General features: G+C 41.6%; 1 protein-coding gene and 1 long non-coding RNA gene across 3 annotated transcripts; one reads left to right on the top strand and one right to left on the bottom strand.

Moving 5' to 3' along the window:
* Nucleotides 1-34,997: 34,997 nt before the first annotated feature.
* On the bottom strand, nucleotides 34,998-86,505 carry LOC310914404. The gene is made up of 4 exons (XR_014591030.1): nucleotides 86,456-86,505; nucleotides 78,723-78,765; nucleotides 69,988-70,054; nucleotides 34,998-35,621 (listed from the first exon to the last, which is right to left on the bottom strand). It is a non-coding gene; the product is annotated as an uncharacterized lncRNA (long non-coding RNA).
* Nucleotides 86,506-124,160: 37,655 nt separating this feature from the next.
* IRX5 (iroquois homeobox 5) lies at nucleotides 124,161-128,539 on the top strand (the record flags this gene model as incomplete). Of its 2 annotated transcripts, none has more annotated exons than XM_083870520.1 (3): nucleotides 124,161-124,693; nucleotides 125,896-126,301; nucleotides 126,504-128,539. In XM_083870520.1, 3 exons carry the CDS (start codon nucleotides 124,445-124,447, stop codon nucleotides 127,244-127,246), a joined length of 1,398 nt encoding a protein of 465 aa, XP_083726646.1. In that variant the 3' UTR covers nucleotides 127,247-128,539. The 2 variants fall into 2 exon arrangements, with proteins under 2 accessions (XP_083726646.1, XP_083726645.1); XM_083870519.1 differs by having other exon boundaries at nucleotides 124,445-124,693; nucleotides 126,507-128,539.
* Nucleotides 128,540-144,179: the final 15,640 nt, after the last annotated feature.

A 144,179-nucleotide genomic window follows, 5' to 3' on the forward strand; every position in this document is an offset into this window, starting at 1 on the left:
CAAGTTATAAAGATTTATTGATCTAGTACTAACTAGAGTACATTACAAATAGCCAAGTGCCAAACAGTTGTTTTGCACCAGATTGTGATTTACAAGTGAGGAGAGGAAACTGGATTACTAATTATGTACAAAACTCTAAGCTTCAAAAGGTTGTGTACTTATAATTAAGGTCTTGCAAAACTGAGACAGGCATTTATACCAAAATCTTTTCTCCAATATAGATAAACACATACAATTCTCTTTAACAGAATGCTGAGATCAAATTTAAAGAAAATGCCAGAACTGGAAAGTGTCACCACTCTCCAAAATCACCACCACCAACAGCAAAAAGCAACTTCTAATTTCTAAACATTTAAGTATTTAGAAAAAGTTAAATTCATTAAAACCTTGTGCTGTATAGTTTTGATTTTGCAAAAGATTTAGTAAATTGTCTGTTCTGACTTTTTTTTTTTTTTTTTTTTTTTTTTTTTTTTTTTTTTTTTTGATATTTCTTTGCATTCATCTGTGAGGACAAGTGCTCATAAGACATATAAGATTATTATGTCACCATAGTGTAACTCTTAGGAGTTGTCTGTTATCTTTCAAATAGATGCTAGGGCTAGGTCACAGGTGACACAAAGACATTTGAACTACAAAAGTGAAGCAGAACTGGTCCAAGGATCTGTGGGACACATAAAACAACCCTTAAGCCTCATGAAGGCCACTTGCATCAAATGAAATTAGTCTGGATAAACCAACAGTACCAGAGCTCAGAGCGTGACATCCGTGAGCCACAACCTCATGCCAACAGTGAGCAGGCTCAACCTGACCACAAACACTGGAACAAGCCAAGTTCCCAGAGTTTATTCTGTTAATTTATAAGGGATTTACCACAACATTGGGTGGTAACAAGGATGAGGTTGGGAGCAGCAAGCTTTTTCAGAAACACCTACTGACACTTCAGCCACTTTGGATCCAGTGTCACTGCCACCACACAGAGACTGATGTCTGCCATCAGCTCACAAGATACGCAAAGCTAAATCAGACACTGAATATCAAAAAAAGGGCCATAAGAAACCCAAAGCAAGAAGGAAGTCATATTCAAAATATCAGGGGAAAAGCATAGCCTTTCATTTATAAAATTATATTTTAATTATTGTATTTTAATGCAATAGAATTCTAACTAACTAACTAACTACTAGTGTTGTAGCTCACTAACAAGGTATGGGTGTGTCTTTTGGAGGTCCAGCTCCACAAGTTACATGTCAACAGCCAAGACATGCCTGGTTTTATTTCAGCCCCTGGGTAGACAAAGTACATAGAAAATATAAAACAAAAATAGGATGTGTAATTTAATATGTAAAGTTACTTGAGATACACCAATTATGTTAAATATATTTATAACTAGGCATACTTCTGCATTTAAAACCTTATTAAGAGCACAGGACACAGAAGAAACAGTCTGTTTGATCTGTTTTGAAGCTATGGTAATAGGAAACAAGTTTTCCTGCGACGTCTCTCAGGACCATCAAACAGTCCTTTTTTTTCCAAGAATAAATACTGAGCCATATTTGAAACCCTTAACCTAATGCTCACAAAGAAATCTCCCTTGTAGAGGCAGTTGTTTATTAAGGCTTACCCTAGTTCATTTTCCAGTCATATTTCAGAGATAAGAAAAAATTATAGAAATAAAAATGTCTAGCAGGTAGCTTCATTTGCCTCTTTTATTACAAATCCATATTCAGATATGTTAATATAAAGATGTACAATATTACATAAAGGGCACAAAACCTGACATCGTGACACTGGTGGCTGAATGGCTCGCTTATTGTAGTGGTTCTTATTCAGCTATTTTCTAGTGCTCTCATCAGTCTTTTGTGTGAAAGTCTTTGGTGAGAGTCAAGTCTGAACTGATAAGGCCTTGGAGACATAATCACTGGCCCTCATTTTCCATTGACAGCCCCACACAGCCAATTCACAAACATTTTCATATTAATATTGAGCAATTTTCCTACATTCTAATCCATCAAAGTAGGCTATTAATCCTTCCCCCACGCTCTTCTCTATTCAAATGCTAACAATTTTCTTCTCACAAGCTAAAACATTTGTCCTACAGCCCCTCACACAAAGACACCGTATTGTCAGCAGTGATTGATCAGAGTATTAATATGAGGGATGCAATGTACATTGTATCAATGATACCACACGGATGTGGAGGAAAAGGTCTTTTTTAGAGGATAAACCAAATGAAAAATATAATAATTTCTCAAGGAACAACACTTTAAGTGTTTTGCCTGGTGTATTTTATGGTAATTTATGAAAATATCTAGAGACGTAAAAAATGCTTTTGAATTTGGAATGTAAAATAAATGTCAGGGATGTCCTGGGTACTGGGTCCTGGGTGAGGAGCAGCCTGCAGCTGGGACTGGCTGGGGACTGAGAAGGCAAACAGCAGCAAGGCTACTAAAAGCCACTTGCTCTCCAAGACCATATTTTATAGAATTAAAGGGGGCCAGAGAAGAATAAAAACAAACACCTAACAAAATAAATCACGTGAGGATAACTCTTTAAAGACAAAAGATTTTTGTCTCCTGGAATGGAAAAATTAAACAAGGCAAAAAAGGAGTTCCAACCTCTGGCCAGTGGGCTCCTTGCTGCACAGCCACCTAACAATTCCTACACCCTTGTGGATGGTCCAAAGCTCTCCTTAAATGGTGAAAAAAGCAAAGGCATCTGATAGACCATTTCTTGCACCCTAGTTTCAAATGACTTGGGGTTATTTATTAAAAGAAGGATGCTCACCCTTAAGACGCTTTATGTGTAGTCATACTCTGCTGTAGGCCTTCTCTGTAAAAACACAACTCAACCAGCAACTTCTGCTCTAACAGCAGGAGATAAGCACAGAAAGCAGCAGCAAAAGGGAGACAGTCTGTGAGAGATGTGGTTGTAGGAAGGTGAACGTGCTGCCTGCAACCAGAGCAGAGCCGTGGGCGCAGGGAGGTGGAGGGAGGGAGTCTGTGGATGCACAGAGCTCTTACACAGCTGATACGCCCTGGCACAAATTAGAGCAGTTTCAGGGATGCTGTAATTTACAGCAGGTTACAGTGGTTCTTGGCACAGAGCTCAGCCCTGTGCAGACAGAGCCCCCCCACATCTCAACACGTGTCCTCCTCCTTACGGGGTGTGGGCAGAGGGAGAGACGGTGCCAGGTGCTGTCAGCAAGTCAAAGCCATCAGGCTCAGCCTCCAGTCCGCCCTAGGATCACTTTGCTGGAGCTGCACGAAGCAATTTAAAAGAACATGCAGCTGGATGACAGAGAAATCCAGACCTCCTCAAACACCCAGCATCCATTCATCCATAAAAAGGAGCAATTTGCTCACTTCCAGTAGCACACAATGTGGGGAGGGGGTGTGTGTGCACACAGGCCTATGGTTAAATAACCTCAAAATAAGATAAACACACACAACTGCTTAATAAGCTGATAAATTCAGCACAACATTTCAATGCAAGTAAGAGAATGTTTGAGGCTGGGGGTTTAAGATATACACTATATTTAAGCATGTGCAGGTGGCAGCTAGCATCTAGTGAGATCCCAAAGCATAAACTGCAATTTGTGCATATTATTCTACTAAAATTAATTTTAATTTCCTTTTCTTATATGGTCCTTCCTTCTCTGAAGGAACAAAGCAAACCTAAAATTAACAGAATAAACTCAACCCAGTAATGCAATAAGACTGGCAGAGCCTAGTGACCATATGAAACGTTATCACTGGATTTAACCCCCATCCCAAAGGAAATCATTCCAGCTCTGAGCACTCTCTGCCATTGTACTGGCACCCATGTCTGAGCACTTGTGTGCCCCCAATGCATCAGGGAGATGGCAAGAGGGGTCCCTGCTAGTTGTTAAAATGATTGATCTAAAACCAAAATTTGTTCATGAATTTATGTAGAAAAGACAGAAAAACAACCAAACCAAAACAATCTGGAGAGTTACAACTGTGATGGACTGAGAGGCCTGAAAGCTACTGCTGCTTCCCAGGATGAACTTACTCTGGGCAGAACAACATCCCTGTTTAAAGAGCTCAAGTTACTATGCCACAACATCCTATTTCTGAGCCACTTACCTTCACTACATTATATCTTTACAATGAGTAATTAAACATATTTGTACTTTGGAGTCATTTAGGAGCTATTCCAATTACTTACATTAACATTCTGGCAAACACTCAAGCCTTTTTTCATGTTGAGTCAGGCTCCTGAGCCTGCATCAAAAACTCTCCAAAAGAGCAACTGATTTTCTCTACTTTCCAGGCAGCTGGAAGGGGTACCAGGAGCTCCCCTACTGCCTCACAGGAATCTTTCCTGGGGAAGATGACCATCGGGGCTAAAACAGCAAAGCCCCAGGTCCCACCTCCCAGCACCTATAAAAGGTCCTCAGGAGACAGTGCAAGGGGCTGGGGAAGATGTTGGGAAAGATGGGACAGGAAGGGCTTACGGATATGATTGCCCGGTAAGAAATACTGGAGATGTAAAACCTGTGAGTGAAATAGAAATGAAGGTCAGCTTTGAGATGTGATCATGGCAGGCAGGAAGACAGTGATGAGCTGGAGATAGGTTGAAGGGCAGAAAACAAAAGGACCCAAGGATGTAGCCCCTCTCCACCCTGCCAAGGTATCAGGGAAAAGGTAGATAAGAAAGTAGTCTTTAGAATATAGGATGATATGGTAATATAGTAGTTGTCATAGGCTGCATGCAAAGTTTGTAGGTTTTGTATCTTGTGCCGGTTGGTCACTGTAAATTAAAATATTCAACACAAAAGGAGATGTATTGTTACAAGGTCCCCGCTCTCGGACCCCTGCTCTCTTACCACTCTTACCACTCTGACCCCTGCCCTCTTCCCTGCTCTAGCTCTCTTAGCTCCCTTACCTCCCTTACCCCTGCTCTCTCCCTTACCTCATACCCTCTCTCTCTCTCTCTCTCTCTTTGGGGCATCCCTTCAGCCAAGGCTGGTGGCTGAAGGCCAGGCCCTTTTTACCCACCACCCTTGCAATAAAACCATGTGTTTCTAGAATATCTCAAGTCTGCAGAGTTCCTTCTCCCTGCCGTCCATGGATGCTCCTACAGGAAGGAAGATGTTCTCTGCTCTACCTGAGCCTATGAGATGCAGGGGATGGGACATGCAGAGCTGTGATTGTTGGGAGAAGGAGCAGCACTGCCTGTCCGGGGCTGGCCGTGCCCGCTGTGCCCGTGCAGGGCCGTGACTCAGTTTCCCCAGAGCCAGGGTGTGTGTGAGAGGCACCAAGGCAGCAGCCCTGGCCACTCACTGCGTGCTGCTGAACGTCTCACAGCAATTTGGTATAAATAAGGGTGTTAACTCCACTTGAATTACGGCCAAGGCATCAAGGTTAAGCTTCCACTGATATAAATTAAATTGGATAAAGTATTAGTCATTTCCTGTCCCATGCTGTTATGCGTTGTGATGTACATTATGAAATAGCAATTTTGAACCCAGAAATAGATTGACTTCGGTTTTAATTGAAATAATCTTTATTTTGTAATTAAGCTATTATGTGCCAGAAGAATGATTTGCTTGGGGTTTGTGCATGAGCCTTTACAAAACAATCTTTATAAAATCCCAAGCTGGATACTGTTTGCTAAGGTCGCTCTTGTGCAAAGTATAAAACCCAGAAATAGATAATGATAAAAATAAATTCATTAATATATTAAATAGAAACAGCAGAAAAACCAGATACCATCTATTGAAGTGTTTATTTTCCAAACTAAGGCACATCCACAAATGCACCCACAAGATGTAGCGATTCAGAAACCTTAAAATTTTAACAAATTTCACCTAGAAGGCCACATGAAGATTATGAAATCCAGGATTTGGGCACTCATATTTCAGAACTTTCCCTCTGTGCCTTCCACTATCACATCAGACAGCAGGAGAGTTTTTCCCAACTGCTCTCCCACATCCAACAGCAGGTTTCCACACCACACCTCTGTATCTCCTCTCTGGCAAGCTACTGCCCAAGGTTAGCAAGTTTCATATCGTGCTACTGACATTCCCTTAACTAAACTTGTGTCAAACATGGTTTTTCTTGCTCTTTGATGAGGCAAAGTTCTTTTCAAGACAGAACTGGTTCTATTTCAAACAGTTTAATGTGTTAAAAATTGTTTTCAGCTACATTGCAAGTGTTCTAAACCAAAGCAGTGGAACTTACAATCATCGCTGGAGAAAGAACTGCCATTAGGAATAAAGCGTGGGTTTATCCATTTTTCATATGTAAGTCAGATTCACTTTGTCAGTCTTGAGATTTGACAAAGTATAATTCAGAACAGTTCAAGCTCACCTTCCACTGGACTGAGTAATCAGATCAGACGAGGAAACATACCAGTGGCTCTCCAGAACTTAGTGCAGCACTCTTTAGGCACCTCACAGTGTGTGTGCCACTTCATTTTTCCAAGAATGCACCGCTGTCATATGTAATTGTGTACACAAGAACAACAACAACATCTCACAAATTTCCAGGAGAAGAAACTTGCAGTTTAGGAAGGGAAACTGTAGAGTTTTAATCTTGCCATGAAGTCATTGCAGAGACTGTGGAACAGCTACCAGAGGTGTGCAGGGCTGAGTGAGAGCCCCAGCACACAGACAGCAGCTGGTGTCATCTGCCTTGACCCTTCTGTTGGCAGCATTGTTCCTCAAAGACACTGCCTCTAAGGTGATGTCTCAGCATTGCATTCTTAATTAGTTGATTTTTTTGACAGTGGTGCTGCTTCTTAGATATAATACAGCAGATGAAAGACCTTTAAAGATATCGTGTGTGACACAGTTTAATTTGGCTAAAAGATAAGGGTTTTTTAAAAGAAAAATGACAACCGCATGAATTCATTCAGTAGTACAGGAGGTAGAGTGGCAATCATAAACAAGTCAGAAAGAAAGCAAAAGGTTTATTTTAAAGTTAAATTTCTTAGAAAAATAATGATGTTCTCTTTTCTACAAGGATATCATTATAGATTTTAGCCTAAAAATTAGCATCCAGTGATGAGGGAATACAAATGCAATTCACTGAAAAAGAATACTCATACGGTGATTCATTTTTCTGGATTTTCTTTCTTTTTATTTGTTTTCATTTGAATTTTTTTCCTATGCCTATGTTCAAATGTATTTTTGCATCCCACATAAAAATATGATAACCTTTCTGATAAAAAAAAGTATCTCTTATGTGATTTAATATAATTCTGAGAAGAATGACTTTGACCAATTGGTGTAGTGGCTCACTGCACTAGTGAACAAGGGTTTCTGCATCCACTGGTCCACAGTCTGAGTGCTATGCAGGCTGAATAAGGAGATGAATTTAAAATGTGTAAATGACAAGTTTGAAACTTACTGAATCAAACAAAAGATGCTATATTTAACACTTTGCCCTCTAGTTTTAGACAACCTTCTTTTTAGTCAGCTGAACAGAGTATTCACAAGTGGCTCACAATTCTCTTTGAGCTGTTCAATTTTTCCTGGGTCTCCAACTGAAAACATTAAAAAGTGGGTGATGATAATTAAGGTCAAAATATATCTAAATATACTGTAGGAAGATTCTTAATTAATGACAAGATAGAAAGAGTGAAAATTAATGGGAAGAAGTTTTGAAGTACAGCATATGAGAACACTGGTAATTTACACAATATTATAGAAAGCTTATCAAATATTACTCAATTTATCTTTGATCTTTCTGAAATATTCCTTAGGGCCTGCTCAATACACTACATCAGTCACCTCCTTATTTGATTAAGAGGGAGTGTGGACTTTTTATTTTATTTATATTTTAAAATATAGAAAATATCACACCACAATAAAGCAATCAACCAGTAGCCTGGAAACCAGTAAGTGGAAAAGATAGAAAGTCAGTGAGTAGATAATTATTCAAGGTCAAACCTTTCTAGTGTGGTGCCAGAAAAAAGCAAACAGTGAGGGTTAGCCAATACTTCACAAACACTTGTTTAAGGATTTCCTAATTACTATAAGTGGTTCCTCTGGCCCTGGCACTTAAAAAGGCAGCTGTATATGCATGATGTCATCCCTGCTGCCCATTATCTCTGCAGTAAATTTAGAGGATTAAGAAGCAAGCAAGGCTAAATAGTCAAAATAATAATGATTTTTCATGTTTCCTGCCATGAAAAATTAATTACAGAAAAAAGGACAAATTTTAAACTTGGATGCAATTAACTACTGAAATATATTTGAACTTTTTTTCCCAAAAATCAGAGAAATGTTTAAAGATGACATGTATGCAGCATGGCCACAGCTCCACACTTAAAACACAGCTCCTCAAGTATTTTCCTCCCTTTGTTTCTAGAAACATTCACTAACCTTTCTTAGAATTTTTACAAAATTAGTTTATGAAGTGCCACAATGTAGAGGCCCAGAGATTGTCACACACAATCACTTTCTCAGTCCCACTCTCTGCCTGTGAGGGAAGTTCTGAGAAATCAACTTTTCTGCTGCTGTCCCTAGCTCTTATTTTCTATCAGGGGAAGCTGCTCCTTAGCACTGGTCATTTCTGTTCTCCTTCTATCTGTCCTTGAAACAGGAGCCAGTGAAAGCTGTCAACTTGCACAGCCTCAGTCTTTGGTATCATTATTGCATGGCCATTCTCTTTTTTTGTTTTTGTCCTCCTGTTTCCCTTAACTTACAACTACATTCCAGGTTACCCTTTGTCTGGTAAAATTCCTCTCCTGCTTGTCCATTTGTAGCAGAAGTATCTGATTGCTGCCAGGAACACTCTGTTTTGATTACATGTTAGAAACCCATGTCAACACTATAAGTCAATTTCTTTTGTGGCGTTGTCTAGCTCGAGCAGGATTTGTTCTTTTGTCTGAAGCTTCAGATAGAGCTACCAGTCACCAGTTTCACTTCTGTACTATACTGTTCCCTGCCTAGTGAAAGAGCACTCAGTAGTTTTCTTGGAACAAAATTATTCTACATCCCAAAACTAACAATATAATTTTCCAGCCTTTCAGATCTGGGTAGCTTCTACCACCATCTTTTTAAACCATGTAGTCTCTTTTTACCATGATTCTCTCTCCTGGTGGCTGTGAAGTTGGATATTGTCTCCAACCACATGGAATGTCCAGTGGTGGTCATCTTGGTAATGTTGGTCTATGAAATATTCCTGGGTCTTGCATGAGAAACATTCCATTTTTAATGCAGGAGATTCTCTCAATCTGCATTTGAGTACCTTCTAACAAATGAAAATAATTTTGTGCTGTTCCTATACAAAGATGAGATGTTCCTGAAATCCAAAGGTTCTATTTTAAGTAAAGTCCAGATTCTGCACCCATACTGTACACAGCCACTTCTTCAGGAGCAGTGTGGGACACACAGAGCTGCACCACTCACCACTTCCCTTCTCACAAGTGACACTGGGCAGTGCCTGCAGACAGATGCTCTTCACTTACCCAAGGAAATCCTGTGAATACTCTCCACTGCAGCACTGAGCAGGAACAAAGAAACAAAGAGCTGTGGCTGAATATTCACCAGATCCACTGAAGCCCCAGAAGCTTTTCTATTACCATCCAGGAGCTACGGGTCAAACCAGAAATCAATTTCTAGAAATTAATGAGAAGGCTGAGGAGTAAGCTCTCAGAAACAACCCAAATAAGCCCATCTTTATTCTCTCTTACAGTAAAAGCTTCCTCAGAGAGCAGCACACGCAGCTTTTGCAGAGCCCAGCCATCCTTCTGGCCATACTGTTGTGCACATGGTATCTTGGCAAAAGGGAAACACAGGGAAAGGAATGCTGCCATGTTTGAGCATGGGAACTAAATATCTTGCACAGATGCACATGCCATAAGGGAATGTTAGACCTAGTCTGACCTTCTGCACCACAGAGACTATAAAACATCATCCAGCTTCCTCGTGCCCTGCTTTGATGAGATGCATGTACAAATCCAAATGGGAAAACACTTACATATAAGCTTTATGACATGTTATGCACAGAATGACTCCTGCTTTTTATGCTCTTTCAACATACAAAATTGTCTCTATGAGAAAGCATCATACTTCCCCAACTGACAGAAATCATAGTTCTAATAATAAATATTCTGCCTATGGAGAAGCTGTAGGATATATGTATTTCATAGTTTCATAGCTCTAGTGACTACCCAGTCTTTATCTTTGATATCATTGCTGCTGCTTCTCTCTCTCCAGGAACATGGGCAGCGTCCTTCCTGCCCTGGGCTGTGAACCCACTCTGGTCAGACAGCTCTGGAAGCAGCCAGTGCACTGGACAAGGATCATGTGCCTCTGCTGAGAGCTAAAGGTGAACCAACAGACTCTTCCCCATAGTGGCAGGGTGGTGACAAATGGAGAACCAAAGGAAGGGAAGGAGGCAGCAAACCCAGCTGAGCTCTGCTCAGACAACAGCTCCAGCACAGGATCCCTCTCTGTAGACAATGGCTGAATAGTAAATACTGATGGAGAGAACAGAAAATATGCAGACTGGGAAGCAAGGCAGGCAATGCAAAAAGGAACAGGAGATGAAACAAAGTATTGACACAAAGTGGAAAAGAGGAGATGTAGAGGGGTCAGAGAGCTGAAAATTGACTGAAAAAGGAAATGCAGGACATGGAAACTATTCCACATTGAAAAAAAGGGACCAGGGGCATGTGTGGTATCAATTGATATTATCTATCACTAAATAGACATATTTAAGGGGATATTGTTTCAGGCTGAGCAGCATAAGAACATTCAAGTACTGAAGAATATAGAATAAGTTTCTCCTGCCCTAAGGAAAATAGGAATTTTTCAGTCTGATGCAGTTCTGTTCAGACGCATCTGAGGCAGAGGAAGGATCTGTCCAAATACTACCTCTCCATCCCCCCTGCTCAATTCCCCTTTAACAATGGTCCTGATGGAGAGAAACCTTGCTAAAAGCAGTTACAGGTGAAGAATAAGGGGTAGAGAGGCATATTAACACAGCAAAGTGGTATTAGGAAAAAACAGATCTTTCTCTGTGATTTGGTGTTGGGTTGGGCCTCAGGAAAGATAAGTTTCCTGGTAAATTCACATTGTTAATCTAGAGTGTATGGAACTGCTTTAGCCATCACCCAAAGGTCAAGAACAGTGCAATCAAGGGCATAAACCAGCACTGCAAGGATGACTTTTATGGTGCATAAACAGAATGAGTAAGATTCCATGCCTCCTCATGGAGAATGAGAAAGAGAAAGTTTTATGCTGTAATCAGCCTTTGCAAAATGACGTTTTCAATCCAGCATCCAAAATATTTAGCTTTTCTCTTTGCCTTTTGGATCTCTGTGTCCTACCATCACTCTTTGACATCTTAATGGATGCCATTTTGGCAGAAAATAATTTACTCTGAAAAAATTCTGCACTAGCATAAACTGAGCTGAAAAATAACCTCTTAAAAACGCCACATCATGTGAAATAAGCAGATTTTGAAATTATACAGTTCATCCCATAAGAGTAATAAAATAGCAAAATTAAGGGGCTTTTTTATTTATAAGTAACTGCTTTCTTCTACCTTTTATAATGTCCACCTCTTAGCATAACAAAGCTTTTCATAGCTTACTAATGGCTCCCTGTCACTAGTGCTGAGAACTATTATCACTGCGCTGCCCCTTCACATGGGCCTTTCAAACATCACTGTTTCACTTAATTCTTTCACCTCCTTCAGTTCAAATGCAATAAAAACCTTTCACTGGCTGACAACTAGAAAGGCAGAACAGCCTCCAACTGCTGTATAATTCAGGAGGGCTCTTTCTCATTTTAATTGGCTGCCTAATTGGAATGTTTATGGGTTCTGCGATAGCTTGGGATGAAAAGGCAGGGTGAGCAATTATGTGCTCAGCATTCCTATCTGGCAGAGTTAATAGTTTTTTTTTAAAAAAAGCTAAAGTTCACTGGAATGCCATGTTTTTGTTCTCTAAGAAATACCTTGATTTGAAACAATGTAATCCCCAAGTCAGAAATTATGTCAAGCTGTGCTTATCCAGTAGCAAGTTGAGCTTTTGGAAGCCTCTTTGCTCCTTTTTGATGTTAGCATAACATGAAGAACAGGAGGCTATCTGGTGGCTGTCAAGTTTTTAACTGCTTGCTCTCTCACTGGCTGGAGATAAGATGTAAGCAGAGCACTTGATGGACTTGATTAATTCTCTGGAACGAAGGTTTGTCTTTCTTGGCTCAATGAATGACTTCATTCTAGTAGATGAGGTCACCCAAGTCAAGGCAATAAAGTTTCTGATATTCACATGAAAGCCAGTTTTCAAAGCTGCCAGTCCCTAAAAAGAGAAGCAAGTGTTTTCTCATTTACCTACATTCTAGTGGCAACATCCAGCCTGCTGCCCTATCTATCCTCTCCAGCACAGGACTGTGCTTCACCTGAAGAGCAATTCTAACACAAGATGAGATTTAAAGTAAAGGAAACAAAAAGACACACTTTGTCTGAAGAAACAAAGATTTTTGTCGAGTGATTTGTCAAAATGCCAACAGGAAGAGAAAAATTACTTTCCAGCTTTTTAGCCTGACCAGTACAGTTTCATTTCCCCCACCTCCCCTCCCATGCTATCTCTGTGCCACTCCAGCTGCAAACCTCTGGGGCCAAAGAACAGCTTTATGGCTGCCTGTGCAGTTCTCTTGCATTTAAGAGAGAACCCAAGTACTGAAACACAAGGAGCAAACATGGAAGGATGTTGTGCTCTTTTGAATATTTGTACCCTTGCATGCTTTGAGCTTTAAGGGCAGTTTATGGACTGTCACAAAGCAGATCAGCCATTGTTTTTCCTTTCTATTTTTCAATAACCACCATTTAGTGCAAAAACAGGAAAAACTAGTGAAAAGGGCTAACTTGCTTTGTAAATTTTCTAATTATCACAACGGTTTGTGTAAAGATGTCTATTAACCTCATCCTTTTTGCTTTTCAAAACCATGCAAATAATAAGCAGTCTGTCCAGTACTCACCACAGCCTAGCAAGTGCAGTAAACAACCCACACAACAACTCAGTCTAATCTGATGCACAGATTTGTTTTTCTCAGATAACCTGAACACTCTTGTTCTAGTATAGGGGACTCTAACTCATTCTACACTCCTTCTTCCCAGCTCAGTTGTGTCCTTGTCTCTAAGTAACAGAGCACTCATAGTCCTGTGGATTATTAGGGTGGTTTTTCAAGTGTTTGAAGCTTCTTTCTAACCCATACTTCTGTTCCTGTGCTCCATTTTCCAGCATGTGCAGTTGCAGTTGGAGGATGGGGACAATGACAGGAGCATCCATATCAGGTACAAGTGCAACCAAATTGCCAACCACAGCACATCTGCCAGATCCCTTCCAGCTCGAGCTACCACACAAGAAAAGGCTGCAAGCTACAGAGGTTTTGGGAAACTGTGGGATTTTCTAAATGCTTTCATAGGTGAAATTAGAAGGCAGTATAAATGTTCCCATTAAACTATGGAGGCAGAGTTTTACCCCAGGTTTTATTGCCATCTGGAGCCTGGAAACCTGTGGAAGCAGTGCCTTGTTTGGAAGGTCAGAAGCCTGTACCACATCAGAGAGCCCAGCTCTGCCTAGAACATACTTAGGAAATGTTGATTTGGTGCATGCCAGGAGGGATTTCTGGCCACAATAGCTCTTAAGAAATTCTTGCCAAAGGACTCATTTTCAGATTCACATACATTAGTTCAACATCCAAATGATACAAAAATAAAATATGACTGCTCATATCCTTGCCACTATAGATGTAGTTAACCTGTAAGAAGGCAGTCAAGCAATTAAATAACACTTTCAAATAAGCTGTTGAGTAAACAACATCACTGTTGAACTAATCTTCATTCACATTTACCTAAGGATTGTGACTCGCTGATTTTAAGAATTTCAGAGGAAAAATCTAATTGCTCAAGATGTCCATCTCATTTTATGGGCAAAAGCGAATCAGCAAAACCCATATGTTTGGTAAGGGTCCAAACATATGGACGCTTATGCAAACCAACAATTCTTTGAAGTGTGCTGCTTTCTAAAGTCCAGGCTGAAACTTAAATTTAATAATCAACAAAACAGGCAGAGCTAAGGCAGAAACTCTCTGCTAAACTCTGCAGGACTGGGATATGAGAGGAGGCGTCTCTCTGAAGTGACATTATAGGCCCAGATGTGTTGTAAGAGAATAAGAGTTTGTCTTAAGATGGTCTGTAGACCCTGTGAACTTCCTTGTTTCGTGACTTTAAAGCAAGAAGAAAAATAAATAATGAAACATATTAAAGTCATTATTGTAGCTGTGTGTGCCTTCTGAAGGTTTGGATTTTTAAAAGCTCCAACGTTTGAAAAAAGTGTTCAGTGAAATTAAAGGCAGCAAATCTACACTGAACTGCATTTTTATATACTACCAAATTTACATGTGGAACTCATTGTCACAAAATATTATTAAAGCCAAGAGCTTAGCAGGATTCAAAAAGGCTTAGACATTTATGTGAATAATAAGAACATCTACAGTTAGATGAGAAAGGAAAAAGACATTTATAAGTGACACTAAAACTTAGAGTTGAAGGCATAAGCCAATTGCTAGATGCATTGGTTTAGGGAGAAAATCCCCAATTGACACTTTTTCCATAGCTATACATTTCTTTGCACCTTTTTGTAAGCATCTGGTACAGACCAGTGTCAGAGGGACCATCCAAATCTGAGCTAGTCCAGCAGGTGTTACGTTCAAAACATAAAACTCTTTATTATGTAAAGCTGTCATGAAATATTTTGAAAAGACTGCTTATTCCTTGCCTAATCCTTCAGCATTTGGCAGCTCTTAAAAAGGGTAATGGATATTCCACAGTACTTTGTATATCCACAAGAAGAGGGCAGTTATTTGCAATATTTTCTTATGTCTTGTGCCAGGACCTTGTCCCCTTTACGTGACATCAGACTCTATGGGCCCATATGGATGTTCCACCCCAATATAAACACTGTTCTACAAAACCTCTGGAGCTTCACAACACTACTGAAAAGTCCCATGGTTGGGTGCATGAGATGCACTCCCAAACCCCAACAGAGTCCAGAAACTGAGAGTGATGAAGGAATCTACAATTGCAAGCAAAGCCTTACAAGTGCTAAGGATCGACACTGCAGAAAAGGTCAAATGGATGAGTGTTGAGAGGCCATGAAATTATCCACTTTCATCTGTTAAATATCTGAGAGGCATTTTATCGCTAATGATCTGTAAACTCATATTGACACAAACACAGCATTTGCTACTAATAACTGTGGGTTTGTGTCTATAGGAGGAAAATTAAGGCCTCTCTCTTTTCTCCATAAACTTTGCCTGTTTTATTCTAGCCATCATGGTTTGATCTTTGCTGATGTTTATTAAGTCTAAATATCAAATAAAGTGATTTTTCTGCTTGGCATAAAATATCAGGAATGTGATAACATATTCAGAAGAAAAGTCAAAATGACCCTTAAATAAGGAATGCATAAACTCCTAGAATTAAATTTATGCTACTTAGCATCACATTAAAAATATTCAAAATATAAATCAAAATTCAAGGGTATAACTTATATTCAATTTCAAATTTATGGCATTTTAAAATAGGATGATTTCCTTAAATGTGCAATAAATTTGGTTTTGTGGAATTGCACATGCCACCTTATCATGACAGTTGCTTTATCTACACAGTCCACTGAAGCCTAGTCACTTTATATAATCTGAATTCACAAATCAACTGTCGTCTTCACTTCACTGATTCATTGCTGATGGGCCTTTCACAAGGTAAAAAATCCTTTCCAAGTTGACAAGAGTAATAAATGGAGAGGTGAGAGCTGCCTCTCCATCCTGCTGTTCTATTGTGCTGCCGATAGTGACACATGGCAGAATAAGCTCATAAACCAACCTCATCTTTTGACCTCTGCAGAGCAAACGGAAACAGAGGAGCATTTATGATGATGACTATATTTAAAGACCAATAATGACTAGATAAACCTCTGAAATCTAACTAGCTCAAGCAAAGCATGGAAAAAATGTGATGGTTTTGTGTATTTAATATGGTGAAAAAGTGTTGAAAATACAGTTATGAAACTTTTGGAATAACCTAGACTATAACTCAGCTGTATCAGGTTATAGGATTCTTACAACTATGCTACACACACAAGAGAAATCTTGAAAAGATTAATGAAACTGTAATTGGACTTTTTTTTTTAATGCTGTTCCAGATTAGGCAGAAACAACACACAAATTAACAATTGAACCAAATGGAACAGGATGACATTCTAGGAATAACCAAACCTTTTAAAGTTAGAAGATTTTCTTTGGCCAATACTGCTCAGGAGAGAAAGGACGGGTGAACTAAAAATACATATGGCCTTCTATCATCCTTTGCAAGTATTGTAGTACTGAATTTTGTTTTATTAGGGATATTGTCTTTTTAGGAACAAACACTAGTGATTAAACTTCAACCACCTCATTATTTGCCCTCTCTAGGGAGGACACAAACTCCATTACCATTTAAACATGCCTGGGAACACAGACTGACCTGGTTAAAATATATTCTGGCTGTTCCAACTCCACACACCCCACCCCAAAAAAAGGCCACAACAAAACAGAATAAGATCTATTCACTAAGAAACACTGATGTCTATTAATGTATTATGATGGGGTAATGTGCTCTAGCTCCTCACTGAGTCCATCTCAAAAGCTCTACAAACCCCATTGGTTCTATTTTTATTGATAAGGCTCTGTTCAAGCTGTGTCTGAGCTGGGTCAGTTTTCGGGTAGAGCTCAGGATTTGGGTTACAAGCAATAGCCAGGCTGGAGGTCATATTCCAATTAGGTAGCTCTGAAGCCTCATGAACTCAAGACTGTGAATTAATAAAAATAAACTGAATTCAAGGAATTTCATCATCAACTACAATTCTCCTTTTATATCTTGTTGTGGAAACAGTTTGATTTTACTGCCCAGCTCTGAGTTGTACCTTCCTCATCAAATGCCACAATTCACTATGGCAGGCCACTCCAGAAAGTTAGTAAGGTGAAGATCTTTGTAAGCAAAAGAAAAAAAAAAAAAAGAAAAGAAAAAGGTTTTGTTTGGCGAGATTGTTTCTTTTTTTTTCCCCCAAAAACACTTGCCTTCACAGGAGTATGTAAAACTCAGTTGTTCACGCTGATTATCTCTGGCAGTATCAGTTGGCTTAGTTTGAAAATCAGGTGTACTGTTTCATAATTAAATTATTCAACAAAACCTTGACTATAAAGCATTCTCCTAAAACCTAATTAAGAGTATGATTTGATAAAAGCACATTCTGCAGTTTTAGTTTACATTCCCATATGAGTGGGAGTGTCATTATTTCATGCTTTACACATTTGGGGCTTCACAGGGCTGTTTGTTTTTTTGTTTGGTTGTTGTTGTTTTTTTTTTTTTCCGCCTTTCCTTTCCCAAAGGTGATTTTGAATTATATGAAGAAGTACTCCAAGCTCAGACCACATCAATTCATTAAATGTTGGCAACATTCAGTTCTGATTAAAAAAACAAAACCAAAATCAAAAGACACACCCTTAAAAACAAACAAAAATCCACCAAAAACCCCCAAACAACAACAAAACCACCTAAATCCACAACTCCCTAAAAATACCCCTCAAAAAATAAACCAACCCTCAACAAATATAAGAGAAGGACATGGTAAAAAGAGCATTATTTCAAAAGTTGGCCCTTGTTCAAGCTGCATATGGTCACATAATCTTTTAAAACACACGATTCAAGTCTCAATTTAATTATGTAATAGCACAAATGGAATTACACTGCAGATGAAGTGCAGTATTTCAGCTCAAACACTCACTGGAGTTGTGTGACTGACCCAAGCTTATTTCATTTGGCCATTGTATTAGAGGGCTTCATCTGGATGCAAGCACACGTAACAAACAAAAATTTTAATGCAATACCTCCTCCTCTTGATCCAAACTTTAATACAGGCTGAGCCAGGTTATGAAGATAATTTGTCAGGCAGCTTGCAACGGTTATGACAATGTGATATTAACAAGTATTTTTTTCAAATTGTTTTATTCGCCATATATACTCATGCATCTGCTTAAAAATGTAGATCATCTTTTTCCCATGTGTTTCTGTGTGTGTGTTCTTTAAGTGGTACATAGTTATAGTAACATCTTGGGGAGCAACTGGAAAAACAAGAATTTTCTCTTTCAACAAACTGGGAATGTGAAGTCCTAACCAGCTCATTCCTCAAGGCTTGTGTACTTTCTGTGCTGCAGCAGTGGGTATTTTTCCCACCTGTCTGTACTGGATCCTCACTTCCCCTCTGAATGGCTCTGCTAGAGGCCTGTAAAAACTGTGGGTAGAGAGCAGGGATGTGTTGATCCATTTCCCACTCTGGTAGAAGAAGGAGGATATGAAGCTTCAGGACTCAGGGACTTGGCTGAGCTGGGAGGCCCTAGAGAATAAGTGGGGATGGAACATATGCACACCATGTTAGGGTGCATTACACCAGTAACACTTTACTTTTGTTTAGACAGCAATTATAGTTGCCGTATCTAAATGTTATTATTAAAAAGAAAAATAAGAACACAGTCTTATTAGGCTTTTATGATGTTGGTGTACATCATGGCTTACATAAGCATTCCTGCTAGCCACATCAAAGTGAAAGACAAAGCAGCACAAGATTTAGATTATAAACATGATTCTACACTTTACAAGGAAAGGTACCTCTCACAGAGAGAGCACAGCACAGCACAGATCTCAATATACAGGGCATGGCAACCTTATCATCATTGAGTCACTCGCTGCAGAAATGGGCTCTAACTAGAACAGCTGAGGAAGATCAAGAAAAAAGCCCCAAGCCACAGAAGAACAACGTTCTCCCTTTTTAGCCTACCAAAAACAAAGGAGGGTGGATAACATCTCTAAATACCAGTGGGGAGAGAGGTGTGAAAGAAATGAGGCTCTAGGGAGGAAAAAGAATCACTTAATTGAGAGAACCAAGTACCAATCAGCAATTAGAAATGCCAGGAAATGGGAAATTAGAAAAAGGTCATTAACCAGCAAAGTGGATCCTGAAACAGCTGCCATTGAAGGGGGTTGGGGCACAAGAAGCCAATCTGAGGTTCAAGTGGAACTTAAAAATAGAGGAGAGGATTACATCATGCTATGGCTTTCAGACGTTTTCTGTCTCCTTGTTTTGAACTTTTGAGATACGGATTTTATTTTTGGTTCTGTTCTTGACTTTAGAAAAAGCTCCTTTATCTTCTACTTCCTAGTAGAAACTTCTACTTCTTTTTAATAGAATTGTTCAACTTTTATAGATAAAGGTCTTTTACATCTATTGCTATTTAGAAGTGAATCTAAGATTGAAAAGAATTATTTTTATAGATTGCACATTTTTTGTTTTCATAGTAGAATCCATCTTATAACAGTAACAATTACTTCTGTTCCTTGCAGCCATGTCAACATGCCTTCTCTTTATGTCCCTCCTGACAGGGGTTTATGTGCAAATTACCAATCTGTGCTCCCCTTCTCTTCCTTTTCTCATTTCACACCATCTCTGTTGCTCTCTACTCCCTTTTCTAGCACCATGCACTGAAGATATACTTCCTATCCATCCTCATTGCTCCACACCACTGTCCCTCATTCTCAATCCCACTTTTCCTTCTACCCTGTTTTACCTCTGTGCAATAGCTTTATCGCACAATCTGATCTGTTCTTTCCCCACCAGCATTTCCTATTTCTATTTCCACAGAAAGGACAGCTAAACATGCACAGAACGCACTTAGATAACTGAAAAATGTGACACATATCCAAGTACATCCTATGCATTCAGCAGGATTCTGAACTGTAACTTATTAGACTACAAGAACATTCTCTACCAGACTGAGCAGGATAGGCTGCCTCCCTTTCTCCTCAGATGTTTTCTCTATCCCATGAAGAGAAAGTAACATCACCATGACATAGATCTGATTTTCTCCTCTCTAGGATCTTCAGGGAATCAGATACTAGAAAGGTCATACATTGTTCAGGTTAGAAGAGACCTTTAATATTGTTGAGTCTAACCATTAACCCAGGACTGCCAATCCACCACTAAACCATGCCCTTAAGTGCCTCATTTATATGTCTTTTAAATAATTCCAGGGACTGGTAGCTCAACCACTTCCTTGGGCAGCCTGTTCCAATGCTAGAGCAGCCTTGATGAAAGCTAGAGAGGAGAGGAGACACAATATCAATGATTACTGTTGTACAGGTGACAGAGCAGCCAAAACACTTCCATTGGCTTCCATTGGAGGCTTCTCAAGAAAATATCTACAAGGCAAGGCTCCACAGTGCCCAAACACAGCAAGACAAACACTGCCTGATGACACCTTCAAGGGTTTCTTGGTGCCTTAGATCATCTAGTTAACTTCTTCTTATACCTCTCATGCACTTTCTTTTAGTAAAAAAAAAAAAAATTAAGCATGTATCATGAGGCATAGTGAGGACAAGTCATTTGGCTGACAGCAAACAGATGATCACTGAGAAAGGAAGAAGGAAATCTCCTCTCTCCCCCTTAGGTTGACCAACATGACACTTCCCTCATCCATGGTTTCAAAGCCACTCTGAGATGTGTCATCCACAAATGGATTCTCATAGTACAATCCAGATATTTAATTTCCAAATCTACAGACTTAACATTAAATACAAAAAAAAAAAAAAAAAAAAAAAAAAAAAAGAAAAAAAAAAAAAATCCATATAATTAACCATTCATGTAGAATACCAGTCACAGGGAAGTTAAATCTGGGCACAGTGTCCCAACTGATGTTTCATACAGCTTGGTAAAACAAATACCACTGCAGCAACGCAATCTAAAAATAACCTTCTCCAGAACTGCAAATGCAAACAACCTACTCCTGCTCAGAACATCAATATAATCAAGTTCTCTTTGATTATACAGGATCCTGTAATCAGAGCCCTCTGAGAATTTTTTTGGCTACTTTCAAAAAGGTCTGAAATTTACTCTGTAAAATTAATGCACAGAATCTGAAAATTCTACCTTAGCAAATACAAAAGACCATTTGATTAGCGACAAATAAAAGCCCCTTGAGCTAAAATGAATAAGGTTTAAGCTACTTCAAATTATTTTCCCGCCTGATAAAGCCATTATCACATTTAGAGCGTTTACAATGCAGAACTACATTCCTTTGATCATCTTATAAAATTAATTGATCTTGCTTATCTATTGTACTATTTTAAATCATTTTAATTGAGGACATTAGGAGAAGTAATGGTAACAACCAATGCATTTATTAGCTACTGACGTTCAAGGCAGCAATGTCATTTTCATAATCTGAATTTCTCTATAACAAAATTCCATTCTTAATGGAATTTACATATAGATCACCCCCAGCCACAAATAATTTACTGTTACTTTAAGTCCTAAAGGACAGGCAGAAAAACTGTGAAAAATCACTCCAGCCATACTTAATTTTAATTATTCTTTAAAATCAGATAGAGACCCTGAAGTTAAATTCTCATAATTAAATACAAATTAAAAGTTTCTAAAAGCCTTATTTTCAACTCCAATTTTAAATGCAAATGAACACATAAGGAAATTGTCCCATGAAGAACTGGGTAATGTTCATCTACCATGTTTTGTTCCAAAGCCCCAACACTCCTCCATCACTCAGAGTCCCATGGAGATCCTCACTGAGTTAAAGGCTACAGAAGGCTGAGTCCATGATTTGATTATTAACCAAAGTCCTGATTATTGTCAGTGCCTGCAGAATTGCCTCTCTTACCTTGAAAGAGTCCTAATGTTTCCATGGTAGAGTGTGAATTTGTGTGGTCCACTGTGCCACAGATCAACTGAACCCCTTTGAAAGAGAAAGGTGATTTTCCTTCCTAGTAAAGGAATATTCCATTGCCCACATGGCTGAAATAATTGTTAACATAAACTGAATTTTTTCTGTGCTAAAGATACCCTGGAAAATACACTTCAACTCCAGCCTTAAGTCATCTACCTGACCCACTGGGTTCTAAAACTAAAGAATACATGCTCATTTAATCAAGTTAAATGGGATTTTTAGCAGCACAAAAGCAAAGTTTAGATATGCTGCACAAATGGACACACAAACGATTGTGCCAACATGCCACTGCATGCTTGGGAGATAGGTTCAATCCTCTTTGCCATGAAGCTGTTCCATCACTCCAGTCAAATCACTCAGGTCATGTCCATTCTGACAGTTTCCATCATTGCCCTTCCAGGACCACTGACCTTCCATGCTACAACTTCTTTTTGTCAGCTTCTCTGGACACTGTCTGCTTCAGCCCCAAAATATCTGCTGGTCTTCAAGAAGAAGACATACTGTCTTTCTCCTTCTTGCCTCCTGCCCTGTCAAGTCAGTAATTCCTATTCCCAGCTCCTTGTCCCGATGTAGCTCCATCTCTCTTCTCCACTGCCAAAAAAAACAATTCTAGAGAGAAGACAAGCCAAGGGACAGTGGCTCAGACAACTGAGCAGCATAATCAGGGCATCTGACACAGCCTACAAAATATTTCAATGCATGAAGAAGACTAGTTTTGTGAGTGTGGTGGACTAATTTTGTGAGTGTGATGATGCAGGAGACTCAGGTTAGGATAGATGCACCATTTTTCCATTTCCAAGTTATGAAACAAAGGCAATAACACTTGCTGGACTGTAAGCGCACTGGTTTTGACCATCTTTGCAAAATTAGAGAAGCAATTATAGCTAGGTGTTTTATTGTGGTAACTTCTCAAACTAAGTTCTGTGGGATAGATGCTCCTGTGTGGTAGTCACTGCTGTGTGACAGTGCTGAAGTTGCTATAATGAGACAGTAGCATGTGGAAGATTTGCCCTTACCTGAGACAATGTAACAGCTGCTCAGGCTTTGATGGTATTAAATAACAAAATTAAAAAAATAATAATAAAAAAATAAAAAGGTGGATCAGCTAGCAGCAAGATGTAAATCTACAACTAGGTTGGAATAAGCAGCCCTTATTCATGCTGATAACTAGTCTACACCAGAGGAAACCACTCAGTAGAGAGAAGTGAGGAACCTGGTTACAAGCTGAAGAGGTGGGCACACAAATAACTGCATTATAACATTCACTCCTTTTGTCCTTGGCTGAGACCACAGCCAGCAAAGGCTCTGCTGTCCCCACTGGGACTCATCAAAGAGCAAGGGGAGGAAAGAAAAAGAAAAAAGAAAGCTGCAATAAACACTGCAAAGAGAAACTGCCTTTACTTGTTCTAATGACCATACTTTTTTGTTTCCCTTTACATGGCTTGTAGTGAGTACAAAGCACTGGCATTTCCCTTTCCAGAATGGCAAAATGACAGTTAAAAGTAAACACTGACATTTAAGCATACACAATGCCAGGACACCACCATATTTTTGCTACAACATCAAGCCTCCTAACATTATTATTAAAATATTGACTCTTAAAACTAAATTTCACTCACTAAAGTCTGCACAGTTCTAAGACAAAGGGTTTTGTTTGGTGGGTTTGGGTCTTTTTAAATCTTATTTTGTGTTTTAGCTTCATCCCCAGAGGAGCTCCTGAATCAACAGAGTCCTACCACAAAAGTACCAGATCTACCTTTCCAAGCACTCCAGAGGAAAGGATCTGTTTGATTTCAGGCTACTCTGAGGCCATTTTTAATTCCCACAGTCTAAGGTCCTTGGCAGGAGAGGTAAATGCAAGGTAAGTAGACTTTAAATAAGAATATGAACTGGTTGGATGGATATATTTTCAGAAACTAGAAAGATAAGGAAGTAGAGGCAGTTTTTAACATAGAAAACAAAACCAAAACTAAAATTACACAAATTTTAGCAGCTGAGCTCTTAGGCTGTGGGTTTTTCATTGTGCTAGTAACCTCCAGTGCACCTTTTCTGTCCCCTTTACAGTCCCACCTGCATCCTCCCTCTATGGCTGTGGTGCATCTGGCACACTAAATTCTGCTTCTATTTCCAAAGGGCCCATTAATAACAACAGCATGAACTTCCAGACTGTCAGAACTGTTTTCATTTCAGATTTTTCTCTTGTTGAAACAGCAAAGGGCCTAAAACAATGCAGCTGTCTCCCTCTAGTTTATGGTGTGATAGTTTGAACAGCATAGATATGGTTAACATCTTATTACTACAGCCTAAGGCAGTAGAGCTCTGCATTCAAAATTTCCCATAGTGTATGTTATTAACAATATATTAACATATATGTTAATATATATTATATATTAATAATATATTCCTAACACAGAGATTGATAAAAAAACTACCGTACTTGTTCATTTAGGGAAACTTAACACATTGTAGGTCAGTGTAAAAGCATAGTCAAGGTAAACTACCACTATTTTATTCACCTACTTTAGGTGAGGTCTACCACTGGTGTGAAGGTGAATGCTGATCATGCCAAGTGGTATGTTTTGTGGTAAGTAGTTCAAGTATAAAATCCATTCAGAATTTCATGGCACAATAATCATCATTTCTGTGATACCTCAATTGCCATGAGTGGGATGGCCAGGATCTCCCTGCCCCAAGCACCTGGCTGCTCCTGAGTGCTCAGCAAGTGACTTCTGCTCTTTGTCTCCAGCTGCCTTGCAAGGTGGCCACAAAAACCACCCTCCAATGACTCTCTAAAACACAACATTCAAAGGTTTGTTTTAAAGACCCCTGAAATTTGAAGGTGTCACTCAGTGTAAGTAACCCAATAACTTAATTAGCACTATCAGCAACTGTTCCTTTGGTTTGATTCTTATAGGAGCCAATCCCAGAAAAATCCATCCCAGGATACAGATCATGAGCCAATATGACCAAGGTACATGATTTTTTGTAAGATTTTGCGTAAGTAACACGATTGTAAGATTTTATAAGATTTTAAAGTGCATTCCATAACAGAATGCTACACCTTTCATATGGAAAAAATAAAAGGTGATTAAGTGAAAATCTTCATCTTTGGAGTCCTCAGGAATGTGAACAAAATGGTTTGATGGTAAATAGAGCAGCCTAATAATTCCCCTAGTCTGTAGCAGGAAGTTCTACAATGACACAACTTGTCCTGATGTCTGAAGTTTTGATTATCTTGCCAGAAACATGAATACTTAGTCAGGTTTTCAAAAAAGCAGATTTTCCAGTAGGCTACTAAACAGGAGGTATAAAGGATTTTTTTTTTTTTTTACCTGGGAAGTAACCTACACTGAAAAGACAGTTAGGGCAACTCTGATGCTGGACATAGTCCTCCAACAGCCCATTCCTGGATTTACGGCATTACTGGTTCTTAAGTGCACACAATGAAATCCCTATAACAGTCCTGGCAAACTCCTGCAGAGGAATCAACCCCAGGCTAGTAACAGTCATGACACGCCTCCAGTGGAATGTGTCTTAACACAACCCTGGGTTTTCAGGCTTGCAAAGAAATAATCCTAACATGAAAAGCAGTTAGACAGATATTAACACAAAGTTCTCTCTGACATGGCTTGACCAAGGAGTGAGGTGTCAACTGAAGGAAGTGAACACCAAAGAGGACACAGCTGAAGTGTTTCCTTAGAACACATTTTTGTATTGAGAAGGTTTGCTAGGGTGGGTGCCAAGATGGAGCTCAGGAACAGTAATGGCAGTACTAACAGATGTTTTAGTCTTTATCTATAGACTTAAATCTTCAATATGTACCTTTGTTACATATCCCAAACATCCCATTTGCAAAGTATTTACTAGATAATAATTTCATCAAATCTATGAGCCATATCTTCATTTTAATTTTTATTTCTTTGCTTATAAAAAACATCTATGGAGGCGTCAGTTCAAGGCCAATCACTTGGATTTGATCTCAGTTTATTTACCAAACAGTAACCTTCAACTTAGATCAGACTAGGTTTGCATGTTTGAGTACCTCACTTGTCTGGCTCTGCCAGCCTCCATAAGGGTCTAAATCACTAATGCTGAATGTCAGCCAGTGGGGAGGACAATGCACCACCACAGAGAAGTTGTACCATGTGGCAGGCAAGGAAATGCTCTCTCCCTGTTATGGCTGCATGGGCTTTGCTAATCTGTGAGGAGAAGGCTTTGAGCTGCTGGACTACAGGCAAGGACAGGGGGAAGCACACCTCCCACTCACAGACCCCTCCATGGAATGCCTTGCAGCATTGCTGTCTGGGCAATCCAGAGAGATTCCAGGCCTCAGGAACAGCATGGAGCCCAGGGTCACTGCCCTCAGCAAACTACACTTGCCCAGTTCCTTCCATCAAGGCCTGACATCGCTGAAGTGCCAGCAGAGGCCAGCCACAGGGCTCCTGTTGCGGCGTGCATTTCGGGGTTTTCTAAAATTTCTGTAATTTTTATTAATAAGTTTTTGTAAGGTTTCATTCTTACCCCATCCTGCTTTCCTTGATGACTGTCATCAACTCAACATAATAGCCCTGGCCTTCCCCATTGTATGTCTCTGATAGCCCTGGCTAGGCCATTGTATAACTTTGTATGTTATCTGTGAACACACCCCTGGTTCTTGACGGCTCTGGCTAAGCCAGGGGGCTCTGCCGAGGCCTCATGAATTTCCACACCCCTTTTATCCCTATTTGGCAAAGTCAGCCCCCCTGTACCTAAACCGCTCCCCCTAATTTCCATCTGTAACGCCCATGTTGATAGGGGTAAGCAAGAATTCTCACAACCACTCACGCTTTGACCACCTGGGCTTTCGCCCTGAATAAACCCTCCTAAGTAACACCAAGTGTGAGTCTGCTCCCTTCTTCCAAGCAAGGTCACGTCTCTGTCTGAAATCTGGACCCTAAGGATTAACTTGTTTGCATGGTATCTGAAGAGCAGAGCAAGCCAAACAGACAAGCTGGGAAGGACCATAGGCTACATCTCCTCAGAGGACACAGCAGATCGTGTGTCCAGGGATGGTGAAGCAAACAAGTACCAAGAACAGTATTCAACAGCACACACCTTCCAGGCAGACCTGGGCCACCCCCTAAACTTGTTGCTCTACTCACACATGCTAATGTGAAAGAGGAACACAAATAGCCCAAGGAAGAAAATGCAAGTGAAAAAAAGGACAGTGACCCACACAGAAGCCTGTCTAGGTAAATAATCAGGAGTTGAGAAAGACAACAGTAAGTCTTTCAAACAAATCTGAACTGCCTCAAGGCTTCACGCTGCCTGTGACAGTCTCTACAGATATTTCCATCCCTTCCTCAACTACAGTAAAAGTTAAAAATATTGCAGTTCTAAGCAGAAAAGCATAAAAAGCCCAAGAGATGACTAAAGTTGAGCAGCAAGGCTTGAAGACTCCCAAAGCTGGCAGAAGGGAAGAAGGTGCAACAGGGCAGCCCCTCCAGCCCCTCCCCTGCCCACTGCCACCCACCACTCCTGGTCTTGAACCGTGCACACAAACCTCCTCTGAAACACACCTGTGTCACAGGACAGCTCCCACCTTTTCCCTTCCCTGATCTTTGGGATTGAAGGGGATGTAGATAACATGACACATGCAATTCAAATGTGATCTTCTAAAAAGGAGCAGCACTGACTGATCCAAAGAATGTCCCAGCAGGGAAAGCAGACTGTGAAGTTATGGAAATAAAAGGGTCCCAAGGAGAGGCCTCTCATTTGCCCATGTGGGAGGAACATTGCTGGGGCAAACACATTCATCTTGTGCCGTGGTGAGGAGGGGGAGAAACTGCACAGCAATGTAGTTCAAATGGAGACACACAAAATATCCCTCTCCCACCAATACGACTGTGGTGTTTCTGCAATCACAACTGCAAATTTTGTAATAAAATGAGACTTAGAATCATAAATTATATGTAAATTGCTTGTGTATAATTTACGAATACCTAGGGCTAGATATTATTATTCTCTGCATTGATGGTTTTCTGCCAAATGCTCAGATTGCTGCTGTGTAGCTTAGCATCCTCTCTTCTCCTCTGTGACCCCACAAGTGAATACACATATTGTAAAAGAACAATATTTACTTATGACCAAAGGGGGAAATATCCTTGTTATACTGAAAAGCTTATATTTACTATAGGAAATAATAATAAAAAATAATAAAAAGTGTAAATTGCTTTCCTCATAAAAATACTAAACCAATATGATTTCTGCTTGCCTATGATTAAGAGTGGTTTGTAAACAGATTGTTGTTCATTTTGTGATTCAGACACCACAATACTGCAAGATCAGGGTCTGTTTCAGCCTGAAAATATTTAGCAACCCTACAAGTAAAACACGATATATATAAATAGAACTTCCTAATTAACATTTCTCTTTTGTCTGACACTTTATTTGCCTTTATTTTTTTTAATGGATAGCAAGCACAATGACAGCACGGTATTACTCTTGAAATAAACCTGCCAAGACAAAAGCATGTGTCTTGGATTTATTTTTAACAAAAAGAACAGAAGTAGCATCTTTTCCTGGGGTTTGCTTTTGTTCTGTCTGTAGGTTGTTCTGATAGTAGGTTGATTGCTTCAGTAAAAAACAGTAAGTAGAAAGTACTTTTTCTGAAGAGAAATTCAGTACTTTAACCTGCCCTCTAGACCTGAGATACATGGAAGATACTTAAGGGTCATCTGTGTTATTTGACAAGTGTTACATCTGGTATGACAGGCAAAGATACGACCTTAGCACTCATCTGATGGTGCCATTTTGAACCTAACTCTGGTGGCAAAATGTTATTTTTTTTTTTAATACAAAATGTGATAGCTTAGTGCTGAAACATGGATTTCTAGACAGAAGATAATATCAAAGTGGCCATTTGTGATGCCTGAAATCATAACCTCCATGTAAGGCTCAAAGACTCATTCCACACAAGAGATACACACATAAAACACTGCAGTCATTTATGGATGCCCTTTAGCCCAGGTGTCTGAAACTATTCCAGTGAAATACAGCAACCCAAACCCAGGTTTTTGACGTTTTACTGAATGATTATATGGGAAACTAAAATTAGATAGCTACGTGGATGCTCCAGTCACAAGAGTGTCTGTCCTCAGCTGCTGCACAGACACTTCAGCTCCACATTACCTTTGAGAAGAAAGAAGAGTGGCCTCTTCAGCTTTCCTTGCTTAGGTAGATACGACCCAATTTCTTCTTCTGATCCATCTCTAAGGCACTTTCTTGACATGGAATATACCCCAAAAACTCCCCACAAAACCTTGTGTGTCAGGACTCACCTCCTGCCCCTTGACTCCTGCCCACAAACATAAGAAAAATTATTTTTTGATGACTGATCTGAAAATAAAAAATTGATTCCTGAGGAAATATCTCCACACATATACTCCCCTTACATATTTTAGACAATTATTAATTTTAAAAATGTCTTCTTTTTAATAAGCCTGAGCTATAAGATTTTTTTTAACATGTTGCATAGCCACAGTGGAAGAAACATGGGGACACGCAAGGACAGCCAGGACAGAGGGAAAAAGGTGCATTGCAGCCTGTGCCTGCCTGCATAGCTGCATTAAGCTAAGCCACAATCTTGCCTTTAAGCTAATTAATTAACTGCTTTCAACCATAACTGTTTCTTCACAGCTTTCTTAGTCTGGCAGTGATAAATACACAGTAATGATGTTAACAGTTTGGATTTACACAGCTGGTGTAACATACAGAATGGCATTCATATTTATGGACTTGGCAAGGTCCCGAGCCACCCTGCACTCATGTATCAGCACTGAAATCACAGCAACTGGGCAGATTTACACCACTGAGTGATCCCATGACCTACTCGGCGTATCAACTCCTATGTGGGCATTAAGCCCAAGAGCAATATTTATATATTCATAAAAGTACATACTCACCAAACAAGCTAAAGGTACTACACTGGAAATCACCTCTCTTCAATTACTGCATGTAATTTTTAATGCTGTTCAAGTTTAATTACAGTGAAGTACTTAAGTGGGCTGCAGCTGATTGATCATGTTCTTGACTACTTGTCTCCTTCTCCTCACAACTGCCAGATGGAGAGATCTAGATTAGTTTACACCACATAATGAGAGCTTACTGCTGAAATATGAATGAATATTGCATAGTTCAACTTGACCTGCTTTACAAACTTTATTTAAAAAAAAAACACCTCTTGCTAATCAATTAATTTTATTTGTCTTTCTCAGCTTGACAGGAATTGCAATGTATTTAGGTATTTTATTTAAAATGGAAATGAAATCATAATACATTAATTTAATCAATAACCAAATGCATAAAACATGTCAGATTTGGGTTTTGTGGAGATTTTTAGTGAGACCTGTTTGCACATTGTCTATGTTCTTTTACTCACTTGTTTCTTTGGAGAAACTTTTGAGTTCCTCAGGGTTCATGCTACTTAAGAAAGATGATTGTATTTATAGTGTTGCTCATTTGATCCATCTGTGACAAAGTTCAAGAGAGAAGGAGAGGGAAGACCATTAATGAGAATAAGCTTCTCCCAAGTCTTAGTATTTACGCTTTTTCAAAAATATTTTTTTCTCCTGTATCCCCTCCCTTCAAAAACAATAAGCAAACACATAATTAATTTACTCACTTCAAAAAACTTGACTAAGCAATGCCCAAAACAAGATGAAAACAATATAAGGAAGTCTTTTCAGCCAGAACTACAATTCAATTGTTAGTCTTCAGCATAAATATCAAGACCTTCTGTCCTGGTTCAGGAGGAATGGGACAGAGGTGAAGTAGAGTAGGGACCATTGTATTTTTGCTGTGATTCCAGAAGCAATCTAGAGAGTTTTGCAAGGCATAAAGTGTTAACAGCTCCTACAGCTTCAGACAAGTATGTGTTAGTTGTAACATGTTTGAAATGAATTAAAAGTTAACCTCACATCTGCAGCAGCCTAAGTGCATTACACAAGCCTACATACAAGAATTTAGCTTTGGAAAGAGCTTCATAAATTCTGGATGAAGGAGCAAGAAGGAGGCCAGTTCAGAGCTTGCTGGGAGGGAGCCATGATGAAAAATATTGAATTTAACCTGTAGTGGCAGAGGCATGTCTGCAAACCCCAGTGGAGCTGGAGTGGGTGCATACCAAGGACCAAGTGCTGTTCTACAAGCAAAGCAAAGCAAAGACAAGGGTGCCAGGAGTTACACGCTTGTCCCACAAACACACAGGTGAACAAGACTCCCAGGCTGATCTTTGAAAATAGATCATCACAGCATTACAAGAAATATTTGGAGGTGTAGCGTAGGCTCTTACTGAACACTGCCAAAGTAATTTCATTCTCTTTACTAACATGTGTACAGATTAATTACCAATGTAAAATACAGAATGCCTGAAGAAATGCAATGCGTTTCATTTTCGCACCTGGTGCAACCTGGTACACTGATCCCTCCCAGACTGTTGTGTTTTACTGGATGTAACAAAGGAGACTGTAAGCAAAATTATCATTGCAAAACCTTTCAACTGCTTGGAGAAAAGAACAGGAGAGCAGTCAGCATCAGTTTTCCCACACAGCTCAGTTGCATCAAAGCATTTATTGGGAATAACTTCTGTAAGACAAAATTTTCAGGAGTATAAATGTGATTTAAAGAAAATTTCATGGATGGATGTTTCTTCTGCAAATGTTATTGAGAATGAGCGACTTGAAAAAAAGTTTATGCATTTTACTTCATAAAACAATCAGAACTCCAAAACTGCAGAACTCCAAAATCAGCAAAGCAGATTTGGCATCTGCTTATATTCCATTAAATAAATTAGTAAGCAAAGGAGTTGAATAAATAGTTTTTTAAGATGTATAAAACAATAGAGTACAGATAATACTAGAATGGGAGGACAAACCCTTTTCTTTTTACAAGGTAGGCAAGTAATTGTTCGTATGAATGGCTGCGTCTATCTGTTAGTGTAATAACTGCCTGCAGAACAGAAGAAACAAGCTAATAGCAATAATTATCTGAATTAACAATGAACATAAACATTTCTTTGCACTTGCTAAATAAACAGCAACTGAAGTTTAATATTCACCAATGATGCAACCAGAGCACAGCTTTTACCCTGATGAAAGGGAATAACCATTCCAAAGAAAGCAATGGAGAAGCTGAGTCTCTCCATTAATAACAAATAGATAATTTAGAGCTTTAATTCCGCTGGTTCTAAAGCTGCATGAAAAGACTGGATCACAGCCAAAATGCAATAATCACAGTGTCTGCAAATCAAAGAAATAAGCCATCAAGAAACTCAAGGTTTTCTGTACAATGTAATTATTAAGCAGTACCAATCCTACTTGCAATCTGAACTTTGAAAAAAAGACCTCTTAACAAGCACCAGGAAATGGACCAGGATCCTAAAACTGAACTCTGTGTCCCACCACTGTCACACAGAATCTGAGAATCAGTCACTATGCTTATTTTTGCCACCACTGTAATGAGAAAAGGGTGCCTTCTGTGTGAAAAAGGATGAAATGCAAGGGCTTTTGCACCTTTCCTCTCTCTGCTTTAGTTCCTTCTCTGTATGGAAGTAGAGAATGTTCTGATTCAGTTTTTTCTTCACTACAGCTGCTTGCAGTTTGCATACCACTTGCCTATCTGATTGGAGATGAGCAGGTGTGTGCTGCACTCTATTCCAATTTACATTCTGTATTTTAAAACAGACCATAACTTGCCATGGGCATTTGGTTCCAGGACAGAATGCCAAATACAGAACAGGAAGGTTTGCTTCTTAATTGCCTAAGTAAATAAAACTTTCTTGTGAAATATGTTACTATATAAAACAGTGATGAAACATCACAGAGTAGCTCTGCATTTTCCAATCCCCACCCTCACAAAAACGATAACTACTGGATTTCCCACACTATCTTAATAGCCAGAATAGTTCTTCCTTTTGGCCAGTTAAAAGCATCATGATGACCAAGAAGAGTTCCTGTGGGACATCTGTGGATTCTGTTACTTTGTTTAGGGGGTGTAGGGGAATATACAGAAATACACTTTGATATGTTGTGACACAGGCTGCAACAAAGAAATTAAATTATTCGTTATCTCGATTTTTTAGAAAACTTGTTGCTGCAGTGGGGAAACCAATACCCATGATGCATATCACAAATACATGATGAGTGACACACTTCAGATATGCAGCATCAGTCTGAGATGTTGCTCCTATTGTCTGGTATTGACTAGAAATCAAGGTCTAATCTGGATCCTATCTCAAACTCATGTACCTGAGGGACAGTAATGAAGACTACCCAGACTTTCAAGGCAATGGCATTAACTAGTTCTGAAAGTCAATCATTTAGTATGGGGACTGCAACTAGTATATTTAGGAGTCATAACACTATTTGGCTTCATCTATTAACACTTTGATTCTATCCACCTTGACCTGTCATATTAGGAAAAGTCGATGAAACCTAAATTATCTTGATCAATATTATTGCATAGATTTCTTCAGACTCACCTGTCAACTAACATACAATCCTTCTACAGGACTTGAAAGCCCACAGCAAACATTCCTCATCCTGCTCTACGCCCAGTGGAGGTGTCTTAGAGCACAGTATCCCACTCCCAGCAGAAATCCACAGAAGTTCTGAGGGTAAAATTAGCCCAGCCCAATGAACTTTGCCATCCTCCATGAGCCTAAGACATTGCCTTTGGATGGTACAATGAGATCCTGAAGCATTTTTCCTATACATTTCAAAAGCATTAATCTCTCTCATCACAAATTTGGCAAATTCAAAGTTGAACTCAAATCTGAGACAACAGCTTCTCTCTGTTTATGTTCAATGTTTTTTCTTTTCCCCTTCAGAACCTATTCTTATCTGTATGATTACAAAGTTTTCAAACTTGTGCTCTTATTTCTGCCATTTTCTGCAGAACAATCTCCCTGCATTTTTTTTCTGCTTTTCACAGATTACCATAACAAACAATCATCAATTATTCTGACTATGTTGTTGTTATTACATCAAGAATAACAAATAGGATTAATCTCAGCTATGTTAATAATCTAAAATTTAAGCATCTAGCCTTACCAGTCCCTTGGACAGACAAGTCAATAGAGACAAAAATCTGTAAAATTGAGCTATACTGTATACACCTGAAATGGAGTATTTTGACCTATGGAAGTAAGTCTTCCTATTGCTTGACTGTAAAGGAAACCTTATATCATTGTTTACAGACTCAATTTTAAGGTACATAATATTAGGCAAGATAAATATTACTATTCTCATCTAATTCTTATTTTATTATTGCTTTGTACCTGTACTGAAAAGTTGTTAATTCCTGCAGATACAGTAAATGTTAGTACTCAATCTCTTGTATTTCATTGGACTGAATCAAGTTGGAAACTACTGAAGTTTTTTTTGGAAGAAGTACCCCATATTCTCATTCAACCTCTTATTAACAATAGTTCAAGTACCAATTAATACAGTGTCAAAACACTGCATTACCAGGAAGCATTATGAAAAAATTATGAAATACATCATCATATATATGTAACTATATTAACTATAGAACATATATAGTTAATTCAACTATTATATCTAAAGTATTGTAGAAATGAGGATAAGTTTGGCTAAAGCAATTTTCAGTTGACAGAGATCTGTCAAAGGATTTTTCACTAGAAATAAGCTGTTGGTATAAACAAACTTTTGATCTTTTTTAGGCTTTAATGTTTTTTTCATAGTCTATCCAAATAATATAGAACAGCTTGTACAAATCATTCTATCTTTTACAATTTGAAATAACACTGTTTTAAGGAAGAAGAGTCTCTGTTAAAAAAAAAAAAAAAATTCAAATTGTTCCCAAGTAAGACATTTGTGTTTTAAAGAGGCCATTAGGAATTCCTAATACCACTGCTGCTCTGTGCAACTGTTATTTCTATCATAAATATGTCACAGGTTTTATTAACCAAGAGAAATGTGTGGTAGTTTTACCAGCTGTAGAGGATACTGTGAAACAATTTCATTGAACCAATTAAGTCATATTTATAATGTTTTTGCCCCCCGTTCTAAATGGCTTTTCATTAAAGTTATTTTCACATTTATTTTTTAAAGGATAAAAAAAGAAGTACATATACCATTCAACACATTTCAGGTAACTTTGAGTTTTTATTTTCAAAGTGCACTGAACATATTTTAACACTACATTAACAAGAATATTCTGTACACAACAAAAATGTTCTCTTTCTCTCCATACAGTAATTTATAAAGAAATTTCTTAAGAAATGTGGGTAGTTTTAAGACAACAGATGGTCTTGCCTCAGTGTAAGAAATAATAAAAGAGTGGATCATATATCATCTGTCTCTAACAATGCCTGTGTAGGCACTTGACTTTCAGATTACTAAAAAGACCAATCTAGAGACATCAGATTTGTAGAGCAAGCATGAAGTGAGAAGCATAAGCAGTGAAGACAGTAAATAAAAACTTGTTATTGTTGGAAAGAGAAGTGTAAAAATATTTTAGAGACAGCCTTTTAAACAATCATTTTTCAAACATCTCTAACTTGAGTGCTATTGCACTCTGAATTGAAGCTCTGAAGCAGAATGATGGAATTCCGTAGTTATTTCCTCCGTGCCAAACCAGACCAAGACTCGGGCTCTGCAAAGGCTTTCTTTGCAGCTGTAATTTTACTTATTCAGCCTCAGAGGTGAATCTCCTCATTTTGATCAGCTGGACTGCTCATGTGAGCCCAGTCACAGTGACATTCCTGCAAAGTCACCGCACTTCGCCTGGCAGTGGGAGCTCCTTAGGCTATCTGGAAGAAAGATGACCAAAGATTTTATTAGTAATCTTATTGATTTGGAATTGAAATACAAAACCTAGTCTCACAAAAAAGATTAAACTCTCTCTGCTTAGTTGACATTCTGACCACTTTATTTTAAGCCTGATTTCTCATATGTGGAAGAATTAAGCCCTCGAAAGCAAATTTATCCTTGATTATGCTCTGTTAAGCACAGAACTGTGTTTATAGGAAGACATACCCTATATCACTTGAATTTTGAATGGGAAAAATGGCAGTGTTCCATCTCCTTTTCTGTATTCCTTTAATATTTGAGGGCTTGTTATTTCAACATAACTCTTGGTGTTTTTCCATAATTCAAAAATTCTCCATGTTATTTTAATACATAAATTTTATTAGAAAAAGCTTCCATTTGCCCTGAAGTATGACTGAATGCTGATAAATTACTGTGGGCCTATAGCAATTTTTCCAAGCAGTCTCCATGTAAGTGTAAATTTAGTCAAACAAATCAAAACGTGAGTTATGTTCAACTGAAAATAATGATATCTATCGAGTGGTCAAAAACTGTTAGTAGCTATTAATAAATAATCCTTGGCACATATGGTGATGTCAATCAGCACTATTATTTTACCCATATAGGAGGAGTTTAATAAGGTAGAACTGCACAGTGATACGCAAGTTAATCATCGTACACAGCACGGTATTGTCAGAGCTCAAGAATGCCTTTGATCCCTACCTCAGTTTCAGAGCATTGGGGTCACCCTTCTGCACAGACTTCAAATCTGGTGCATGAATACTTCAGCACATCTCCAGAATGAATGACTGACCCACACTGGGTCACAGTGTAATCGTGACATTATCAATTATATTTAAAAAAAAATCTCGAAGAAAACCATCTACCTCACATGTACACATAGCCTTTTTCAATATTTTTCATTAAAACTTTGAGCACACAGACATACAGTGAGCATACACATCAGTCAAATGGATTGGAAGCACTTAGGAGGAGACGTTATGGTCTGTTGCACCCGTGATGTAAAACTGAGAAGTTTCGATAGGCCCTTGACATAATGGACTTGACGAGAAGAAAACCTGAGCAGAGAGGGCACTTGGAGAGCCCCCCACAGCCCTGGCAGCCCTGTGACATTTCTATACCCACACCTGAGCAAGACCTAAGCTCTGCCTATCACTGCTGTGAGGGTGCCCTGCACCTCTGCCAGCAAAATGTCTCTGGTTTTCATGGGCCACTTGTTGAAACAACACCAGCCCATGGAAAGCTGGGGCTGCAAACCAGCAGCTGGTGTTTGAAAGTATGGAAGAAAAGAGACAGGGTTATGGGAAACAGCTCTCTGGGAAATGAGAGCAATCTAACGAAAACTGGCTGTGAAATTTTGGTTGGAAAACCACTTTGCTGTTGCTGAATATTTGCTCTTCAGAAAAGCAATTTATCTAAGGATGAAGGCAGAAACTAATGTCTTTCAGAAATACACCTGGGTCAATTTCTAGGACAACATACAGATGGCATCCAGACTGGTGTTTTCCTGCCACTGAGCAAATAACAAATCTGTTAAATGTGTGTTAATCCTGCATTAATACACATTAATGGAATATATATTTGCACAAAATGTGAGTATTTCTAGAAGAAACAGGGTTATTTAATTTCAGAAATACAAAAACTTAATTCAAGTTATGATGCTATCTGGTTGTACTAGGGATTTTGTGTCTAGGAGATAGCAAAACAAAAAAAGGAAAGAAAGGGAAAGAAAGGTCACTCACAGCAAAAAGGGGAAAAAATATAAAATATTACTGTTATTATAATTGAATTGGCCACAACTTTAAGCATCTATTTACGTTGATTTGTAAACATAAAGCCTATATTTTAATAGAACTATGCTTGCAAAGTTCTTGGATATTAAATGGTTCTAATTCTATTCTACTTTATGACTAGTTCAAGAAATGACCTCTAGCCAGATCTGGCCTTGTTCTATCATGCAACTAGATTTTTCTTACAGAAAATAAATTAAAAAGGTGTGACCTTGCTGAGGGCTTGCAGAGAAAATGAGGTACATCTTGTCACAAGCAGAAGAGCCTATTTGAAACACGGTTTGTTCAATTTGAAAGGCTGCTGCTTTCCTCAGATCAGAAGTTAAGATAAAGGCAGTTGGATGAAAGAGGAGAAACATTTCCAAGAGATGAAATTAAAGAGCTACACTGGAATCCCATTCAGTGACACAGTGCCTTTTTGTGTGAGGGTTTATCTGGGACGCATCAGCCACACCTTGTCCCCGGCAGGAGCAGCTCTTCACCCAGCACAAAGCCTGTCGCAGAAGGAGAGGATGAGGACTGCTCACCCACGGGAATCAGAGGACATTGTCCCCCACACAGCAGGGCATGGCAGAAATTAAACGACTCGCCTAAATGTTACATATTTTGCTTGGGAGAAAAATCTAAGCCCCTGCTTCTCTGGATCTCAGCAGCTCTCTTGTGAGCTCAGTGCTTCCCATCACCAACAAATGTGGCATCAGTGGGCAGTGTTCCCAGATGGCTGACACTGAACATTCTGCACTGAACATTCAAATTTTAAGGAGGTAGTAGAATAGCCCACCCAAAAATGGGTATTCAAACCATCTCACCTTTATGTCTGGTAGCTCACACTCAATGAACTTTAGATTTGACCTCCTAAAAACACACAGCAATTTGTTTGACACCACCTCACCACAATAGCTTATCAAATCAAAATAGGTTTATTTCATAGTTTCCCTTCTAGTGTCCTAAACAATTTCCTTACTCGTGGTCACAAAAAGTATCAGGTAGCAAGGCTGGGATTCAGTCATGTCCTTAAGTGCTTATCTAAGCCTGGCAGGAACTCAGTCAGGTTAGCCCTCAGCTCATTGTGGCCCAGCAGTGCAGACAAAGAGCACAGGGGTTTATTCCTCTCTGCAGCTGCAAACCTGCAGCACCAGGAGCCCATGACTAGTTCCCTCCTGCCCCTCACCAGCACAGCCCAGAGCTGCTAAGGGCTCTGACTCTGTTCTACAGCACAGCAGCCTCTCCCAGCACAGCCCAGAGCTGCTGAGGGCTCTGACTCTGTTCCCAGCACAGCAGCCTGTTCCCAGCACACTGAGCCCCCCACAGCCACCACCCCTCAGCCCTGCTGGGGAACACTGGGCAGGGAGCAGAGGGTGTCCCCAGCCACTGACCCACCCCTGAGCCAGGCTGGATGTCACATCACCTGTCCCATCCCTTCCAGACTCCAAGGCTTCTGGCAGGGGGGATGGATTGCTCCCACAGCCACAGCAGCATTAATGTAGGCTCTTTCTTGCAGGGCTTGAAATGTATTTAATCCCAACATGATTATCAGGTACCCCTGCTTTAAGTGTCGTAAAAGCAGAACCACAGCCTGCAAAAGATTGACTTACAATTATCTCACAGCAGCTACTTAAGTATCACCCAAGCATATGTTTGCTAATTCTTATGACCGAATACAGTTTCATTTCACTTGTTCAGAACAAACCCTGACTGTGAACAAAGCTTTCGGTGAAGTGACAAGTGGAATTCCAAACGAGTAAGACAAATATTTCCTCCAGAGGCTAAACCTACTGCAAAATATTAATCTCCTCTTCTACACATCTTCACATGTCTTTGGCGAAACACCTGTCTGGAATTGTTAATAACAAATATTTTTCAGGGTATACACTTCAAAGACAGTACTGCAATGTCAAGCAGTGTAAAACTTTTGAAGTAATTTTAGCTAAATACTTCTGTGACAACTGTCTGAATCAATTTGTCTTAGCTGACTATGTTCTGGTATTATAAAAACCTAAGACCTGGTTATCAGCCAAAAAGGTAAAAATTTGAGTGAAGTCATAACTAATAAGATGCACAAATCAGACACACACACACACAAAATGATAATGTTGTAGTTGATTTAGGAAATGATCAATGCCCTCTGATTTCTTAACTTCCAACAAAAATGGTATTTTTCCTTAAAAGGATCAAATGAAAGAAAAAAAATGCATTAAAGAAAGAAATGGAAGAAAAAAAATTATGCACACCAATTCAATAAAGCAATGAAACAGCAATAACCCAATACTAAGGAATTACAAAATGAGAATATTATGTCCTTGCTTAGCATAGCAAAATCATAGTCCTTAGCAAGGAAAAGGATAAAGATTCAAAGTAAGATGATGCTAGGAAAGGATGGCTATTTTTAATTGCTGAAAAACCTCAAATCAAAGGCAAGTAATAAGGCCAAGAAAAGAAAATAAAAAAGAAAGAATTGTGTGCATCTGTTGGGGGGTGGGAGGGAGAAAAGAAAGCAAATTAGGCCTGGAGACTTAGCAAAACTTCTGAGAATTACTCACAACTGTGGTAGCAAAAAAAATTACCACCCAACAAAGAAGGTCAAGCTGACCTCAAGATTCTAAGTCAGGCTCTTGAAATCCTAAATCATACAAAGCGCCATCACTTCAAGGCATACAAACATAAGAGGATTAAGGTAAGTGTCCCACCTAAAAGCCTGAGAAAACAAAGATTAGTTTTAAGTACTGAAAAGAAACACAAATCATATGGATGCTCCGTGCACAGGAAGGAATAATTGTTAGGATGTCTTAAGAGCATAGTAAAATAAGCACTACATAACATAAGAAAAAATCCAGGTTTGCTTGCCACTTTTTCTGTGCAAATATACTCATGTCAAAATGTAACAAATATTAAAGACTTAAAGAACCGACTCAAAACCTATTGAAGTCAGTGGTAAGATTTGTATTGACTTCAGTTAACCAAGACCCTCTGCATAGAAAGATTAAGTAGAAGACAAATAAAACTATTCTTTTTAGGGGAGGGCAGCAAAACTGCTGCTCTCAGCTCACTGTACCAACCTGAGCGACTTCAGGAACACACTTATCAACCCAGCCACACAGAAACAAAGGCTTTCCCTATAGGTAAGCACTCAAAAACAGTTTATGCCGGTTATGCTATCAGACTCTTGGTTATATTTGCATTTATGCTGCATTTATATTAGCAGGACAGTGTGTGGTGCCTTTTAAAGGGTGATGTTAGTTCTGGACGTTATTCTACGAGTTTGAACTGTAATGGGCATGTCTTGACTTTATGAGATGTCAAATGCAATTTGAGCATGCACTCCAAATTCTGGATTCATTTTCATGTCAGGGAATATTTAAAAATAATAGTGATACAATTGTTTATGCTCCTAACTACATGGAAAGAAAAGTAATACCCATGATTTATGGGCTGACCAACTTTCCAGCAGTGAACGCTACTTCAAGAAGTTATTACTTAATTGAAAAATTCAAGTTTGGAAAAATTCTATTCATCTTCTTGTTTCATACTTGCTGGAAGTAATCACTGACTTGTGGCATTACTAAACACTTATGTTATCCTGTCCTTCTATTCCAGTCCAACTCAGACAGAAGCTTGGACTAACTGACCAAACATGAAATTTTCAGATTGTTCTATTCATTAAGATTAATTCTTGCACCTTTGTCCTGTACTAGTCAAAAAGCCTCAACTGAATCCTCTCAAATATCTATTTATTTAAATGCAAACATGAAATTAGGGATCTGGGAGACCCTCATACTTTTACAAGCACTTAGTCAACTAAAATACTCCCTGACATTAAACAAGTCACTTGCCAAGTGGTCTCTTTTGAACCCAGCTGAGAAGGGGATAAGGGTTTTAGAGCTGAACCAGAGGCAAAGGGCTTGGCAGATTCCACCACATCTGAACTGTGCCCCCAGTGCTGCCTCCTCTCTGGAAACTAATAAACCACACTGTTTCAGAGGAAAAAAAATAGTATGACAAGCAATTAGGTGCTGTCAAGTCAATAACCTTTTGTCATGAAGACACTCAATGGGGGAAAAATTCCCTTTAGTTTATACTTCATTCCTCTTACAGATTATTTCATGAAAAGTCACCCATTAAGTTTTAAGCAGAATTTTTTTAAAAAATTAGGTACAGTCTTAGGTCAATTTTCCACAAGGTAATCAAGACAAGCATGGTTCTACTGGCCAAGATGACCATTCACTGGAAATTATAGCAATCTATATTTAATAAAAAATAATTTCACCTATAGACCAAACACACTCCAGACATTTAACTTCTCTTGTGAGTGTTTTCCTCCTAGCTCTTTGAGGAAAAGAGTGAATATTCTTATCCTTCAGGATGAGAAGCATAGCTTAGAGATGCTTTAAGACAATCATCTCTCCCATTTACTTTTAGCATCCTAAGCACAATCTAAAACTTGTTAACACCACTTTCATAGCAACATTCTCCAGAATTTGTGTAAAAGGTTTTCAAGAAGTCAAACATTTCTGTTCACCAAACACTAGGCTTCTGCTTAGAAAATACTGATAATTATTTTTAAATAATTTTGATAATGTTTTCAAATAGATGTAGAATTCCCACAAAAGACTAAGTTAACATGATCTGCAGAACAATGTTTTTATAACACTAGTGGCTAAACAAAAATATCTTCATTGAATTAACCTGTCTTCTGAGCCATTCCTACTTGACAGATGCAGACAAAAGCTGCACTGTTCAAACCCATTTTGGCCAGCTGTTGCACAGAAGAATACAAAGTACGTAAGGTAGCAGTACACAAGGTCACAGTGCAGAGCAAGCACATATTCAGAGAGTGTTTCACTGCCATTTCCTACGAGCCTTTAGCACAGGCAGAATTTCAATCTCATTACTAGGTCACCCACTGCTCTCACTTCCTCTGTCAAAGAACTTTCCATGGCAAAAGTGACAGCCATTCAACAGCTATATTGAGGCCTTGTTGTGTTGCGGGGAGCAGTGTAAAAACACAAGGTTGGACAAATAAATGCTTTGTTTCTTATCAGAATTGCTTCAACACCCAGGGGAAGCGCAGGCGGAGCAGGACACCCTCCCTCTCCCCGCTGAGAGGAATGCAGCGGCTGAGGACCTGCACATCAAATTCCTGAGATGCTGCCAAAGGGAAAACAGCAGCATCCCACGGCCCTGTCTCCCACCAAGCATGGCACTGAAGCTCAGCCATGAGCGGGCCAGGCAGAGAACTGATTGCTCTCCTCCCACTGCCAGGGACACACAGCTCCTGTGGTGACTCCTCACAGGATCTGCAGCCTTGCAGGGAAACCCCTGAAGGAAATGCAGCAGCAGAGCTATTGCCTATGGCAATGCTATGGAAAGAAGTGGTAGTGACAAGATGACATTGAGAGTCTGACACTGTAGATTACCCCAAAACCATATCAAAATGACTCGCAGTTATCAGATCTAGATGACAATGAGACTCCGGCATCACTGTCATCTATACTGAAAAAATAACTAAAAGCTACATGCCACTAGCCACAGGAATGGACAGGCACTATAGATATGCTGCAGCAATGCTGTCTATGGCATGGATGGTACAAGAGCTTTGATAATTAACCTAACCCAAAACTCACACAATTTTGTCCTTTTCATTAAAGGGAAAAATACATGCATGAATGCTGTGATTAATCTAGGGATAATTCATCTTACAATCACAGAGCAAAATGCTGGTAATTGAACAATATCAATTAGGTATCAATAAATATTGAATTAGTACTCATCATTCTGATGTGCAGAATGGCAAGGACAGATGCATCAGGCTAGTAAATTGGGTACCGGATGGAAAACCTTCTGCATTCCAAATGCCCTCCTGTGAGTAGCATCCAGCAATCCTATCTGTAGGCATTAGGCACAAGACACATTAACAGTCAGCAAACTCAGGCTACGTGCAAGGACAAGCACACAAGGGCTCTCTGCTACACACAGTGTGGTACCCCCAAATCAGTCCTCTGACAGACACTGAGCAATAAGGCAAGTGGCACTGGTGACTGTGAGCAGACAGCAAGCTAAGAGGGACAGCTGCAATTATTAGGAACAGTCAACAGCAATATCCTAGAGGCAAGGAAAGAACATGCCCATGTATGAACAGAAGAAAATATAAATCACTTTTTCTCTCCCTTTTTTTTCCCCAATGAAAATATGTTAAATACTAGGTTTCTTTTTCCATTAAAATAGTTTTACCAGAACACTGTTGTAACTGCTGTCCAAAAAACTCATTTTCTCTTCCTACAAAATTTTAGAAGAAAAAGCATTTAAATTTTTATTTCAAAGGAAAATGAGATGCTTCAGACTGACCACTAAGTCATTCGTCTTTATTGCCACACTTGTTTTCTCTTCCTTTTTCCTTTTCATTAAAGTCATACATGGAAACTACAAGCTAATGAAACAATGATGAACATCTACTTCAATAACACCAAGAATTCTCAAATGTGCTTTGTTTGTTTTGTTTTTTCTGCAAAATTAACACATTAGAGACTATTTACCACTGTACAAAATTCCTTTCTTTATTTATGAAAGCTACATCTTTACTATCATGATGTGAAATGAAAAGCCTCCTGTACTTGTTGCATACAATTAAGCTGCAACAAAAGCCAGCCCAAGCCATTTCACATTTCATAGGGCTGCAATTATTCTTTAACTGTTAGAATATGCTGTCCCCCAGGAGCTAATTACAGAAAAGCTCTCATCACATACAAGAAACACACAAACAAATCCTTCAAGCACAAAGCAAATGTTCAACATTAAAGAGATGCATTCAGGAAGTCACACCAATCAGTTTGGTTCAGCTAATTACTAATCTGATTTCTGGAGTACTTGCATTAGATAATTATGATGCCCATTCACAACTTGAAAGCCAGGACTCTGACTGATTATAATAAAGATCTAGGACTCGAAATAAAAGTAAGGGCAAAGTATGAAATATACATCAGAACCAGGCTGGTGGGGTATGTTTGTTTATTGCCGGCACTTCCTTCGGCTCTTCGCTTGGGAAGGCCCCATCCAGAGTTTGCTGAACCCAGCAGGAAGATTTCCATTGATATCACTGCCATTTGGATCAAACCCAGAATAACAAGGCATGGCTTTGCCTTGCAGATTACATTCATGAAGTGCCCAGGAAGGAGCTTTCATTGCTGGTTTTCAGTCGGGCCGAGAGCCGCGTTCCCGGCCAGCCGGAGGAACCCATCCCGCGGTCACTGCCAGGCTCCCACAGCCCATCCTCCAGGGCCAGACACAGGCAGCCAACTCTGATAAGAATGAAACTCTTCAAAGACTCCATTGTAAATGTGCTTTAACTCACATTTTGCTTGGTTTCAGTGTCTGCAGGATTTTTTCTTCCTCCTGGATTGCTTAGCTGGAATTGGAGCATTTATAACTCAGAATACAAGGTACAACAATTCTTCTTGTTTCTGACTAATTAGTCCACTGTAGTTTATACCTGAGACTGGCAAAAAATTGTTTGATGAAACACTAGTAATTATGCTTTATAGGAAAACATTGTAATTAAATGTCTGATAAAGCAAATGTACTGAGTTCAGTTATCAGTCCAGCCCTTAGTTTCTGCTCCTTTTTAAAGACTTCACCAGATACAAGGGAAAAAAGGTCTTTTAAAGCCCATGGACACATTTGCAAGTGACAACCCAAGTACAGGAGCAAAAAATGAGGAATTAAAACTTTTCACTAAGTTCCAGCATTGCACATCTCACACCAACCAGAGCAGTACTACTAGCATTAAAATAAATACAAAAAACGTAGAACTTGACCTGTCATTTTCATAATTATCATATGTAACACCTGAATTTCTGAGGAATGCATGGTGGCCTTAAATAACTGTGAAATTTAAACCAATGCTGAACTTTGGGCAGGTGAACCAGCTTCAGTAGAATGTACTTGGTGGTCCTTTGCCAAGCTGGGGCAAAAGTAGAGATTAAAACCCCATGTTTTAAACCAATTAAAGAATAAATTAAGAAATTGCAGCTGCAACTTGATGTTCACATAAAACCCAAGAATAAAGAAAACAGAAGAGATAAAGGCTAGAAAAACAAATATGAGAAGCAAATTTTCCCATGGATCCTTGAGACTAATAAGCAACAGCTTCACATTGTAGGGTCACAAAACCTGTGTATGTCCTTGAGAGTGTGCCCCTGCACAGCCCACCATGTAGGGGCTGATCACTCTGCTTTGTACACCCGTATCTACAAATCACATGAGTTATTAAAGATTTTTTGTTAGTTAAAACTCCCTCCCAAAATAAAATAACCATTCAGACTGACATTCCTCCACCTCAGTATCTCAAATAAGGCAGAACTGCACTATTAAATTGTTTGCAGATAGCCACGCTGGACACTTCTTTGAAGCATTAAGGTGAAAGGGATTCTTTGCTGCTGTTAAACTAAATGAATGAGAGTTGCAAATCTGTATTTCAAAGTCAATAGGCTACGATATTTACAGGGCTGCCATATGTGATAGCTTAAAATTCAAAACTGAATGAAAATTGTGTGGGGTGAAAACTAATGTTATGGAATCTGAACCAAGGCTACATTTATATTTCACTTTAATGCTCTAGCTGTTTAATCAAAATATGAATAAAAGGTCTAAAAGACCAACACGCAAAAATATCATAGTTCTGGAATTTAGCTTTAGCTTCCTATTGTCAACCAATTACTGTGTAATTTTTTCCCTGTGACTGAATAACTAACTGTTAGCAAATAATGAAAAGGCAATTACAGCAGAGCTTTGTTCATATTACCTTCTTCATTTTATTCAGGCTATAATTATTGTCAGTGCTGGAGGCTTACTGTACCATGTAAGTGGCACCAGGGAAGAAAATGGAATGGGCTGGTGCATGGAAAATTGCAAATGTCACAGCTACCTTCATCATCACCGTTGGACTTCAGAGATTAAAAAAAAAATAAGTAGTAAAAAGCTCTCCACGTATGTTTTGCAAATTCTGTACTTCAATCTGTTGCAAAGGATGATGAACTGGTAGAAGGGAAAAAATTCAAGTACCATGGTTTTTCTTTTTTTGTTCTTAATCTCAGCTACCCACCTCCCTATTTTTACTACCATTTAATTCCCAGAGGACAGCTCCTTTTGCCACAGTGTGCCTAGAAACAAAACTCATGGAAATATTCTAATAGCAGCAGTTCTCATTAAGGATGTCCATGCTGTTCTATAACACTGTGGCATATAAATGATGTATTTTATGGGGTTTGATCTTTACTTCTTTGCCACATACAGACATATCCCTAGGAAAAAAAAAAAAAAAAAAAAAAGAACACAATGATTTGTGTGTGCAGATTTAGTGTGCCATACTTAGGGCCTGACATTGACCATTTATTTTGACCATTATTTCTCTAGGATTCTAATATATATCAGAAATGATAGTGTGATATTTTGTTTTACCTTTTTTTTTTTTTTTTTGAAAGAAATAACATTCTTGTGGATCATTCACATTGTTTTTCCTTTGCATTGTTGTTTACAAGAGATTAATTCAGTAAAACTATATTTGATGCATTTTATTCATGTGCAGTGTTGCAATTGCTTTTAAACTATGGAAATCATTATATAGCCAGTTAATTTTGGGGTATAAAGTAAGGCTGACATACATTAAAAGACATCATAGCTTGATGCTGACTTGTGTTTAAACTTGCTTCCAAACTGACTGGCAAATTTTGGTATAAATTGCTTAATATAACGCATGATAATTCTTCTGATCTAGGTTAGTAAAGGAAGAAATGCATCTTTATATTTTCATAAAATTGAGCTGCTTTGTACTTTCATGGATCTTCCTGTCAGATACATGTATATTCATCATCTTTCTTTAGTATTTTAGTGCTGGCTGTTTATCTTCTACTACTGTTGCTGAAGTAGACACTTCCACAAACACTGCATTCATGACCTAACATTTATAATTGTTCCTTCTCCTTGATGCAGTATTTGGCCATTCACTATCCCCCAGCATCTGAGCATTCTCACAATTAGAGGAGTGAGGTTTTGGAGACAGCTTCACCCAAAGAAAACAAAGTGAATTCCAGCAGGAGACCATAAGTCTTCCATAAAAATATACGGATGGAAAACAGAAGCGAAATGGGAAACGGCATCAAGTGAATCCAAAAAAATAGAAAAATAGAAGGTGCCTCTCCTAGGCTCCTTTGCAGCCCTAATCCACTTTCATCCTGCCCTTTTCCTCCCGGGAATGATAATCAACGTCCTTTTCCAGGTGGTGGGAAGGAGCCTTTGGGTGCCTGCTCCCCTGCCCAGAGGCTGAGCCAGGGCAGGGCTGGGAAGGTGATTTCCCTCCCACACTGTATTTCTGCCAGCACCACCCTGTTCCCTCAGCTGGGATGGCTCTGAGGCTGCTGCCAGAGAACAGCACTGGGACTTTTGGCACCCCTTACCTTTATGGACAAGACCAGCAATTAAGCCCAGAATATAAATCACTGCCTTTCTGCTCCCAATGACTCAGAAACTACACTAAGATAATATGCTTGTCACTTTTATAGCTAATGTCTGCATTTTTTAATGATTTATTTAATTCGTTAAACCTTTCTTAACTTTGATATCAGAAATTGCCACATCCTTGTGAAAATGATCAAAAGGCATCATATTAGGAAAAATATTAACCACATTTTTTGGAGGGCAGAACAAGGAGTCATAGAAAATTATTTGCTTCTAACTACTTAAGAAAAAGTAATTCTAATTAATGTAATTTGGTAGAGACATCTAGCACTACTTTTTTCCCCCTAGGTTTAGCCAGCAAAGACTACAGAAACTACATTTGTGAAAACTCCCTCTTCCAGATAGGAGAATTAACTATAGGATACCCTTGAGCCAGAACAGTTCACAGAGCAGAGGAAGGGATCAGGATCACACTACATATCTTAAAATGTCTGAACTTTATTCACTATTAATTAGATGGAAAAGAGCTGAGAGTCAACACGGTTGGTCATCCCAGGTCAGGGACATTGGTACAAGACACCCAGTCTAGAGTTCATCACCAAGAGAAAAACACTTCAGTGTACACAACGTTGCTCTCTCTGAAGGCTCTCCATAACAGTTTCAGGGTTTTGAGCTTTGCTTTAAACACCTGCTGCCAAAATCTAAAGATTCCCAGCTTCCTACCGACTTTTCACCCAGCATTGTCATGCGAGTGTCTTGACACAGTCACTCAGATTTTGCTTTGTCACATAAAGGTTAGTCTTACGACATGAGGTGACTTCTTTCAGAAAAAGTTACCATCGGGGATATATCTTGCCTAACTTCATTACTTTAATTTAACTTCCACACTATTATCTAAATTTCTAAGTATGTCTACCCTGTTGACTGCAAACAGACATCACCTCACACCAGTCAACCATCCAGCCACCTGGCCCCAGAGTCCTGAAACCAAAACTGGAGCCTTTTAACCCCACCAGTGCTCTGCTTAATCTGAAGGAACACCCTTGGCCCTGCCACAGTGAAAGGCTGATACACCAAAAACCTTTCCCATAAAGTATTTTTAAAGCATGGATCAACATTATTCATGGAACATGCTCACACTTGTCACAACTGGCCTTATATTAGAAACACTGAGAGCTTTCACGATCTGATTGTGGCGAGCAGCACTTACCAAGAATTATATCCCACACACAGAACATTGCTCCACAGTGAATTTATTCCATCTGAAATGCCTCTGGTGTGGAGGCCCAAATTTCCAGCATGCCTCCTCTCCCTGTGATGCACTGACAACAGCAAAGCTGTCTGTATTCTCACAGGCAATCTGAGCCCAAGGGGGAGTCAACTTTGGTCATTCTGTAACTGCAGAAGACTGTGTGGTGCCCATAAGAAAAGCTCTGCCTCTTGCTCTCCAACTACACAACTGCAATTGCAGTTATGTGTCTGGGAAGTCAATTAATGCCTGTAAAATGCAGATGCCTTAATAGAATAATAATAATTTAATTATCCTATAGAAGTTATATTCAATTCTTAGTTTAATTCATGATCCATGGGTGAATCAATGGCTTAAATAGTTTGTTTTTGTTTTTCTAAGTAACAGTATATCTGGGAAATGGGAGTAAAATCAATTGCATACAGACAGCACAGTAAGGGCATTTCCCTTTTTATACATTTTCCCTGGCAATGCTTCGGGACCTTTGTGGTCTGTGGTCATTTTTCAGCTCCCTGTGTCAACAAAAACAGACTTTTCAGCTCCAAAAGAAATGCATCACACATTAAATCCTTACCAAATTTAAGCCTACTTTGTCATTTTTTAGATCCTGAATAATATCATAAACTTTTGAGATTACAGAAATAATAATGACCAGAGCCCAAGCAATTTAAGCCTGCTGTGCTAATCGCAGAGTAGAAAGTCTTTTATAATAACATCTATATGCTAGAAAAATAAAGATTTCAAACCACCCAAAACCCTGCTCTTTCCATTCCCTGCAACAATGCAGAGGTCATTGCTGAGATAATGACGCACATCCTCCAAGCCATTCAGTTTGTGTCCCAACACGGATGAAAAATAATCTCATCACTTTTTCTCTCATTAAAAAAAACAAACCCACTATTTCTTAAAACCAATAATAAAAAAACCCCCTGATTTATTGAAAAACGTAGTATGATGTCAGTGTGAATTAATGTTTCCCATAGGCATACTAATAAGCTCCATGACATAATAACTTGTTATACTACACCAGTGGGACCTTAAAATTATTCCAAAGATAACATAACACAACACTTGAAGCAGCAGGAAACTTCCAGCATGCTTTTAGATGTTTTACAGTGTTACTAATCTTTGAATTGCTTGGAAAAACTGAAAGGAAACAGAATATTTAAAATTGGAAGCACTGCAGCTAGAAAATTACTCCATTCCAAATTCCAAATGTGCACAGGAGATTAATGTCAACGTAAAAAAAAAAAAAAAAAAAAAGCAGCAGAAGGGGGGAAGTTATTAAATGCACTTTCTATGTTGGATATGTGCCTTTTGGTAGTCCAGTGAAAATCTGTTTTTATTTGGCTGAGTTATGAGGGTTTAAAAGAACAGACTTGCACACACACCAATTTCTTATTAATGAGAGGTAGGTTTTATTTATTTATTTATTTGCAAATGAAATTTAAGCTAATGATTGCCCAGCAACAACATCAGGACATGCTTGAGAAAAGAAGCAGAGACTGCTTTTTCTAAAACACATAAGGATACCATCTAATGTCAAAATCCCCATGAAGCCAAACTAGAAGTTAGTGCAGTGTAAGCTAATAACTCTGCATGGTGTCGCAATGTGCTCTCCAGGGCTAAACACTCCAAGCAGACAAAAAAAAAAAAAATAAATTAAGTGGTGTGTTCACTACAGTTCACTACACTGTCAGAATTTGTATTTTAATCTCCACATTCAAACCATTTATTCAAACAAGTCACTAGAGATGTGAGGGAGGAACCATAGATCCCTCAAAGAAAGGCCACCAAGTGAGTGCTTGGGCAAAGATCTCGGTGTCCACCTAACAAGGCCAAAAAGGTCCTTCAGCTGTGAGCCAGAAAGCCCCTGAAGGGTACAGGAGCAGTGCTAAGCAAGGGCTGCCCATGCCCAGGCAGGCAGTGGCCCCTGCTCCAGCTGCTCCAGCTGCCCAGGAAAGCTCCTGTCCACTCCAGCCAGCACCTGCTCCCCTGGGTGAGCCCACACAGCAGGGGCTAATGGAGGGGCAGATCCCTGCCCAGGTGTGAGCCACACTGGATTCTGTAAAGCTCTGGCCTTATGGCTTGTGTGTCTTGGACAAAGACACTCTTCTCTCCTCCCAGTTATCAAAATTTCTGTGTGTCTGACATCACATTTACTGCATCATCTCTTTGAACCACCTTCCTTTATGTCCAGATTTGTTTCACCACCATTTGCACTTGGCCTTGCTAAGACATGTACCATGATTGTCTGCTTGTTCATTTTTTAAATGATAACATAACCCTGACCATTGCTCTCAGCTAAACTGTACAGTGTTCAACCAAAGCTAAAAATGAATATTCCATGCAAAAAATGTTAACCTTTGATCCAGACACATCTCTGGAATAAGTGATCGTGTTGTGCTGCAACCCTTTGATCACTCACACAAAAATTGGAACCATTTGCAAAAGTAAAACTTGTGATTTGCACATAAGCCAGACCCGATGGGATGGTTTACAGAAGGCTGTAGTATCCACACATTACACTGGGAATGCTTGTCCAGTCCTAATGCAGTGGTCATGCACTAAAACCATTCCCATCGTGGGTCTAACACGGGTTAAACCCGGGTTTCTACTCAAAAGCCCTGCAGAAGGAAGCAGGATGGTGTGTCTAAAACAATAAATCACCCCAAACTGAATGAGCAAGAGATCTCACATTACCAGGTACCACGGGACAGAGCAGCCAGGGCAGCTCTGAAAGCTTCATCAGCCATGAAAGATTCGGTTTCCTATTCATTCACTCAACTGTTTCAACATCATGGGAATCTACAACAACCGTGTGAAACCATTTTCCACAGTGAACCTAGAACACCTGGGGAGCTCTTTGTAGTCTCTGCCAAGCAGCTATCTTTAAAAGGAAGGATAAACTGCAATCTGAAAATGTCAGATACAGACCACTACTGGTACAATGGCGAGGCACAGTCAAGCAGAGAGAAGGGGTGCAGTAGGATGGATGCTTTGGGCTAGATAAAGAATAGGATGGAAATACATGTAGAGAATTATATGGAAAAGGAAGTATTTTAAGAGTATGCAAAGGCTACCAAAGGATTGAACAAACACAGCAGCAGAGATGAACAGAAAGTTCATCATTCATGAGTAATTTTGAAATTTACTATTCTCACGATCCACAGAGAACAGGCAAAATAAAAAAGCAACTAAAATATGATCTGGAAAAGTTCCCTCCCACTGTAAAAGGATATTAACATGATATACCACTGAAAAAAGGTATAGGAGCTGTGTACTTGTCCCTAACTGAAGATTTTACATTAACTTGAATGATTCATAGTCCAATGAAAAATAAAAACTTATACCAAATATATTTTAATTTCCTTTATCTCTTACAATAGACTTGTGGTGAGGCAGTGAAAGAGACTTATTATAGGAATTCAGTGTGATTATTTCACAAAACCAACACATTTCCTTCACTGAAAAGCAAGTCTAACAGACTCTCTAGTCTGTTAGAGAGTTTCAGACTGCAGAGACAACTCCCCTTAAAATTCTGTTTAATTTTTAATATTTGGCATGACAAACAAGACAAGATACAGGAAAGACTCACTTTAATAACAACTTTTTGTCCATATGAAACATCTCTATATAAGACTCCCCGTTTGGTGGAGACCCTGAACAGAAAAGCTCAACAGAAATTTCTGGTCATTTTCTTGCAAAATGGATGCACACAGACAAAATTCAAGTTTCTGAGATTCTTTTTGCTAAACATTTTGTATCTTCTATCTGTTGAGATACTCAGATATGTTGCCTGTGCTGCCCACAGAAGTTTTCACTGAATGATATTAAAATTAAAACTAATAACATTAAAATAATTTCCATTTTTAAATATTATAGTATATATTATAGGCTATATTATATATATATATATATATACTTTTTAACAAAATTCTAATTTCGAAAAATTATGTGGAAGTGTTCAAAGCAGGTTTAATAACACTTAATATCCCAGAACACACTTCTACATCTGCTTGGTGCATTCATGACTCAGTAAAAATCTAAGCACAAACAGAACCTATCAACAGGCACAGTGCAAAAATTCAGTTAGGAAAATGGGTAAAATTAAAATGGTGGAGATTGCAAATCATCATTGTCATTTGGATCACAAAATATTTATTTAATTTAGAAACACAGTCCATGAAAACTCAAAATTGCATTGACTTTTAGTCTGATTGAGAGGGTGTGGTCTGTTTTTCAGTCAGTAGAAGTGTTGCTGGAAACTCTTATAAGCTTGATCTAATTGGACTTTTGAGATTGACTCCAACAGACCATACAGTGAGGCCACCATTCCCATCCCTATGCATTCCCATAATTGCAGTCTTCTATTCTCATCAAAGCCAATTTTTTGCATGGCAAAATGACATGACTTGGTTAATAGGAGGACCAAATAAAATGCAAGTGACAATTAAAATTTCAGTGTAAATTCATTACATGCCTGGTTATTGTCAACTGTATTAAAAGTGTGCTGATGAATGAGGAATGATGCCATCTAATTGTAAAAAAAATTGAAGCTATGGTCTGTGATAAACATCAAGCCTCTGTAATGCAGGTGGCTGATCTAAAAATACTATTTCTGTGGGCCTGTTCCTCTTGTGTCAGACACAAGTATCAACACAGTTTCATGCAGAAGATGATAGGTAATCTCACAGGCTGCTTTAATTTCTCATCATTGATTTTCTGTAGGGTACACGGGAAGCATCTTCAGGATTTAGGTGATTCCCATTTGCAAATATTTCTAGATAACATAGTCATATGCAATTATAGAACTAACCTCTCAGAAACAAGCCCATCTTGCAGACCAGGGAAAAGACATTCATTTTCATGATATAAAGTCATGGATAAGAGAATAAAACATTCTGAGAGGGTCTCTTGGTAGCTCTTGTCACATTTTTAGAGACTGATGCTATAAGGGTCTCATTCAAAACTCATTGATGCTGGGGCAGTTACTCCTATGCATGTCAGCAGATTTCAGAGTGAAATAAGAACTTACAATGCAAAACTTCTGAGAGATCCTTACAGATGTGGCTATGGTGGCCTTAAAAATGAAGTTCTTATCTGAAGTAAATTTCTGTAGTCAGCAGATTGAGACTGGGACCAGAGGAACCCACTTCTTTAGAAATTCTAAGGCTCATAAACCACTTTTTTTTTTTTTTTTTTTTTTTTTTTTTTTTTTTTTTTTTTTTTTTTTTTTTCCCTCTGGTTAGTTTTATCATTACTGGTACAAATATACACTCATCTCTCAATCTTCCATCTCAAATTTTCTTTGCATTCCTTGTTTCAGGCAATTTACCATGTAGTTCTTTTGTGGACGTCACAAGCAAAGTAACAGATGCCCTTGAAATATCTTCCATGTTCATCACAAAGAAAGAAAGAGAAAAGAGAGATGAAGGAGAAAAGAGAGAGAGGGAAGAGAAGGGAGAAGAGAGAGAAAGGACATATATCAAGGGCACAAGCATCTCCCTAGAAAAAGCAGTAGCTAGAAAAAGGAATGTGGGCACAGGATTTTGAAGGATTTCTTATGTTTCAGTAGTAGCAGCACCAAAATTTATATCCTTCCATACCAAGCAGTTGAAAGATGGGCAGGAATGTTCTACTGCTGGATGGTAAGACAGATCCCAGATCCATGGCAGTGGATTAGCTTAAAGCCCTTGCTGAGGCCAAACTCTCAGGCATTTCAGCTTTTCCTGTGCTCAGAACAACCGTTATGCACAGGAAGGTTGGATGATGGCCAGGGAAGGCAAATGTAACAAGCCACAGTCCCTCAAACCTCAGGAGCAACCCCTTGTCTCTGGGTGCTTGAGATGGTTGTGTCAGTGAGCATAAGCAGTTAATGGGGCTGATAAATCTTTAAGACAGAAACTGTCACAAATTATGTTTCTGCACATTCTATTAGAACAAATCCAACCTTAAATCTGAATCTATTCTACCTCAAGACCCAAGCAAGTCCCTGGGAAACCATGTCAAACAGAAAGGGAAACAATTTGAGAAATACTGGCAGCTGCAAAGAAATGTTAACATTAGATATATTTTTCTAGAAGAAAATACAAAGCTTAAAAGGTAGAGATCATAGATTTCTCCATACTCTAACATCCTTGCACTGCAGCAAAAGGAAGTGACTAGAGAAGATCAAGCAGAGGGTACATACTCTGAATACCTGTCAGACAGACATCCCTGTCATGATGACCTGCAATTTCAAAACTGAACATGAAAAACGAAGTTAATTGTGTCTTCTCTTAATTTCATTAAGCACCCCTAATTCTGAAGGGGAAAATATGGGAATAGAGTTAAGTATCTGCAAATTACCCACATAGAGGCTACTTAAATGGAACATCTGCTTAGATCACAGTTATTTTTACTTTTGGGGTGCCATGATACAGGGCTTTCAGGTGCAGAATCACTTTATGTGGTTTCATTTAACAACAAGTTACAGAACCTTTTATAAATTGCTGTAAGTGTAAAGAAGTCCTGGTAATTGGGATCATTTTCCAAACTCTTGGGCCAAGTCAACACTTCTTATCCAGTTAATTACTTAGGGTTTATTTCAATTAAGAGAATATGTTAAAAAATGTGATCAAGCTTCTAGTTATTAATGAGAAAAGACAGGAAGAGTGTGAAAATCTGGCAAAGAAACCTACAAGCACACAACCTTCAGGATTTCATGACTAGGAAAAAAAAAGAGCACATATATTTAACTAAGATGTCAAAAAATTGAAAATTAAAGTCTTGATTACGTCACTGAAATGAATGAGAGATTTGCCAAGGTTTAAATCTGCATTTTGACAGAAACTGGCCATATTGCAAATGCCTGAAGTCTAAATGCCATGTCCTGCTATAGTCTCTCTATCAGTGCTTCATCTTGGAATAATTGGAGGTGTGAACTTTAAAGACCAGGCTTTCCTAAGCTCACTTTAAGAAATATCATCTTCTTTGATAAGCCCAAATTCTGGCCCAGTTTTCTGCATCATCATCAGAGATAAATTTTACCCAAATTCCTCACTAACAAAGTCACCACACTGATAAACCAAAAACTGCTCAGCAGAGCTGGTTGGGCAAAACTTTTCAATTATTCAACCCTCAACACACACAGAGCTTGTTTTAGGAGAGGCTTGCACAAATTCTGTACTCATTAATAGGATATAATTTTTCTAGCAAGTAGCAGAAGTAACGGATTAACTCAATCATGTCCCCATCCTCATAGATTATTTTTAAAAAAATTTACAGAAATATCAGTAGACTAAGCAGAACTACCACCAAGCCTTAGTCATCACACATAAGAAAAGGTTTCTGAAAGTCATTTTGAGCAAGTGCCTGACCTCACATGAGTGAAAAAAACAGAGCTTGAGTCACAGCTAACGTTCCCTCATCTTCCAAGCACAGAGCCTGTAAGGAGATCTGAGCCCCAGTCTCACAGCTCAAGCCCTGTGCATGTAGAGTCAGGGCAGAGGTGGGCATTGCCTGGGTCACCAGTGGTGCTCACAGTAACCAGACCAGTTGTGCACAACAGTGCACTGGCAGCCCACTTTTCACAGGCATTAGAGCTAAAAGTCTATCTCATGCATGTGAAAATAATTATATAAACCCTGCTTATTAGTGCCACATTATTCAAGAATAGCTTGGATGTGTGGGCCAAGTCTCCAGCTGAAATAAATCCTCATAGCTTTGCTATGGGTAATGCATAGACATTAGCATAAATTAGCTGAGGATCTGTCATATCTGACTCCTTATATGTAACAGTCTCAGCTCCACGACTATTTTGATGTTTGTCCTCTGAGGGTATTAACCCTGAAATCATCTGTTCTGACCATGTGCTGGAGAATACTTGATACTGAGCCTACGGTGACATGGAAGGTGAGTAGTGCAGGTGATATCACTGGAAGAGGCCTGCATGAATAGTAGGAAACTGTTTTTAAAGTAGTTCCCTCAGCAGGCTCCCCCAATATCCTGATGGTTGCATTCCATCTCGCCAGCAGATGATGTCACAAGCTCCTTCACACACAAAAACATGTTGCTTTTTTTCAAAAATGTCACCAGCAAGACACAATGTAAAATTTCAGTACCCTCAGGAATTTTATGCACAGATACAAACTTCTCAAACCACCAGTGTGCTTTAGGACCTCACCCACTGTCTATGTGCAGGATCACATCATAGAGTTGTGACCCCTTTTGGATTAAATTAAACCATAAGATTCCCCACAGCACCACCCCTAATGCCCTCCAGCCCATGGGCAGTCAGTCCATGGGACAAGCAAGAACCCACAGGAATTATACAGCATGGACTTGCTGTCCACAGCTCCAACTGCTTTGCTCTATAAATCCACAACCTGATTCACATTACCTGCAAACACATGCATAACCTCAGAAAAAGTAAATGCCAACTTATAGTTCAACTCAATCTGAGACACCTTTTGCAAACAAATACATAAAAAGAACAAAGTGTGTAAACTGGCTTTTGTACATATGAGAATTGTGCCTTTCCTACAAATAAATTGATGTTAGTATTTGAAGCCTATTGTGTATAATTAAAAATGTCTAATTCACCCAAGACAAGATTGTCTCAGTGAAAGCCTGTCACCTTCTATATGGGAAAGACATGCATTATGTATTTTTTGCACTGACTTATCTTTGTTATGCATGAGGCGTGTTTTGGCAATATATAGGAAACATGCATTCAGCTTCTGTGATTTAGAGTTGCTACAATTAGCAGAAGTTAATTTTTGACAGCAATTTCCCAAAAAAGCAACAAGGAGAATTTGAGAATAAGCATCCTTGATATAACAAAAGCATAGGTGTTTCTTATGCTCTTCTGTTAAGAGAAAAATCTATCACAATTCCTTGCTAAAATGTGTAGGTGAAGAATTTGCATTTTTAGAATTCAACTTTGAAGGAGGAAGCTTGTTAAAAACCACAGTAATTAAAAATGAATTTATAAACAGCTTCTAGTTCAAAATCAGTACTGAAGGTGATAGAAATGAGTTCATTGGACATATAAGCACTTTCATGTTATTATTCACAACAATGAATAAAATGTGAAAAGGGGATCTGTATGGAAATGGACATAATGTATACATGATACAGCACTAGTCTGAGAATCTGGTTTCATGGTGCATTTTTAGCCAGGTCTTCCATTTAAATGGAGCAGGCACTGATACAGTGCACCAAGTTGCAGGTTATTATTCTAGTTAGATGGCTATGAAGGCCCAAAAGTGACACGAGATAAGATAATCAAGTCTTTTTCCTTAAGGAACATAAAGGTCACAAAATAACATTTAATTACCCACTCTTGTAACATTTATAAAGGAGCAAATCAGAATTACTCCAGAGTGAATATCTAGGAATCAACAATGAATCAAAACATAAATGGCAATTATTTCGTCTATCTGAACAAAAAACAAAATAACTTTCTGCCAGAGGAAATCAATTCCCCTTCCACATACTCCAACTGGCCTTGGTATTTTGCAAAAATACTGCTGCAACCAGTTTGCTGCATTTGAACATGATTTAAAAAACACCCAAACAAAAAACAACAAAACAGAAACAAACATAGCAAAACAAAAAAACAACACCCATCCAGTTCTCACTAACTAAGCAACTTCTCCCTACGTTTTACTGATTTTCATGTAAGGTTTAAGTTAAATTGGGGCTGAGTATTCATTTCAATTTAATGCTTTGTGAAGTGAGAAAAAGCCATGTCTGAGTCAACCATGCCAGTGGTGTCCACTTCTCTATCAAACCCCAAAAAGTGTTCAGTGACACCATTTGAGGCAGCATTCTATGCTGGAGATTAGTCTATATAAATGCTACATGCAATAAAAACATTTTTAAGTTGGGTGAGCTGAGGAACACATCTCTGTCATTACCACTGCCCTAAGTGAGGAACAAAGTAGGTCCCAACACCCTTAAACTTCAACACTCTTAATGGGAATGGATCCCCAGAGCTCAGCCGGTCACAGATCACCCACCTGCTGGGACTGTCCTGATGCTGTAATGGAGATTGGGCTGTGGCACCTCATCACTAATGCTGATGAAATGTCACAGCCTCAACCCACCTCTATCTACACACCCTGAGAGGTGTAAGAAACTCTTATGACCACTTAGTTATTTTTCAGTCTTTTGGAGCTTCTCTTCCTTCATCCTCCACCTGCAAGTTCCTAAGTCCTCTGTGTCCTTGTGGACTCACCATATTAATAATCCTAAAAGACATGAGCTTTGGTACCAGTTTGGTACCAGTATGTTCCCTTTCTAACCACATTATGCTTCAAAGGTTTGCCAAGAGATACAAAGTCCAACAATTTGGAGTCAATAGCTACTCACAGTGGTTTGCAGTTCCACTGCTAGAAGAAATACTAAGAATTCAGAAGGTATCTGCAGTGTGAACATCAGGCAGAAGGAAATGGCTGTGATGAAATAGTTTCAAGTGAGGCTATCAGCTGACATCAAAGCACTGAGTTCCCCCCCAAAAAAAAACCTTGAACCAGAAAGCCTTACCCGATTCCAGAGTGTTGTATGTTGGCAGCCACTACCTTCATTCTTCTTACATTATCATAGAACCTTGTATGTTTATTAGTGGTGAGCATTTAAAACAACAAATACTGGAAATTTCTGTTTCCCACATTACGTAAGTGTCTCAACACCTGAGGAAGAAGAGAGTTATTGAATCAGTATAGACAAAGTAAAAAAACATTTGGGGAAAAATACCAACATGGGAGCTTCTTCTGGAATAGTGAGTGTTTCGTAATTCTCTGTTCTCAAACCATTCCCTGCTACCTTTTCCCTACTAGTTCTGATCACAGTTTCTAACATACAGCCATCATCAAAATGAAGAGCCAAGCATTCTTATCTACAGGCAGACCAGACTGTCTGGAAAATAGCCATAAGACAGGAGTGATCACTGAGTGATGACAGCTTAATTCACAGCTAAGGTGCTATTAAAACAGCTTCCAGTGTTTCCAAAGATGTTCCAAAAATCAACTGTCATAACCCCCACCATGATGCCTGGTCATGACAGTAAGAAAATGACCACATAATCCCTGTACTCTTCCTTTAAACACAGAGGATTAGCAGATCATGTATTTCTGTAAATCTTCATTGTACCAGACAGTTAGAAGTCATGATAAGAAAGAACCATGCTCGTAGTCATGACTAATAAAGCAGAGCTTGTCACTCCTTTTGGGGTCACCAGAGCTGGATTAAGCCTATCTAGATTCCTTACAAAAACATACAGGATAGATTTTAAAATGTAAATGACCACTTCAGATTGTGTAAAATTAACTGAAGAAGTACCAAAAATGCATTCATTATCACAATAATACTGCTATTGAAGTGTTGCTGCAATTGAAGCAAGATCCATCTCTTATAACAACACACAGAAAAGTCTGTATTACAGGACCAAGCAGTAAAAACAGCTGACTAAATGGACTATACACCTGCTGGAAGAAAATAGACTTGGCTTTTGCATAATTTGTTGTTTCATCATATGGCTCTGTCTGAGGGGTAGAAAGTTCAACCTCAGATGAATAAAACAGAAATCTCTAAGCTCATATGTGGACATCCCTGCTGTCCAGAACAATGGGCATCTCTGTCTGTAAGAGTTCTGGGGTACCAAGCCAAAGTGCACCTGTGGGCAGAGCTCCATTTAATTCTCTGCGGTTTCCAGGCTTTGAGAACATCTACAAGCTACACCAAGGGAACTTCTATCTGTAAACCAGGAACGTTTTCTATGAATTGAGAACATATATTCAGAAGTCACTACAAGCCTCAGGAAGGCAGACCCCAAGCAAACAAATCCCAGCTCCCCAGGGACTTGGGTTGATTCCTGGCAAGGCAGAGTCAAACAGAGACCATGTCATCAGAAACATCTGCACAAACCCCAGTGAGTGGCCTCTGCTGCTGAAAGCTGAGAGTGCTCAGAGCAGCATGTTCCTTTCCCCCTCCCTTGCCATGGCAGCCCAGCCAAGGAAAGGATTTCTCCACAGATCTGTGGGCTAAACTGAGGAACTCAGAGCTGTTGAGTGAGGAGCTGGACACCACTCTCAGCTCCCTGGAGCACCAAGACCTGTGGTTTAATCTTCTAACGTGCTCCAGGCAAGGTCAGTTTTTAATCCTGAGAACAAGACACCACACAACTGATTGGAAAAACCTTTCTAGAACTGCATCAATTGAAAAAGAATTTTCTAACACTTAGCCATAGTTAAAAGAATAGTAGCTATAACTGATTTGGAGAGATTAAAAGGATAAATCACCGAGGATGTCGGGGAAGATAAAGCCAGTAAAGTGAATAAATGTTCTGGGTGTGGAAGGAGACAGGCTGGTTTTATCAGCCAACAGCATGGAGTCTCAGACCTAAGGCTATTAGGATTAATGTTGCTCTGTCCTTTAAAAACCCTCTAATGTATTCAGTGAAATGAAAGAGGAAGAATGTGCCTGAAGTGAGGGAATGTCACGACAGCCCCAGTCTGGGAGCCCTGGAAATGTTGGAATCTTTCAGTTTGGCAGCATGAAAGTCAGGAGGCAGAATGACTGTAAATGGTCTGGAGAAACACTCTTGACACTGTCCTGCTTTTTAAAATTACTTTAGTCTGAGTAGTCGGTTGTTCAGGTACAGAATTTTTGTCTCCAGAGATTAGTTTTGCCATTGTCACCAAAATCAGCAGAAAATTTTGAAGACAAGAGTGTTGAAATGGCTACATAAGAGAGTGTAGTTGTCTGAATGTTTTGGGGGTTTTTTAATTATTATTTATTTTAGGACGTGCAAATGTAAAACCACAAAATTTGTGTTAAGTTTCAATTCTATTGACAAAAGGAAATCACTTGCTTTCTGTCTTGAATACAGGGCAAAAATTCCAGCACATAACCCTGTAGGAAAAATAGCTACATTTGTAGGAGATGGAGAGCCAAGACTGTCATTTGCCTTTGGTCCTGGGAAAAATATTCTTTAAATATGATCATTTTGAGCTTCCATATATCTGGAAATTCACTAATCACTTCTGTGTGTGAGTAGCTCAGCATGAAAAAAAAAATACTATTACTCCCATCCATAGCTTTAGCAAGACAGGTATCAGCATGGCATATTCATATATCCCTCCGTGGATTTATATGTAAATATGCAAACATCTTCTTGAAGGTCTCTTATTTTCTAAAGAATCCTTTTGGCAATTTGCTATTAAAGCTGCATCCGTACATATAATATTAGGCTGCCCTTTGGTCTTCACAGAAAAAAGAGGCTGTCATAAAGCTATCTTCCTTTTTCCAGAGGCTTACACAAAGCAGCAACGCTTTCAGGGGTAACAATATTCCTTTTAAAGCGACTTCTACAGATAGTAGCTACTTTTTCCACAAGTAGCTTATACAGTGCTTAAAATGGGCTCTTTATGAAGAAAGACGGTGTGCTATAAAAATACTATTCCTAATCTGAAAATCTAAGAGACACTGGATGAGCCAGTTACATGTTTTGGGGTTTTGCTGCCAGGAAAAAGCACTCCCTCTCATCTCCTGGACCACTTAGGATGATTTGGAAGACTAGTCATTATTTCCTTTTGCTTTTTTTTTTCTCCTATTAGATCTAGTAGAGCTCCATCTTGGCATGTACAATTCCCCCTGGGTAAGCAGAGAAAGAAGCAATTAAGTACAAAATGCTAACAAGATGTCTGAGTGAGTCAACTGTGTTTCTAAAGTATCTGCGGGTTTTTGTACACCTAAAAATCATTTCTAGGTCAGGGAAAAATAAAAGTTAGGGTAAACCAAGAAAAAAGTGTCATATTAGGATATTTATATAAACTGTCATTCTTGTGTTTTCCCCAAACCTCATGTGCTCTAAGCTATCAATCAACAGCCTCCACAATCAGACTTTGAGTCCTGATGGAGTAGGAAGATGTCATCCAGGGAGGAAAACATGTGGAAAATCTGTTAGCCATGTGTGTCATTACTGATGTCAACATTTAAGTAAATATGCAAGAACTACCTAAGGTTCCTACAGACCTACAGCAAGAGAAATAACTGAGAGAGCTTTACCAGATTAAATGGTGCCATGTTTATCTCAATCTTTTCTCCAGTTACTGGGTTTCACGTGTCTGTAGCACAGGTGTGCTTTCCAGGAGCAATTGGAAAACTGCTGTGGCAAGGAATTCTAGAGCAATTTGTTAAATTGATGGAAGTTTTCAGCTTTAATTACTCCCAAAAAGACCTGAAAATAAGCATGTATTCTAAGTATTCTCTGAATGTGAGCCATCATATAATTAATTTTAAGTGTCAAAAGCAGCATCAGAGCCTCGAGATTCCCAATGCAGTTTCAGAAAATGAGAGTTACAAAATGCAGATGACATCAGCAGTGATGTGGTATTCAGATCACAGGGAGATTACAGCAATTTTACAAGGAGGAAGAGAGATCAGCCACTTCTCATCAAAATATTACACAAATACTGATGAAGGCATATTCTGGTAAGAATTAGGATTAAACTTTCAAAGATTCCACTCATTCATAGCCACGTACAAGACAGCAATGAATGCTGTAGGATAGACATTAAAAATGAGAGATTAGAAACGCAGAAAATTTGGATTAAACAAGAACGATGTCCAAAGCTCAGATGCAAAGTGCCCTACACAAAAGCTTATTGCAGGCTGCATACATCTCTGTTATGGTGAAACCCAAATGCACTGTCACTAAGTTTTTAAAAAGCAAACACAGAGTCCTGAGCAACCTCAAATTTTAAGCCACTAAATCTCAGTAATAGTTTTTAAGGAGAGTTCAAAAGCAAAACAGAGAAGTCAAAGTCCAAACGTATCACAATGGCAGATCAAAGTGTGAAAAGGGATTAATGGCATCTTCAGCAAATGAAGTTTAAAATTCTAGTGTATTAGGGAAGGTCTTTTTTGAAATGGTAATAGGCTATACCTGAGCTGAAAAGACAATTAAGATAGTGTTAATTTTTTTTATGGTATCTGGCAGTAATATTTTTATCCTGTTAATTATACAGGAGACAGCAAATGTACATAATATGATAGCTCCATGCTGAGATGACATGCCTGCTGCCTAGTTAAGTGGCTACATTTATCCTATAATTAGCTTGCAGGAATGTGATTTGCATTGCATACCTAAGAGTATATATAATGTCAACTATGCCACAAAAGCCTAAAATGGAAACTGACACTCTCTTAGCTTTGACCTCTGGATAAAACAAGGCAATGCCTCTCATGACCTCCCGCTCTTTGTATTCAACCACACACAAGAAATGCATTGAAGTAATGCTAAATGTATGACAAATTCAAAATGTACAGAAATTTAAAGTCAGGGCAGAAAATCAGTGCTGATGCTTCAGCCTGAACTCATCCCTTTCCAGGGAATGGGGATAATGATGGTTAAAAGGCAGCATCTGTGGTTTATTGACTTATTAACTTTGAGAATTTTTTCTCTTGCAGGTAGAATTACAGGAGCATTTCCTGGATGTATATTTAACTGGCATAGGAAGTACATAGCTTTTCTAGGCAACTACATATATAAAAACTTGTTATTAAAACTATGTTACTGCTTCTGTATTTTCTGAAAATTCTGTGTGAGGTTAGCACAGGACTTCACTGCTACAGATACTGCACATCTGGGTGAACAAATACCTGGAATAAAATCTTAAGTGTGTGGCTGAAGATTTCTTTGTCAGCATTTGCATTTCTGCTGTCATTTAGGGACAGACTCCAATATTCTCATTGCAAGCAAGCTATCAACCTACCCCAAGTTATTCCACTGATTTCAAGCTGTTTGTCCTTTTGTCACAACTCTTTGCTCCTGATCTCAGAACATACAGCACCACATTGTTCTGAGAAGAAAAGGGGAACCAAGCAGCCACAAACAACTCTGAACCTTCACTGTGTGGCTTAAAGTCTTATCCAGACTTTATACACCATGAATTCTAGTTTGCTTTGTAGTCCTGCAGTATCATTAGAGGATTGAGGCTCTTGGGAGCCTGTTCACAGCTGTCCTTATCCCTTCCTCTGCTGAGAGAAGATAGGGAGGCAATAACACAGGTTGGTAACTTCACCAGACTCCAGCCTCAGAGTAGCCATGGAGGAGAGAACCTGGGGGATTCTGCCCTTGAAATGTGGCCGGGAAAAGTTCCCAGATCAGAAACAGCAGAGCCAGGTGACAGACACCATCTCAGAGGAGCACACAGAGGAGGGAGGGAGGAGCACAGGGCAGGCTCAGGCAGGGTGGGACTGGCCAAGGAAGAAAGCTGGATGAAAACAAAAATCCAGAGAGGGTGAGAAACACAGTGACAAGCAAAATACAAAAGGGACCTGAGAGAGCTCCAACCCAACCACTCTTCAGACAGAATTCTGTCTGTGCATTGCCACAAACTCCTTCCACTTGGGACCCCAGGCCTCTGAAATAATGCTGGGAGAGCTGCTACTGATAACAATTAATAATGTAAAATTAACACATGCAAAAAGGTATTTACTTGTATTTATTTACTTGATATTTATCTGTAAAAATAGTTGTGATTCCAGCAAATCCTTCTCCTGAATTTCTCTTTACTTTTCTATCAAAACAGTGGTAGTCCCTATGTCTTAACACAAGGATTTAGGTGCTTTTTGATTTTTTTGCGTTCCCATTTGACTGAAATTAAATCAGTTATGATTTCTCATACCAAAACTTCAGCTTTTGCAGCAATTCCAAGCTGTGTTCATTACATTTCAGCCAGGTTGCCTCACAGGTTTTGATGCCATAGGAAAATTTGCAAAGCACCCTCTACTACATATCTCATCTTTCATTAACATTTGCATTCTTGCTTGCACAAATATTCCAGCACTATGTGCCTTTAACAGTTTGGCAGCTTCTAAAAAAAACCCTTCTATTTTACTGCATCTCATGACTCTTTGTTTCATGAAACTGCTTAGCTTGGTGCAGGAGGTCTTCTCCAGTCTCTCCAAGTCAAGTGTAGCTCTCAGGACCTGGTCTGATACAAAATTCAGGGAAGTTCTTGCTCCCCTCCTTAAAGTTTTGCCTTTTGAAATAAACCTATTATTCTGTCTCTTTCTTTTTTTTTTCCATGATGAAATGATACTCTAAACTTCTCTGATTAAAAGTACATGGCATGCTCTCAAGTATGCATTACTACATCTGTTTGCCTTATTGAACAGCTGAAAAGCATTCAAACTATTATTCACTTTTTTATTACTATTCAGTACATTTCTGTGTATGTTCTGGCCAATATTTTTTTTAATAATGATGTTGATTGCTACAACACCACCTGGTGTTGCTGGCAGCTGTGTTCTTAGGACAAATCTGGAGATAGCTGGGGTTTAATTTAAAAGCCCAGTTCCTGGAAGCATGTGATTAGATAAGAATTTTTTGGTTTGATTTGTTTTTGAGGGGGTGGGAGGTGTTTGTTTGTTAAAAAAAAAAAAAGGCAAAAAAAAAAAAAAAAGCCTAATCTTCTGAGGAAAACCTAAATGTGACCCCAATGTACCCCCAAAGGATCAGAAACAAGACACTTCAGTCTTTTCCTATTTTTCATTTCAGACTTGATTATTTCAGAACATCCTTAGACATGGAACATGTCTTAGACATATCCACAAAATGCACATACATGCTTAGACATGCAGACACACAGACTTCACACACACCTTGATGGGATATAGAAACAGTAATTTAGCAACTGTCATCAAAAGAATGTTTACAATATAAATCTTCCTCGCACCTCTACCCATACAGCAGCTCCTTTGAACCAGCAGTGTTTTCTAAGAATAAAGAAAACCCAAGATGCTTCTGTGAACATTTGTACTGACTCTTTACCAACTTCAGCAACTGCTCCAGGACTACGTGTGGAACCATTGCCTACATGTTACCTGTTTGCTGACAGGCAACTGCATAAGAAGTAACACCCTTGAAGAGCGTCTCAAGACCAAAAGAAATCAATGTACACAATGCTACAATTCCCCCAATGTCCCTGAGAGATGAGGCACTAAACTGGAGCCTCAGTTCATCATGAGGCATGAAACAGGCAGCAAAGTTTTCAAGTGACTTCCTTACATCCAATGCAAATCACAAACAGAAGAATTGGTGACTTTTCATGTACTCTTAGGGCTTGGTTTTACTAAAATACAACTCTATTTTCCCACATCCATAACATCTTAAGATTCTAACTTGTTCCTTTAAACAACACTCTCCAGTTAACCTGACAGGCAAAGGCTTTTCCGAAATCCCCCAATATTGTTATGTAAGAATCAAACAGCAGGATGCTGGAGGAGCTGTTTAAACAATAGCTATTTCCAGCCTTGATGGAGCATCTTATTTTACAATATGCTGACACACAAGCATCTTGATTAATCTTTATCGGGTCACCAAAGAATATAGTCCAGAATTTAGTTTACAGGATGCTGAAATCAGTCTGTCAGGGAAAAATAAAACCAGCAAACCAAGTCACCACTTTTATCCCACATACCCTGAACTAGGCATGTCCATCCAACTACACAAGCCTTGCTTCTGTCTTGTACTCAGGGTTGTGTGTCCTCTTACCTACAGGCAGCCCTTGAGTGCACAGACCCTTCTCCTCAGTGAAATTCTGCTGGCAACGTTATGACCTTCAAATAGGAGCAGTCCTCACACTTCATGAGTTTCTCAGTTACTCACCAACCAGCTGTCAGCCCCACCCCTGTCCTAGGGAAGAGACAATCCTTCCATGGAATATTCCTGCTTGGCTTTACTTGATAAGCTTCTCTGCTCTCCCTCAAAGTCACCATTTGGCCACTAAAATATTTCATAAAGGGCAACTTTTTCTCAAAGCCAGTCTTGATATGTATAAAGAATCCCATGTCTCAGTGACAAGGTGAGGTACCTACAAATACAGCTCAAACAGGGATGTCATGGATAAACATCACTTAAAAAGAAACTTTCCTAGTCTGACCCTACTTGCTTGCTGTTTTCACAAAGGTCACTTTCTGTTCAATGACAGGGAGAACACAATGCCCAAAATTCAGTAAAAATATGTACAAAGTGCCAGTCTGAGTTCCTGGTCTATACTGATATCAGTATTTAACTGGAAATCAACCTTGCTTGATGGTGAGTGAAATATACTTTGTACAGTAGGATACTGCCCCCAGGAAGTCTGAGAATAAATGCCCTGTAATGAAGGTGTTTTGGACACAATGTGAGCACACACTGTGGGTTAAGAGGAAGGAAGGAGCTAGAGCAAGCTGGTCAGGGTTTGTAGAGCACCTGAAAAAATGTTGGTTTTTGAAGATAACCCCAAGGGGAAAACTTGTGGGAAATCTCCTAAATGGTGTGAAAGAAACACAGCTTTAAGATCTGCCAGTTTAAACAAACATTTTTGTTTTGTCTTTAACTGGAGCTAATGAAGTGCCCCACTTATTCTGAATCGCTAACGGGTGAGAACAACTAATACCAACATAGCCTTAGGTAAAGAATCGTGAGCTCAGCAACCACCTTTTAGTATTCAGGAGCTGCTGCTAAACAAGCTCCGAAATCCATTGAAGCTGAAGAAATAGATCCACCTTCAGTTCCACTTTGAATTTGGCTCTATTTACTGAAGAAACAGGAGAGAGTGGAAGGTGTGAATTATCCAGTCATTTAAGCAGGTGGTGCTGAGATATGTAAACAATGATTGAGATTCTAACTATGTGAGTGAACCAATGCATATACATTATATATACATTTAATATATATATAGTACCAGTATTAAGGAATCTAAGAATTTTCTAAATAATTGGTGTTTTTTCATTAGATGACCTGGATATTGTCCTGAAGAAGCAAAACAAGTAAGCAGATGCCTACAGAATAAAACTCTGACTACAAAAATCACATGCAGTTCATATTTTCCAGATGTCGATATGTTATTACAATATGGAGCTGAGCACTGAATAGCCCTGAACTTGTTTTTGCATTAAAAGTCAGAGGCAATCTGCCTTCCTCATACAAGAAATATCATGAAGAAAGAAGAACAGTTCTATTTCCTTCTCCCAGAGAGAGTTTCCAGCAGTCATCTCTAGCTGATGAAAGATAGATACTGCAGGACCAGCTTTGGTGTTCTGTTACCCAACATGAGGGCTCCCCCACTACAGAAGATATTAACAGATAATTAAGTATCCACTTAACATTTTTCACACGTATATACATTCATATCAAAGCCTGACATAAAAAGCTGCTTTTAAAGCTTGCTGTGTAGGAAATCATGTGTGATCACTTGTTCAATCTGAAGGTATGGAGTAAGCAGGGATCCTCAGGCAGTGTTCCCACTGATCCCTACACAAGCTGCACACTGTTTGTTAGCAGAATTACCAGAACAATCCCAGCAAGTTGGTTGGAGGTTTCCTCAACCCTCCTGTGTTGTGAAATGTTCTTCTTCATTGCATTTTGTAATTTGGGGCAAGAGGTGAGGACAACCAGGCTTTGCTCAGAGTTGAATTAACTACACTTTAAGAAACACCATTTCACTAGCTCAACTGAAAAAAAAAAAAAAAAAAAAAAAAAAAAAAAAAAAAAAAAAAAAAAACACCACCAACAACAACAACAAAAAAACACCACACCAAAAATGTTGTATTTGCTCTACAAAGCCAAACCATCACCCCAAGGAAACAAAACAGAGATGAGACTGTTCAGTTCTAACATGAGGACTGTAAAAATCAGTGTAACACCAGGAGAACTGCAATGGGGTGGTAGAAAACCAGCAAACTGACCACGTGCTGCTCCCCAGATGGGTACAATATGCATGTATAGTTGAGAAAGCTTCATATGCATTGGTGGCTGCTGCAATACCATCCAACATTTACTTTTCTGTCATGTAAGAGGAGCAGTCCCCTTCAACCAGCTACCTGTATGAACACAACCACATCCTCCAGAAATTCCTGCTGCCTCCTGAGCATGCTGCCCATAATCCCACTGCAAAAGAAGAGAGCTAATTATTTCTTTTTCTTTCAAAATTAATCTCAAAATGATCAGTCTATGATATGTCTTTTCCACATAAGTAAAAGAATTACAGTGTGAATACTCATGTTGAGCACAGGTTCAGCAGAACCCCCTGCACCAAGCAATGTTCCTCCTGCAGCACCCACGAGGGTGTGCAGGTGGGGAGAGAGCAGTGGCAGGGGAGAAGGCACTGACAGAGTGAAACACTAATTCTGGGCTGCCTGTGTTTGTGTCTGGGAAGTGGAGACATGCCTAAACACTGTGTTTTTTGACTTCACCAATAGGCAGCACATAAAACGCTAGAAATGCCTTTGATCTTGGCAAAATTAGGAGATAGGACTGTATTTGGGTCAACCACCCCTTCCTTTTGCACCCTTGTAGAAGAAAAAAAATGCTGAAGGAAGAGCAGCACAACAAAGACAGAATTGCTCCTTTGAATAGAAACAATAGAGGCAAGCATCTCTAAAATAAAGATATTGTGATTAGGTTATACACCCCTTTTTTTAAAACCTGCATTAATTTTGATTTATATTTAAATAAAAATGATTAAATTTTATCTTCTAAGATGGAAATGTTGTGATAAATACTGGCCCATGGCCAAACTAATCTCTAAAGCCTACAGCTTACAGCCCCTGTTGTCTTGTATGGATATTTGAATGGCAATGGGTTTTATCAGTATTTCTAAAGGCACTCATTTAATTATGTGGTTGTAAGAATTTTCAAAACCCCAAAGAATTAACACTACCAATACATATTCATATTTCTCAAATTAATTCAACCTGAACATTTGAAAATATTAATTCAAAAAACACACTAATTTATTTTTATTTCTGTAAACACACAGAGCTCTTTTCTAGTCTTGTTTATGCACTCATTTTATTTTTTGTATAATTATGAAAAAATGATGTAGCGAGTTCTCCTTCTTTATGTTACATAATGCTGGCAATTGATCTATTTACAATGGGGTGCATCACCCAGAAAAAAAGGAAGCTGAGACAGAAGGAAGCTGGTAGCCCACCAGCTACACAAAGGGCAAATCCTGCTGAAGCCACGTGTCTGTGCATGGGGACCCAGCTCTGGTGTCACTGGTGTGCTCCCACTGCCTTCCATGCTGCAGTGCTTTGAAAAGCTGAGCATTGTGAAGGGCCTGGAGGTTTATACATAAATGAAACAGCTTTGTGAATGAAAAATATCCTCACCAAACAAAAAAGTTTAAGTGTTTTACTTAAAAACATTAAAATGAATCACATCTAACTGAAAATAGGGGGTTTAACTTTTGCCAAATTGTTTACTCTTTATAATTAATTTTGATTTCCCATGTTCTACACACAGCCCATAGCAATAGACTTGCCTAGCAGGAACCACAGCTCAATTCTTCACAGGCCCCTCTACACAACAGCACACTTGGAGAAAGCTGATATTTTAGAAAAAACAAACTTTTCTGCTTCAGCAATTATTAGTCTGACATCACACTCCAGGTATGCAATGTTGTGTCATTTGACAACTGTTTGCCCACTTTGACAGGGCAAATTAGGACTCTTTCTTCTCTACAAGCTCATGTACAATTATTATGGCATCATTCTAACATATTTACTACACACAGGAGAGAAAATGACATTATCGCTTTTTAGCTGTCACTTAAACTAAACAATTCACAGGTACATATGGTTATTGCTGGAAAAAGCATTACCATTTCTATTAGCAGGCAGAAAAACAGCAAGAAGATTAAACATTTTGAGAAACACAAAATCTGCCCTACTCCTTATGCATCTACCCTACTTCAAGAGTGTGTCAGATAACTGATTTTTTTTAGGCTTCTTATAGCCCCCCATGCTTATATCAGTTTAACATAAGTAATAACAAAACTAAATTCCCTCTACTACTACTAAGGCTGCTTAAAGGACTTGCTTTGCTGCAGAAGCCATGACATAGGGGACTGAAATCTCTAATGAAATGCCGTATATGTTGATTTATGCAGCTTTAGTGGTGCCATTAACTGAAAATTGTTCTTTTCATAGGCTTATAGAGAATCTGGTGGCTGTCATTGTCCATGATTCAGTGAGAATACTGGGTCTAAAATTACTGCTGCATTTGGGTGGATATGTGAAGGATGGAAGTCTGGCCTCATTTTGTGTTAATATTTCATATAACAACAAATATAAACCTTCTATATATAATAACATATTAGATTCCATCACTAGCACAGCTGTCATTAAGTCATCTCTTTAAAAGTCTCCCTGTTTAGAAGAAAAAAAATATTTTCAAGTACTAGTAAAATATATTTCTGGGGAAAAAAATACATACATACACACACACACATATATATAGACACGTATGCATATACATATATATATATATATATATATATATGTAGGAATAACCAGGCAGTAAGCATTTAAAATTGTATTTCAGACACTAATGCAAGCAGCTAATCCTATTTACATTCATATTAGCCCTGGGTATCTTTTTCCCTAAGATTTACACATTTGTATGCTTGCATGAGTTGAAGTGCTTTTTGCATGATATCAGTACTTTTGTAATTTAAATCTATAAAAGGCAATTTCTTTTAAATATACTTCCTAACAGTGGGTGAAAGAAGCACTAAACTTATTTGAGAGCTGTACACATCAGTAAACATGTGCACTGAACTCCAGGCAATGTGCTGTGAGAGAATTAATCTTATACTGTGTTAGCTAAACAGAAAGATTCTGGGACTCCAAGTAACAAGCATGGAAAATGTCCAGACGTTTTCTTCCTATTACCTAGGAAATGTGTATTTTTTAGGATTTTGATTTTAAAAATCCAAGCCCTTTTTTCAGTGAGTGGTTAATTTGATATTTCCTTACCTTATTCATTTCAAAATTTGCAACAAAGGTAGTCCCATAAATAGCCCTAATGAATTTTACAGATCTCTAATTTTTACTACCTTCCTCTCATCTATCACCTTAATTCTAAACAATAGCACAGGACTACCACTTTATTTAAAATCTATAATCTCCTTGCACTTCCTACAAATATATAAACACCAGAGTCAAGAATATTCTTCTCAGTGAAATTATGAGGAATTAGAGGGAAATGTTTTGCTGAGAGATGAAAATCAAGAAATTTCTATAGGAAGTCTTCAGATACACTTGAGTAGGACTCTATTGGATAGCAGGACTTGAAATGGATTGTGTGCAGTAACTGCTAATTCCTTTTTTACTATTTCTTTCATTTCATAATTTAATACAAAACAACAAAATTCAAGCATGGAGGAAGAGATCAATTCTGAAAATCCTTTCTAAAATGGTCAGTAAAATGAATTTTCAATCTCTGTTGACATGTTCCCAGAGGCTGGTGAATAATACATTTCTGCCCTTTTTTCCCTGGGTTAAGTCCATCTACTGCCCTGAGTCTCCTTTTTTTCTCTTACACTCCTTCCTTTCTTCTCTCCAGACCCCAAGCTCTCCTGCCCAAGCACCCCTGTCCTCTACCCACTTCCCTGTATTTACATGGACTTCCTGGCATGCCCTGTCTTCCCTCTGACTTTTGGAGCCTCTCTTACATGCCTCTTTCTGCCTTGCCCGTCTTGCTTGTCAATGCCATTTGGTAACAATGCCTTTAGAACTGTTACTGTGATTATTCATGCATAAAAAGATGTTGGGAACACGTTGAAGACAAGTATTCTCAGATTCCTTATGCCCTTTCTAAAATAAACAGCCATTTGCAAAAGAAAAGAGGAAGTTGTGAGGATTTATTGCTCCTCTAGCTCTAAATTTTGCCAGCACAACCAGTGCTCAGGACAAGCCAGTGTATATTTCTCTGACATAATCTGTTGCCACTCACAGATGTGTGTGCTTCTATTTCTGTACACTTAAAAAAAAAGATCATGCTGCCTAGAAGAGTACAGTTGATAAAATTTTAATAAATGAGTGAATAGTCTAAAAGTAGATGTGAATTTCACATGATATCTCATTATCTTCAAAAGAAAGGACACACATACCATCAGTACTGGCGAGGACATGGCAAGTGGCAGCAATTCTCAAAAACTGCATTTAATGCCAGCAGTGCTGCATGTCCTTTTGTTTTCATGTCCTTTTTTGCCTCACCCCTAAAGGAGTCAGGAACATGATTTTCAAAAGCAAATCATACATTAAGGAGAGCTCTTGCAGTTGGAATGGTCTCCCCCATATGACACATCCAGAGCTGGTTTAATGTGACTTCCCTTGTACCCACCCTTTAGGAAAGAGCTCTGCAGAGCAGATCTTTTATTTCAGCCCTGGCATTTCAGACTTGAAAACTGGATGCAAATACTGCTTCAGCAATTCCCCAATCACCCAATGGGATCAACCAGAATTGATCTCTGCTCTTTGAAATTAGCAGGTCTTACACAACCTTCCTTCTGAGTCAGACCTTTTATTTTGTTCCTCCTTTTTTTGGGTAGGGAGGGAGGTGAAGAGGAGGAGTGATGAAGGGCAAACTGGCAAACAATGGGCAGCAATGGAAAGGGCCTGTATTGACAGTTTTAAGCATCTGGGTTTGCTCCAGCCTGTTTCAAGTACTGATATGGATATGGAGTCACTGGCAAACTAACATCCTCAACTTTAGTTAAAAGAACTATAAATCTGAAATGAATGTATAAATAATATGCAACTGTCTAGACAGTATAGGTCACTTGCAAAGAGACTGGGTCAGGAAAAGATTGTCCATCAGTCAGACAACCATAACTGATTCTGATGCTAAATAATGGTTTAGATATTCAGTATTCTATATATGCGAAAGGCTTCACTGAGCATTGGATCTTCCCAACTAAAGTAGCCTTCTACTTATACATATCTTTATGCAGCTGTAAGAAAATGCACTTGCTATTTAAACATTAAAATTAATGCCCAAGGAAAAAGCTATTTAGCGAGGGACTGGAACCAACCTATGTAATTGGCTTTTGGTAAAGCAAAAATAACCATCATACCCTACCCATGATAAACAACCTAATCTAATCATAGATGGAATCTTAAAAAGAGAAACAATTAAAACTTCAAGCTGGCAAAGAAACTTATTTCCACTTACAGAGTCAGTTCACAGATACATTCAGGGAATTGTGTGTTGTATAGCCCTACCTTGCTCTGCATTTCAGAGCACTGCAACTTTCAGGTATCACAAATACAACCGTGCTGACTATGTGTGCTTTTGAAATTATTCTGTGCATTGTAATGCATTTTTTTGCCACTATTTAGCCAAATAAGTAGGTGGTCTTCAAGGTAACAATGCTGCCCTCCTGACGTTTTTCAGGATATACAAATAAATTTTGCAGGATTGGAGATGACAGCAGAGACTGATGCAAAATATTTTATTTATTGGCAACTTATAAAGCACACACATATATATATATTTGCTAAAAAAAGAAAATTCATGGGTAATAAATCTGGCACATGCAGCAGTGGGCACAGCTGAAAAAGAGGTGTTATGGCTGCAAGACACAACCAAGGGCTGGGTGTGATTCCCAACCCAAACACATTCCAGAATCAGACACTGTGAGGCAGAGGATGCAGCAGGCCACTAACTTCTTCCAGAGGTGGTGTGATTTCAGGGAGGCTCCACATGGTTGCATCACTGCATGCCTGTGCAACACACGGCCAAGCACATCTCAGAGCATATTTGGGAGCTCGGGAACAGACTTCCATCAAAGCAAACTGCACCATCCGTGGTGTAACAGCTCGTTACACCAGCAGCATCACAGCGTGCCTTCTAAATCCTACTGCTGCTCATTCTGAGTGGAAATACACAGCTTATCCTGATAATTCTGAAACCTACAAGTGTGTAGTGACTATATTTTTCAATGGATGTGATTTGATTTCCTATGTAAAAAAAAATAAAAATAAAATACCTACTAGCTACTTTTCTATCTACAAATGCTCTCAAACATTTCTGCACAGAGGCTGCAAATTTGGAGGCTGATCTTTTGTTATGCTGGCCTACCTTAGTTCAGCTTGAATACATCAGCCCAATTACTAATTTTAAATGCTGCATGCACAGAGAAAGAACAAAAATCATGAAAATTAAACACTGAGTTCCATCGTGGCAGTGCAGTGGCAGTGGTGGTGAACACTGCCCTGCAGAGGCATCACATCCAGCAGTGGTGACAACAACCAGCCTCACACACCAGGCTCTTCAACTTACACCAAGAGGAAGCAACTCAGCACCTCCAAACCTCACACCCATGAGGGCAGGTCAGGAGGCCCCTCATACACACATTTCACTCTGACACTTTGCAGACAGTGCTGAAACCCAACCTGCAAATCCACAGCAAATCCCCTGTGTTTGAGGATTCATATGCTGACAGAAAACACAAAAGCAAGGAGATAGCCAAGTTTCTTCCAGGTCTTCACTGTAAAATCTTTTTCCAGTTCTATCACTGGAGCATCATCAGCCCTTTCTCTGTCTGAACTGACTCTCATGCTTTTTTTTACTCTAAATCCAAAGATGCTTAGAAGTCAATATTGTGTACAAGCCTTGAAAATGAAAGACTTGTTTTTAATCAAGGCTAACAAAATGATGAGCACATTGAAGTTATCATTTAAGCCGTCTGGGCTAATCCTGTTCTTAATTAAAAAGACTTTCCATTTGAGGAAAAAAAATAAAATCAAGATATACACTGTTAAATTAAAGTGCTACATTTTAGGAAGTTTTTTTGCAGGTTTTGGAAGGAAGAGATTTTTTGAGAGATCCTATTAGCTGATACTATTCTTTGTTTCTCCATTAGGAGCCTACAGGCAGAGATTTCAGGCTCAGATACAAATAGATTTTGCCAAAAGAGCTGTTTCTGAATAACTTCACATGTGGACACTTTTATTCTGGAATAAGAATACAGTTACTCAGAAATACCTAGCCCTACTTTAAATTCAGACCCTGCATTAATCCAAATTAGCTTTCAAACACAACCATCCCTTAGGCTATTAGAAGCTTGATTGTGCCTGGTATTACAAACTTGTGTAAGAGTCCTCTCCAGCCACTCTGCCTCTAATCAAATTTATTCTGAGTTGCACTGTGGGGAAAGCAAACTGAGCTTACATTATAAATGATTTTGAGGCTTTGAATCCATGTTTTTCTTGTAGTTTTTTTATAATGATCTCTGTCAGCTGTTCAAAGTGCCTCTGTCACTACCATCAGGTATCACTACTTTGTCTGATTGATTTCATAAACCAGGGTTCAAACACGCACTGCTGGATGGGAATTAAATGTATTTATTTTGAGTCTGTAAGGCTCTATAAACTCAGAGAATATTTGGGGGGCAGTAGAGAGCCTTCAGTGTTGCAGTGCTAATGGAAAGGCTTTTCATTCTGGATGTGTCACTATCATTTCACTGTTTTTAAAGCATTGTCCAGCCAGGCACAAAGACAGGAGAACTTTTTGTAAAAGTCAAGTAGAAAAAATATGTAGTTAGGCTGCTTTGGAAAACATTGCCTGTCTCCAAGTGTGTTATTTTCTTCCAGATGCCATAGATACTTTATAAACAGAGTTTAGCAAGCAGCTCCAAGGGCTTGTCTACACTTGAAAATTAATTTGGATCAAGACAGAAATGAGAATTTATTGTACAATATGTCTTTATAAAGTTGTTCTCTTCACATTAAGCCCTCTGGTGCTTTTTCATAAATAGGTGATTTTTAAGGTCCTGTCCAACTCAAGCCATTCTATGATTCTCTGATATTTCTTAATGAAAACTACCTTGTATTACATACACAGCACATAAAACAAGGAAGCAGGAACAGACCCTTACACAGAATGCAAAACCCTACTGGCATTGATTCACGTATTTTCATATATTCTTCTCTCACTAAATCCCATACTCGCGTACATCAGCACAGAACAACAGCATTGGAATAGGCTTCTAGCATAGAATAACAGCAAATATTGTGATGTTATGAGCAACTGAAGAAATATTCCCAGTTTGGCTTCAGTTTACCATCAGCTCAGAGCTGGCTGCTGGTCAGAGCACCCTTGCCACCCTGGAGCCAGGGACAGGAATGGGCAACTGGAGCAGAGGACACCGGAAGGCTGGGACTGTTATGACACCAGATGCAGTGGTTGCATCACTGCAACTGCTGGCTGCAGAGCCAGGGGCAGGTTCCCTCTTCATTTGCAGTTTTATGTGTCTCCATTTCCTCACACGGGGCACTGCTGGTGTGCCACACTCACACAGCCAGAGCCATTCGTGCTGCTATTTCATCCCAGAAGAGTCAAAAAGAGCAGACAGGGATAAAAACTGAAATCCTGACAATGCTATTGTCCATTCACATTGCTGAAAACAACTCTGCTCCTTCAGGAGTGTCAAGGCAGTCACAGTTGTATTTGTATCTGTTCTCCCACTGGAGACAGGACAAGGACAGTTATCCCAAGAGAACCAGGAAATGGAGTTTATGGCATGGCTGTTTTCTACTTGCTTTCTGAATGACATCGAAGCCATCTGATTAGTTGATTGTTTAGGAGTTTAGCACTGAAATTTGACCATTGAGAAGCTCTTTTTGAAAGGAAACATTAATTTAAAACAACACTTTGAGTGAGACCAAAGATACAAGGATGTTGTCTCTGCCAACACAGTTTGGTAGAGCTTGTGGAATTTTTTTCCAGATATGCTTCCACTTGATATATCAGGGGATCAATCTACCTTTATGACCCAGAATTAGAGTATCCTTAAGAGTTGCTTTTATCTATTAAAAAAACAGCAAAGCAACTTAAGTTACACTCTTCAATGTTTACTTAATATTTGACTTTTCTTTCTAATTGAGTGAGGAATAGCACCTTCAGCTTTAATATTTCTATCTATATATTTTCTTCTTCCACATTTCTAATATTTCAGGCCCATTCTACAATCCTGGAAGATGGTTACTGATTTTAAGCAAAAAGGATAACATCTGTTACAAACTGAGTGATGGAGAAGGAGGAGTCAACTTTCCTGCAGGTGAAACACAAAGGCAGTGTCATCAGCTGACCACAGAAAAAGAGAAGGATTTGAAAGTGACAAAGATCTTCACAACCAGAAGCCTCTCTGGCTAAACTGCTGGGAGTCTAGTGGAATATGGAGCATCATGTTGTATGGTCATTCAGACCATGATCTCCAAAGGCTTGAGTGAAGGTATTTTATGCAGAGTGCCATTGAAAGTCAATGCACAGTATGTAAAATTAAACAAGAGTAATCTTTTGCAGAACTGGGGCCATGTTTAGTTAACCTTTTGCAGAAAAAAAGAGAAATCTTAAGATTATTTTCTAAGATTCTATTAAGTCCTGCTGTATTTTAATAGAAATGAGGATTTTGTTTCATTTTTGCTGCTCAATATTTACATGGTTGAAAGGAAAACAAAGTATTAATCCAGTCTAATCTTTTTAGGATCAAAATCCCAAACAACACGTGTGAGAAATGCTGAGGAACAGATAAGCAAGAGAGAAGGTTTTTTATATACAGCCTTCCATAGAGTTAAATCCATTTTAAGAGTCTAACTTTAATGAGAGCTTTAGAGATTTAAAAAAAGAAAAAAAATATTTTTTGCATGTAGAACACTTTGAAGAACAAGTTGCCTTCAAATTTCTGTCACTGACGACAAGTCAAGGATAACATTAGGGAATCATGATCATAGAGATGCCAGAAAAATTAGTCAGAATGTCTCATGCTGCCAGATCGATCTGCTTCCCCAAACCAAGAACGTGGTCTGGACAGCAGAGAAAAGGAAAAACACGAACCACATTTTTAGGACAAGGAACCAGCCAAAAAGAGGGTTGTTTTTATATTAAAAAAGGAAAGAAAGAAAATACTAGCCCAGAAATAAATACCAGAATTTAAAAAAAGAAATGAGAAATGTGCTTCTAAGGCAAAGCAGCTAAAGCAGGTTCAGCCCAAATCTCCCTTGTGACGTGGGAAACGATGCACAATTTGAAGTCAGGCATCCCAAGAAAGTGGCAGGAAAATGGATAGCTGCCTTTGTCCCTGCTACCACGCTCCTTGTCATACACCCTTCCTGAGAAAGTTATTCAGCAGCTTTGTGACAACGGGTTCTGAAAAGAAATGTGTGATCTAAAGCAAACCAAACGGGGTGCTGTTCTCGGCAGAAAGGGATCAAATCCCACGTCACTCAGAGCACTGCAAACTCTCTTCCACTCTGTCAGCTACGATTTGCCCATTTCCTTCAGCCAACTGTCCTCAAAAAATAAACATCACTACACAAAAAGCAATTCAAGCTTCATCACCAAGTCAGATTTAGCTTATTCCCAAGTCACCTCTCCCAGATTCACTGGACTAGATCACTGCTATGCTGGATAATATGGTAGAAGGGAGCACACACAAGCACCACACAGAAGATAATTGCACCCACACAGCCTACTGCAATCAACAAAATTATACATGGCAAGTTTTTAACTCAAGAAATTAGTTCTCTTTATCTTTTGACACAATGAATTAGACAGCGTCTCTAAACTTCCTTCTAAAATAATTAACTTTGCAAATTACATTTCTCAAGTTATCCGAACATGGCTAATTATATGTATTTCAGAAATACACACGAGTAGAATGGCATTGGTTTTCTCCAAACTTCCCTCTTGACTGGAAGGTACAAGAGGAAAAGTCATGAGAGCTACTGAAAACTTTCAGCAAGAGGGAACCTTGACAAAGGCTCAAAGATATGTTCAAGGCTGTTAAACCCTCTTCTCTTGGACAAGAGTGGACACACCCAATTTGTGAGACATTCCTTAGACAATTAAGTGGAATCTATACTTTAACTCTTTGTTACCTCTATGACAGCACAGTGAGTGTGTACATAGTCCTGGTTGCAAGGTATGACATTTTTCCCTGTTTATTTAACTGCTTCCTTGCAGGGAACAAGGCAGGAGACTTGCAGACTCTGACCCCTCTGTGTCAGGGAGCATCCTCACAGAGTCCAGCTGACCCCAGTGGGAATTGTCCAGGGCAGTGGAGTGCATGCAGTCCTAGCTTGCAGTCCTGGGAACAGAGTTCTCAATGTTCACAAGCACAGCCAAAGCAGAAGCATTCTTAACTTTAGGAGAAAATCCAAGGGGAGGATCATTTATTTGTGTAGTACTCATCCCAGCATCCCACATTGCTTTTGTTTTCTCCTTTTTACCTGCGACACCATGGCTCTAATCAATGCCACAGAAATATGTGTAAATCATGGCTAGCCTACGGTAAACTGTTATGATAAGAACCCACATCAGAGACCACCAAGCTGCTTCTATGTGTCAGCTGAAACAGGAGGTTCCAGTTCCTGTAACATCCAAACAACTCACAGAACTGCAAAGCTCAGGCATTGCTTTGTTGGCAAACAGAAGATGCTCCATCCACTGGATATGGTCTTCCCAGAAGTCATGGGGTTTATCCAAAGAGAGTTACTTTAGCTTATTAAATCTACATTAAAAAATCTTTTCTAGGAAAAACCCTGAACAACTCTGGTAGTTCAGGATGGGAGAAATGTTATTTGTCATGAGTCAGAACATGTACAATTAACACAGACACACACATGCCTCAAACAACACACATGATTAAAATGGTCTTTCTTATGAGCAAAATAACCATCCAAGTTTTTTATCTATCATTTTATATGCAAACTGACTTATGGTAAGTAAGGATAAATTGTCTGAGAGATAAACATATTTCCTAGAACATGGCCTACTTTGACCTCTCCAAAAAATGAGCATTGTCAGTCCATTTAGATGGCCATATTAATGCTTTTATTTTTGTATATATATATATATATATATACACACACAACACAGTGCCCAGGGAGCACTCAGTTTAATCACAGTCCCATAATTCACAGTCCTATTTTATGCATCACTGTTATATTTCAACTAGAAATACATCTTTATGCAACATAAATACATGTATGGTTATTATCTGCATAAATATTAGATACTGGGAGGCTGAACTGTTTCTTTGTGGAATCTCTGCTATGCTCAGAAACTTTTTCCTGTGCCAGTACTTTGTCCATTCTCCACAGGTAAATGGGCATGAGTCAGAGGAGACACCTGCCTCCATTTAACTGGAAAGGTTTACACAGTCTGCAATCAATCCCTACATTCAAATTATCACCAACATTGACAAGATGCTGAAAATTTTCTTGGTGTGACCAAACTAACTGTTCTTTTTTACTTTGTCATTCTCAAATCCCTGCTCAAATGACTCACTATTTTTGCTATGATTCCCATTTGGCACTGTTATCATGGGTACTCAATGGGAGTACACTGGTTTGTTTTTTTGAAATTTGCACTTGTTATAGCATAGTAGTGTCTCATAGGTATTTGAATAAATGCTCCTTTCCCAGATACCAAACATACTCAGCTGTCTGTGAGCAAAGATAATAAGGTATCTGAGTAGATCAGCTATTTTACTTTTCCCTGCTACATTAAGGAAAAAAAAAAAAAAAAAAAAAAAAAAAGCAACTACAACATATTAAACACTAAAGCAGACTGCAAGGAGTAAGTTCAAAAGTGAAATGTTCCCAAAATCCAGTAGGTATCTGTAACAGCAGGTTTCACTTAAAGTGGCTATCACTTTACTAGTTTTAACAAACTTCAAAGTAAGTGTCCTAATGCTACTCATTTTCTGTGTCTGTTTTACATCAGTCACAATTCTGTATCACGGTTTCACTTCTGCCTGATGCTTATAATGAATTTTTGTAACTGGAAAGCACATTTAGTGTATGGATTAAATTAAGAATGGTTTTACAAAGCAGCATGATAGCAGACATTTATGTTATTAACTCACTTTTTTACATATCTGCTGATATGTTGTTGGGGCATGTTAAAATATGGTATGGTAATCCATACCACATCCATCAGCAAGATAAATATACTTAACTGAAATAAAATCAGAGAATCAGAAATCAGTTTTGTGGGGCTCCGTTTCAAGCCACTGAAACATAGGAACATTTTTCAAATAGAACTATTAATTTTTAATTCATCATACCACTTCAACGCAAAATGGCTAATTTTAATAAACCAAAGTGTCAGTGCTGATGGTGAAATCTTATACAAATGGAAAGCTATTCTCCTAGGAATGCAGCCTGGGAGTGATACCTTGAATACCAAAAAGGTATTCCCCAACATGGGATTTCTGTGTTATTTGCCAGTACATGGGGTGTGCTGGAGGATTTCACAGCCCTTGGGCTTTCCCACTCTGAGAAGCAGGACCACAAGCTATGGCAGCACCTCCAGGACAGTTTAGGGGGGTTAAAGTCACACCTCTCAATGAACCCAGGAGCACTGGGCACAGTGCACAGTTTCTTCATTCCCTTAGAAGAAATCAATCCCAAAAGAAATGGTGTGGGTCTACTTTCTGTAAGTAACCCAGCAAATGAAGAAGGTGCTCCTGATTCTCAGTTACATCCTATCAAACCTATGCTGTTGTGTGCCTGCAGTGACCCTCTGCTTTGGCACAGAGAATGGCCAGCACCACAAGTGCAAACTGGAGTTAAGTAGGTCCATCAGAGATGAGTGAGTTGGCACTTCTGGCTCACAAGGCACTTGGAGTTCAGACTCCAAGCCTGAAGAAGGGATAACAATACAGGAAGCAAGGGGAAGAGGCATTCCATATGTTTTGTTAAAGGGACAAAAAGTCATCCTATTCTTTCAGTCATGTTCCTAGTGTCCTCAGTGCATACATATCCAGAGGCAGGGGAGAGCTGTGGAGGTACATCTTGTTCCATTTCCTATGCCTTCAATCCTACCTATGGATAGGATATTCATATTGCTGTCATTAAAAAAAAATAATTCTCATTTCATTCCAAAACATGTTTTTTCCAAGGCTAAGGAACATGTACTCTAAGCAGTTGTTCATGAAACTTTAACCTGGAGACTTTTTTTTCCCAGTCACCTCCCAAAATGTAGACTTGTTAAGAGACAATGTAATTAAATCTATTTTTAAGGCTCTTATTTTACTAGAAATACTTGATTCTGCCTGGGCCAGTTTCTGACTCCTCTAGGACGTGCACACAGTGTACACACAGCTGCTGGTCACCAAAGATCATCAGTAGCCATTTGTTGAGGGAAAGGTAAAAATCTTCTTACAGATCCCAGGAGCAAATGGCCATATCAGATGCATTTCTAAGACAAAATTAAACTATTCCTTAAGGCTGTAATAAAAACCAGCCATTGGAGCTTATTTTAGGAGCATTTCATTGATCCAACAGTATGAAAAAGAAAGGCTGAACTCCATTAGCAGGAAGAATTTTATCAGGCACACATGTATTTATGCTGCAGAACTGAAACTTGTATTCCCCTCTCCTCCCTCACTACACAGGCCTTGTCCCTGGAAGCAGAGAGAAGTCTTGGAAAGGCTGAGTCCTCTGTCCAAACACACATATATTTACCTGCCTTCCATCATAGCAGTTAGATCTCTGAAGACTTGCGTAGACTTATTTTCTTTAAGGACTTATAATGACTGGCAGAATCCACTGAGGCAGCAGAACTCAACCCCTGGCCAGCCCTCCTCCCTCCATCGTGCCCAAATAGGTGGTGGTGGTTGTGGTGGAAATAAAAAATACACTTCATTTTTGCAGTACAAGTGGAATAAGGGGCTCCTTTTGTGTTATCTTTGATTTCAAAAGCTAACAAAATCTACCAGGCAGCTATGGCTGCTGTTTGCCTTCACCCTCAGCTGAGGTTGCTGCTCCAGCACCAGGTGATGGCCCAACACCAGGAGCACACATAGCCACAGTGTGAATATGCAGAATGCACAACAGCAGGAATTGTAAATGTTTTCCTGTGCCCTCCCCCAGGTACATGCAAGTATGGTATTTAAAACTGTCAGACATCAGTGGTTAGGGAGATCCAGACGTCACAGCTGCTGCCATCCAGGAGGAATTATGATTTATTGTAATTTTGAGATTATACAACAGTTATTTAGTCTTTTTAGAGTACAAACAACTACTTTAATAAGCTTACAGATAAGTTATTAGTGTGGTGGAGAACTCCTTTGAAACAGTAATTTAATTACTCCCTCCCTTGGAGGATCTACAACATCTAGCACACATAAAAGGAGGCATCTCACGTACTAACTTGTCCAACAGTTATAAAGACTTTGGGAGACATGAAAAGAAGATGCTGAAATATGTATAACCACAGAGTTCAACAATAATAGGAGTTAAAATGATAAGATATCAAGGATCTTTGCAGTCTTTAAATACCGCTAGAGGCCACATAAAAAAACCCACCAAAATTATTTTCAACTGTCTGCATCAGTACTTGGCTCCTATTTAATCAGTGTGTTTTTTGGGGCCAGAATCCTCTGTCTCAAATGCACACAGCTCCACACACCCTGATCCTAACCTGCAGCTATCAGCACACACAAAGAGCAAAAGTAGCACTAGACGAGGAATTCAGCAACCCCCACAAGGTACAGAGATCTGGTCAATAACAGCAAAGCTACCCAAACATAAAATTACACAGAAAAGAAAGGAAAGCTATCCCAAGGGACGTATAGCAAATATTTTCATAGCATTTTTATATTTCAAGTTTATGGTGATGAAATGGAGAGCTTATGCAATTCGTTTGGGTTTTGGGCCTTGATTGTCCCAGAGACAAGAGCTCCATTTAGCAGCACCTTGCAAGATTAGGTACTTGCAAAATTACTTCAAAGAAATTCTTGACAAATGTTTTGTCAACACTTTTGAATGCAATATTCAAAATGAACCCTCTGTAGGAACAATATATAAACAAAGAAACGTGGTAAGAGGAGGAAACTTATCTTAACACTTAAAAAATAATTAAGTGAGGCCATTAACCTCGGATCTTTTTCAAACAACCAAACATATTGTAAATATTTTATGCTCCAGATGAATTTTACCAGAATTTTTACAAATTTACAGTTTTCAAAAGCCTGCAAAAAATGAAAGACTGGTGATAGCTGAGCATTTGATACACATTTAAGTTCCTCTTTTTTTTTTTTTGAAACTCAAGTAGGATAGTTCACTGACTGTGTAATGGTTCCTCCCAAGGTAATTTGCTGTGATGCTAAAAATGTTCCCATAATATTAGAGTCAAGATTTTATTTTATGATAAAGCTAAAAAGCGTATAAATTATGGGTTGCAAAATAACCAAGGATAACACTAATTTATGTAAATGTGTACTGTACAATACAAAGAAATATTCATTTTTGAGCAGCATATAATAAGATTAAAAAATCCTGCTGATTAAACAAATAGCCTTTTTAATGCATTTTGGGTTAGATGGAGAACGTTTCCAACATGAAATAGAATTTTGCTAAATTCAAAACACAAATAAAAGAAAATTAAAGAATTAATTAGAAACAACAAGCAGTATTTCTGATCACAGCTAAGACGACAAACCAGGTAAGACAAAAGAGAATTTCATATGAACTATTGTCTATCACCCACCTCATCTGCCTGTGTGATCACAAACTCTGGCATGCTGCTGTTGTCACCTTTTCATCCTCATGCCAAGATTCTTCAGTTCCTCCATGAACCAAGAGATGTGAAGATCCACAGTCTTGCACTTCCCCAGCACACTCCTCATCTTCTGGAAAGTCAGTGCTAACTGAAGTCTCAGTGCCTTCCTCCTACAAAGGCTGACAGGGCCCCTTTGTTGGCACTGTGCACACTGTGAGAGGTTACCTGAGCCTCCTCACAGCTCTGGTGCCTCACCATGACAAACTTTGTTCCCTGTTGAACAAAGAAAAGACAAGATGTGAAGGCCCTTTCAATAGGACACTGACTTCTATAGCTTTGCCATGAACTGTGTTTGATGCTTAAGGGATCCTAAGCATGTATGATGCTGGAGACTGTAACATTTTAAAGCCTGTATAGTGTCTTTCTCAGGGAAGGATTCTGCAAAACAGAAATTATTACAGCAACATTCTTCTGTTTCACACAGAAATCCCTCATGCACACAAAAAAGACACCTGCACACATTCTGCATCAAATAAACAAGCAAATCTCAGCAAGAGGAAGAGGTTTTTTTGAATACACTCACTGCTACCACAACACTCAGACTACACTCCCAAGTCAGAACATTGTGAGGTTTTCTCCCCCTCCCAAACACCTGGTGCAGGCTACTGCTCCCAGCAGCCCACTGAGCTCTGCAGCTCTGGAACCCATCAGGGAACTGAGTGCAGCTCTCCAGGAGGGTTGCCAGAGTGGTGTTGGCACTACAGTTAAACTCCTCTTATTAGCAATGTGTTTATATACAAAATACAATGCATGACACATCCAAGTAATTTAAGCTCAGGGCTGTGTTGTTGAACTCCTTCTTTTCCCACATATGTGATATTCCATCTCCCACTAAATTCCAAGTTTCAGCTTTAGGAGGATTCTCATCTTGAACATGCAGTGCACATCTCTTCAGCCTGCCAGCATTTATTGCTGGACATGAGCGTATACACAACCCTTCCTTTTAAAAGCTGTCCACAGACATATGCTGTGCAACATAGCATTGTAAAGACAAATTATTTAATTTACAATTATTATTCTAATTGTTTCTACTTTGGTCTCTGAATAAACAGAACTTGACATTACTTTCCCCTCCCCTTCCCCAAGAAAAAAAATAAATTGGCAGAGTATCACTTTCCAAATGACACATGACATAATTTACTACAAAAGGGAAATGTTCTGTGACTAAAATGACATAATGTTCATTTCCATGCAAAGCGTGGTCTCAAGGATTTACAGATAAGACAAGAATGACCACATATAAGTCTAGAGTTTCACTTAATAAATCTGTGTAGCAGATTTACACCAGCCATTTACACCTCATTGAAGTCATTATGATCCCTGCTTGCTTAGACACCAAAATTGATATCTGCATTTGGGGAAAGTTCAGGTCTTTGAAAACCACAATATGGCCTCAAATGCACAAAAAACTCATCCTGAAGGAGCATCTCACAATACAAGTAACCTTTCATAACAGTAAATTCTCAAGTTATATATGTTCACTCCTTTATATGTGCTGCCCGGCATCGAGGTTACTAGGCAGAAAGCAGCTGTGTTGATTAAAATCTGAACACTGGGTTCCACTGAGTTACTACTACATATTTTCATGGTACAACTTGCAATTACATCATATCTTGACCCAGAAATGGAACAGAAACTCTCATACTCCATTCAGTGTTTCCTGAGAATGCTGCAAATGCCCAAACACTTCCAACAGTTTCAGAAAATCAACAGACAAATTGCAGGACCAGCTCAACTTCTCAGAAACAGGTCCAGCTCAGTTCCTGCCCTTACATCTCCATGAACAATCCCATTTTCTGTCAGTTGTGTTAAACGGGCAACTTTCTTACTAGTCAAGCAGAAAAGATGGGGTGGGGAGGGGTAATCCTGCACACCCAGTGTGACACGGCACCGGAGGAGCGAGCATTAAATTAGAGTGAGAGGTTATAAGTCTGACAGAAATCTGATCTGTATTCCCTAATTATGGAGGCTCACTTCCACAAAACTGACACAAATGTTAAGCCAAATTAAATGTTGTCTAATTAACTATCATACACAAGCCTTCAGAGTGGGATGTCTACATGTTATTTAGCGGACTAACTGGAACACGAGGACTCGCGGATTATCAGTCAAGGCAGAGCTGCCACCCCAGCTAACTGTTACAAGGTGAAGCCTTTCCATCCCCACACATCCCTTCCATGAGTGCTGCTTGTAATATTTACAGGAGAAGGCACATCAGTAAACAGGGCTGCCCAGCGAGGCGGGGGAGCTGTGGTGGCACCCATCTCCCCAGCAAGGTGCCAGAAGCCGTTATGGGAGGCCCGGCTGATGGGCTGAGGGCAGATAGAGAGAAAAAAACCCACCAGTGCTGGTAATTCATGAAAAACTACACACTGCCATGACAGCTACAAGTGCCAAGTGACAGCTGTCAAGGTAAATGGAGTTTGGGAAGCCTTTCTTAAAGGATCATCTACATGTACGTATTATTTTGGGGGTAGGGAAGAATTAAGCATGAAGATTTTCATATCTATTTCCTCCCTTGGGACCCAAGTGAAAACAACAGTTTATGATGCTCTTGATTTCAGTGCAATCATTCTGGTTTTTGACTGGAAAAGATAGAAAAGCATTTATTTCCTTCATCTCCGACCTTGTACAGTGCTAAGCCCTTCCCATGTCATCAATACTAGGAAGAGTCAAGGACGGGTGAGGCTGTAGGGAAGAAGGTGCCAAGGCTGAAGGAGCCTTGGGTGTGGGAAGGGAGAGAAGTGAAGGCAAACCAAGCTATGATGTGGTGTGGGAGAGCAGCAGGAGAGGCCCTTCACGTGGGCTGCATTATCTGCGAGAGAGACATCACCCAGATTAGTCTCAGCACTAATGGGCAATACTAATCCACAGTCTAGAACTGGGAGGGGCTGAGCAAGACAAAGCAGCATCTCAGCGTGGGTCAGGCTGCCTTGGCACAACTGCTTTCCCACCAGGGCAGGGAAGGCTCAGCCACCCCTCTGCGTGGGTAGCAGGGCTCAGCCAACATGGATCTGATTGATTTGAAGGGGTTTTGTTCCTACCACAGAAGGAAACAGCTGCAGCAGTCCGAGCAAATCAGCCACCATTTCCCATACAAATCACTTCTTATCCTGTCTTAGCTTCCTGAAAACATGATTTTGTTTGTTTAGGAGCAGCCACATTAAAATGCAATAGCCAAAGCACTGGAAAATTGATTTGTGAAAATTTTAGAAGATCTACATCCAGCCATGGTTTAATGGATAACACTGACCATACACAATACAAACACACAGAGCTCTACTGTTTACGTGCTCTCAGAGCATGGTAGGAAAGGCATGTCACAAAAACAAGGAAAATTGGGCAAGGAAAGTGTGAACAAAGCCTGCTATTAACATAATTCTCCCTAATTGTTTTACAACTGTTAAATTGACAGCATAAAAGGCTCTACTATTATTACCAGCTGTAGTCTATCTCTCTCTATCCACCCTAAGCTTCCAAACACTCTAGTTACTTAAAAACAAATGGAGACAAACATTCAAGCTGAAGTCAAACAAAAAGGAGGATCTTGGAAATTTAACACCCACTCACACCCAAGAACAAATAAAACCTTGCAAGGACCTATCTTTTCCTGCTATCTCCAGTAACAAATCCATCTAAGCTGATTAAATTTTGCATTGAGCATCTTCTTGAACTGCTATTCATACCATTCCAAGGGCCTCACCTATAACAGACTGCTGCCAGTGTTTCCATGTCACTGTTTCCAGGAGACTGTGTGTTGGGAGCTCATTCTCATTCCTGACTAACCATCCTGTAGCCTGACGGGAAACAACAGTGCTGCACAGCACCTCACTCTAAAACCAAGCACCAGGCCCTGCCCTTGGCTCCTGCACTGCACAGATCCTCACCTACAGCTACTCTGTTTCCCCAGGGGCAACTAGGGGGGCAGATCCTCATGCTCACCCCAGGACAGGGGGTGGTGTCCAAGGTCCACTGCTACCACATGACTGCTTCACAGAAAAAAAAATTACATCAGATTAAAAGTATTAATGTTCAAGGAAAAGTGGTTGAGAAAAACTATTAATAGAAGAGAGTCCACCAACTAATTGCAGAGTCACAGAATATGTTGAGTTGGAAGGGAAGTTGAGTGGGAAGTTGTTGAGTCCAGCCCTGCACAGGCCCAGCCCCAAGAGTCACACCATGTGCCCAAGAGCATTGCACAAACTTCTCTTGAACTTACCAGGCTGGTGCTGTGACCACTCCCCTGGGGACCCTGTTCCAGGGCTGACTGGCCTCTGGGAAAAGAACCTTTTTCTAATACCCAACCTAATGACCAAGGGTAAAGACTGTCTCCCTTTGCAATCCAAATGACTAAGGAGCCCCATCTGAATGGGATGATGCTGACAGCACATGGGTGAGACTGTGGCCTGGGGAGCAGCTGAAGGGGTTTTCATTCTCTTGTACTTCCCAAAATAGTTTCCCTGTTGTTGGTAATACTGGGATAAAGAAGAAGTGGTGCAGGCCTGGACATTTCTATTTATGCTTTCTATTACTCAAGGCATCATGCTTACCAAAAACAAATAAACTGTAACCACTTTTGCTTTTAAACAGATATTCTAAACCCCAATGTCTGACTGCGCACAGTGGAGTAAGACAGGAATAAGGAGAAGAAACTTATTTGGGGAAGGGAAAAAACAGCGGAGAAACAGGGTAAAAATGAAATCAGGAATCCATTTTTCCAGTCAAGATGCAGTTTGCCTCCACTCTTACAGGTCTGATCCTTCCAAGATCAACACAAGCACGCAGGCTTCTTACACCTGAGGATCAGCATACATGACTTGACTTGTCAAACAAAAGAAACATTAAAAAATAAAAGTATTTTCTCAAGGGAATCAAACACGCCCTGTTTCCCCTTTCACCACAGCCCTGTGTTGAACTTCAGAGCCTTGCCACAGGCACCTCTCCTTCCCTCCTCTCTCACACACCTCCTGTCCCACGCCAGGTGAGCTCTGCCCTCCTTTGCCTACCCCTCCCTGCACTGTCCCACAGCTGAGAGCCCATCCCAGGGCACACACCCACACCCTCCCTCCTCTGACAGAAGTGGGTCTGAGCACCTTCCTCTGTTGTGGGTTTGCCAACCATGCCCATCACTTAAACCCTGTTCAAGCAGGGAGAGCAAACAGACTCTCTCATTGTCCTCCTCCCCATGCTTGAGGTCCTACACCTACACTGGATTGGATTTGCTCGGGACAATGACAAATATTGCACAACTAAAGGCATAACCCAATACCCAAATTGCTCTGGAAGGTAGACCACTGGCAACTCTCTAAATCCTTCTGAAGCCATCACAAACCTTTCATGTTATGACTGAAAACACCATTTGCAGTTCAGTGAGAAACTTCCTGACATGTGGGGTTCCCTGGATGGTCTTCCTTTTCCTTCACCAGAAATTTTCATCCAGGCAGAGTTTCTGTGCTTTCTGGTTTTCACCAGAGTCCCCAGATATCCACAATCCTGGTCTGGACGCAATCAGATCTCGATAAATCCTCCCATACCCCCATACTCCCTAAAGCATTCTGCAAACACAGTGCCCACTTGTCAGAATAAATAGGTGGGTGTTTTTTGCCTAACACATTGCAAACAAGTGTGGTTGATCTGCAGGTTACTATTGGGAATCATGAGAAAAATCTTCTTTTAATGAAGGTCCCAGAAAAAGTCTCTTCCCCACTTGTAGGGAATATCTTCTGAATTATATCCCAGTTTAAAATTATCTATTATATTTGGATTAGAGCATCAATGCAAAATTAGTAACTAAATATTCAGAAGATATTGCCAATTATTCAAATTGTGGTGTAAGAAACTCTGAGAGAAGTAAAGAATGTATTCTGATCATTCAAAAAAAGTGTTTTTAAACAAAAAAGAAACCCTTTAGAAATATAATGACTGTGAGTTTCTTTACCAATGAGCATCACATAGGGGAAGGTGAACAATTCCCCTGTAATTGACTATTTATAGAGACACAACAACCTGCTGAAATGCTGAGAGAACTTTGCCAACTTACAGTTTGCATGGACACACGCTTATGAAAATCTAGCAAAGGCAGAACAGCACATACAACAAAAGTCTGATAATATCTATTGTTTTAAGGGGGAAAAAAAGGATGTCTCAAAGCTTTCCTGCAGTGACAAACTGCTAAGATCATCAGCCACAGCATTCACTCTGTAGGAGATGGAGGGGAACTCGCTGCAGCCAGGCAGTCCTTGTGTGCTAACTAGAGGCTGAAATACTCCCTCTTGAAGCAAGCAGCAAATAAATCATGTGTCTCTTTTATCTACTTGTTCGTGGCATCATTGTCTTAGATTTTATGTTCAAGGCAGTAGCACTACTGTGAGATTTCCATATCCATGGGATTGCATTACAATGGAAGCCCAAGGCCAATTTTAAGGAAGGCTGTGCAGTCACCTCCTGTAAAAACATCCTTCCCAGCTTCAGCAATTGTGCCAGGGCAGCAAAATTTGTACCCTGAGAATATATTTTCCTAGTGGCCATGTAATCACCTTCCTTTTGACCCCTTCCCTCTCTCCCTCCTCCACCTTTTCCCTTCCTACCCAATCTAGGGCTTCTCAGTGTTGTTCTGTGTCATTTATCCTTGTCTGAATACTGCAAACAAAGAGTCCCAAATTATCATATTTTTCAGGACAATTTTATTGATTTTAAAGAATCATACTTCAATGTTTAGAAATTAATGTTTTCAAGGCATAGATAACATTTATTTCTACAGTTCTCTCTGGCTTGATCTCTGAATTTCTATAGAGAATAATCTGTGTATTTCACCCCTGCACCAGTAATGTGCCTCTCCTTTTCCACTCCAAAAGAAATGTAATAGCAATCTCAGCCACCCAAAGTAGTTTGTAACATTTCTATTACAAACTTATTTCAACCTACAATTACCAAATTACTTAATTATCATAATTAGATATGAAAATTTACTGTAAATTAAGATTAAACTGGGCTGTTGAAATAAATGGTAATACATTTAATTGTGGTAATTATTTTGGCTTCATTGCTATTCCTCAACAGCAAGTCTTCCAAATAAGTATGACTGAATGATGTCTTTACATTGAGTTACCCAAGCTCACCATGCAGCAAGCAGCAGCAGTTCAGTGTTTGAAGCAGAGGGCACTTTTCCCTGCCTACCTTGACTTCTAGTGAGCAGATATTGATTTCCACGGGAAGTTAAAGGCTCTCCATTTTTACTTTCAAGGTTTCAAATTAATCTGATAATGATTGAAGCCTATTCTCTTCCAAGGCATTACTGGTAGATGTGAGGAGTTCCTCCTACAAACGTGGACTGAAGCCAAGAGACTGGAAGTGAGCAGCTCTGCCATACTTTGTGTGGCTGAAGAGAAGTTACAGCCCTAACAAAGCAAAAGGCAACAAGGGACTATTATCAAAAGCACTTCTACCTCTGCCCTGTCTTGTCCAAATCTGCACCAGGCTGCCTGTTTCAGCATTTATCTTTGAACTGAGACACAATTCTAATTGTCAATAATAAAGGATATTGCAAGGCACACAGGAGGAGGTAACAAACTGCCTGTCCCTCATAACCTGTAGCAACATTTGAGGCCAGATCTTTGCTGCTGCAGCCACACTGTGTTAGCCAGATCTGTGCTGTTAGCTTGTTTAGTGTATACTAAAGGTAGGTATAGTAAATTTGATTTGCAACCCGTCTCATCTCATTTACGTGATGAAGCCAATGCAATAAAATACTTCTGACATATTACACTGGCCTATGACATGATGCCAATGGAAAATGACATGGCCCACCACACTGAATATGATAGCATTTATCTGAATATCTATGATGCTTTTTTAACATCTCTGAAAAATTCTAATCTTAGCCAGGAAACATAAGAAGATAAATCATGGATTGAAAAAAATACTTCTTTTCTCAGCATCTCATTTGACTCTCTTCAAAATCAGCACAGGGCTCAGCAGATGGAGTGAAGACACTTTCAAAAGGCATTAGGTAGCCTTTAGAGATATTTTTAAAGTAAACATACAAAAATTAATCATCAAAGAGAAATACTTTAATATTTATTTTCAATATTCTTTGGGAATTTCTTTTATGCAAGTCCTGGAATAGCACAGAGAAGATTTAGGTTCATGATAAAAATGAACCCATCAGCCACAGTCTTTATCCCAGCACTGGGGAGGCAAGGGCCAGACCTCAGAATCTGCACATGAATCAACATTAAGTCTTCACGGACACGCAGCATTTTCCTCTAAAGGACCTGAGAACGCTTTATAAGCACTAATGAATTAAGTGTCCAGCACTCCTGTGAGATAGGGAAACACCATCCTTCTTGTACGGACTGTGGGCAGAAGGAGGTTAAGTGATTTGTACAGGGTCGCCAAATAAATCTGTGTAAGGCACAGCAAAACTCATGTATTCTGTCTCCAAGGCATGAGCTTTGGTGTGAGACCATTCCTCATCCCCACCCCGGTCACACCAGGGCTGGGGCTTGACTCACCAGGTGTTTGAGGCAGAACCTCTCACACATACATTTCCCATCTCCCCCTAATTACTCATTTTTCAGAAATATTCACATTTTTACATGCTTTCTTCCATGACAAAGTTTTACCAGGCTTAGAAAGGTCAAAGTAATTACATGTGAATGTGTCATACATGTTATAGCACCCTACAGAAACCAGTCAGGGCTCTTGAAGGCCAAACTGATGAGGAGCCTGTAGGGGGCTGGAAGAAGGTCCATCAGAACTTTTACAGCCTGGCTGTCACCTGCAGACAATTCTCTTGGAGACTCACGGATTTTCAGGCTGCTGAGAGGATTCTGAGAAAACAGCAAACCCCTGTTCTGAAAAAATATTTTGTTTTTCTTGCCAGCTTCAGTAATGAGATTAAATTAAAGAAAATTTTAAATTGAATACCCAGGGCAAGAAACCAACTTCCTGGTACTCTGATGTATTAAGCAACGTAATCTCCCAGAGGAAGCAGCAGAGCCCAGATTGCTCAGAGTGCTTAGAGCCAGACAGGGCCAAACAATCCCTTCCCTTGTCCTGAGACAGACAATTTCTCACCTGCAAATGGGCATTTTTCCAGCAGACAAGCTCAGCCTTTAACAAGATAGGATTTTTTCCCCCTTTGTACAGTTACAAAGATGAAAAGGCACAGCCAGTGGAAGGGAGACAGAGCAGCCACCAAGGACCCTTTGAGCTTTCCCAGCACAATTGCCAGCCCTTACCAGGAGCAGGTGGGCTCATACATGGGGAGGTGGGACAAATTGGTCAGTAACAGAATTTATTAAAGAAGTACAGGAAATCCACATAACCTTAAGTGAAAAAGATCATCTGTTAACTGCCTCTGTGACTGCATGCACGCAGCCAAGTGAGATTATTTTACACAACTTTTATTTACTCTTCTTGCCATATTTAATTAAAAATCCTTTCATTCATCCAGTTTCATTAGACTATCCATTACTTCAGAAAGGCCAGTTCAGACTTACATTTCAGTTTGAAAGCTCAGAAATCTACTTGTGATCTGCTAGAGCAAGCAAACCATCAGAAAAAGTTTCAAAATCAGAAGGAAAAAACCCCCAGTGCTGCTTATTCTCACTCCTGGCAAACCCCATATATTTAAAACATATGCAGCAATTCAGAACTACTCACAAAGTGGGTTTGAGCTGATGCTGGTGAATATCAAATGAATGGTTTTGCAATATGTAAAAGACATACTGGGAGACTGGTATGATCTGCCAAAAGCAGCCTTAGTAAACTGATCTCAAGGATCTCAGGGACCCAGCTGCAGCACTAAACCCCACCAGGCACTGTGGGTCCTGTTACACCCAGCTGAAAGGTTGGGGCTTCAGATGTTTGGTCTTGTACAAGGTTTTAGAAACCTGAAAGAATTTATCGGATGTTTTTTCCAACAAAAGTTTTCACTGGAAAGGAAAAAAAAAAGAAAGCAATTTACATGATGCTACTTGGTTGTTTGTTTGAATTTAAAAACAGTCCCTGTGCATTATTTTCCTCCTCCTTTTAATGATCAAGTTTGTCACACCCTGTATTCCCAAGCCACAGCGACCCTTGCAGCAAAGCAGAACTTTGCTGGAGAGGCATGTGCAAGCTCCTGCAGAGGGAAGTCTTTTGGGGACTGTAAGGAGAGGAAACAGTGCAATAAGATCAACTGTGAGATTTAGAATAATTTTCTACCATGTTGTTCTTGGTCATATTCCACAGATTACCTATTCAGTCATTATTTTATCTAAAAATAAAAAAATTAAACCACTGTTAAATGGCAGAAAAGTTCAGAAACTAAAGCTAAGAATTGTAGAGCATCCTGTGCAGTTGGTGTCTGGTAGCACAAGGTCCTCCCTTGTGCTGCCAGAAAACATCACCTTTACTTCTGGCTAAATAACACTGAATACATAAAGCCAAACAAAACGTGGGACCAGAACCTGTGACTACAAAAAACTTCAGCCAGTCTGGGAAGGGCAACCATCAGGTTTGGCAACACAGGCTGTAGTATGTCCTTCACACACAGCTGTCTAAAAATGGCAAGTTGTAGCATCACACTTAGCGGCACTGGGGACTCCTAAGTGCAGCAAATTCTCAAGGGAGGTGATTCTTCCCCTCTACATGTTCTCATGAGACCCCACCTGAAGCACTGCGTCCAGCTTTGGGACCCATAGCACAAGAAGGACATGGACTTGTTGGAGTGAGTCCAGATGAGGGTCATGAAGATGATCAGAGGGCTGGAGCACACCTGTGAGAGAGCTGTGGCTTCTCAGACTGGAGCAGAGGCAGATCCGGGGAAACCTTACGGTACCTTCCAATACCTAAAGGGGCTCCAAGAGAGCTGGAGAGGGACTTTAGGGCATGGAGTGATAGGACAAGAAGGAATGGCTTCAAACTGACAGAGGGCAGGGTTAAATTAGATATGAGGAAAAATGTAGATAGAGAGGTTTAGATTAGATATTAGGAAAAATTACTGTGAGAGCGGTGAGGCCCTGGCACAGGTTTCCCAGAGAAGCTGTGGCTGCCCCAGCCCTGGAAGTGTCCAAGGCCAGGCTAGATGTGTCTCTGAGCAACTGGTCTAGAGGAAAGTGTCCCTGCCCACAGCAGGGAGTCAGAACTAGATGGTCTTTGAGATTCTTCCAACCCAAACCATTCTAGGATTACTCATGAGCTGTTCAAAGCTGAACACTTAGCTGGATGATCAGCCCAAATGGCAATATTGTCTTCTTTCCCCCATGGGCACCTAAACCACTGCCAAACCCAGCAGACAGGGCTCTGAGGTTCCTTCCTTCCCATTCTTTCTCACCTCCCTGCCAACAGCTACATCCATGGTGTCTGCACACAGGCCAGGAGCAAGGAGGTGCAGCTCCTCCTGTAGCACTGTCCTGCCTCAGGCATCCCCCCATGGTGGCACCTGCCCCATCCTGTGTGGGACAGATCTGCCTGTCCATGGGCTGCACCTGAGGCCCAGGGTCATCAATGCAGCACCAGGGTCATCAGTGCAGCCCAACTGAGGGTATCTCATCATAATTCAGACTTTTCTCCTCCAGAGAGCTCAGCACGTGCACCCAGCTACTCCAGCTTCTTTTGCCATGGAGCTCACTGCAGGGTTTGCATCTATCCAGCAAGACACAGGTGAATAAACCCCCACACCTCCTTCCTTTCCCCCCACCCCAACAAACCAACACCAGAAAGTGACTCTGCATGGCTTCAGCAGGTAACCTGGATGCAAAAGTCCAGCCAAGCCTTTCTTGCAGTTTGCCAAGACTTCATCCATTCCATTGCCTTAATCCAGGCTGGTTACATGATTTCAGCTTTTTCAAAGTTCAGCAACAAATGTGTAATGTTTCTGTCTGTCAAGAATACTAAGTTCCTTTGCTGTATTGTGTCTGATGGGTCAAACCCCTACTAAATCAAGCTCATCGTAAAGCAATACTACCACACATAAATTTAGGCTTTTTAGTGCAGGCCTTTCATCAAGTCATAATGCTGTCCATGCAGCAAAATCTAGACACTTTGGAAAGCCTAATTGTAAGTTCAAGCTATGAAATGCTCATTTTTCTCTTTAAACCTCTTTTTATCACCACTTCTTGTTGCCCTATGGTGTATATTGATTATATATATTATACAGTAAGAGATAATTGTGTGAAAAGAGCTGTGTGTCATTTGAGAAAAAGGGAAATAAATAAGTCTATTTGGCAAGACTGAGACACACTGGGTGAGTACATGTCACTCTTCCTACAAAAACACACAGCGATCGCAGGCTCTGCTGTAACCTCAATTGTAACAATTACAAAAGTAATTGTTAAATTACAAAAAGACATCACACTCACAGACCTCCCGGGGACCCCGTGTATTTGGCCATCCTCAGCAGTAAAACGAAAGGTGGGTGTCCCCTTTGTCACTGTATCATGAAAACCAGACCAGGTGGCTAATCCTCCTCAGGGAACTTGAACCTTGGCAAAGCATCTACCAGAGGCTGAACAGATGCTTAGGCACTCATTAACCAATTCATTTCATCGTCACGCACACAAATGGGAGTGTAACACTGAGAGCCTCAGAACTCTGCTCCCACCCCCACAACTGAGACCCAAAACCTGCCCCTTGCCCATTTAATATGGCCCAGGTCAGTGGCATGAGTTTAACTTTTCCAGCCATCTGGGAACATGTAGGTCAGCAGCACAACACAGCAGGAACCCAATTGCAGAGCTTTTTGAGCAGTTGGATGAAAGTTTTTGAATTATTTTGGGGCCTAGCTTCTGTATTTATAACAAAGCAGTAGCCAAGCCCTTGGGACCCAGCCTGGGATCACTGTTAGTTGAGCTGCCACTGCCACAGCACTGGTAGGGTCATTGATGCAAGCAGGACACCTGGCAGCTCCCATCCCTACAGCACTGGCAGGCTCATGGATTTTAGCAGGAAACCCAACAGCAGCCTCAAAACTGGGTCCTGAAGACTGCAGAAAGTTTGAGGATGACTTGAAGCATCACATTACAGCAGCAGGGTGGCTTCAATACCACTGGCAATTACCCGAAGATAGTATTATTAAAACGAAAAGCTACAACAGAAAAAAACAATCAAACACAAAAGTCCAGACAACACAACAATAAACCTCTCCATGGAAAAAAAAAATCAAACTACAAAAGACACACAATTAAAGCCTTAGGAGATAATCTAAAATACTGTAGGGGTGTGTGTATAAAATACAATTTCAATAATGTAAATACAACAGGAGATATTAACAACAAGTCACAAAAAGCAAAGCAGATCTTTTCTGAGAGTAGTTTTAGAAGTTTAAGCCATTAAATAAGAGGCAATATCTAAAAGGGACAGAGAAATAAAGTTAACCCTGCCTCAACATACAGTTATAAACCGGAACACAGAAAAACTCTCTTGTCCAGCTACTTCCCTTTCATGCTAGACAATAACTGAAAGAAGATCATAAGTATGAGCAGAAGCAACAATGTAAGGAGAAACAAGGAGCAGGACTCCTGTACACAGCTGTACTTTACTTGCAGCTCATTTACTTTCTCCTAGCACAGCATCAACGGAGAACTGCTCCATTACCTTGGTAAAATCCACAAGCCATTGGAGAATCATTCTGTCAGGGCTGCAGGAAAAGTTGCAGCAGTACCCAGATATTTTTGCTGATAAATCTGATTTTTCACGCTAGGTTCACTTGTTTAAACAACAGAAACATCCATCAGTACAATGCTGGATGTTTGGTTAGTTAGGTGTCTTCAAATAACTTGGCTGTGACCAATACCACACTTACCAACACCAATACCACTGGGGTGTACAGCTGCTTTAAAGAGGGTGTTAGTCTGAGTTCATATTAAAAACCATACTTGGAACATTTTTATTCCCTGAAAAAATTATCTTAATTGGTGAAATGTAATAAAATGCACTAAAACTAAATCCTACTTTAGGCCTCAGGGGCTATTGGAACATCCAAGGCTGGAGTGGAAGAAGGAAGGTCCCAAGGAAAACTTTTGTTTTTTCTCTTCCTATCTACTTTCTTCCTGCCTGCCAGAGAGCTCAGAGCACACTGTCGTACCCACCAGGCAGCAGCCAAGGCTATGGAGAGCCTTAGAAGTAACTTTAATGGCCTTTGGCAGGACAAATCTTCTCTAAAGTTTGTATTTTTAGTCTACTTTTTAAGGTAGAAGTTAGTGAGGGAGTAGCTTGTAATATGCCTCTGAAGAGACAATGCTGGTGGATTTTGGAGTCCAAAAGGGAATTTTATCCTCAAAGGATGAGAAACCAGCAAAAGTCTGAGACTGCCTTTGTGTGCTTTACAACACTGGGCACAGGGGGTACAGAGCCTGGAATAAGAGATGCCAAAGAACAAAAATAAAGCAGAAGGGAGAAACGCCTTTCCAGCTGCCAATCTCCAGGCAACTAAAGCCCAGAGCCCCCCTCCTTCCCCATCCTCAGGGAGAGAGAGACCAACTGCTGCAGGACTTACAGGAACTGATCCTGGCAATGACAGACACGACCCAAGCCTCAAAAACCTTTAGGAAAGAACAGCTCGGTAGGCACACACTTTAAATAAATAAATAAATAGATAGATAGATAGATAGATAAATATCTCATCCCAGGCCAGAATAGAGACTTCTTAGAGCCCAGATCACTGACAAGACAGCGAGCAGTGGTGCTACTGTCATGTCAGTGCAGCTGTTGGCTCATCCACAGGAGAGGCTCAGCACAGCTTTAGATGCCAGGACAGAAAGCTCAGCCCAGGTGCAGCTTGTCCTGCTGTGAGTCAGGGCTGCTGGCAGGACCCCACCTCTATTCCCAGGCCGTCTAATTGCATCAAAGGGAGGGAGAGCAGGAAAAATGCCACAATTTCATTGCTGAAAGTAAGGGCTGATGAGGATTATTTACACACAGCAGTAATTCACAATTACATCAAACCCTTGGGTACCTTGATTCTGTGCAACATACACACAAATTACAGAGCACAGAAGGGTTTCTAATTGCAAGTCTCTGTTAGACAGGAAAAAGCTCAGGGAGCTGGATCAAAGTAGGTGGGGATGCAAGCACTCAGGGAAGCTCAGAGATACCCCACAAGGATTCAGTGTACTCAAAAAATTCTCCTCCCTACACTCTGAGCCCAAAATTCATAAACCTATTAGAGAAAAGCTGATTTTCTCAGAATTTTTCACTTGTTTAGGAAACAAACAAAAACTGAAGCTCCTGATTCTCCACAGAGTGACCTGCAGCAGAAAAAAGGGTTGCAAAGCCAGAGAGCAGCAGCTGGGGCATTGCTGCTGGTGCTGGATGTGGCACTGTGCAGTCCCTCCTTGCTTGTCCCACGACACAGGCTGTCCTGGGCTGGTGCCACCCAGACAGCACGTCCTTGCTCCGTGCTCAGCTCCAGCACAAACTCTGTCCTGCAAGCAGGTGCCAACTGGAACAAAAGCATCTCCAAAAACAAGTATTCCATCCCTCTGCTTGATTGTCCTATTTGTGGGAAACAAATCAGTGCTTTAAGAAGGCCAAAGCATGCCGTGCCCAAATACAACTTTTTTTTTTTTCCTATTCAGAAGATACACAAGTTGCCTTCAAGCTTTCCTCCTTCCCCTGCCATTCCAGGGGAGACACACACAGCAAAACAGAGGAGAAATGAAGTCAGATATGCTTTGTTACTTATTAGTTGGTAACGTAATACTTGTGACAAGCTGAACAGTTGTAGCAGGCGGCTGTGGAAGTCACTACACTGTTTAGAATGAAAACACGAATGAGAGACAGCTCTGAAAGGGAGATTTTAAGCACAGCTCAGCCATCCTACCGTGCCCAAACCAAGTACTGTTATCCAGTTAATTTAGTGAATGAATCCCTCAGGGTCTCCAGCCATCTACCACTACAGCTCATTAGAGCCCAATATCCGACTTTTCATGTTGTATCACTGAAAGCACTTACGCTTAAAATGTAATTAAACTTAAAACAAACAAGGGCTCGTTTCCCCCCTCGGCTGCCCGGGGCCGTGCCCCAGCTCTGCCCCACGGCCAAAGGCACCCACCTCTGCCGTGTTATTTGGGAAAACGCTGCTGCTCCCCACCCTGACTGCTGACATTTGCCCCACCGCTCATCCTGTGAGCAATTAGAAATCTAAATACTGGGTGTAATGCCTGGCTATTGGGATTTAGACTCTTACAAACGAGTAATGCAGTAAGACTTGCTGTCCAACGAGGTGTCTTATTGAAATATCCCAGCCTGGTTTGCTTGTCACAGCTGTCGTTTCAGCCATTTGCACTTACACTGTATTGCTTTCATTACAAAAATAGAAATTTGTGTCCTAAGTGCTGTTACATTACTAATGCTAAATATTTAATTCCCCGGGGTTCTAATTATGGTTGAGCACTGGCAACACTGATTCTACTTTTTAATAACAACTGTAAAAGCAATTTGAGCATTTTTCAATTAATTAAATACATAGTGTACGAGTAACCTCTTGTCATTTTGCCCTCCAGGACCTGAGCTAATTTGCGTGGAATAAAATGTTTTGAAAATTAACTGATATCCTGGTCTGATCATTGTTGTTCTATTAAATTATAGTCTGCCAAATGAGTGGTGTATAATAGTTACATACTGTACAGTTCCCTTATTTATGATGGCGTGGTGGTTTTTTTGAAAAAGAAACAAAAAAAAAACTTCTCCAGCACATTTCTAGAGAGCACACTGGAGAGGCCTAATTAGCAGGCAGGAGATGGTCTATGCACCACGGGCATCAGTAGACTTACAGTGCAGGGAGACTTCAGCAATGAAAAACAAAGCCTCTCTCCATTCTCCAGACCTCATTTTCACCTTCTTTCATAGCTGAAATTAAAAGTGTTAATTAAATGACTTTCTGCTGCATAAACTCCTATGGATTAGTTAGTAGTTTACACTTTAACACATGGGAATTGACTCACAATATTAAAACACAGGAGTAATTTGGAAATGTTTTTGTCTTCAACTTGATTTGTCTGTAAAATTAGTTTGTTGGACTACAAAGACACTTAAAAATACATGGCCTGCTTATGCAAACAACCAAAAACTAACTTCTACTGCATACCTAACACAATGCTAAAATTATAAAGTGCATTTTCCATGTACAAAGTGCTAGAAGTTCAGAACACTGACACACAATAGCACCTTATATATCCTGGTAAGGGAAACTAACCTCTTTTCCAAGTCCCACATTAAAGATAAAACAAAATCAACTGGGAAAAATTTAGCAAAAAACCCAGAAATTTTGAAAATAGCTTTTCCACATGTTTATTCATAGCTGATGAAGAATGTTCTTTCAGCATGTATTTTAATATTGTATTTTATTTTACAGTGTGCAGCAATGGTAAATCAAAAATATTGCTTGAAAAGTGCTTAAGGTCTAAACATTACAAAATATACAGGTGAAAGTTGGCTAGTTTTAGCCAAGTAATCTAACATTAATGGCAACATTCTACTCTGAAATCATACAAAATATGGACGATAGATAAATAAGTCTATTTTTTCACAACTTGCAAAAGTATCACACATATGGAACATTGCACTCATCATACTAGTTAAAATGAAACCCAGCCTCAGTTAATGCTGAGTAAGATTCCTTGCTTGCTACCACGACACTCACACAATAAGAGCTGTAATTCAAACTAAGCAGGGCTGTATTTCAATTAAAAAAATAAATAAATTAAAACCCCCCACAATATATTGCAGATTTATTTTGGTACCAAGCAAATTAAGACTTTCAGTCAGCATTAGGACATAATTTTTTCCAAATAAATACTAAATAGAATATACAATCACTGTCAAATACAAGTGCTCAGGTCAAGCATTTGTGTGTAGGTGTGCAAGTACATACATAAAACATACACACAGACAAAACATGAAGAAAATGAGCAACGTATTGCAATAACAGCTCTCTTCTTAAGGACAGATTTATATAACAGCATAAAATTTGGAAGTTATCTTTACTACTATTAAAAGCTCCCTAGTATCTCTAGATGTCTGCCTTCAATAAATCCTGGAAACGTTCTGCTCACATACTGAGTTTTAAGGAATGTGCAGCATATGTCAGCTTCAATAAAAGCAGTACAGTTCTTTAATTACTCCATTCACCCAGCAGCTGCTTTAACTAAGTATTTTTCTGAACATGTAAAAAATTTAAAATACCCAAAAACCCAGTCATCTATGGGCAATGACCACTCAGCATCTAACAATAATGGATATACTGAAGGACAAAAACCTGAGTTGTGCCAAACCCATAACTCTCAGTGACTGACTGTAAAGCACTTAGAGTCAGCATTAAGCTTTTAAAACTCTAACCCTAATCAATCGTAAACAAAGAAATAAAGATTTCACAGTTATTTTTAAAATCTTAAACACTAGCACATAACTTTAAATAATTTTAATGCTTTTTCCGATTTGCACAGCATTCTTTCCAAGTAAAATATGGACTTCTGCATGAAAACAGGCTTGTATATACAACCTGAAAAATAACAACACCTATTTAAACACATGAGCTAATTATACCTGGCATTTTGGACTCCATTGTATTGATTGCCATAGTGCAGAACACATCTCTGTTGGCTAAAACCAAAGGTGCACATGATTCAGAACCTCTCCCCTTCTCCAAAGACTTCTGCCCACAAGTCTTTTCATGGTACAGGACAGCAAACACCATCTCCCCAGGCTGCAGGGCACTTGGAGGAACAGTACCACTTGCACACAATTGGTGACAGCATGGCAACAAAAAGCCCATTAAAAAGAAAAAAGGCAGATAACTGGATACAATCAACTTGCAATAATTTTCTTGTAATGTGTTAGTGAATGGGTGCCAGCTAACTAATCTTAGTAGGGAAAAACCTAATTTATCCACAGCAGGATGCTGTCAGATTATTTTCAACCTAATAATTATTTCTAGCAGAGAGGCAACATTACACTTTGTAGAAGTAGACACTCTGTAGAAGACATCTGCTCTGTAAAAAGATGTTCATGTGCTGTTTGATTAATGTGGGTGGGGAGAGGATGGATGAACCAGAGAAACTCACCTGAGCCCATGAAACACCCTACAGGAGTAAGTGGTCAGGTGAAAGAGGATCTTTGAAAAAGGCATGGCACTAGGCAACAGGAACATTCCCAACACCCCTCCCAATCCCTTTTTGAAGATAAGCTTATTAACTTTGAGTAACTTTTCAGTGGAAGCTGCTATTCTATGAAGATATTTGCTACACTGAGACTTCTCCCTCCCTTCCAAGCCAGAAGGATGTCTCGGATGACCCAGTCTGACCCCAGATACTGCAAAAGCCAAAGAAGCCTGGGAGGAATTCCTCTACCACACCTAGCCATTTGTTCAAGCATATACCTCTATAAAAATATTACTTCCTCATTCAAAAGATAGAAAATCTAATACTCCCCTTCTAATAATTTCTAATGATTCATTGGTCTTATTGAAAGTTTGCTCCTTAGTTTGTCATAAACTGATTTTTATCTCTGTGTATTGTCAACACATATTGCTTTAAAAATGTGCTATGTCTGGAGTATGCAAACAGTCATATAAAATCAAGTGTTCCATTACAGATGTAAAGATTATTGTAAGGAATGCACCTTTTATTCAATCAAGTTAGAACTGAAATTAAAGGAATTAGAAAGTAACCATATAGCACCGGTTAAGAGGGTAAACTATATTTTGTCCAACATATTTGTGGAGAACATATATAGAAATCATGTGTTTATAATAATAAACATTATGACTGAGATTCCTGATAGATTCAGACCAAGTGCAGCAATCACCAAAGAGCCAGGAAGTCTACTTGAACCCAGCCTATTATTTGGAATATTTATAAGAAGAAAACCTGCCTTCCCTGAAGTTTTATTTTGTTGTCTTTTTAGCCCTACATAAACAGTATGGCAGTTTAACTATAGCATTTGATTCTTTTAAGTGCTTGGATGTAGAATTTTACTCATTAACTTAACATCCACGACAGTGCTCTATGTAAGATGTTTTGCAGTACTGGTTTAACTGTGTATTATCACTTAGGCAGGTAAATAGATTCCTAGGCAACCACAAGCATTTCATTAAACATTTCAGTCTCAGTACTACAATAGTCCATTTTAAGATAAAATGAGCTATATGAATTATGGGCTGTCTCAGAGAGCTGTGGAGGCTCATTTGCACTTTGTTCATGGTCAGGGGAGATGTGACAGTCATTTGGGGGAGGCACATCACTCCTGAACCCAGCACTGAGGGCTCAGCCATGGCTCAACCCTGGGCAGATGGAACACGGCACAGCTCTCACACCTGGAGCCACACCCACCCCTTCCTTACCCCCCTGGCACGTTATTTTCCTCCCTTCCACATGTACAGTATGGCCACTGTACATTCCTCATCCTTTACCTTAAGGACAAATACAAGGTATTGGATGACACCCAAACTGAGCTGGAGGCTCAGTCCTTTCTGTGACTGTGTCCTTTTCACCTGGCAGTGCTTTGAGAGGAGATGGAAGGAGTGCTGCTGCTCTCGGGTTTCTGACAGATCAGAAAGCCTCTTGCTCTCTGTATGCCCAAGCCAGCTCTAGGAAGAAACCTACACTCCATAGCCTTTGCACAAGAGGGCTCAGTGCTGAAGGAGCTGTTCAGTGCACTGCTTTTACTCAGCATGTCTTTGAGTACTAAAGATTATCCATACCACTCTAATTTTGGCACAGGGAGTATCATGAGCTTGGATGCCTCACCAGACTCCAGCAGCTACTGATTCAACACTGCAGAGAAGCAACAGCAGCCACTCCTGCTGAAGGTGTTCTCCCTTCTCCACTCAAGGCAGCTTGTGTGTCAAAAGCAGATAGATCTCCTGAGGCATGTGTTGGCTGAGGCAGCCTCTTTGAAGGGTAAAGTAAAAAGTGTGTTCTCTAGATAATGGAAACACTTGTACCATTCCCAGACTTTGACCAGATACACGTTCCTGAAATAGGTGTCTGGCATGTACACACACTAACACCAGTTCTCTCCCCTCATAGTGGCACACACGAGGAGTAAGTCTAAGAGTACAGGTTTATTTTGCATTATCCAGGGTGTCCCTGGAATGTGAATATTATGCACAACAGATCTGCACAGCTTTCTAACATGTTCAATTTCTACCACATCCAAGAGATGTAAGTGCACCTGCTGAAAAGGCGACACACCAGGGCCAGTCCTCAGCCCCACTCTTGTCAACACCCCACCCTTCCCAGACATGACGTCTGCACAGCTGGTCTGTGTGTGCCCTGTCCTTTCAGCAGGGTGACCCAGGGTGCTGGATAACCAATATTTGATAACATGATTAACTCTGGCTGAAGCAAGTCTGGGTGTGCTCAGGGAAACAGCTCAGTTTGCTTCCCTAGCAGGGAGGGAATGAGCAAGCAAGCGTGCATGAAGCCTCCTCCTTTAACCAGCACAGCTGCTGACAAAGGAGCCTGTATCTCTCGCCTTCTCTGAAGTTAATCCCAGCAGTTTAAAGCAGACTTGTGAAAAAAACATGAATCTGAAGTTACTCTGAAATGCTACTCCAAGGACACATTAGTTCCACTAGAGTCAAAGTATACGCCAGACGCAATAGGTCGAGTTCTAGTCGAAGAGATTGCACAGAAAGTAAGAGCTAATAATTCTTAATTTGGCATAACATGACATTCCCAACAGCTTCTCTCTCTCCTTCCAGTAATTGTATCTTGGCAGTATATATATTAAAAAATCATTGCACAAAAGACATGTGCTGTTGGGAAAAAAAAACCAAAACCCAAACCATCTTTGTGTTGTCATTCCAAAAAGTGAAGACACTGAAAGGCAAAATATGCTGATCAAAACACAAAGGGGAGAAAACCTCATTCGTTCCTTATTTGTTTAAGAATTACTAAAAAGAAACATTTTTTGCAGGAGACTAGGGCAACAGTAATTTAGACAATAAAAAATTGAGCATTGTAACAGTAACTATTCCATTCACTAAAGAACTCTGGCAAGAAACTTTTCACATGGCATTCAACAGACATTCAAATAAATGAATGAAGTATGCAAGTTAAATTACTTCAAAAATAGACTTTCCAGCAGTTTACCATAATGACAACATTCTATAGAAAGATACAATAGCTCTTTGTAGCCTAAAAATTGTCAGTTTTATTTTACAAAGATGACTTCCAAAAGCATCTTGTCATGACAATCGAGTTTTGAGGAACAAAAACAACCTGTCATTTGATAAATAGATGAAATTAACTGTCATTAAAGCCACTTAAGCACTCCTCCTTCCTGTTATCCTTCTCATCTTGGCAGTAACTGATAAGAAGATTTCAGGGAGGCTCAGTCATTGATGGCAGGATCTAGAAAAGAAACAATTTTGCATACAGTTATTCTCATTCACAGCTTCTAGTTATTGTATTTCACTACCCTGCACTTAATTGACTCCTTCTGCCCCTGGCAGAGCACAGTGGACCATGCACTCCATACAAATCATGGCTCAGTGTCACATTTTACACCATGAAAATATTGATGTGGTTGCAACCTTATGGTGTTAATATTATGTACAAAGGTAACAGTAACAGAGTCCTGGCAACAGAGTTCTGTTACCCACCAACTGTGAACTACTAATCCCAGCCAGTGCTTTAGCCAGTAGAGACCTGACAATATTCATTATCATGCAGTTCATTACTTATGGGACATGGTTGAACTTGAGCCTGTAACTTCTGGAAAATGTACCACTGGTCCACAGGAACATACCAGTGAAATAAATGAAGGACCAGATGCAATGGTTACAGCAGAATTAATGAAGAGGCAAAATACAACTGCATATTTTCTTTCCCTGATCCCCTCCCCAAAAAAATTACCCAAGATTTTGTCTGAGTAAGCAAGCAGCTTCAAGAGGAAAGGAGGACAAGGACTGGGCAAAGAAGAAGCTCTGAGCCTTGCAAATCCAGCCTAAGCCCCGTCCAACCCCAGGAGGTTGTGTGCATGGCAACCTCACTTCCAACATACAGAGTAATTAATTGTATTCCCACATTAAAGCTACCATGGCACACCTCCACCTTGGCAGATTTCTAGCTGGCTTTAATCCTTTCCACCTTCCACATGCCAGGTTCCTCACACCAACTGGCCCTCAGTGACAGCTGAGTTCTCAATGCCATACAATACCTTGATGCAAATGGGTTTTGCCCTTTTTTCCACCTTTTGCTGGGCTACACTGCCACTTAGTCACTGCTCTGACATAACAACTCCACCTTCCCTGCTGCAGTGCAGCTGTACATCCACTGATGTGACAATGGGAAGTGAGAGGCTCCATCCCTACAGGAACAGAGCTGCCTTTCAGTTTGCAACTTGCATCATTTTCATGCCGAGGACAGAGCATATGGTCCTTCGAAGGGACATCAAAATAAATATGACAGGTCAGTGCAATCATCATACTGAATGAATTCAAATGATGCCATATCTAAAATGAAATGTGTGCACATAATAAAGATTCAAATGACAAAAAAATTCCCCTACCCTTTATCCCTCCCTGAATTATTTATGAATTCTGCAACTCCAGCTGTTGCCACCAGACCAAGGACACTACTTCATTTTGGGAATGACAGTTCATATTAAAAGATAAGTTAACAAAAGAAAACAAAAAAAGAAAAAAGGACACTATGGGCCTTTAAAGACCTCAGAAAAGTACAATGCATCTTTTCCCAGCTCTTACAAAGGAAAATAATCAACAATCAATTCTGTTCATGTTTCTCAACTTGTTTCCATAATTCCAGACACAGATTTCAACACTCATGCATTAAGTCAGCCATGCCTTTTTAACCATTGCAGTTAAGCAAGACTCTCACAGCATCTTGGATCCCTCAGGTATTTTGATAGGGTTATCTCAGTCCTCCAGTTCACCATGAACCACATGCCAACACACCAAAGACTGCGATACTATCGGCACTACTGACAGCTTTTAGTACATAAAATGGTCATTCCAAAAGAACAGAACATTTGCATATAAGGAATTGCTTTTGGGAAAGCAATAATTTGTCCACAAATTTAAACAAAAAGAAACAACACCTCCAAAGTGTAGTTTAGGGCACAAAGAATTGGTTTCAAGTCATCATGACATTTAGATGAGCAAATTCTACATACTGCTGTCTGCCCACTTGTAGACTGCTCTGATTTGGGTTCCATCACAAATTGGTTCTTAGATTTGAAATAAGTAATTTTGCAATGGGAAGGAGGCAGCATGGAGAAGGCTCTGCCAGTAAGCACAATTTCCATCACCTACATCAACATGCTCTCCTCTCCCACTTTAAACTAAACTAAATTTGTTTTAGTTGGCTGGTCTGTAGAGCAGATAGATAACACAGAGGCTGAGTAAATAGGAAAAAAAATTAATATCCACCACTGGTCTTGGTTGCTGCTTTATTTATAATGGAATCAAGATCCAAATTGTTATACAAAAACAAGAACATACTGATGAACTGCGTTCACTGTGAAATTAACTGAAATGGGTCAAAATTTGCAAGTTGCTGAGGGACATACAGCCCCCTAAACATTAGCCTTTCATGACTGACCAACAGCCTCATCTCAGCTACAAATGATATTATTCTGTTCCCTACCCATGATCTTAATTTCAGTGTTTTCACCTTTTACCTAAATGAACAGCAACTGGGCTTACATTCTGCTCCTGGGAGATCCCAAATGCCACAAGAACTTTTTAACCAATTAATTATTTAGGATATTTTTTGTCTGAGATTTTTATTTTCTCCTCCACAGTCCACCTGAAAGTGGACTAACAATTATCACAGTTCTAACACAGAGAGATGTATGAATAAACTGCAGAGCTTCCAAGACACCATCATCAGACACCTCCAGTATCACTCACAAATTAAAATAAAAAGCCAAGAATGCACCATTTGCCTTTAGTGCCAAGCACACGGTTCAGGCCTGAGCTGGAATGTCAGATATTCAATAAACAAACTCATCTTTGGGAAAGGCAGCAAAGGCAGAGGTGTTGCCTGTCTCACAAGTGAAAAATGCCTTGCAAGCAGAGCCCACTACAGTTTCACTGCCAGCAGTACCTCCAGCAGTATCTGCTGTTACTCAGTTTGGTACCATGAGCTCATGCAGTGTTATTCAGGAAAAGGAGATGTTGTTAAAACAAACATTTATTTGCCCTTCAGTCTACACCAGAGCTGGCACCCAGCCCTGAACAGTCTCCCTCTTCCTCGCTACTGTGGGAAAGCTACTGAACAAGAATCCTCCCCTTCCATCTCCTGCTGTCAGCCAAAGAAACAAAAAGGTACAGAAACAAAGAACAGGCAGAGAACTTGAGGTGTGTAAAATGCCACTGAGCAGGAAGTTAAGGTTCAACATTGTAACATTTGTACATCTCTTGTAACATTTACAAGAGCCCCAAATTCTCCTGTTGTCACAGCTATGTATTTCAGTTTATTACTGCCTCACTATTATTAATTCTCCAGTATTTTGGAAATCCCAGGTGCTATGCACAAACCCTCTCAAAACTACAAATATTTACAGTTGTAACCCACTCAAAAGTACATCACACTTTTTTTTTCTGAAAACTAACAAATTAAAAACAGGAACATATCTCACATTCCAGGGTTGCCATTTAAGTCTCAATGCCATGGGTTCTCAAGTGCCTCCTGAAATAGTTTCTAGTGCTAAAGGAATGACATTTGGAAAAAATCACCTGTGTGCTGGTAGGAAAACATCCTTCTGAAGATTTTCACAAGCTAGTTGGATGCAATTGAAGTTAGTCCTCAGAAAATAAGGAAAGTCGTCTTCATGCCCAAACATGCTCACTAAATGCTTCTGGCTATGACATTATTTCATAATTGACACATTACACACAAACACCCCAAGAAAATATCTTTTTGTCTGTCTGGATGACACAGCTATTTATACCCAGTGCTTCTGCAGAGCCTTCCCAATGTTGCATGATGCTCCTGAATACAAATGACCAATTGATCCTTTCACATGAGAGGGTGGGATTTTTTTTTTCAGCCTTCAATACTTCTAATGTTAAAAAAAAAAATTGTACCTCAACATGGTCTTTAATCTAATCCTTACCCTGAACAATTGAAGTACATTAGTATTAATCTATTAGATGCTTTTCCACACCACACCTATGGCACTGCATAAATTACTGTAATTTAAATGAATTACTACTTGAGAATTCTCATTTGGTAAGAAACATGCAGTGTTATATGCTACAGAAAGAAATATGTGCATTACGGTAACTAAGTTTCATACCACAGACATATCTAGGTGCTCATAAAGCAGCCATTCTAAACTGTTGAAGGACAAGAATATTAGACTGATCACACAAAACACACATCAGTATGTCAAGAAGTAAATAATAGGAAATCAAATCTACAGTTTATTTAGATATATTTCCATGCCCATATTCAGAATCCACATTAAAAATGCCATTATGTTAGCTGAAGAATATTACTGCAAAAGACACTTACACCAATAGAAATTCTATCTCTGCTCTGGATAACTTGCATTTTCCTCTTTAAGCGTTTGATCTACTGAAACATATTGAAGAAAAAAAGAACTTGGAGAAAAAAAGAAAAATTAACAGAAAAAAACCCTGAAATTCTTTTATGTTACTCCACATATTACCAATGTTTAAGGATGACTTGTTTAAGACTGCACATTTCAACCACCTAACAGTAAAGAATGAAAAGCTTCTTGCTACAAGCTAAAAAGAAAGTCTTTACCATGCTCCTTGAAGAGCTCATTTTCACATTACTCAGGCTTCATTATGCTGAATCAATATTCGTTTAGTCACTGGGTTATTGACATATTTTAAAATAAAAGTATACCCTTCAGCTACTGCACTCATTACGGGTAATTTGTCTTGTCAGGGAGCAGGGAATATTATCCCAGTCTTTCAGGGGCTGACAGCCCATGGAAATACCTCCCCTTGGTTACAACTGTAAATAATTTTAAGGTAAAATATTGAAAAATCAATGACTGTTTCCTGCAATCTGTCACAAACAAATCAATCATAATCTGCACAGCCAGAGAGTATGATTTGAAGGAGATGAGAGCAGATGTAATTCTTGGCTGGAATCTCTCATTTCAAAATCACTTCACATAATGGTGTCATCATTTAAACAGTTAGCAGTCACTGCAACTGCCACTCATAACATCTAGTTGGACAAAACCACAAGGAAGAGGAGGAGAAATGCCACTGCTGCTATGTAAACAAACATTTTATTTCAATGGTTGCAACATTAGCAAATTTCACAGATATAACAACAAAGCTTGCCTCTCCACAAATGTCCAAGGTGCTGTTCCTTCTCAAGGGAAGACTGCCAATAAATTAGCCTCTCAAAATGCAAACCACTTTAGATTTTAAAACCAAACTATGCTTCATAAAAGGTGAGAAATAATATCTGGTATTAATACTACTCCTAAAAATATTTTTATTCACTCCAAATTGCTCATAAAGAATTATGCATCAAATTCTTAAGAGCTTAAGACAAGAGAATTATCTGAGGTACCTTTGTCTTTTTAAGAGCAATAAGGATTTCAATGCTTCTTTGTCCTCTACATATTACATTTCACATCTAATTTTCATTAAGCACACACTGACTCAACTTTAGGATAGGAATCACTGCAAAGTACATGGGAAAGAAAGAAAGTCATAACCTACATAACTTAATTGCTAATATATTTTCAACTTGCATTCAAAGATTAAATGTTGTATATGGAATTACATCCGTATAAAGAATCAATTGATACATAAAGAATTAACTACTGCACTCAGAATGCTATAAACTGACCTTTGTAAATGTGAATAAATTGTGAAAAACTCATCTATTTTTATAGAGTAACACTAATGCTTAGACCAAAATTATTTCCTCATTTGTCCCCCTGCCCCACTACATTTTCACCCCAACACGACAGTGTTTGAAAGAATTCTCTGCAGATACAACAGGATAAAACTGTTGTGCAACTGCAACCATAGGCCTAAGCCTGCATTTCTTGCACAAACAAAATTTACAAATGCTCATGGAGTGTTTCCCTCTGGAGTCTATAATTTGAGCTCTTAATCTTTAATGTGCAGAGCCCGTTATCACATACTCATTTTAATCACATTAGCCTTAGCAACTCCTAATTCTGAATATTTATCTTACAACTGTGAGACTAAGAAAAAAATGCAAGCAAAAAGATGAAATTATTTTCTCTTTTCTTGGAAAAAATCCCTTAATACTGTTTTTAAAAATGAAAGAATAGGACATATTGTACATCTAAGTAAACCTCTCCAAGGTTTGCCTTCCTTTAAAGCAGGGTTTAAGTCTTTATCCTCTACATGGAAAACATACATCTCTAACTCTTTACTGATATACATCAAAACCACTATTGTTTGTAACAGCTGGACAGATTCCCTTTCTTAGCAAAATAAAATATTAAAAGAAAAGAAAAAAGTGAAGTCTTAGACCAGAAGAGGCAGTTAGAGCCTTAGAAGCTAACTAAGTGCAAATATCAGCCATGAAGAGAATCAGCTTATTGTGGGGAAAGGCCACTCCACAGTGAAAGGAAGCGGGAGGAGGCAGTGGGTGAGGAATTGCTAAAAACCAGAGTAGCTCCTAGAAATGAGTTGCAGTTGCCCACTTTTTCCCTGGATGAGATCTATAATGAAGCTATCCAATAGACAGCCTCAGGCTGCTCAGCCCTGTTAAATCTCCTCCCTGGCCCAGCCATGCTCAGAGAGGGAAGCCCTGCTCCCCACACTCAGCCATTGTTCGAGGGAGAAGCGCGGTGCGCACAGAACGTGTCGGCAGCTTCTTCCCCCAGTGCCGTTCCCCTGAGCCAGCTTCTCATTTCTTGTGACAATCACCTAATTAGGTGGGTCAAGAATTGCAGAAGATAGAAGAGATTCATTCTTCCTTACATGCCAGTTCTCCTATTTGTAAAAATGAAGGCAACGGCTCTTCCACTCCATTGTAAGGCACTTAATAAATGTTAATAATAATTAAGTCAGTCACATCTCCCAGAAAACACTGTCAGATTTTTTTTTTTTTGCAGTATTTCAGAACTATTTGGCTCAGAAGGGAGCTCCCACAAGCTCCAGACAGAAAAGGACTCACAAATTCCATCCTTCAATGCAAGAGGTCACAGAGGGCTGTGCCACAGCAGACATTTCACAAGCCCTGAGGAGCAAGAGCAGCACACGCTGCTGCACTACAGATGTTAATGGGTCAGCACCGAGAGTGCAATTTCCTGCTTGGACAAAGCATTAAGATGCTGTAACAGCCAGTAGGACTGTGAAGTCTTTCTGGTTAAGAAGCTGAACTAGATTCAATTTCTTGAATGAAAAAGTATTTTTTGTTATTCCATCTTTATCAAGAAACAAAAGAACTACTGGTTATGGAAAGAGCTAAAAAAAAGAAAGGCACTGGCTTGAAAGAGGCTACTAGCATTTCCTCTAGTACCCACCTTCTCCATGTACTGCTCTCACTCATAATGTTCATTTAAGTTACTGGCACACATTCATTTATTTAATGTGGCTCCACATGATCACCAAACAATATAGCAACGCCATATTACATCATGCAACATTACTGATACGACACTATTAGCAATACTCTACCTAATGAAGTCTAGAAAGTCTTCCTGTTTGGGCATTAGAGAAAGATGAAGAATCCTGCTTTGAAACAGCTCCTGCCTTCCAATTCTGTCCTTCCCTTCTTCAGCATTGCTGAGACCATCTCACTGAGCTCATCTGGAGAGGACAAAAATAAAAAGAAAAGAAGAACATACTTATTAAAAAGAAAAGAAGAACATACTTATTACAGTTCTTGTCACCTGCACTGTGCAATTTTCTCAACAGAAATGAGAATAAAGTTGATGTGTCTGGAAACATTAATTCTGCATTTTGTAAGTGACTGAACCCAGCACCACAAAGGAAAGTGCCCCTGTTGTAATGCTTTGCTTAATGAATCATATCCTACTCATAGCAGATTACTTACCATGAACTCTGAACAGGACTTAATATGGTTAAAAAGACTGCAAGCCCAGCTGCATTCTGGCTTTGTACTAGGTCTCTTCCCATATTCAGGCAGGTACAGGATAGGATGAACTGCTGGGTTCATTTTCCCCACTGTGGATCTCACTGCTCCTCCCTGGGTACAATCTATAAAGATTAAAAAAAGGGACACGTGGAGAATGGGGGATGGAACAAAAATATAGTATTTGTCACTAATTCAGACAGTGTGTTTCTCTGACAAACAAGGATTACAGACTGAACAATGCAAGGATTTCTTCACCCATTGATCCAGTATGGTTGTTAAATCCCACAGATGTTAGTGCCACATCTCACTGGATGGTGCTCAATCCTGCATGTTCCAAGAGGCTCACCACAAACAGGTGCCTATGGAAATCGAAGATCTGAGGAATGGCAAAGTTTAATGGCATTTTGCTAATGAACCAGTAACAGCATTAATCACTTGCTCTTGCTCAAAAGGACAACAGTCTAACAATTATATGAGCATGGACACCAACTTACATCTGAACATTTCTGAGACAAGCAGAGTTCCTCTTAGGTAAAGTGAGGCTGAGGTTACATGAATAAATCTAGGTCATAGGATGTGCCAGAAATGCATGGAGAAAACGAATCCAGTCCTAGACCCTTGCCTGCTACCAAGCTTTCCCATCCCTTCTCAGCCAGTCTAAAAGCCCCTCCACCCTTCTGCAGCCTCCTCTCAAAGAACTACCTGGATGACATCAGCTTAAGTTTTACTTAGGGACACAGTAGCACAGTGTATACTACAGGTAACATCAGCTGAATTTGAACTGAAGTGATAAATTAAATACTGAAATAAACTTAAGAAAAAGCACAAAGGAAAAAAATACCTTTAAAATTACTTTTGAAACTTAGGCTCCACAGAGCTGTCCTCTTCTCCACAGACATTCATGAAATCTAATGCCCACAAGCATTAGCTGGAAGACAGCAAGGTCCTTCCTAGATAAAAGCCAGAAAGTCAGCACAAACAAAGTAATTCTCGCACTGCCAGTATCATAAAGAAGTCGTAGGCACCTTTTTATAATGACAGAGTATTCTTAATAAAAGCTTCAAGCAGGTTTTACAGCTGCATATTATCCAATGAAACCAGTAATAAACAGTGCTGTAGAATTATTTAGTGCAACTCCAATACGCCGAGAGTCTCAACCTGGGTTTTATTTATCACACAGGCTAAAATGTTTGTTCTTGGCTTTACAGTAGCAGCCAAGCCTGTAGCTATCTTTTATCCCAGCACACTGCCATCTGGATATTGATACTTTGCTATGGGATATGAAAGGAGAGCATAGTTACCTAATACAGCTTAATTGAAAACACAAGACCTACATATTATACCATGCATTATTCTACACAAAATTAAATCTGAAGGGCATGAAAATTTCTGTAGATGTCAGCAGAGAATATTTCAGAGGTAAATGCTGTGCTCTTGATCTGTGCTAGAAATGCTAAAGAAATACTGTGAAAAATACGTGCTCACAAAAAGAAAAAGCTCATTTTTGCTCTGTTGGGAAAAAAGATATTGCTCAGGAAAGTGCATCTCCTTCAGGAAGACCGGGAGGGTCATCAGTCACATGTTTATTAGTACAGTAAACTCTGTTATGGTGATCCATATTCACCTTGAAAGGTCCAACTGGTTTTTTTTTTTTCCTCAAGCAATGATTTTTATAATTAAAAAAAAAAAAGAAAAAAAATGCTGGTTCTACAAATACATTCACCTTAATCTGCAAAAAATAGCTCCAAGAACCATCTACATCTGCACTACCCACGTTAAAGAATACAGGCTAAAAAGCTCTAATGTTAATAAAACACCAGAAAATTATGAACTACTAAAAAGAATTCCTTGGGTGTAAGGCCAGAAAGGCTATCTGGCTTTATGTTTCTCCTCAGAGAGGTACTGCTGAGCTCGTGCAAACACCAGTCATAAGGACTGCAAATATATGTAAGTAAAGTAGATAAAGCACAAAATCTTTGGAACACAACACTGCTATTAAGTCACTCACCTCTAACACCCACACTGGGGGCCAGATTCCAGCTACAGGAGCTCCCACCATGCTGCAGCACCTGCAGGCAAAAAGGGAATTTGCCACCATGAGGGAAGCTACGGGCTCACGTACATCCCATGAAACAGCACAGGGAGCCACAGCCACCCTTCCCACTGAGCTGCTCCTCGTTTGCTCTAAGAGCCAACTAACAGTAGATGTGGCTTGCTTTAAGTGAAAAACTTGTTTCAGACATGAAAGAACGCAGTTTTTCATTTTTCACTCAGAGTCTATTTTCTGCATATGTCCATGGAGCTGTAAGTAAAATAAACCCTAAAGACATTCTTAACTCAGTCCATACTATGCCAACAAATTCAAGCAAATAATGCCATTTAAGTTAATTACAGGAAACTTCAAGGGAACTGAAATACAGTTTCAGGTTCTCCCATGATACTGTCAAGATCTTTGGAGTTACATGCTCAGTACAATAACTATGTGCTTGAAAGGCTTGTCAGCTGCACTTCTGTATTTTATTCCACACACTAAAAAGGCTGCTGAAGCAATTTTAAGGAAAAAAAAATACTGGAACTGATAATCAGGTTTCTTTTAGGAGACAAGAAGTGATTTAAAAGAGAAAGGATTGGAGAGAAAAACAAAACTCTCAGCTACCTAATACCCAAATGCTAGGCACAGAAGAGTTATTGTAGGTGTTCACGAGTTTACACCTCGCTCTCAGACCACAAACACAGAGAGTGTGAACAAGGAGCATCTCGGGCAAAGGAAGTGCAGGCAGAAGAAACAACAGAGCAGCTGAGGGTGTCTGGCCCAGAGAGCTCCTCCCGGGATCCTTTACCCAGGCTGAGAGCCCCAAATACCTGCACTGCCTGACCCTGAACTCCCAGCGCTGCACCTGAGGGAAGCAGCAGCAGTGTCTGCTGGAAAGGGCCCCGAAGTTCTACAGTAAAATATTTTACATGCACTTTTTTACCTCTTGACAGTTAATAATGTATTGATTTAACACAGAAAGACACAGGCCCCTCCCTCCTCTTTGCATGCAAATTAGTTTTACTTCTATGGTAGTGCAAACATGAGAAAGAAAATTTTCTTTTCTCTTCATGCCTAATTAAAAAAAATAAATATTCACTTTTTTTTTCTCTGTTATGAGCCATTAGTACTTTTAAATATACTGTATAAAACATCTCTTATCAGATGTTTCCAGCAGCAATTTCCACTACCATCCAAGTCTCACAGCCTTTTTTTTTTTTATTTATTTTTTTTTTTTAAGAGGACAGCTTTAAATGAAACAGAGTATCTTGTAGGGGAAATAATTTTAAATTTTTTTGTCTTTAAGAGGATTCCCTTTAGCATTACACACAGATCTCTCGGTAATACCGTCACAAACTGAACTGGAGAAACAAATTCAGTGTCTAAGGTCAGGTATTCTGATAAAGAAATATCAAAAAGGTTTTGAGAAAACAGCCTCCTTCTCATCTACCCCTGTAAAAAGAAAAAAAATGTTGAAATGATCTCCTAATGCATCTCCCTTCATAATTCATGCCGAAAGATGACATTTTCTCAGGATCTTAATTAAGATAATGATGAACACCTGTGTCGGCATTCTTTGGCAAGACAGCATTATCCATCATAATCTTTTAAGTACTCTCAAAAAAACCCAACAAAATCGTATGACGGAACCAATCTGTTGCCTCTCCTTGCACTAAGTTTTACATCTCAGGCACACAGAAGAACGATTAGATCTTTAAAGACTGCAATAAAAACAGGATCGTTAGATTTTAAAGTTTCAACAGAAAGTAGCTATTAAATTAATTAAATTAAGGTGTATCATATCCAAGATAGCCAAGTTTAACTCCATTCACTACAAGCCACCTGGAACCAAACCACTCACAGTTAGAGCCTACCAATAGCTATACTTTTAAAATATAGTTTACTGTTACTTTCAGGATCATTCTGCTTCTTTTCATTTGTTTCTCCCGGAAAGAAAATATTCTCAGCAGATCCCTACTGTACATTCATGCACTAATTTATTAAGCTATTTTATGCTGTACCACGTTTGCACAATCTAAATGAAATTATGCAAAAGAAACCAGTGTAGAAAAACAAATATGCAAATTCAAACATCGCTGTATTTTGGGTCACGTTTTGTGCAGTCATCTCAAATCCAAGTTCCTCTCACACCAAAAACCTACTGGAGTCCAACTACTAAACTAAATGAAGTCCCTTTTAATAGCTGTGCAGGACCAGCCCTTCAGACTCAAGGCTATAAAAATAGGATTTAAATTATTTATTAATAGAAGCTGAATCCAAATTCACATGCCTAAATTTAAATAAAATGAAGAGTGCACAGCCAGCCTGTAAATATTTCCCATTGTTAAATAAGATTTTAAGGGCAAGTGTTTTTTTTTCTATTGCATTAACAATTTATCGTCCAAAAATTATGAGAAAAATATACAAAGTCCAGAGTTTTAACATCAACTTGCACTGTTACAGTTTCACTGGCAGCTGCAAAATACACAAACTCCTGATACCAAGAACTCATCCATACCTTCAAAGGCACATACCTTCAGCAAAAATGCAGAGAAGCAGCAAATGTATCCTCAAACCCCACGTTTGTTAAAGAACTGATGAAAGACGTAAGAGTCTTGAAACAAACTTCTTATTTCCCTTCAATCTGAAGGCTGAAAAGTCCTGCAAAGCAGATTAGTCTTAGGCTTTCACATTTTAATATGCTGCTATCAGAGGAAAAAGTTGCTGTGACTAGTCATTCAGTCATTCATAGAGCTATCAATGTGCAAATAAAGCAGAAAATAGAGACATCCTTAAGAAATGAGTCTCAAATTTGATATAAAGCGAAGGTGACAACCACAGCAATAGAACTATAAACTAAATGTTTCAATATCTTGAATAATTATCTACAGTTCTTTTAAAACTGCAAAGAATATAATAGTGGCATAATGTAGTGAGAATGTCAGTTTGATAGGCACTTACAATCCTGACGGCATAAGAGTCCTATCACTGCCGTTTATTAATCAGCTCTGGTATTATGTTTGCAAGGCATGAAAGTATGCATGAACTCACCACAGTTTCCAAATGTATGCCTACAGAAGAAAGATTAGTGGAACATCAGAAATAAAGAGGGTAATTTTACATGACGTTAACCTTACCTCCTCTTCAAAAAAGTCAGATGCCATGGGAAGATGGTTAAAACTTCTTCCTACAAAGAAAGGAGCACGGAAAAGCAGTTAGTTATTCTACTCACATATAAAATGAGTGTTAAATGTATAAAACTTGACCAGATGATATCTCACTCCCCGAACAAGGGGGATTGTCAGAGGATTATGACAGAAGAGCTTTCGAGTGGAGAAAGAAATGCAGCGCTCCAGAGCGATCGCTATAATGAAGCCGGGGACAAATACCGGTGACACCGCGCAGTCGAAAACTGATGAAAGTGCACACCTGTGTGGATTAAGCATGTAAGGGAGCGTGCGAGCCGGCGATGGACCCGTCTCGTTTACCGGGGTAGAACCACATGGAGCTTACAGAGACGAAATTCCGCACACCACACATTAAAAAAAATTAAATTAAAAAAACAAAACAAAACAAAACGGGGGACGAAGGAAGCGCAAGAGGCTAGAGGAGGGAACGGCGGGACCGAGCGCGGCTCGGCAGCAGCGCCGAGGAGGAGCCGAGCCCGGGGCGGCCCCGCCGGTCCCGCCCGGCGATACCGGGCCCAGCGCGGGGCCGGGGCCGGGCCCGGGCCGAACCGCCCGTCAGGGGGCGCCAGGGGCGGGGCGGGGCAGCGCCGCCACAGAGCGGCTCAGCGGGGGCCCCCTCGGCCCGGACTCCCCTCACCTCGGCCTGGGCCGGGTCAGCGCAGCGGGGTCAGGTCAGGCCGGGCCGGGCCGGGCCGGGCCGGGCAGAGTCGGGCCGAGCTCAGCGCAGCCGGGCCGGGGCAGGGGCGGCCCCCGCGGCCCGCAGCGCCTCCGCCCGCCGTCCTGTCAGCACCGCCCCCGGACTCCGCCGCAGCCGCGCCCCCGCCGCCGCCGCCCCGCCACACCCGCGCTGAGGGACAGCTCCGCGGGCCCGTGGAAGGAGCGCAGCGCCCGCCGCCGGCCGGGGAACAGCCAGTCATGCGCCGGGCCGGCCGGGGGCGGGACTGGCGGGGCCGCGGCCTGCTGGGTACTGTAGTGCGGGGCGGGGAGCGGTGGGTGCTCTGCTCTGAGGGAGGGCAGCGCCCGCCCCGCCGCCCGCGGCTCCCCCCGGGGACAGCGCGGCCTTCCCGCCCAGCCCCGGCCCTGCAGCGCGGCCGCTCGGCGAGCCCCGGCTGTGCCCGGCTGGGGGCTGTGGGTGCTGCCCCGGAGAGGGAGAGAGGGAGGGACGGAGGGAGGACGGGGCGGTGTCGGTGTCGCCTCCACGGCGACACGGGGAGCTCCCGGCCCGGCCTGCCCGGTTTAAAGCACAGCCCTGCTCCTGTTTTAAAGCACACCCCTGTACGTCCCACGGGGAGCGCGGCGAGAGCGTTAGGGCCGGGAAATGCTAAAGTTACAACATAAAATAAATTCTAAAATTCTAAATCTCATGATGTCGCCTCTCGGCCGAGAAAGGCACGGCGGATCCCGGTGACCGGGGGTCCGCGGCCGCTGGAGCAGCTCCTTTCCTCAGCAGCAAGGGAAAAAAAATGCGAGAAGGGAATAAATCGGGATATGTTTCTATTGGGAAATATATCTGGTGGAATCACAGGAGATTACATCTTCTGATCGGCAGGGATTTATCCCGGTTCATATGGTTTTAATCTGCTTTCCCCTCGACCCTTCCCTGGGCCGGGGGCGGGGGGAGGATACCCGGAGTGTTCCTGAGATCCGCGGGCAAACCATCGCTCTGAGCCCCCTCTGACCCGCCTCAGCCCCTCCGGATCGCCCTTCTCCCGCCACCGGCGCTGGGAAAGACTAAATCCGAAGCTGCCCCCGCTCCCGGCCGGACCCGCGGCCGCTCCGCCCGCACGGTCACCGCAACAGGTCCGGCTCCGGCGGGAGTCACTGCCCGAGCAGCCCAGGGACACGGCTGCGGCTCTTCCCCGGCCAAAACCTCCTTTTTTTTGTAAAGAAAATCAAAACTACCAGCGCCAGTCCGCCGTACATCCCACCTCCAATGATTTAGCGGAGGGAGGGGCAGGGGCAGAGAGCACGAGGAGGGGTGGCTGTGCGGAGGGGGGAGCCGGGCGGCTAATAAATCTTATTAAAGATCTATTTTTTTTTTTTTTCATATACTGATTGGCTTGCATTCCGGCGCAACGCGGCTCCGCACGGTATTTAGCACATGCAGAAAGTTGGAGCTGATCTTAAATGGCTCGGAGGTGACTGCAATCCAGGAGCCGGCGCACTTGAGCCTCTGAGCGCTGGGGAGGGCCAGGGAAGCGCGGAGCCCTCCCGCTGGTTGGGCCCGGCCGCGGCAGCCCAGCGGGGTCCTGCCAGTCCTTCCACTGACAACACCCCGCGAAGGAGGAGCCTCGCCGGGCCGTGCTGAAGGCGTCAGGAGCTGCAATTTCCAACTTAGCATCTTGGCAGGACCCTTCGGAAAGCGAGAGCGAGGAGGAAGGGGGAAAAAAAAAAGCCCCCCAGTGCAAGGGGGAGAGAGAGAGAGAAAGAGAGGAGGGGGGGAGGGAAAGAGGGGAAAGCGAGGGGGGGAGAAAAAGGAGGAAGCGGTGCCCGGCTGCAGGCGAAAGCGGAGCAGCAGCCCCGGCGCAGAGCAAGGTGCCGCCGCTGCCCAGCTGGCGAGGGCGGAGAGGCGCCCGCGAAGCCCCGGCCGCAGCCGCCCCGAGCCGGCAGCGCGGCCGCTCCCTCCCGGCGCCTCGGGCTCCCGGGTGTATGTGTGCGCCTGGCCATGTCGTATCCTCAGGGTTACTTGTACCAGCCGTCAGCGTCCTTGGCTCTCTATTCCTGCCCGGCGTACAGCACCAGCGTGATCTCCGGACCCAGGACCGATGAACTTGGGAGATCTTCTTCGGGCTCCGCTTTTTCCCCTTATGCCGGATCTACCGCCTTTACCGCCCCTTCCCCGGGTTACAACTCCCACCTCCAGTACGGCACCGACCCGGCCGCCGCCGCCGCCGCCGCCTTCACTTCCTACGTGGTAAGAGCAGCCGCGGGCAGCCGGCACCGCGCCGGGCACGACGGCATCCCGCGGGTGCCTGCCCCCCCCTCCCGGGCCTGCTTTTTGTTCCCGTTTTATTTTGGAGATCTCGGGGACAAAAGGGAGCGCGGCTCCCCGCCTGGCCGCCCAACTTTCCCGCATCGCCGCCGTGCCCTGCTCACACTGTTGCTGGCGGCAGCGCGGGCAGGGCCGGGCGCGGGGGGAGCCCGGCCCGGGAGAGCAGGACCGGGGCAGGCGGGGACCGGTTTCATTCCCTTTTTTAAAAAAATTAAAATTAAATGTATAAAAAACACCAATCATAGTTCCGCAACAATTAGCTAGTTGTGATTGAAAAGGGAATGAACTCAGGACAGGTCGGCGATGGGAGAAATCCGGGCGATAAATCCAGGCAACTTTCCCCCGCGCGGCGATAATTAGGCTTAAATATTGCAGAGCTCTAATCCCATGGCCGCGAGCTGCTCCGCGGGGCTGCGCGGGGAAGGGAAGGGGAAGGCTGGGCACTGCGCCGCCGTGCGCGCCCGCGGGGCACCGCGGGGCCGGCCCGAGTGCGGGACATCCGCACCGCAGGGCTGCGGCCACAGCCAACGCCCCGCAGCTCCCCCCAAAACCGGGCACTTTGGCTCGGCTTCTCCCCTGTGTTTAGGACAGAGTTTCACAGTTCCTTCTTTCCTTTTTCTGTATTATTTTATTTTATTTTGCCTTTTTATTTTTGCCTCTCTTCCCCCTTTTTTTTGTTTCTATTTTATCTTCTTTTCTTCTCTCTTTTCTTCTTCCCTTTATTTTTTTCCTCCTCCCGTCCCTGGGCAGGGAGGGGCGGCCCAGCCGGGGCCCGGCAGGTTCTCTGCCGATCGCAGAGCGGGGAGGGGGGAAGGCTGCGGTCCCCCCGCCGCTGTCCGCCCCCAGGCCGCGCTGCCCACTTGCTTTTCCGCTCCTGCCTTGGGGGAGAGCTGCCGGATTGCTGCAGGCAGCCGGTGGTCTCCTGGGGCCGGAGACTGCGGGCCCCGGAGAGCCCCCAGGCCCTTCCTCCCGGGAGAGAACCGGGGGAGAAGGCGGGCAGGGCCCGGCGCGGGGGGAGAGGCGGCGGGGCGCGGGCAGGGGCGGCGGGCAGGCCCTGGCCTTGCCTTTGCCCTGTCATTGCCGCTGACCTCGCCCCGCCGGGCCGCTGTCCCCTCTCTCCCCAGGGCTCGCCCTACGACCACACGCCGGGCATGGCCGGGTCCCTGGGGTACCACCCGTACGCGGCGCCGCTCGGCTCCTACCCCTACGGGGACCCCGCGTACCGCAAGAACGCGACGCGGGACGCCACGGCCACCCTCAAGGCCTGGCTCAACGAGCACCGGAAAAACCCCTACCCCACCAAAGGAGAGAAGATCATGCTGGCCATCATCACCAAAATGACCCTCACCCAGGTCTCCACCTGGTTCGCCAACGCGCGGCGGCGGCTCAAGAAGGAGAACAAAATGACCTGGACCCCGCGGAACCGCAGCGAGGACGAGGAGGAAGAGGAGAACATCGACCTGGAGAAAAACGACGAGGACGAGCCCCAGAAACTGGAGGAGAAGGGGGACCCCGGGACGCCGGACACAGGTAGGACAGCGGGCAGCCCTCGGGGCAGCCCCGTCCGGCCCGGTGCGGCCTGTTCACCCCGGGCGGGGGGAGCCGGGGTCAGCTCCGCGGGCCCGGACACGGGGGGACCGGGGGGTGGGCGGCCAAGTGGGTGGGCGGGTTTGGGGGCGCAGGGCGAGCCCGAGAGCTGCCCCCCCACCCCTGTCCTTTCTCCCCCCGCCAGGAGCGGCGGATCCCAAGGCAGCGCCGGGCTGCGAGCGCCTCCAGGAGTCCCCCGGCCCCCGGGAGGCCGAGAGCGGCCTGAGCGACTCGGATTGCAAAGAGCTGCCGGAGGAGCGGCTCGACGGGCCGCCCGGCCCCCACAAGGCTCCCGGCGCTTCCCCGCTGGGACCGTGCCCCGCGGGCCGCGAGGAGCCCCCGCCGTACCGCCCGCCCTCGGCCGCCGCCGGGCCGCCGCTCGCCGCCGACCTGCACCCGCTGCTGCCCGCCGCCGCCGCCTCCGTCATCCACTCGCCGCAGCAGGCGGCCCTCGCCAAGCCCAAGCTCTGGTCGCTGGCCGAGATCGCCACCTCGGCGGACAAGGCGAAGGAGGCCGGCGGCGAGGGGCCCCCCCCCGGGCCCGCCGTGCTGGGAGGCGCCGGCCCGTCCCGCTCCCCGCCGCGGCCGCGCTCGCCGGGCGCGCAGTGCCCCTTCCCCAACGGGGCGGTCCTGCCCCGGCCGCTCTACTACACGGCGCCCTTCTACCCCGGCTACACGAACTACGGCTCCTTCGGGGCCCTGCACGGGCACCCCGCCGGCGGGCCCGCCGCCGCCGCCCCCGGCGCCCACTTCAATGGATTAAATCAGACTGTCCTCAGCAGAGCCGAGAGCCTGGCTAAAGACACTAAAATGATCAGGAGCCAGTCCCAAGTAGACCTTTGCAAAGACTCACCTTACGAACTGAAGAAAGGTATGTCCAACATTTAATATCGGCTTCTCCTCCCTCACCCCTCCTGGGACTGTGGTTTTGTTCTTTTTTCCTTTTTTTTTTCCTTTCCTTTTTTTTTTTTTTTTTTTTAATTTATTTGAGAGAAATAATAAATTGCTTTGGCAGTTATTTTTCCAGTACCAAAAGAAAAACAAAACAAACAGAAAAAGACCAGCTCCCCCCTCCCTCCCAGCACCCTCTTCAGAAGTTTATAGAGTCTATTTGAAATGGCTGGGTGGAAACCGCCCAGAAATGTCTTAAGCAAGTGAAAAGCAAACGAGTGACACACTCTCTCTCACACACACAAAGCAGAAAGATTTGTATTAAATCTTATTCTGTATATTTAATGTAGCTTTTTTGTATTTAAATTGATAATACAGTATCTTTGAAGTAAATTATGAAATCAAGACAACTGTACAGGCATTAATGTTGTTTTCGTAATATAAATATATACATTTCTGTGTCTTTTTCCGAATTGTTTCATAGTTTTAAAATATATATATACAAGTTTAATTTAATTTTTTATGCCTATTGTTTTTTTTTTTCCCTTGGGTGTGAGTTAAACTAAAAACGCGACAAAAAAAAAAAGGAAATAGGTTCTACGTATTAGATTTAAAAAACCCAACAAAACAAACCTGCAGCCGCCTTTGTAAAATGCAAATATTTAATTAAAAGAGATTTTTAACAGATTAAAAAACACTCTCTTTTTGCAATGGACAAATACGTGCATAGCTGCGGAAAAATAAAAGCACGTCTTAAATGAGACGCGGGGCTCCATTTAGGAGCTCAGGGTAGTACCTGAAGCCCTTTTGGAAGTGGCAGGGAATGTTTAAAAGGTGGGGGGACTCCGGAGGCGAGAGCGGCCCGGGCCGGGGCTGCGGGAGGGACGCTGTTCCCAGAGGTGAACGCTTAAATCAGGCCACGCACAAAAGCACTTGTTAGAAACACCAAATCGAAGCGCAGTCCCATCTTTTAACCTAATTACTTCCAATCAGTGTCCTGTTTTATGCAAAGCAATCAGCTGGTGAACTTTGCTAATGAGTTCGATTTTCTGCCAGATTTAGCCCGCGTCGCTGCAGCGGCGGCGGTGCCGGGGCCGCCCTGCCCGGGGAAGGCTCTCGGTGCGGCGGGGGCCCTTTTACCCTTCCCTTTCCCATTCCCTGTCCCCTGTCCCCGGCCCGCAGCCCCGCTCCCCCGGCCCGCGGCTCGGGCTGTCCCGGCGGGTCCGCGGGCGCGCAGCCCCGCGCAGGGCCGGCCGCGGGCGCGGTGCTGCCGGTGCCGGCAGGTAGGTGTCACACTCGGCCCGGCTTTGGCTCCCGCCGCCCGCTCGGCCGTGCGGGAATCCCGCGGGGCCGCGCTCCGCTCCGCGCTCAGCCCGCACGGCCGGCGGGATGGCGGGACGGGGGCGATCCCGGCCACCAGGTGTCCCCTGGGTGCGGGGACAGAGAGCGCCCCGAGCCCCCGCCGCAGCCCAGGGCAGGGGGAAGCGGGTCCCCGAGCGCATCAGGGGCTCCCCAGCGCGGAGCCTCCAGCCAAGTGTCAGTTCCCACTCGTGCGGCCGCCCGAGCCGCCCAGGACCCCGCACAGAGATAACCCTGGGGGCTGTGCCAGCGCCCGGCCTCGGGAACGGCTCTCCCCTCGTTCAGCGTGGATTTTGGGGGTGTCAGCTGTACACTGCTGATGTGATGGGACTATGATTGGGACTGGGACCTCTGGGGCTCCTCCGTTTGCTTGGATTCTTTTTTTTTTTTCCTCTTTACGAGCCAGATAATTATTTTGTAATCTCTTCAACTTTGTCAGAGCCATTTATTAGCTGTAACAGGTTTATTCATGCATATTTACATTTTACGGGAATTTAAATAGTAGTTTGTATTTTGAGTTTTAAAGATACAGTTTATGTTCGCTTGGTTATACGATTTTTTTTAGATAATATGGTTTTAAATCAAAATTGTTTCAAGTGAATGTAAAAAGAATCAAATATTCCTGGGATAATAGTATGTTATTTTGCCATTTTATTAATGATAAATGATTTTTAAAAAAAACCCGCTCGAATTCCTCCGTTGGATATTTCATTTCCAGTCGGTAAAACCTGCAGGAAGGCGTATTTTTCGGGCAGCAGTGAGCTTTACTGGACTCACCTGCCCTGTTTAAAACGGGATAAAGTTCTCGAGGCGAGGGGCAGGGTAGGGCTGGCCCGGGTGGAGCAGCCCCGGTGTGCGGGGTGGAGGCGAAGCGCCCCGGCCCCTTCCCCCGGCGGGGATCGCCTCGGGCTGGAGCCGGGAAACTCCCCGGAGCGCTCCAGGGAGCGACAGAGCCCCTCGGGACCGCGCTCCCCACACAACAGGTTCCGCAGAGGAACGACTGCCTCGAAATAAATAGGTTTCAATTATTCATCTAGCTATGGATTTTTTTTTTTAATTGTCGTGCTACCTTTCCACAGCTGATCTTCCGATCTCTGAAAAAAGCTATTTTGCAAAGCAGCTTAGGAGCTTCGCTCGTTCAAAAGCCCCGTTCCTTATACTCAGGGCTATTCTGAATAGGTCTATTAGCGATCTCAATACGGTTTTCGTTTGATGTATAAATTCCTAAGGGAATTAACCGTTTCCTTTAGGTTGCAGCCTGTCGCCTATTTTAAACCATAACTATTATTGTAGCCCAAACGATTTCATACAACAATTTTATTCATCACCCTTTTCCCCTTGCCACAGGAGATAGACTGTATGGCCATTCTTTAACATAAGCACGAATTTACCAGTTTCTTTTCCCTAACAGAGCTACTCTGGGGGAGGGGGCAGCGTTATCCTTTTTTGCCTCTGGCATGTTAATTTGTTGTTGGAAAAAAAAAAAAAAAAGGTGAGGATATCTTAAAATAAAAATAACGCCTGCTGCTAGTCAGAGCTGCCGCAGTTACTCAGGAACAGCCCTGGGAGCTGCCGGGAGCGACTCTCCCGCTGGGAGCGGAGCTCTCCCGGGGCGCGGGCAGGGCCGGGGCTGCCCTGCGGAGCTCTGGCCCGGGAGGGCTTCGCTGCGGCTGCGAAGCTCGTTTTGGGCAGGTCAGGGGGAAAAGAGCTGGGCTGGCGGTGGGTCCTCCAGACCGGACTTTGATCAGCCCGCCTGGCAGCAGGTGCTTGCCCAGGGGCGCAGGTGGGAACGGCCCGGCCCCCGCGGGTGCAGCCCCGCTCCCGGGAGAATCCGCCCGTCCCTTTCCGTGCCCGCTCCCTCCCCTTTCTGTGCCGGACCCCTCGGCGGCACGGCCCTTGATGGGGCGGGGGGCGAGACCCCCACCCCGCCCGCCTCGACGGCGCGGGTGGCACGGGGGCGACAGGGGGGCCGCCCTGTCCCGCAGGTGACAGTCCCACATCCCCCCGAACCCTCCAGCGCGGCCGGCGGGCGGGTTGGCCTGGCTGGCGGGCAGGGCCCACGCGTGGGGCCGCGGGAGCAGCTCCGGCCCGAGGATCCAGAGCCCAGAGGGGACGAGCGGGGGCTCCCGGCGGGAAGCGGCGGCTCGCCGGGCAGGGAGAGCAGCTCTCCTCGGGGAGCCGGGGCGACATCCCCCTCCCCGTCCGTCCGAGCCAAGGGCCCTGTCCCCGGGGAAGGATGAGGCTTCCCCGAGGAAACCCGGGCAGGTGTCCCGAGGTCAGCCGTGCCCGTTCCGATGGGCCTACCCACACCTGGGGATGGCAGGAGCCCAGGAGAGCCCAGGGCTGCAGCCATTTATCCCATCCGTCCCATCCACGGCAAAATTGTCTCAGTCCTGGGAGCCAAGAGACTGGGCTGGGGGTGCGGTCCGCAGCCTGCACAGCCCCCGAGCTCCGGCTGGGAGCCCCCCGTGTCTCCAGCCCCGGTTCTCAATTGCGGGGACGAAGAGCGAGAGAGGCGGGGAGCCCGGCGCAGCCCCGCTGCTTCCTCTTTCACGCTTAAAAACAAAACAAATCCTAATTTAGACCCTCAACACCCCGGCCCGTGTTTACATCCCCCCCGCTGCTCTCCCCGCGAGTGTTGCCTTTGCAATTGTCACGATTAACCTCCGGGGCTCGGGCTCTGCGCGGAGCCTCCGCCGCGGCCCGGACGGCGCGGCCGCGTCTAATTGGCTTATTGGAGCTCCCCCCGCACACCTCCCCGCCCGGCGAGGGGCTCCGAGCAGCATCTTCTCTCCTCGTGCCGAGGAACGAACTGCGTGAAAGCCCCTCCGCCAAGGAAACACGGGAAATCACACGGCCAGCAAGTTTAAAGGAAGCGAATTAAAAAAAAAAAAAAAAAAATCACAGGGGGTTGCAATAGGGGAAAAGTACTGGAACTTCAACCCAAAACAGAGACGAGTTTAGGGAAAAAAAGAAAAAAGGAAAAGAAAAAAAAAAAAAAAAAAAAAAAGAAAAAAAAATCAAAATAAAACAAAGGAAAACTCGTCCCCACGGCGCGGTCCAGCCGGCACCCAGCGCGGGTGCGCAGCCGTGGGTATTCCTCACCGGCGGTGCGGTGCGGAGGGCCCGGCCCCGCGGTGTCCGCCCGCCCCAGCAGCCACAGCCGGGCCCGGGGCAGGCTCGGGGCAGGCTCGGAGCGGCTCGGGAGTGCCCTGCAGCCCGCCCGCCCCCCGCCCCTGCCACCCCCCTCCCGCTCCCCTCTTTCTGTGACCTGCCACGATTATTAGTAAGGACATCTGTGGCTGGCAAGGGAACAAGTGTTACCAAAACCAGAACCGGCTGTTTTTCCAAATGAGCAATATGTTAATTCCTCATCCCCCCTCTGGTTTCTTTAAAACCTGGCACAAATACATCAATGGCGGAGAATAAGGAGCCTTTGCAGAGAACAAGTGGCAGTTTTGAATTTACCTTTTGTGTGCGCCTCAGATGCAATCTTGAGGCATTTTTTCCCTTCTCTCCCGCAGAAAAAGAGTGTTAATCTGCCCTATCTTGGGACCCGAAAGGATTGGAGTGGAGTAGATATTCACTGGAATCACATAGGGGAATAAGGGTCTTGCTTTATTGAATCATCAAATCCCAGGAATGAAGCTCTTAATTAATTATGGGTGCTAAAAATTCAGGCCAGCTGTTTCTTTTTACTTGGCTCTGACAGAGAAAGACAAAGTCTACATCGAGATCTTCTAAGGCGCATTCAGCATAAATCAGCGCCCTCGGCGGCGCTCCCGGCCGCGCCGCGACCCGCCGGTGACAGATGGCGCATTGTCCCCGCATTCCTCCACCGCGCTCCGCGCCCGCGGAAGGGCTCGCCCGGCGGCGCGGCCCGACCCAGCCCGGGGACCTTCCTCCGCCAGGGAAAAGGCTCGCCCGGGACCGGCGAGGGACGAACGGGCCGAGGCGCCGGCCCTGCCCGACGGGGCGGCCGCGGGAGAGGCTCTGCCTTTCCCTGCCCGAGAGCGCTCCGCAGGCGCCTCCTCCGCCCCGGGCAGTCCCAAAGCGCCGTTCCCAGTCCCTGCCCGTGTTCCCAGGCTGCGGCTGGAGCCCCGGTCCCTAAATCCTGCTCGGCTTCCCTCGCTGCAGCCAGCACCCTCGACGTCCCCTAACATCAGCGCCTCTACTTTTCTCCCGAAGGCAGGAGCGTTTCCCTGCGCGGCCGCGGAGTCTCCCGGAAGGCTGTGCTGGGGGGCAGGAGGTGCGGGGGTCAGAAAGGCGCGGAGAGCGGCGCAGGAGGTGCGGCTTCAGAGCCCGGCCGGGTCACCGCCATCCCGCTCTCTCTTTCGGGGGACAATTCTCTCAATAGCCGGCACTCAGCGGGACCAACCCGCGCTATTTTCACGGCCAGTTTTACAGGCCAGGGGCTCTCGCAGTGGGCAGGGCTGCCCGAGCCCCTCTCGCCCCTTCCCGCACTTTTCTGTCCAGGAAATCCCTGCCGGTTCCCCTCGGCGGGCCCGGACACGGCGGGAGCCTGGGGCGGGGTGCTCGGGGGCTCCCCGGGCTCGTACCCCGCCGAGCGCTTCCAGCCTCCTCACCGAGGATCTCTTCACCTCCAACTACCAGAAGATGACTGTCCTCCGCACGGCGTTACTCATCTGTTATAATTAGAGCATGTGCGAACTCGCAGCGCGCCGGGAGCGCGGCCCGGGCTGATGCAGGCACTTGTGCAATGAGCCCCTCTCTCTGCCGTGGCGGTGCTGTGCGGGCAGCCCTGCTGGGGGCCCTGCTAAGCCCTGCCAGGGCCGGCCGGGGCCGCATCCTGCCCCGGGGCCGCATCCTGCCCCTGCCCGGCCCGGCCCGGCTCCGCTCTCCCCCGAGTCCGCCACGGGAGGGGAGCGCCATCGTCCTGGTACCTCTTTTCCCCCGAAATCGGCTCTCATTTGCCTAAAGCTAACCACAGACCTCTCCACGCTCACGGCTGATGGATGCAAATGTAAATGTGCACTTATTTAATTGGATCAGGTCCCAAGATAAAAGAGATAAACGGCTCCCAGTTTGCCAAGTTATTTTCAGAGGCATGCAGTGATGTGTGGAGGGAAAGTTAATGAAGAGGAGAAGAGACACACTGTACTTAAAATACCTCAGGTCTAGACTCGGGGAGAGGGAGGCATCGAGCTCCGCCGCGGCGGATGGGCGGGGGGCTCCGCGCAGCCCCGCGCAGTGCGGCTCAGCCCGCGCAGCCCCGCTCAGCCCCGCGCAGTGCAGCTCAGCCCGCGCAGCCCCGCTCAGCCCCGCGTAGCTCCTCGCCCAAGCCGCGGCGGGCGGGGGGAGGCTGCGCCCTACGTGACAATTAATGCTCTTCCCCTGTTCCCTCCACCAAAATTCTTCCTTAGCGCTGTCTCCCCTCGTTCCTCCCCGTGTTCTACATCCGTATGCACGAGACATTAACAGACGGTTATTGATACAAGCATAGTTTTTGTTGCTAAAGGCCTTCCAAAACAAATTCTCCGGCTGAATGCCAATGTATGCATGTTGGCTGGTGACAGCTGATTAGTGAAATGATTTACGGCCAAGTTAAAAAAAAATGATACTGTCAAAGGCAGCAATTTGAAAAAAAGATAAGACGGTACAGCCTCAAGGCTTCCCACTGTAAAGCCACCCAACAAATCTAAACCTACACTACAAATACCTGAAACACTCAAGGAATCAATTGGTCGCAGATTAAATACAGTCTGTATTCTGACTCGCCCTGGTAATCTGTAACTCTCCGCAGGAGCGGCCCCTCGATTTATGCCTCCAGCCTCACCTGCGGCAGAGCCGGCTCCTGCCCGCGCTGCCCTGCCGGCCTCCCAGCATCCCTGCAATCGGAGACTTAGGCCTCCTTTTTGTTTCAAGACTTTTTCTCTCATTAATTGATTAAAAAATCCCCCTTCCCTCATTTCTCTGTAGCTCTTCTTCATAAAGAAAGCTTTTGCTCTGCAATAAAATAAGAGACTTTGATCCCAGATCATCCTCTTAGGCCTTCCAGCTGAAATCAGCGGAGAAACTATGTGGAGTTATTGTTCGCACTTGCTGCACTTCTGATTCAGAAAGGGCTGATTTATTAGCTTGTCAAGGGAAGCATTGTTCAGGAAGGCAATCAAAAAGCACTTACCTAGCTAAACTAAAATTACTGCCTTTTCAGTGGCTAATTTGTATAACTCCCATGGAGGAACTTGGGTAGTGTTTGATGAGGCATAAAATGATGATTAATGAATTTATTGGCCTGCTGCTCATCAAATAGGAGTAGTATATCTTTCCTCTATTGGGCGTTGGGTCTAATGCTACACGTCTGTGTAAAGCAAGTCCAATATGATCTCCTTTTTAGCCCCCTTTTAACCCCCATGACCTGAAGAATATCACCATGTAACAGAGGCAACATCAGGGGACTGCAAAGACAAAGAGCCCGTTTGATAACACGGTAAATGAGAAACGCGAGGAAAGTTGCTGCAGGGACAGATCTGCTCAGTTTTCGGCTTTCAATCACTTTGACTACTGAAGTGGGAAGAATGTAGAAACTAGATAAGGTGTGAGAAGCGAAAAGAAAATGACAAACCAATTTTAACTTTCATAAAGGATCCAGCCAAACAACTTCATTGCTACTTGAAAGAAGGAGTGAGCTCAGGAAGTGCTGGGATTCCCGAGCAGCCAGGCACGCTGCAGCACCTCACCACCCAGCTGTGCATGGGGACACAGGGAATATGCCCCCAAACTGGCCACATCCAGGGCCAGTATATAACCTGCTTGGTACTCTGATCAGATTTGTTGCAACCATTTTGAGCCCACACATCGTATGTCCCTTTTCCTCCACTGGAACAGCTTTCTCCTCTGCTCAGTGTTTAATGCTCGAATCACTCTTTTGGGGCTGAGGGTTTCTGAGAGAAAATACACACTTTCTCTCTTTTAAAAGCCCTTACTAAATTACTTGTGATTCAGTGCCCACCTGGATGCACATGTGACATACAGGGTATCATGCTCTACACATTGCTGCTTTGAGTAGGTTAAGACTCCCAGAAGATGAGAAATGTTGCTGACATTCTCAAAAACTTGTTAAAACTAGTTTGCCTGAGATTTGGAGTCAAAGATCTTCCCAGGATTGATTCAATTTAGCTCTTAGCTTCCATGCACAGTTCCCTGATCCTGCAGCTCTGAAGCTTGTTGAGAGATCTGCAGCTTGCACGTCTCCCAGTGAAGATGCAGATGCCTTATCTGGAGCCTGTTGCCAAAAAGGCAGCATGTCTCATTACCTTTTGAGGCTACACAGAAGTTCCCTGAGGCCTGTGTGTCAGCAGCCCACCATGCTGAAGACTGAGAAGGTGCAAGAACATTTTGCAGAACCACTGATGTGATCAGGACTAGCTAGATGATGTGATGTTTCAGGCTCCAATGAGGCTCAGAGGAGCAGGAAATGGTAACGTGGAGGTGCCTGGCAATCCCAGCAGCCTGTCTTCCCTCTCTGCACCTTCCCTTTGTGCCTCTGCATGCAGAGCCAGAGCACAGCCTGCTCTGCACTCTTCAGAGGGGAGTCAAGAAGGGAAAGCAGGCTGCAGATGAAGTAGTGTGAAACTCTTTTCTTTTGCTCTCTTGTGTTACAATACAGTCTCTCCTGTATTTTTTTCTTTCCATGACCTGTTCCTGGGCTGTATTAGATGATGTTTCTGGAAAGCTGATTGGGAATTGACTGAGGCAAGTCTAGATCTCAGCCCAGGAGGGCAGGAGAATTGCTCTCCTTAATTTTAAGGGACTTAAGCTCATATTTTCGGAGAAATTCTTAAATTTGGCTGTTCTATATTAGATAATAATTGTGATTTCAAACATTCTTGTTTGCAAAATACAAGGTATATAGCATACCAAGAATTGCTCATTTTTCAGATCTGTTTAGAAATAGTTTCTGGAATGGTAAAAGGAATATACTCCTGACCAATCTTTCAGTTCATCAAAACAAAATTTTCCTGAGACAACATACTGGCTTCCTTGACAAAAGGAAAAAGACCCCACCTTATGTTTACAAGATCAGAAAACATTTATTTCAACTCTATCAATTGATATTTGTCTGAAACACTTTTAGCTGAAATGATCCTCTGGAAAATAATGTTTATAAACATCCTTGAACAAATAGCACTTGCCTGACACAAGCCTACCATCAGTGTACCTCTCAACAAGTTTTATCTACAAGTCCTTGACCTGTGACTGCTTTTACAAAGGCTCTCTGTTCATTAGCAATTTAAGGTCACTTTAAGTACTTGTGTCATGAACACATAGCACAGCCGTAAAATATCTGTGTTAAATGCCAGCTGCATTAATATAGGGGCTTATTTTCCTCCACTTGGCTCCCCAAAGCAACATGATCTTACACACTGATGAAAAAAGACATAGCTATATTTGCATAATTACAGCAATATTGTAAGTCTTTAGTGCAATAGACCTAAGAGGCTGATTTATGATTAAATATGTATGGCTAAAAGTTACCATGCTGGGTAGTGTGCATAGCATTAGACAATGACAGTTTTGGGACATAATTGCTTTAATGTGGGCAATTAAGACTAAGTGCATGTGATTTTAGTGTCTGCCCTACATTCCTCTGAATGATTACAATGATCAATACACATGATTTGTAAGTCGCTTCCTATTGATCGAATGGTAAAATGTTTGACCTTCCTTTGAGGAAGTAATTTGCTAAATTATGACACCACGTAAAGTCTTTCTTGGTTCAGAGGTGAGGGGTAATGGTGCTCAGAATTACAAAAAAAATAAAATAATTTTTCCCCCTTTTCCTGAAAGTCAGTCTGTAATGTCTCCGCCAATTTGCTGAGTTCACCTGTGGAGGGAGGAGTCTGGCCACATTCGTCTTTGAAATTAGGGAAAAATGGGAAAAAATATTGAATTGCAAACTCAGTCCATCTTGGCAAGAAATCCTCCTGCCAAATCATGAGGAAGTTCTCGACCACAAGATCTCTGTTGTTTGCAAGCAGCTGGAGAAAAATGTGCAGCAGCAAAGTTGGGGAAGCGGAGCACACCGTGAGTGCCGTGAGCAGCTGGGACACGTGGCAGGGCTTCCTGGGCTGCCTGCCAGGCTTAATTTAGCTTTGCATGCACAGTACCAAATAGCCTTCACTATATCACATTAGCAGGTACAAAAAGCAAACCAACAGTGTTCATGAAAACACATTAGCCGATGAACAATAACTTAGTTACAGCTGAGGACCTTCCTTCCAGGCCAGCATTGCCATTCTAAATGTACACAGTTGCAAATTAGATCAAAATTAGTTGATACCAAGGCACTGAGATGTGTCCTGTTCCAGGGAATCACAGAATCAACTAGGTTGGAACAGATCTTTGAGGTCATGGAGTCCAAGCTATGACCTAACACCATCTTGTCAACCAGACCATGGCAGTGAGTGCCACATCCAGTCTTTTATTAAACACCTCCAGAGACAGTAATTCCACCACCTCCCTGGGAAGTTCATTCCAATGCTCAATCATTCTGTTATCATTCTGTGAAGAGCTTCTTCCTAATGTTCAGTCTAAATGTCCCCTGGAGCAGCTTAAGGCTGTGTCCTCTTGTCCTGTTGCTGGTTTCCTGGGAGAAGAACCTCATCCCACCTGGCTGCGTCCTCCTGTCAGAGAGTTGTAGACAGTGATGAGGTCTCCCCTGAGTCTCCTCTTCTCCAGGATAAACAACCCCAGCTCCCTCAGCCTCTTAGGACTTCTGTTCTAGACCCTTCACTAGCCTTGCTGCCCCTCTCTGCAAGTGTTTGAGCAGCTCAATGTCCTTCCAAAACTGAGGGCCCAGAACTGGACACAGCACTCAAGGGACAGCCTCAGCAGTGCCAAGCACAGGGGGAATCACTGCCCTGGTCCTGCTGGCCACATTATTCCTGATCCAGGTGAGCTGCCATTTGCCTTCTTGGTCTGGCTCACGTTGAGTCTGCTGTCTCAGAGATAAACCTTCCAATATAATCCACTCTTCCTGCACTAACACTGCAGCATCCACACGCTGCCCTCAGCACGGCCAGAATGCTCCAGCTGCCCATGCAAAGTTGCCTGTGCAGATCAGGCTTCAAACCTCAATTCTTCTCCACCTTACCCAGAACTGGGGCATTCTCAACCTCCCATGCTGTGCTCAGCCTCCCCCTTCCCCCAGCTCCTGCCTTCCCAGTGCCCTGCACCCCAGCCTAGGGGGGAAAAGTGGCTGGAACACAACAGATCCTTGGGTACAACATGCTCATTTCCACACTGCTGGAAAGTATAAAGAAAGGCAGTACAGTGGCCTAGAAGGACAGGGACACTTAAAAATGATGCTATGGAAGATGGAAGATGAAACATACCACAGATCATGTAGGTAGCAAGAAACATCCTATTTACTGGCTGTTGTGCCAAGCACATACACTGTTATACAATGTCCCACTCTTAAATCCTTTCGTAAGGAGAAGAGAGCATCAAAGAGTTCATAAATTTCCCAAAAGAGCAGTACTGAACAATGAATTAAACTACAAAGCAGTTGGAATTCCTGGTTAGAAAAAAGTTCAGTCAGACAAAGGGCTGACTTGTTGGAAATCTGAAGGTAAATCTGCTTGCCAGACCTAAGAGGACAGGCCCTCCTGGAGCTCACCAGCCCCTGTTGAAGCATCCTTGGAAATTCCTTTTCTTTCTAGCCAGAGATGATGCTTGGACACCAGTTACAGACAGACTTTTTGGGATGAACAGGACTGCTCTGAAAGTCTGCCCTTCCTCACCTCTGACTTTACACCAGTCCTATGCCAGGAGTGAAGTGTACGACTCCAAACCATACTCATCTTGTATCTAGATTTTGAACATTTCTTTTGAGTTTCTTCCAGGGTCTTAATGACCCTCACAGAGGCTTAAGGTTCCCCAGATGTTTCATTTTTAAGAAATCTTACAGACCAAAGCTGCTAAGGCTACGCAGTATACTATACTCACTCTTAGCTGCAATTAAAAAACCCAGACATAAGACACAGCCATGGATAAATATTAAAAAAATAATTTTACACTCAAATTTCCATTTTCTTATTCATGGTATCATTCCCTTGGCAATAATCCATTCTCAACAGCCTCCCATGCAACCAGTCCACTAGCCTTTGGTCCCATTTCTGGATGACCCAAGTTGAGCTGGCTGGTGATTATCACTGGATAAGAGGACAAGGGGATGGACAACTGGTAGTGGCAATACTAATCAACTGTTAAACATGAGAAGCCCCAGCCAAGGTAACTTGGTGCTGAGAAAGCTGTTTATGCTCCATTTTGGAATTTTTCCTAGCACAATATACTCAGATAGATATGTTTCCATTACTTTTCATTTAAACTAATTCTTCTTTGGCTACCTCCTTTTTTTTAATGTTAATCAGATGAGTGGATTTACCCTGTATTTGAATTACATGTTACCATTTTTATTCTAAAAATGTGCAGAGACTGAGATATCCATCATCTCATTAGAGGCTCCTTGAGCAATCCTCATGAGAAGGTGAAAGCGGAAGAACAAGGCACAGGAACTGTGTCAGTGATGGGTTGAACTACTCAACCCATCCAGATAAATCTATTGGAGGAGGAGAAGGCAGAGAGGGATGGAAGTGCCTCTCCAACAGGCACAAACCGCAGTTGGGCTGCAGAAGGCACAAGGAGGGTGCTGAGCTGGGCAGAGCCTGACAGCCTGGGAGTGGCCACTGGGTGTGAAAAGCAATGGCCAGAGAGACTTGGGGGTCTCCTGTCATGGGCACAAGGCCAGCAGAAGGCTGGCAGCCCCCAGCACTGGCCAAGGCCTGGGTTGAGCAGGAACCAAACCCACAAAGCAGCTTGTGCCACCACTGTGTCCTGGATATATCTGTGGATGATCACAGACAGGGCACCAACCTGCTGGCACAGCTGTGCACATCAGCAACAGGGAGAGCCTGGTGCTTCACTGAGGGAGAATTCACTCTCTGCCACTGAGCTCCAGCAGGGGAGAAACCAGGAAACCTCCACAGAGCAGTGTAGAACATAATAGGACAGCAAGACCTATTCATATTGTGGTCTCACCCAGGATGGGGAGATAGGAGGTGAAAACTGGCTAATTAGTCTCATTCTGACTTTTTAAATTGTTTTTCTGTGGACAAAACTGGGACTCACACACCTCAGTAGTTTTATCCAATTTTTATCTTAAAATTTTTAAACACACTGTGCACTGGAAATCCTGACCTTCAACTGAGAATCAAACCATTGGATACTCTTTGTTTAAATTCTTCAGCTATTGAGATCAGATGTAAAGATTTCCAGATTAAAAGATAAGAGCTGCTGCCATAATTTTTTCTGAATCATTTTTCTGGGGAATATGTTCCCAGGTTTTGTTTGACCTAAACCTCCAGGCATTGAATATGCTCCATTTTTTTCATGGGCCCACTACATAGATTCCAACGTGGAGGTAGCACCTGCATCTGAGTTGGGATTCAGTCACCTAAAAAGAGGCCTCTCTGGCATCTTAGATTCTTCTGGGATATCCAAGCTATGCCCATGGGACACAGGATCTCTGAGAGGCCTGCACTGGGACAGCAGGGAGGCCAGGGAGGTACTGTAGGGCACCTCAAATAAAAGAAAAAGATGTGAGTGAGTGAATCTCAGCCCTAAACACTTTCCTAGTCCCCAGCAAGAAAAGGCACATTACAACATGATTAATTTCCTCTCCAAATCAAAGTCTGAAATAAATCAGAGGATTGACATCCTGGAAGTGCTGATCTTGCTCCACTGCCTGGGAGGAGAGCCCAGGGGGACTAAGGCAGGTGCCTGGGCTGTGGACGTTTAAAGCCAGGTGAGAGGACTTCCCTCAAAGCTACATACAGATGTGCCTCTCCCTGCTGGTTACCCAACCCCAGTGGTCTGAATCTAACAAAACCCAGATCTATCTCCTGTGAAAAATAAAAGAGTTCATCCTCAGTCTAGAAAAAATGCTAACGAATACTTAAAAAACAATCACTTGTGAAAATCCTTACAGTCCAAATATCTCTAAGAGATAAATTGAAGTACCTCTACAATACACAATTAAATTATAGAGTGGTTGCTATAATTAATGAACAAAACCCTTGCTTAAGACTCTTACTTACAATGCAGCTTTACTCATGAACACTTCCTTTGCTTTTCCATTGAAATATTTACGGAATAATATTTATGGATAAACATCCATGGTCCTTACTCAGGAATGCTTATAATCACATACTTAGCTTTAAACGCAGAGCCACTGAACTCAATGACACTTCAAGACACAATTAAATTGCACAGTTCAGCCTGGACTGGTTCCTCAGACAGCACTTTATGTGGGAGAATCAGGTTCAAAAATCTGTTTCCTTAAGGTTTGAAATAACATCAAATATATGATTAATCAAATGACTGCATTAAAACTAGGTTTTGCACAACTAAAGGACTAGATAAGATGAGAAGAGAAGAAGGGAAATATTAAAATGTGTCAATATAGGAATGGAAAGAGAAACTTTAAAAGCAAAACTAGTAGCAGGATTTGTGGTATTCTGCAAGTTCAAAATGCAACTGACACATTTCTTTGTTGTAGTTAATTTTGTTTTGCCTTCATATTAACTGCATCTCTTTCATGAATATTTTTAAAAATAAAATAATGCTTATCACTCAGGCTGCTTTGAAGTACTTCTGAGTTGAATGACTAGTAGCATTTATTGATTTCATAGTGTGACACTAGAAGGTTTGATATGGGATTTTAAAAAATGATATTTGAAGTTAAAAGAAGACATCTTGATTAAAGCCAGAACAAATTGTTTGGCTGAGATTCAAACTCTGGTTCACATGCCTTTCCAAGTTTGTAGACTCACTTGCTTGCTAGGAAAAGCCCATATGCTTTCAATGGATGAGTTCAAAATTCATGCCATGGAAAGGCAGGAAACTGCTTCAAAGTTGGGAACCAACGGTCCAGCTTAAACCATAAGGGAAAAATATATTCATAGACATTAGATATAGGAATGAGGCAGAAAGGTCTTGTGTTTAAGGGCTTCAGTTCTGAGACACAGACAGCGCGACCTTGAACCAAATCCCGGAGTCTTCTGTGCATCCGTTGCCCATATGGAAACTCCTGATAACATCGTTCCCATCTTCTCCTGTGCAGGAAGCTGTGAGGATGAACAGCAGCTCTGTGGGGCTGTAAGTCATAGGGCTGGCTGGAGAGATGATCTGTTGGGTTATCACTTCAGGTCTCAGAGAGACTGTGATGAATGCTGCTGATCTGCTGGGTGCAGTCACTTGCTGCCAGCGCTGGGTAATTCTGGTTCCAAAGGTACCTCAGACTCCACCACGCAGGCACTGAGTCTCTGTGCTGGCCACTTCTACTGAGACACTTGATGTTCTCCTGGCTTCTACAGGTAAGGGGGGAACATTTAACCAAGGACTGGCCCATACCTGAGGGCTGCTCAGTACTTCAGGATGGGCAGAGCCCTGCAGCTCTCTCCTCCTGTACAGCCCAGTACATTGGTATTGTCCTGTGTGCCTTAAAGATGAGAGTGGAACTAGTTCTTCAGAATGGACCAAAAGCACTAAACCTTTACAGAGATCATCTGCTTAAAAGCCACTTGGGTTCTTATTCTTTAAATAACTGACCTAAAGCACCTGCTCATAAAGCAGTTTCTGCATCCTGGGAGATGATCATCACTTCTTTTCTTGACCTTCTTCCATTGCTGGTTTCACGAGGGATGAGACTGACTTTTAAAGGAAAAAAAATTCTAGTGCCATTTGGGAGGGTCATGAAGAAAAAAAAATAAGTTGTCAGTTTTAGCAATGGAAACTGCAGTAAGTCACCAGCAGACTACTGACCGAGTTGTTAAACTCAGGGGGAAAAAAACCTGTTAGGTGAGCTGGTTAATATCAAGGCTCACCACTCACTTCTGCATACTACAGACCATGTCAAAAGCTTTCCAGTAATCAGTAGAGCTTAAGAAAAGTCTCTGATTAACTTTTCTTTCATCTTTCTCTTTTCCATCTGGTGTTAAAGATCAAACCTTCAGTTCCTCTACTCTTTTAAGCCTTGCCTGTTTGACAGAAAACTTCTCATCCATCTTAAATCTAGTGTGGGCTAGAATGTCTTTCAGCAGTGGCTAGAGGGTAGATATATTATCAGATAGTAACCATATTGCTCCCTCTCCTTTTACTTTAGCTTTGTATTTGTTATTATAGGATATATCTGGGGTTTGTGAGTGTTCAGCCTCTATCCCTCTAGGATAGTGCTGTGCTGCTAATGCTTTGCAAATCACTGCACTATTTATTTCCAGTTTAGGAATGTCCTATCTGTGCTTTGCATAACTTCCTCCAATTTTACCCAGCCCAGAATACTTGTCTCTAGGACTTGCAGCATCTGTACTCTCAAGGACACCACAATGTGGGAATGATGGTGACTTCGAGAGTGCTGGGGCTGTAACTGTTTCAAACTGCACCACTATTGGTTGCCAGCCGGGTAAAAGCAGCAACTTCAGCACAGACTGCAGGAGGGTGGGATGCTCAGCCATCCCTTTGAAATCATTGCCTCCCAGGTGGGATATGG

This window comes from Zosterops lateralis (assembly GCF_965231275.1).
Source record: "Zosterops lateralis genome assembly, chromosome: 12".
NCBI classification, from domain to species: Eukaryota; Metazoa; Chordata; class Aves; order Passeriformes; family Zosteropidae; genus Zosterops; species Zosterops lateralis.